The sequence below is a fragment of the Heloderma suspectum genome, chromosome 5 (assembly GCF_057233095.1).
Source record: "Heloderma suspectum isolate Gila_16-S chromosome 5, 16-S_ref, whole genome shotgun sequence".
Taxonomy (NCBI): domain Eukaryota; kingdom Metazoa; phylum Chordata; class Lepidosauria; order Squamata; family Helodermatidae; genus Heloderma; species Heloderma suspectum.
Window position 1 is genome coordinate 48,693,506 of NC_139462.1, and position 144,179 is coordinate 48,837,684.

The 144,179-nt window shown below is 44.1% G+C and overlaps 1 protein-coding gene across 3 annotated transcripts; it reads right to left on the minus strand.

Annotated features, from left to right (window-relative positions):
- Positions 1-16,353: 16,353 nt before the first annotated feature.
- Positions 16,354-86,930, minus strand: ANKRD50 (ankyrin repeat domain 50). Of its 3 annotated transcripts, none has more exons than XM_084855989.1 (5): positions 86,853-86,930; positions 82,201-83,459; positions 55,133-55,362; positions 24,916-28,466; positions 16,354-20,746 (listed from the first exon to the last, which is right to left on the minus strand). In XM_084855989.1, exons 2-4 carry the CDS (start codon positions 82,677-82,679, stop codon positions 24,919-24,921), a joined length of 4,257 nt encoding a protein of 1,418 aa, XP_084712115.1. In that variant the 5' UTR covers positions 82,680-83,459; positions 86,853-86,930; the 3' UTR covers positions 16,354-20,746; positions 24,916-24,918. The 3 variants fall into 3 exon arrangements, with proteins under 3 accessions (XP_084712115.1, XP_084712114.1, XP_084712116.1); XM_084855988.1 differs by lacking the exon at positions 86,853-86,930 and adding an exon at positions 85,348-85,627; XM_084855990.1 differs by lacking the exons at positions 82,201-83,459; positions 86,853-86,930 and adding an exon at positions 56,234-56,364.
- Positions 86,931-144,179: the final 57,249 nt, after the last annotated feature.

Consider the following 144,179-nt stretch of genomic DNA (forward strand, 5'->3'; position numbering starts at 1 on the left):
CTTTAAAGCCTTAAATGATTTGGGACCAAGTTACTTGAAGGACCACCTACACCCATATCAGCCTGCCTGCACTTTAAGAACAGAAAGAGAGGCCCTTCTCATTTGTCCACCCATGAGAGCAGTCAGGTGGGTGATCACATGTGAAAGGGCTTCTCTGCAGTGGCCCCATACCTTTGCAACAAGTTGCCATTGGAGGTTCGCCATGTTCTGTCACTGCAGGCTTTTAAGAAGGCCTTGAAAACATATTATTTTACCATGGGCTTCTCTTGATATGACTGCTATTGTTGCTGTTACTGCCATTATTGTTGTTGCTGGTTTTATTGTTCACTTTTATTGTTTTTATTGCTTTTAATATTTTAACTGTTTTTATGTATTTTATTGTTGTAAGCTGCCTTGGGAGGGCTTCTGCCCTGAAAGGAGGCCAAGAAATGTTTTAAATAAATAAATAAATTTGCCTTTATGATAACTTTTGAAAACCATCTAGAGTTTCATCCTCATTTACACTGCCTATACATGTTTACTCAGAAGTAAGCCCTGTTGGGTTCAATAGGATGTACTCCAAGGTGAATATAGGAGTGCAGCTTTACAGTGAAATCCCCATGTCTACTCAGAAATAAAATAAGTCTCATTTAGTTCAATGGGACTGACTCCCAGGATAGGATTAAGCCTTAGGGCACAATCCTATTGATTGCACCCTCAATGAGCAGAAGCACCTGAACTTGGAGGCATCTGATGATCCAATGCAGGGTGGGAGGAATGGTGGAGGCTATCTCCCCCCCCCGCCCTCCCCCCACACTGCATTTATCACCAGATGGGCTTTTTTGCCTGTCTAGTGATAGCGCTTCAGAGGGGGAGGGAAGGAGACTGGAAGAGGCTCAGGATAGCTCATATCCTGGCCACTCTGGTCTCCTGCCCTCCCTTCCCACCCACCTAAACACCCCCTTTTTCCCCACTCCAAGGTCACTCTTCCAGCCTTGTACGGCAGCTGATTCTTTCCATGCCAACTGCGAGGGGATGGGGATGGGGTCAGATCTCTGAGTCCCCCTTCCAACGTCGGAGTGTGTCTCCGACCCTAGAGCGGGGAATCCCCAGTACATCATACCCCTCAGACAATGTCTAGGGGGCATAGATTTGCTCCCTCTGTCTCTTTCATTGACAGCTTCTTATATATTTGAAAGTAGTAAAAGAGTGTTGCAAGAACATTGAGGTTAAAGCAGTCTGACGTCATCTGGCAAATTTTATGCCTCATGTTGTTGTTGTTCAGTCATTAAGTCGTGTCCGACTCTTCGTGACCCCATGGACCATAGCACACCAGGCCTTCCTGTCCTCCGCTCTCTCCCGGAGTGTGCTCAAGTTCATATTCATTGCATCAGCAGCATCGGTGATGCTATCTAGCCATCTCATCCTCTGCTGTCCCCTTCTCCTTTTGCCTTCAGTCTTTCCCAGCATCAGGGTCTTTTCCAGAGAGTTTTCTCTTCGCATTAGGTGGCCAAAATATTTGACCTTCAGCTTCAGAATCTGTCCTTCCAATGAGCAGTCAGGGTTGATTTCCTTTAGGATGGACTGATTTGACCTCCTTGCAGTCTAGGGGACTCGTAAGTGTCTTCATCAGCACCACAGTTCGAAAGCATTGATTCTTCGGTGCTCAGCCTTCCTTATAGTCCAGCTCTCACAGCCATACGTTACTACTGGGAAAACCATAGCTTTGATTATATGGACCTTTGTCGGCAAGGTGATGTCTCTGGCTCTGCTTCTTACTATGCTGTCTAGGTTTGCCATAGCTTTCCTCCCAAGGAGCAAGCAACTTTTAATTTCATGGCTACAGTCACCGTCTGCGGTGATCTTGGAGCCCAAGAAAATAAAATCTGTCACTGCTTCCATTTCTTCCCCTTCCATATGCCAGGAAGAGATGGGGCCAGATGCCATAATCTTCTTTTTTTAATGTTGAGTTTCAAACCAGCTTTTGCACTCTCCACTTTAACCCTCAACAAGAGGCTCTTTAGATCCTTTTCGCTTTCTGCCATTAGGGTGGTATCGTCTGTATCGTCTGCATATCTGAGGTTGTTGATAATTCTCCCGGCAGTCTTAATTCCGACCTGTGATTCATCCAACCCGGCGTTTCTCACGATGTACTCTGCATATAAGTTAAATAAGCAGGGCAAGAGTATGCAGCCTTGTCGCACTCCTTTCCCAATTTTGAACCAATCAGTTGTGCCATGTCTAGTTCTTACTGTTGTTTCTTGACCCTTGTACAGGTTTCTCAGGAGACAGGTAAGGTGGTCTGGTACTCCCATCTCTTTCAGAATTTGCCACAGTTTGTTGTGATCCACACAATCAAAGGCTTTAGCGTAGTCAATGAAGCAGAAATAGACGCTTTTCTGGAATTCTCTTGCTTTCTCCATGATCCAGCGAACGTTGGCAATTTGATCTCTAGTTCCTCTGCCTCTTTGAAACCCCGCTTGTACTTCCGGTAGTTCTGGGTTCACAGACTGCTGAAGCCTAGCTTGTAGGATTTTGAGCATAACCTTGCTGGCATGTGAAATGAGCACAATTGTACGGTAGTTTGAACACTCTTTGGCGTTGCCCTTCTTTGGAACTGGAATGTAAACTGACCTTTTCCACTCTTGTGGCCACTGTTGAGTGTTCCAAATTTGTTGGCATATTGAGTGCAGCACTTTCACAGCATCATCTTTTAGGATCTTAAATAGCTCAGCTGGAATACTGTCATCTCTGCTAGCTTTGTTATTAGTAATACTTCCTAAGGCCCTCTTGACTTCACTCTCTAGGATGTCCGGCTCAAGTTCATTGACTGCACTATCATGGCTATCAGGGACATTCAGATCTTTCCTGTATAGTTCTTCTGTGTGTTCTTTCCACCTTAATCTCATCTGCTTCTGTGAGGTCCCTGCCTTCTTTGTCCTTTATCATGCCCGTCTTTGCACAAAACGTTCCCTTGAGATCTCCGATTTTCTTGAAGAGATCTCTAGTCTTTCCCATTCTGTTGTTTTCTTCGATTTCTTTGCATTGTTCATTTAAGAAGGCCTTCTTGTCTCTCCTTGCTATTCTCTGGAACTCTGCATTCAGTTGGGTATATCTTCCCCTTTCTCCCTTGCTTTTCGCTTCCCTTCTTTCGTGAGCTACTTGTAAAGCCTCATCAGACAGCCACTTGGCTTTCTTGCATTTCTTTTTCTTTGGGATGGATTGAGTTGCTGCCTCCTGAACAATGTTATGGACCTCCATCCATAGTTCCTCAGGCACTCTGTCTATCAGGTCTAATCCCTTAAATCTATTCCTCACCTCCACTGTATATTCATAAAGGATATGATTTAGGTCATACCTGAATGGTTTAGTGGTTTTCCCTGCGTTCTTCAATTTAAGCCGAAATTTTGCAAGAAGCAGCTCATGATCTGAGCCACAGTCAGCTCCAGGTCTTGTTTTTACTGACTGTATAGAGCTTCTCCATCTTTGGCTGCAAAGGACATAATCAATCTGATTTCGATATTGACCATCTGGTGATGTCCATGTGTAGAGTCGCCTCTTGTGCTGTTGGAAAAGAGTGTTTGCTATGATCAGCGTGTTCTTTTGGCAATACTCTTATTAGCCTTTGTCCTGCTTCATTTTGTACAACAAGGCCATGCTTGCCTGTTATCCTGGTGATTTCTTGACTTCCTACTTTAGAATTCCAATCCCCTATGATGAAGAGGACATCTTTTTTTGGTGTTAGTTCTAGAAGGTGTTGTAGGTCTTCATAGAACCAATCAACCTCAGCTTCTTCGGTCTCAGTGGTTGGGGCATAGACTTGAATTACTGTGATGTTGAATGGTTTGCCTTGGAGTCGTACTGAGATCATTCTATCATTTTTGAGATTGTACCCCAGTACTGCTTTTCCCACCCTTTTGTTGACTATGAGTGCTACTCCATTTCTTCTAAGGGATTCTTGCTCACAGTAGTAGATATGATGGTCACCTGAATTAAATTTGCCCATGCTTGTCCATTTGAGTTCACTGATTCCCAAGATGTCGATGTTCAATCTTGCCATCTCATGTTTGACGACCTCCAGCTTACCTTGATTCATTGATCTTACATTCTAGGTTCCTAAACAATATTGTTCTTTGCAGCATCAGATTTTCTTTTCACCACCAGACATATCCACAGCTGAGTGTCCTTTCGGCTTTGGCCCAGCCGCTTCACTCTTTCTGGCGCTACTTGGAAATTCCCTCTGCTCTTCCCCGGTAGTATATTGGACACCTTCCGACCTGAGGGGCTCATCTTCCAGCGTCATCTCTTTTAGCCTTGTGATACGTTCCATGGGGTTTTCTTGGCAAGAATACTGGAGTGAGTTGCCATTTCCTTCTCCAGTGGACCACATTTTGTCAGAACTCTCTGCCATGACCTGTCCATCTTGGGTGGCCCTGCATGGCATAGCTAATGGCTTCACTGAGTTACGCAAGCCCCTTCGCCACAACAAGACAGTGATCCATGAAGGGGTATAGACTATGAGACTATGCCTCATAGTCACTTACAAAAACTAGGCAGCTTAGAATAAAATAGAAACATTAAAAACAACAACACCTATCCATGGTTATTATTTGCAATAGACAGGAGCTTTCTTGGTCAAAGGAGAGCTCAGAAAATATAGAAAGCCATAAAAATAAATCTTCCAGACAATTTTTCTTCTTCCTCCAATGTGAACATAAAGCATTAAGATGTGGGAAAGAATAACCTTGTTCAATTTGCATCTATACAGACTAGTTTCTGTTCAGAATCTTATCTAGATGTCAATTTCCCACACTGTGAAACCTGGCGCTGTGTATCAGGTAATTGAAAATAAACATGAAGTGAATGAAGCAGAACATACATTTGCCCCTTACTGTTCCTTTGCAACATCACTATTTTGGTTCCATTGAAAGGGAATGATCACCATGCATGTCAGGGTGGAAACTGAGCTGATAGAACCCCAGAGCAGTTCTGATTCTGAGGAGGAACAGCAATCCGTGGGAGAGGAGCGCGCTCATCTCTCACAGGCACAGCAGCTGGCAGAGATTCCTCCTGCCAGCATTCCTGAGATAGATAGTGACCCTGGCAGTGAGAGAGCACTGGAGGGGGGCTTGCTGGACGCTCGACGCCGTCAGCAACGACAGCTGGAGGGCGCGGAAAGGAGGCGTAGCGCTCGTTTAGTGCGTAAGCAACGGTCGCGTCCCGAGGACCCAAGGGAAAGAGGGAGGAACTCTCCCTAGCCCATAAGTTCAGGGTCTTCCCGGGCTTCTCCTTCAAACGGGGACCAACTGCCTAACCTGGAGCATAGGCTACTCTGCTGTTCCATGCTTAGTCGCTGGTGATTAGCATCTGAAAGAGTCATTAATTTGTAAAAGGATTAAAGCCTTGAAAAGAATCCTTTTGTCTGTGTCTTGAGTTAGCTATTGGAGTAGGCTGAAAGAGGCTGCCAGGGCACTCCTGACAATGCAAAAGGCAAGCCGCAAATAAAAGCTAAGGATTTATTTATCGACAGAATGCAAAATAAAGCGAAAGCGATTTTGGGACACAATGATGCCCAGCTGAAATATTGTGTAAAGTTTAATTTATTTTTCAGATATGCCCAACATGCACATCACCTTCCACAGAGTGGTAGCTACCCAACTCTCCCCCCACAACCCTTCCCCGTGATTAAGCATCCTCACTGCACTGATAAAAGTACCAATTGCAAGGGTATTTAGTTGATGTGGTTACACCCCATGCCAGCACTGCATCTCCTTTGGTGCTAATGAATCTGGTGTGTAAATTAAAACCTATCATTTGGGTGGCTCTTGTCATTGCCATGTTTATATGTTACTGATGAAATCTGGGAGCCTAAACACAATAGTGCCCCCCCCCCAGCATAGGTAGTAAACTAGGCCAGGAAGGACAGAGTATGACATTGAAAGGGAGCGGAACTATCAGTAATATTATAGTGATGTGCGTATGGCACCTTTTTATAGCCTCACCTTCTGTCTCCACTTGATGAAGATGATTGTTTTTCTTTGATGTGGAGTATACATTTTTGTTTTTAGTTAATAGGACTGACATGGAAATATTGCTTTATAGGTGCCTATATCACCACAAAATTCCTTTTCTAGTTCTTTCATCTCCCTTCCAGAAACCTAACAAACTGCACAGGATAGGTCAACATTTCTAATTAATGGAAAGCTAATTTTACCAAAGAGGCTTAAGTGGGCAAGTGAGAAAAGAGCAGCATAACTACAGTGCAAAGGCCTTAAAAAAAAATCCAATTACTCAAGGAATAGAGAAGCAGTACAGAAGCAGTGTGACTCAGTCACTAAAGATCTAAAGGACTGCATAGTAAAGAAAAAGAAAAAAAGAAAAACAAGTAAAGTGGATTTGCTTGTACTTTTTATTGATTGTGTTCTGTTGAAATTACCCTGCAAACCTTGGCTGTGGTTGGGAAACAAAAGTAGAAACAAAACATTTGGGCTAGTTTTACTTGAACAAGTTTTATGTGTTCACAGGAGTGCTATACTTTTAAAGAAGTCTGACCGCACAGCTACTTGAAATGACCTAGTAAAAGCAAAGGAAATGAGACACCACAATATCTTTAGATGTTGTTGTAGCTATAGTACAACCGCCCCCCAAGAGGAAGTAATCCCTAATCAGCAACTAAGCGTGACATACAGGCAAGGTTAGAGACCGAAGATTCAAACATCAAAATGGAAATGTTATTACAAACGCTATTAAACTACAGTGACAAAAGTGGCTTCCATATACAAAGGGAAGTAACACAACAGGATTTTACATATGGAATTCATGTTTGTCACTAGATTTTTATTGCATTTTAACAATAATTACAATGTTCAGCCTCCTAACCAATTCTTGTGCCGCTGTCCCCCCCGCCCCCCCGCTCCCGTGCTCTAATCACTCACTGGCTCTTGTTGCTGAGACTGAAGGGTTTGGTCTCAAACTTTGGTCCCTAATATTTATTTGCATATCATAGGTATAATCTAACATCAGCAGCTGTGTTAACTCTGTCAAAATCAGGATCACAGCTAGTTCAGCCCATTGCCATAGGAAACATTAAATATAGCCTTCTATTGGATAATCTCATCCCATTTTCTAAAATACAAGAACCCAAGCAGACCTTGTGACAACAGTATGGACTGATGACAGTTCTTACCTATCTAGGTTTAAAGAATCATGCAACTTTATATTTAAAACAGATTAAAGAATGAGCCGAAATATAAGGTACTTTTCCCTCCCTGTTATTGTGTGGGGTAGTAGGCCTTGTTTTAATGGGAGCCCAGTACTGTATCTGCGCAATCTCAAACTCTGTGCTTCATCACACAATCAGAGGCCTGGGCTTAATATTCCAGTCTATGACTACATCTATGTTGCCTCAGATGGCACAATAAATTACCACAGGATATTTGGTGGGTGCAGGAGAAAGATAACATCCTGTACTAATGGGCAGCTGATACTTTTCCTTCTTTCTGAGTGCCCTGTGACCATTCTTCTCCGTATTCCTGTGATAACAAAGGTGCAGAAAGAGTTCCTAAGTATCTTAGGTCTCTGTAACTCACTTTCATCTTTCTTCAACATTGGATTTGCCTTGACCATGTAAACACACTCAGTATAAATGCAGTGAAGGAAACAACCCCCCTGCCCCACTTGGACCAGAATATGTGAATAATTTCTGCGGTCTTCCTCCTTGCAGCATAGGATTCAATCTACAAAGTGAGCATCTGTCGTTCTCCTTTTCCAAGGGCCAGGCTAGACCTGATGTTAATTGCCTGACTGCAGGTAACATGCTTAGGGTGCAATCCTATGCATGTGTAGACATTAAAACGTAGGGCTGTGCACCAGTTCAGGCCAAAGTCCGAACTCCAAGCTGAAGTGGGGCACTTTGGGCTGCTTCATGCCATTTCTGATGTGAAGGGGCACGAAGCAGCACGAAGCAGAGTGGGTCACTCTGAAGCACTTCAGAGTTATCTAGAAGCCCAGCTGTGCCACCGCCACTGCCACTGCCCAGCCCCCAGCTCCTTACCTGGGCCCTCGGAATGCGTGCAGGCAGCTGTCTTCTTATTTTAAAAGTGGCAACTCCCTGTATTTCCAGAAACAGATCCTGCACAAATGGCAGCAGTCAAGCATGCAGCATTAATGTAGCATACTTGATGGCTTGATGGCCACCATTTGCGCAGGATCCGTTTCCAGAAATACCACTTCTTCTGGAAGAAGAAGACAGCTGCCAGTGCACATCCCAAGAGCCCGGATAAGGAGCTGGTGGTGGTAGCAGTGGCAACAACCCCCTGAAAGAAGACAGCTGCTGGTGCATGTTCCAAGGGCCAAGGTAAGGAGTGGGGGCTTGTGTGGTGTGGCGGGGACATCTGGGAGGGGGGGCAAAGTGCGATTCAGCCATCTGAATCCTGCTTCGGGTCTAGAGGCCGAAGTGGGTTGGAGCCCCCCGAATCAGCCCAAAGCAGATCAGGCCCACCTTGGAAGCCCCGAAGCCTCTGATGCAGATTGGAGGAGGGCTGTACAGCCAAGATCGGGGGGGTCCCATGCTGGCTGGGGAATGCTGGGAATTAGGACATGTTTCTGTCTAAACGTGCATAGGATTGCACCTTTATTTTCTTTGTTATGGAAATAGCAGCTATGGGGAAACCTGAGTGTGGGGAAGGGAAGTTTAACTCTTTCTTTCCCTGACAGTTCTGACAAAAAAAACCCTCCTCTCTGAAGCTGCTTCAGTTGAGGCTATTTTTGTCAGAACTCTGGCAGGGAGAGAAAGAGTTAAGCTCCCCTCCCTGCTCACAAGGTCCTGAGACTGCTCTTTACATAACTTTAAATGTGCACATTAATTGCATTCATGCAATTATTGTCACATCTGGTTTGGCATCAAGTCTACTGGGTTCCAAAGCAAAGATTAATCAAATGTCTATTAGAGAAAGAGGAAATTTCTTTGCAAAGCAGTCCTTGGCTATTTGGCGACAATTTAGCAACACAACCTGCTACAATATCTATCCATTATGAATTTATAACTATGCAACACAGTTTTAATACTGCTATTTCTCTACAACGTCTTTCACCTTTTGCTGTCAAGTTAGATAACTGTCATACACAGTAATTTCCATTTTTTATGGGTACCATTTCTGGAGAGGGCAGATAGTGAACTGAATTTAGTAATACTTCTACTGTGAAAGGGGGTGAACCTCAAGGCTCCCTGTTTAGCAGCTCTAAGTTTCTTTGTTTATTTAAGTAACTAACTACTCATCACTGGATCATCTATTTAATTTTCTTCTCTCCAGATGTGACAAGGACACTCATGATTGTCCTGCAAATTGTCCCTTTTGGTCAAGAACTCAATCAATATCAAAACTAAATGCAGAGCACTCTCTTCCAACAAGTAAAAAATACCTCATCAAGGGAAATTATTATTAGTACACCCCTGTGGGTTACAATATTGATTACTTAATTATGTAGCTTACATTTAAAGATTAATCAGAGCTGGAACGAAACCCAAACTCAGCTAATCTGATGCTCCATCCCAAAGCAGAACTCTCTACACATCAACCCATGGCCATTCCATGTAATAATACAACCTTGCAGATAAATGCAAATGTATTAGCTCATCAACTTTCACATATCTATTTGTTAGCAAGATAAATGGTGGATCTGCTACATCAAGAGAAGCTACTTACTTAGAAGGAATTGTTAAGCACCTTGGGCAATAGGCTAATGGCAAGGTTCTATAACCCTTACTATCTATAGTGGATGTCTGGCTATGCTTTCTCATAACTCCAAATATATTCAGAATCAGAAAGTAGAACATACTGAAGGTGATAAGCATGTGAACATTTCCACAGCTAGAACTGTGAGATCCCAAAGCTGCAATCATTAGCATACTTGAAAATTCAGTTTGAAATCAATGGCATTGTGTTCCAGTTTCAGTGTTTTCAGCAAAGTTCTGATACATCCAGATTTTACAGTCAGCAGCAGAAGGAATGACAGATTTAGGCCAGTAGTACTGTGGCAAATTGCCTCCTAGGTTTTGTATCCTCAACTGCCAACACATACAGGAATGTCGTGAACTTCTGAAAATACATCAGCTCGTTTTACAAACTCGTCAACACTTCCATCCTCCACTACCATTGGCCTTTGCTTAGACAGGGTTCATATAAATCTGTCGTCCTTGTTTTTCTTGAGTACTTGGCAGCAAAGGGTATAAAACAGATTTTATATTATATTTCTGACACATTAACTCAAGATAGTTGTACTTCTACCTTGGAGAACACTTGTATACATATTGAGACTTATTTTTAAGTAAACATGGGTTACATCTACACTACTGCTTTATAGCAGTATCAAAGCTCACTGATAACTGTTGGGGCACATTACACATTTGATATACTGCTTTTGTAGTGTTATTTCCTGTTTTTTTTATTCTAGATTACCCAAAATACTCCAACAAATGTCATGGTGTGTCCTACAAGGTGTAAATGTGCAAGAGCATTATAGTGTTACCATGATGGGATAATGATATGACACAAGGTGTAGATCTGGCCATGGTGAGGATCTCCACCTAGGAGTTTCACAGGAGTGTCATATGAGGGCCAGTAAACTGAGACTCAATCCAGTTAAGATGAAGGTATGGTTAGTGGGTGGTTCTTCTGCCTGGATGAGTGATATTCAACCTGTTCTGGAGGAGGTTGCACTCCCCCTAAAGGGTCAGGTTAGTAGTTTGGGGGTACTCTTGGATCCAGCACTATCATTGGAGGTACAGGTGGCATGGAGCATCTTTTACCAGCTTAGATTGATATATAAGCTACAATCCTATCTAGCTACAGTTATCCATGCTCTGGTAACCTCTCATTTTGATTACTGCAATGCAATATACATGGAGCTGTCTTTGAAAACTGTCCAGAAACTTCAGCTGGTTCAATATAGGGCAGCAAGATTGTTAAACAGGACTGGCTGATATGATCATATTGTGCCAGTGCTTTATGATCTGCACTGGCTGCCAGTTCATTTCTGAGCCCAATTCAAAATGCTGGCATTAACCCAAAAATCCCTAAATGGTTTGGGGTCAGGCTACCTGAAGGATCATATCCTTCTATAAATACCTGCCTGGACCCTAAGATCATCCTCAGAGGCCTTTCTCTGGGTTCCTCCTTTGAATGAGGTGAGCTGGGTGGCTAATAAGGAGAGGGCCTTTACAGTGATGGCATCCTGGCTGTGGAATTCCCTCTCTAGAGAGGCTCACCTGGCACCTACATTGTGGTTTTTTCAGCCCCAGGTGAAGACCTTTTTATTTTCACAGCTTTGTAGCCCTTCAGTTTTTTGTTTTTAATGTGTTAGTGCATTTGGTTTTATTCTGTTTTAAACTTAAGCTTTTTATATCATGTTTTAATACGTTATTATATTTTATAGATTTAAGTTTTGTCTTGTAAACTGCCCGGACAACTATGGCTAACGGGCAGTGTAGAAATGAAACAACTAATTAAATTAAAAGGCAGTTTTCCTATGAATTCAACATAGGAAATTACTGAAGTAAATATTGAGCTATTCATAATAGCCACTTCTATCCTTAAAATTCCATTTACTGTAGATACTGATCAGTTCTTGGCCCAATCTACATGACTGATTTAGTGAAGTGCAACAGCATGTCAGTAGGAGCCAGTGTGGTGTAGTGGCGAGAGTGTTGGAGAGGGAGCTGGGAGATCTGGGTTCTAGTCCCCACTCGGCCATGGAAGCTCACTGGGTGACTTTGGGCCAGTCACAGACTCTCAGCCCCACAGACCTACCTCACAGGGTTGTTGTTATGAGGATAAAATGGAGATGAGGAGGTGGATAATGTAAGCTGCCCTGGGTTCCTTGCAAGAGGAAAAGAGGCGAGATATAAATGCAATAAACAAATAAACAAATGAATAAATAAATAAAAGTCAGGGTCATTTGTGACAGATGACGCTGTTGCCAATCCACAGCAACCCCACAGATTCCCTCTGGAAAAGGTGCATTTTCAGAAAGTCCTTTTAGTGAGTCTTTTTTTCCTTCAACGCCGTTTCGTGGCAGTGTGCCCTGTTCCCCCACATTAAATCTTGGGCATGCCTATGTCTGTGACCTGGCTATGACCCAGCAGTGACCTCGTCAAGGGGTGGGGCCACCCCCTTCCCCCCATCCCCCCTTTCCCCCCATTCGCAGTAGGGCTGCTTTTGCATTCACAACATCAGGCCTCTTTTCCCCATTCACAGTATCGAAGTATTGAAACAGTATTGTTTCAAGCATTCCCAATAGTGTGGTAGCTGCTTTCCCCATTTGTAATAAGTAGCCTGTTTTCCCATTCAGAATATCGCAGTAGCGTTGTTTCAGGCATTCACAATAGTGTGGTAGCTGCTTTACCCATTCACAGTTTGTAGCCTGTTTTTCCCATTTAGAATAGCACAGCAGCACTGTTTCAAGCAGTCACAATATTCCAATGGTGGCTGAGAGGAGAGAGGTGTCGGGTCAAGTACAGGGGCTTAGTTCAGCACTTCCATTAAACTTCCCTGAGCAGGAGAGCATGGACAGGGGTGGGAAACAAGCCTCGCTAATTAGCTGAGCAGCACCTATGGGGTTGATGATGTTCAGGTCTACTCCCTGGACTCCAGCCAACCAGCCTGCCCCAAAGTTTCAAGTGTTGTGTGATCAGGGAATGCGTGTTTTTAGGGAGTGTATGCTCCACTTTTCTTGCTTCGTATGCTGCTGATGGACCAAAGCAATTTCATGAAAATCTGGATATAACCAGAATGCACTTCTCATTCTATTTCCATGTAGATTGGACCCTTGATTCTTTGGTGAAAACTACACAACACAAGGTGCCCATGCAACAATATGCTTGTGTAGGCTGGGACCTCAGAGCCTGAGCAGATTTGTTTCTATCTATTTCACCTCAACCCACAAGCACCACACAGATTTTCCACTGCTGTCTGGGTTGTACAGATTCATCTTTGGGAGGGGGAGTGTGGGAAGATGACTCAATGATCTGGTGCCAGGACAACAGTCTGGGTTAGAAGACCTTTATGCTCCTGACTGCCAAGGCAAGAAATTCCTGGAACCAATGATCTCCATGAAGCCAAGGCACATTGATTTTTGGAAAACTACTATGAATGCTACTCGATTGTCTTTTAAAATACTACTTGAAAGTCTATAATACAATCCTTACATACATTTACAAAAATAAAACAAAAAGTATTTTCATCCAGAAACATTTAAAAATCATTTCATCCTGCTGACATGCATCTCTTGGATCTTTCCTAGCTTGTTGATACACACACATACCCACTTAGTCCAACTGGCTAGTTGTTCATAGCCAAGATGAGCGAGGATCAGGAACACAGGTGGCCAGCCACACCCCTCCAAGGAAGCTCTTTGTGGATATCTTCATGCCACAGTAACTAAAACTGATCCAACAAAACTATACTAGACAGAACTCTGGACAAATCCAGTGGAACTATATGAATATCAAGCTCAGCAAAGTGCCTTGCAAACGTCACTGCAGGCCTCTGAGGTTTCTTTCACGTCCCTATGCAGGTCTAATTTCAACAACCTATTCACCACCCGGAAAAGCTCTGGTGGATGGCTACTCAATGATGCAATGGAGAAGTATGACTGCTTCATCGTCATCACTGCCACAAAGTAGGCACGCTAATGTCCTCTCACTTGTATTTGGTCATATACTCTATGGGATTTACACTATCTGTGTTCTAGCTATTGTCCTGCCTGTTTCATTCCCAGTACGCCAGGAAGCTATTTGAGATCAACAGTGCCAGAGGACACTTGGAAGTGCTTATGTCAATAATCTACTCCATCTCACCATAAGGCCTCAACAATGTTAACCATGTTAACTGGAAACTACCCAAAACTATTCAGAAATCCCTTGGATTCCATAGGTCTCCTGGGATGAACTGTCTTACTGGGTCCTCCACCCCTGTGGAGGGGAATGGCCAGTTACTCTAAACTTCAGGAAATGGTCTGAGCATGACGATAGGGTCACAGACACCTGCCCCCCCATTTCATTTCTCCAGTTTCACACTCAGTTGTAACCCTAGCCCAAAGGGATGCCCTGCCAAATGTGTTTGGCCTATGAAGTATTGAGACAGCCCCATGGTTATGATAGCAGCACATTCATTCACAATACTTAAAGGCTCTCAAAGCTGCTTACAAACTATTCTCAAAATTAATGTTCACACTCAAATCTAGTACAGGAACAGAAATTACATGGTGTCTGTATGGAACTGAGAGTATTTAGGCAGCATTTCCTGCCCTCATCTCTGCTCTCCTGGTGTCATAACAGGTGGCAGCTCCCACAAAATGATCCTCCAAGACAAGGAAGTGAGGCTGAGTTACTGGATCTCAATCAGCCCATGATGGAAGCAGTCTTCCCTTGAATGAGACTGAACAAGCTGGAACATAATCCAGACAAGACGGAGGTACTCTGGTCAGAGAAATGGAGTATTCTGGATAGAGGCTTGCAATGGTCCTAGATAGGGTGCACTCTTCCTGAGTGACCAAAGTTGAAGTTGGGGAGTTCCCCAGGACTTGACACTAATTGGGGAAGCTCAGGTATCAGCAGTGGCCAGGAGTGCTTTGTACCAGCTTATGTTGGTGTGCCAACTATGACCTTATTGGGAGCGGACAGACCTTGTATTGGTTATCCATCCAGGCTGGATTACTGTAATGTGCTCTATGTGGGGCTGCCTTTAAAGACAGTCCAGAAACATCAACTGGCACAAAATGTGAATATTGGCAGAGGCTAGGCAGTGGGATCATGTGACACCTATACTGTGCAAGTTGCCAAAGTGTTCCAGGTTATTTGAATATCCATCTTTGCCCATAGCAACATGCCTGCATTCTGAGATCAGCATTGGAAGCCCTACTGGTATGCCTGCCTACAAGCACAATTAGGCTGGTGGGTATGAGCGACAGGTCCTTTTTGGTAGTACCTCTCCACTTATGGAATTCTGTTCCAATTGCTGTCTGCCAGGCCCCATCATTACAGGCCTTTAAGCAGCCCCTAAAGATTCACCTGTTTATCTTGCCTATCACTGAGTTAGGATTGTACCAGGGCCATTGTCAATGTGGTTTTAACGCTTAAGCTCAATTTTTAATTGTTCTTGTTTTTGTTTTATATCACCTTGAGAGGGTTTGCCCTAAAAGGTGGCCTATAAATCCGATAGACAGACAGACAGACACTGGCAGTTGCTAGGAAACAGCTCTCACCAAGGTCCTCTGAGTCAAGGGAGTGGGGCTGAGCACCTGGAATTTGCTCAGGTTTTGATGGAAGCAAAATAAATCAGTGGAAGTCCTGAAGATAACTATATCACACCATGAGATATAGATCATACGTATATCACAAGTTTATATTACTTCCGGTGAATAAAATAGATTATATATGGATATATAATAATTGGGCACCATATTTTATTGGAACCTGTGCAAAGTGTGTCATTATGTGTTCAGCTACACATAATTTCTACGAATCTTATCAAAAGATAATAAAAACATTGGCACAGGAGTACGATTTTCTAGTGGGTATCCTATTTCCGGCACTGGGACTCTCTCCAGCATCAAAGGGTTAGAATCTGAATTCATGCCAAGCTTTCATTACTGTTGTTCATAGGGACACTTGCTTGGAAAGCTTCGATAATTTACTGTGCCAACTAGTCTGTGCAACCACAAGTCACACTTTCGTAAAAGATATTTAAAAGATATTTACAAGAGAAACCGTATCCTATCGCCTGTTCACATCAATGATCAGCATCCCATTTCCTGGTTTCTGAACAGGTATCATTAAAAGTACTGGCTACTACAGGCCTCCAGGGTGTTCTGCATATTCAAGTCCACCAAAATTCAGTGGGCTTATGCAAGTCTAACTCGGATTTTGGCCATTGTCTCTTCTTTTTGTTTGGACAAATGTCTCATGCCTAGGGATGTCTGGATTTTGTAAAATCCCTCCCGTGCATATTTTGTGGATTGGGTAGTGTCATTTATTCTGGCGGCCGTTCACAGATGGATTTGAATTTTTTTCGTTATGTGGAAAAATACACAAATAATTCCATAAGAGGGTTTGCAACAATTGACGTAATTCCTATTAGTACGGAACATTTAGCATATTGTCCCCCAATCCATTAATCTTTTCTCTGTGTATATTTACCAGTCTCAGCAGAAAAGTATTTTCCTACGAATAAATTTATGTAAATTTCAAGAAAGTAAAAATAAAGATCTGGAAGTCCACGGACTCCACGCGGCCAGAAGAGGCCAATCCGCAGCGGATTCTGCAGGTCGGATTCTTAGAAATCTGAACTCAGTTTAGTCCATCTCAAATTTCTCCAGCATCCCTACTCATGCCTGCCATTGTTCCAACCTCTCCGGTTGTTTTTCTCTTTAAAAATAGGTACCTGTCCCCTAGAACATCATTTTTCTGCTATTTTCTTGGGGGATGGTTACAGTCTGAGGTTGCTTAGCTCAGCTACTTCACAATCCCTGCAGAGACATCTCAAGTTCATTCTTCCCTTTTTGTGGTACACTGTGGTGTGAGGCAAAAGTTCATGGGCATTGGAAATGAGTGAGAATTAGTACTAGGGAAAAGAAGGGTCAAACTGAGATGAAAAGAAATGTAGCAGTTCCCTAAATATATTTAGGCTTGTTTTTCCCAAAGAAATAAAAAGGAGCAAACAAATTGAAAACAATGTCCGCTGAAAAGCAAATATATTTATTATGCACTTTCATATACATAAGGATTTTTGCTTAATATAATACAAGAAATAAAATAAAAATTTTACAATGTGAAATTCAATGTACATTATAGGCTATTTACAACCCAGTCCAGGAAAAGAAGTCTTATCTGCGCACCATGTAATTTGAAGAGTTCCAATGGAGGATAACGAGCACAAACAGACATTTGCATAGCAGCAGAGCTGACAAGAGAAAATGATGCTTTAAGTAAAAACAAAGCAATTTTCCAATACTGATCATGACGAGGGCTAAAGGGCACTGCTATACCTTAATATGTTAAATTTTAATTTACCATTTACTTCCCTTTTAAGACAGTTTCCTTGGCATGCATGTGGTACAGATATTAATGTTCACCAGTCCTTCCCCATGTCTCCCAGTCATGAATTGTGACACATTCCCTAATTTCCTCCAGTGATAATTTAGGACAATATAGGGAAAATAAAGTTGAAGATAAAGCAGGACGAGAGATACAGAGATTTGTGGAATGGGAAAAAAAAGAGGGTCTCGAATTATCCTAAATTATAGCTGATCAGTCTTGCCAAGTTACGGTTTAACAGAACTGAAGAACACCCAACAATTTAAAAACACACACACCACAGAATTGCCAATATTCAGGGCAATTTTACCTTTCTCTGAGAGGCCACAAAAGCCAATAATATATTAAAATCATATATTTAAGTAATGTGGAAAAATCTCACACTCTTGTCAAATTGATATTTTAAAACAGAGAAACATGCTGTATGCCAAAGCATCTCTGAAAATGTTTAGGAACGTTTATTTCAGTTCTCTGAAAGGCAGCACTTTCCTGCTGACCTTCTTTTGGTTGATTTCTGTGCTTGGGGATGTTAGCCGCACCAGCTCCTTCAAATGTTACAATTGTTCCGCTGAAAATCAAGAAGGCTTCTGGAATGCATAGCCTCCTTGTTAAAATGGCCAGAAATTGTCATCATTGAGTCACAAGGTACATACCGTAATAAAACAATACAATTAAATAAATACAATTACAGCAACAGCCAAGATCCAGAGAGAAGGCAACCTTTAGGGATGTCTTTCTACAGATCAAAACATATGTCTACTAAGGAAGAAGAGCTTTATTCTTGTGCAGTATTGCTAACACCCAGTACTTAAAGTTTGGAACAAGTTGGAGGTAACATTTTGGCACTCTTATTATACCATTTAGCAACATTCTTACCTAAGGGTGCTTCCGGACAAGGCTTTTATTGTGCAATTGCCCTGCCTCATTCACAGAATTTTACAGCGGGCCCAGGTTATCGTCATCTTCAATTGACAGCCCACCCATGTTTCCTGCTGCTTCTCCTGTCTTTCCTTAAACACCTGTTGAGGAGGAAAAGATGGAATAGCTACACAATGCCCTGTGATTGGCAGCGGCAGAAGCTTTCTGTTGGAAATGCCCCAAGTATTTATTTTTTAAAAAAACTCATCAAATTTACATCAGCAATTATAAGTAACTATTGAAATACTCATAACTGTGATGGGTGGGGTGTGTGCAGATGGAGGTATTTCAACATTGCAGGAATCCCTGTTGAGGTGGGGTGTCTCTCTTTGGGTGCTTCCAGAGGATGCCCAGCACTACCAATTAGACCGAAGGCACTGTGCAGCTATTCTGTCTTTTCTTCCTTCATGGATTTTCTGCAGTAAGGAAGAAGATGGAAGAAGCCGTGGGAAAACATGGAAGGGTTACATGTGGAAGACATCATTGACTAGTCCCCCTGTAAATGTCCATGAATGAGGCAGAGCGATGATGCGATAAAGGCCTCATCTGGAAGCACCCTTTGTATTCTCTCTGTGCAGAATCACATTTCATCTCCCTTGTGGCAGGCCATCTACTGTCAGGCCTATAGAACGGGTTTTGACATTATGGCAGTAGCCCCATGTGCAGAACTGTATTTTCACTGTATGAAAGTGAATAGCTGCCATTCCTTATTGTGGGGAAAAATAGAGGTGACCTTGGTGACACCACTGCAGCAGAGAGATAAAGGTGCATCCTACCCCTAGTGTCACCTACAAATGAAGTCTGCTCCTATTGCCATAGCCCTGTCCTGGTTTTGCTTTCCTGGTCACATGAAATACGGTGCTGGAGACAATGTTTGATATAGACAGATAAATCCTGCTGCAAGGCATCTTGGGACACCTTTTTATACACAACTATTGAACTCCAAGCACCTTAAAAATAATTTGCATTTAAGAAAGTAGTAACTCAAGAGTTTTTGAAACAGCCTCTTTTACAGATTTGTAGATGCAAGTGCACCTTGGACTATGACATTTGATAAATTATCAAGACTACGGGTAGTTCAGAGTTTGCAATATACATCTAATCCAAAGATAACATTAACAGGTGGCAAACCAATCATCTGAAAAGAGAGATTATGTATCAGTGCCATGGGCATGCTGCGAACAAGACAAAGAGCAGCTGCTACCAGAATGAGTGGGTTGTTATTCCTACTGTAAGTACAGGGTGGGCTCCTGGGGGCAATGCCAAGGCCCTCTTCTTGCCAAAGGCCCCCAAAGATTTCACTTTTGAGCCTCAGAAGCTGCCCTAGGAGTTGCGTCTTAGGTCCATCTAGCCCAGCCCTTTATAAAGGTCTTGCTCAGCCCTTTAACCAAAATCCTTTAAAGAGAGGATGCAAGGGATTGAGCAAAGCTATGGCTCTCCTATAGGTAAGCCTAAAGCAAAGGGTTGGCCAGGGAATGGTGTTGGAAGGTGCTAGAGCCTCTGACTGTGCCAGCTACCTCTATTCGCCTCTGGAAGGCAGAGATATACTTTCACTGAATGGGGAGAACTGGTCTTGAGGCCTAAGAACTGTTCTTTCACAAACCCCCTTCAAAATGAGTAATGGGAGCAAGCGATTGATGAACTGAACTATAGTCTTTTATCCGCTACTGACCAGGGCCAAACACAAGTACTGCATTTAGCAAATACTGTCACAAGAATAGTCTTTTCTTATGAGAGGCATTTTAACTACACAGAAATACATTGCAGCAGTGCAAATGCGATTTAAGGTGTACAGAGGAGTAGGGATCAGTTTACAGGTTCAAAATCAGTTCTACATTATGTGTTGGGAGTGACCAATGTTGCCCACGTGCCCATGATCACGTGAAGAATGTCGTGTGTGAGCCAGCTCTTCCACAGATACCACTGCAGCAATCCAGGCCTCACTGGCTGGGACTGCAGAAGTGATTTTTGAACCACCACAACCAGTATTACCAATTGCTGCTGTGGGTGCATCTATGGGTGTGCCAATTCACATATTCTATTCTACATGCAAATGGCACGTATCCCCTTTGGGGATATAGTTGGGGCTTTTTGTGTGGATTTGATCATGTAAATCCACATCAGAAAGACAAAAAGCCCTATGGCACCTTAAAGGTTAACTAGCTAAAATGTTGCTGCAACAAAAAAAGAGAAAAATAGCATTTAATTGCCGTTAAAAGGGCTTAGTAAAGGGAATTCACAAGTGACTGGGTCAAGGTGGGAAGGGTTGCTTTAGTCTTTAAGGTGGCTCAGGACACTCCTTGTCTTTTTGGCTGTATGCAGTTTCTTATACTGCATTAAAATAAAATAAATACAAGAAGGCATTGCCTTTCAATACAAAGTCCACGTGGCACATTTACACCCATCGAGCCTTCTTGAAAAGGAAACTCAAATTTGTAGCTCTTACAGTTTTTCAGCTGTGTGAGGAAAATACAGCATTTACCTCGTTTTGCTACTAAAGAAAAAAGAAAGTGCTTATTCTGTGTATTAAGTACAAAGTACACAAAATAAAATTTCTGAAGCACAGAAGGTTACATTAAGAAGGCAGCCTTAAAACTTTTAGGCACATTACAGTAATCAAGGTAACTGTACTGCAGCGATCACATTTGTAATTTTCAATGTGGTTCAATAAGCAAGACATGCTTTTTTATCTCAGCCCAGCTGACAAACCATTCTAGGCGGAAGCTCTTCTTTTTATTTACGGTGTCATGGAGCTGCCTTTAAAAAAAAAGAGAAAATTAAAATGTTATATTCCAGCTAGAACATCTCAAACCTATGATAAGCAATTGCTTATGTCTGATGTACAATTATGATCACTGAAAATCTTGTAGCTTAACTTGAAGTTTGAAGGTGTCTTTCCCCCCCAGGAATTGAGTTTGAGATGAAATTAAAAGGGCTGAAAAGTATTCTCTGATATGTTAGTGCCAAAAAAAGGCCTCCTGTGTCAAGTTCTCCACATCTTTCCCATAACATTTAGCATTACTTTTGCCATAACCTAATGTAATTACCCCACTCTACATAGACCTGGTTTGCACATAATGCCAATTCCTGGGTTAAACCACCCACGAATTGGTGTGACTATATGGGAGCAAGTGAGTGCACTGTCTCCTGCCTGCTCGCCACTTCCACTTCGAATCAGCTTTTGGAAACGTGACGTGTGAACCTAGCACTCTGGGTTGTTGAGGGTTAAACAACCCAGAGTTTTAACCCAACAACAAACCATAGGTTAAACCTCTGGGTTCCTGGATTATTTCTGAAACTGGAAGCAGGAGCCAGCATGCTCATTCGATCTCACAAACAACCCATGGTTTGTTAACCGTGGGTTGTTTGATCATGTGAACCAGGCCATTACCGACAGATGCTGGTGGGAACAGAAAAACACGCAATGCAAAGATGCTATTGAAACGTAATAAAAAAAAAAGGCAAAGGTGTCCCCAACCAGTCGTGTCTGACTCTAGGGTGTGGTGCTCATCTCCATTTCTAAGCCGAAGAGCCAGCGCTGTCCGAAGACGCTTCCGTGGTCATGTGGCCAGCATGACTGAACACCGAGGTGCACAGAACGCTGTTACCTTTCCCGCCGAAGCGGTACCTATTTATCTACTTGCAATTTCTTGCCTTCGAACTGCTAGGTTGGCAGAAGCTGGGACTGAAGACGGGAGCTCACTCCGTCATGCAGCACTCAGGTCTCGAACTGCTGTCCTGCCGACCTTCCGGTCTGCAGTTCAGCATCTTAACCACTAAGCATGTCCAAATGTTATGGTGGTACTGGGAAGATGAAACTGGGCTCCTGCTTTGGCATGAACTGTGTGCTGTTGCTAATGTGTAGTTTTGCCCACAGCAGCCTTGTAAGTAGCTTGAAAGTGAATCTTTTACCATAGGGAAGTTTTGGTGACTTCTAACTGCATAGATTTCACACATCCCACATGCCTTTAAGCCATCAATTCATTACAGGTGACTAGTAAATATTTTGGTGGGATACTGAATTTTATGGATTCATAAATAGAGTTAAGACATTCAGGAGTCTTAACTCTATAGAAAACATGTTAAATAGTTAAAAAATGAAGAAAAATGTACTTTCATAAAAAACACAGCTTGTTCTTAAAACAAAAAAAAAAGCATACATATACAGTCAGGGCCAGAAATATTGGAAGAAGGATAACTGTTTTGGCAGTTGGCCTCTGTACACCACCACATTGAAGTTGAAAGGCAACACACCCAGATGGGAGCGAAGTCAGATTTTCAGCTGTAATTCAAGGGGTTTGACAAAAGTGGGGCACTAACCATTCAGGAAGGACAGCCAGTGGCATACACACAACCCCATCGTTGGTGGCTCATAAGTAATGGAACAAACCAACATCATTTCAAACTGAAGGATCGCCTTTAATACCTGGATGAAAATCCTTTGCAGTCAATGACCACCTGAAGTCTGGAACCCATGGACATGACCAAATGCTGAGTTTCCTCCCTTGAGATGCTTTGCCAGGCCTTTTCTGCAGCTGCCTTCAGCTGCTGCTTGTTTCTGGGTCTTTCTGCCCTTAGTCTGGTCTTCAGTAAGTGAAAAGCATGCTCTATTGGGTGGAGATCAGGTGACTGACTTGGCCATTGAAGAACATCCCACTTCTTTGCCTTGAGAAACTCTTGGGTAGCTTTCGCTGTATGTTTTGGGTCATTATCCATCTGCAATAGGAAGCGGCATCCTATCAGTTTGGCAGCATTTGGATGGATCTGAGCAGCAAGTATAGCCCTATACACTTCAGAATTCATCCTGCTGCTTTTATCAGCAGTCAGGTCATCAATAAACACCAGTGACCCAGTTTCATTGGCAGCTATACATGCCCATGCCATAACACTGCCTCCACCATGTTTGACAGATGATGTGGTATGCTTTGGATCATGGATTCCTTCTCCATACTTTTCTCTTCCCATCATTCTGGTACAAGTTAATCTGGGTTTCATCAGTCCAAAGAATCTTATTCCAGAACTGGGCAGGCTTTTTAGGTGTTTGCTGGCAAAGGCTAATCTGGCCTGCCTGTTCTTGAGCATTGCCAGTGGTTTGCACCTTGTTGTGAAGCTTCTGTATTTACATTCATAAAGCCGTCTCTTGACTGTAGATGTTGATAATGACATGCCTACCTCCTCAAGAGCATTCTTGACCTGGCTAGATGTTGTGAAAGGGTTCCTCTTCACCATGAGCAGAATTCTGCGGTCATCCACTTTAGTTGTCTTCTGTGGTCTTCCAGGCCTTTTGCTGTTGCTGAGCTTGCCAGTTAATTCCTTCTTTTTCAGGATGTTCCAAGCTGTTGTGTTGGCCACTCCCAATGTTTTTGCTATCTCTCTGATGGGTCTATTTTGTTTCCTCAGCCTAATGATGGCCTCCTTCACTCACATGGACACCTCTTTGGACCTCATGCTGGGAGTTCCAATGAACAGCTACCAAATGCAAATGTAACACTCAGAACCACCTCCAGGCCTTTTGTCTGCTTGATTGGTCATGGGGTGCCCAGGAAACAGGCCACACCTGGCCATGCAGCTGCTTGTCAGCCATTCGTTCCATTACTTATGAGCCACCAACAGTGGGGGGGTGTGTATGCCACTGGCTGTCCTTCCTGAATGGTTAGTGCCCCACTTTTGTCAAACTCCTTGAATTACAGCTGAAAGTCCTGACTTTGCTCCCATCTGGGTTGTTTCCTTTCAACTTTAATGTGGTGGTGTACAGAGGCCAACTGCCAAAACAGTTATCCTTGTTCCAATATTTCTGGCCCTGACTGTAACACTGCATGACCCTAACCTGTACAGAGGTATGGAAATCTCCCTCGTATGGATACCTTGATCCTTCAACTCTGATGACTATAGGCTGGTTTTCAGGTAGCTCCTTTACTGTTGCCTAAAGTTCAGGTCAAATATGTTTTCATCACGCTGATAATTCTGATCTGATAATTTTTACAGCAAACTATAGTTTGACTCTGCAATCCTATGCAAGTTTGCACAGATGTCTCACTGTATTCAATACAGCTTGCTGCCAGGTTGAGTGTGCATAGGATTCCAGCCTAAATAAATTAACATATTATACAGTTTTACTGATAAGAGTTCATAGGCCCCAGCGTAAACATATATATTTTGATAATTTTATTTCGAAGGTATTGAAAATTCCACATCAAGTATATTAAGTTCTCAACTACATGATCCAATGTAGAATCATGGACTTGGAAAGGGACTTGCCTGAGTATGTGGCTGGACTAGATGACCTCCAAGATCTCTTCCATTCTATAATCTAGTCCAGCCTTCCCCAAAATGGTGCCCTCCATATGTTTTGAACTTCAGCTCCCATCAGCTCTTGCCAGCCTATGGTAATCCGGCCAATGCAGGAATTCTGGGAGTTGTCATTCAAAAAAATCCAGAGGGCACCAAGTTGAGGAAGGCTGACCTAGTCCAATCCCCTGCTCAAGGCAGGAAATCCAATTCATAATGTCATTTAAAGTTCTACTTCTATACTTTCAAAGCCATGCAGCTAGAGGTTAGGTACAACATACACCTATCATTCACCAACTAGCCAGAGGTTGCTGACAAAGTGGCATGACAAGGAGGAATTGGCCAAAGCCCTTGAACAGGAAATGAGGCAGAGGACCCACACATTTACCGGCGGGCGTTGTGCAGTGGTGTTGGAGAGAAGGCTGGTGATCTCTATGTAGCCATGGTCCGATGAGACCAACATGGAATTACAGGCCAGTTAACAGCCATGTGCCTGTAAGGTGCCAATCTAGCTGCTCCCTGTCTCCAATGCTGCTGCACAACAGTTGCTGGTAAGGACATGGGGTCTTCTCCCCCTTGGCTGCCACCAATGCCTATTTGCATCACCACTTCACTTGACACTGCTGCAAGTGGCTCACCTGTTACAATGGTGTTTCCTTCTTATAGTTGAAACTCGGGTCATTTCCCTCAATTTGAAGTTTTAAGGCTTGCTTAAGGCTTAACTCCGTCTCTGCAGAAGGGTAGCCTTCCAAAACCTCCTGATGCCCTCGATCCTGTACTGTTCGTGGGACGGAAACTCTACCAAGAAAAACCTGATTGCTCTGAAGATGGTAGTTCGGATTTGTCATTATACCATTTCTCTTTTTCTGTTCGCCACTTTGCTGGTGGATCAGAAACTGCTGTTGAGATCGACAAACTTCTTGCTGGGCTGGAGGGACTAAAATTGTACACGGAGTGTCAGCGGGCATCGATTTAAGGGGCACACTAGCCCCACATTTGGTGACAGGTATCCGTTTATCAAACTGAGTCATTTCATATTCTAGAACTTTTGGCTGAGAGGAGGTGCTCTGCTTCACTTTTTTCCCAGCAGATCCAGATTTGCTGGAGTTTTCGGTTTTCCCCGTTTTGCTTGCTTTCGTCGATTTCAAGCTGGGTTTCACTTGGCTCCACTCAAATTCACTATTTGGCGAACTATGATTCTGACTTAAGGAATGAGTTGTGGAAGAAGGAGAAACAATGGACTGCCTACTTCTACTGCGGGGCAATGAATGCTGCTGTATTTGTTCCGTAAAGGACATATTGTGGAAACTATCAATAGGTACTGTCTGGGCAGTTGCTGTAGATGAAGTTGTGCGAAGAGAAGAGTTTTTTGAGCTTTTCAATGAATTATTGGATAAAGAGGACTTCTGCCGATCAACAGTAGAATCAGGAGATTCAGAAGGAGAACTAAAGGCATGAGCCGGCCCATTAGACAAGCCACGCAAAGCAGGCTGTGTATCTCCCCCACCAGTGCTCCCTGAACTATTTGATTTTAGGGTTAAGGATTGCATTTTTGACGATACCGACTGCAAAGGTTTTTGCTCCATTGTATGGACCGGAGAAGGAGTGCAGCCATTTAGACTAGAAGCACCATATTTTTCCAGTAATTTAATTATCTGTGTGTGCCCATTTTTTGCAGCAACACGCATAGCTGTGCGTCCAAACTGATCTGCATGATTTGGATCAGCACCATGTTCCAGTAAGATCTGCACAACATCAATGTGCCCTTCTTGGGCTGCAATACAGAGGGCAGTAGCACCTTGGTTACACGTATGGTCAACTAGGGCCCCACGCTCAATCAAAAACTGAACTACTTTGACATGGCCCTGCCATGCCGCAGATTGCAAAGCTGACCTTTTCTCATTGTCTGCTGCATTCACATCAGCATGGGACGTTATCAGCATCTGTACCATCTCCACGTGGCCCTGCCAGCAGGAAACATGGAGTGCTGTTCTTCCTTCAGCATCACTAGCTTCTACATTTGCACCATTTTCTAAAAAATACTCAGCCATTGTTAGTTGATTCTCTAAAGCCAAGATGTAGAGCGTTGGCCGGCCATCAGCATCTTTGTAGTTCACATCAGCTCCATGGCTGAAGAGTAGTTCAACTATATCTCTATGGCCTTCCAAAGCAGCAACACGGAGGGCATTTCTCCCATCATAGCCTCTGTGATCAATGTTGGATTTATTTTCCAGTAAGGTCTGCACACAATCATAGTGACCTTCCTGAGCAGCCAATATGAAGGCTATGCGTCCATCATTATCAATCTCATTTGTTCGAGCACCTTGTTCTATAAGTGCTTCACATATTAACCTGTGTCCTTCAAAAGCTGCCATGTGCAAAGGTGTCCATCCTGCATCATCTCTATGATTTTCATCTAACCCTCTATCCAGCAGCGTCCGGACTACTTCAACATTACCTTGGGCAGAAGCTATGCTAAGAACTGTCCGTCCTTCACTATCAATGCTATCCACAGCCGCCCCCCAAAACAACAGAGTATTTACAACAGAAGCATGGCCCATCGAAGCTGCAGCGAGAAGAGGAGTGCGACCGTTGTTGTCAGTATGATCTACATCTGCTCCGCCTTCCAGAAGCAAGTCAACAACATCTACATGTCCTTCATAGGCTGCTACCAGCAGTGGAGTCATGCCATCTTTGTCACAATGATCCACTTCAGCACCCCGGTCAATTAAAAGGCTCACAACTGAAGCATGTCCCTTACTAGCAGGTACACAAAGAGCAGCAACAGAGAGAGCAGTCCTTCCATCCACATCCTCATGGTTTACCTCTGCCCCATGGTCCAGCAGATGCTCCACAATCTCTTTATGTCCCATGTATGCTGCCGCAATTAAAGCAGTTCTACCTTCATTATCCGCCTTGTTGACCTCAGCCCCATGTTGCAACAGGTTCAGCACAATATCCTCATGTCCTCCCCAGGCTGCTGCTCTCAAGGCTGTTCGACTGTCAGCATCTGCACAATCCACTTTTACTCCAGCATAAAGGAGCGCAGAAACCACCTCAGTATGCCCACCCCAAGCTGCAGATCGTAGTGCTGTCCACCCATCATGGTCAGTATGATTTATGTTAGCACCACATCCAATCAAACAATTGACAACTTTGGTGTGTCCCTGCCGAGCAGCTAAAGTTAGTGCTGTCTGCCCATGTGCATCTTCAATTTCTAAATCGGCTCCTCTAGAAACAAGCAAATTGACCACATCAAGATTGCCGCTATATGCAGCATTAGCCAACAGTGTTCTCCCATTTGAATCACACTGGTTTACTGAAGCACCATTATCCAATAATGTTCGAATGGAATCTTCTCTTTCTAAAGCCTGCCGCACAATGCAAGATGTCCGATCATCCTCACTGTTGACATGAGCACCAGCTTTTACTAGCAACTGTAAAACTTCTTGTTCTTTGGGGATCAACGTTGACAAAGAATCTTTGACAGGTGTACCATTCCAGATCATCCACAAAGCCAACTCAGAGGTCTCCAGTTGCAAATTTGAGTCAATTAGATGCAAAGCAAATTCCTGTGCCTCCAGTGGTGTTAAATCCTTGGCTCGACAGGTGTAACTCATGGCTAGCATTCTGTGTCCTTCTGCTGCATTACACAAATATTTTTGTGTACAGTGTTTTACATCCAGCAGCCATTCTGCAAAACTGTAGTGAAAAAGGATCTTTGTGTTTCCAAGTCCATCAACAAGAACTTTTGACAGAACGTCTAGCTTGCGCTGGAAATCCTCCATAGATAATGCCATGTTTTTGGTCCACACTGCATGGAACAATTCAACTGTAGTCAGTGGTCTGCAGGCAGCAAGGATTACATTCAGAATAGGTTGGACCTTTGCAAACTGTTTTCTCACAAAAAGTCTCTGACAAAGCCAAAGGTAGAGGCCATTGAGTGTTCCTGGGATATCTCGGATTTCTCTTAACATGATAAAATTTTCTACTACTCCATCTAAGACACGCTCTAGATACAGAAAACATCCACTGCTTTTAATGTGAAGCTGATTCAGCATTTCTGCGGTTTCTTTTGTGAGATGTTGTCTCAGCGCTTCTTCTTGATCTAAGCGATGAAGAATATACTGTTGAACATCTTTCACAATATAGGCCTTTCGGAGATCATCCAGACTTATTTTTCGAAAGCCTATAAAAAAAGTAAAGAGAGGAGAAAAATAAACAATTCTGAGATTTAGCTTCAAAGAAGCTTTAGTGGCTATGCATTATAAAAGCCAGCTGCATAGAGACATAAAATACCCTGCACACAAAGTTCAAGGTATTTAAAACATGCTGGGAGCAATCCTATGTGGATCGATGGTCGCCTCCGAGCCTGGGAGCGACCGCCTATCCAGTGCAGGGCAGGAGGAGAGGATGTCCTCCCTGCTCCCACAGCCCTGCTTTCGCAGCTAGGCCACCAATTTCCAGCACTTCCAACCTCCCCGCCCCGCCCCCAGAAATGCCCTGTTTCCCCTGCTCCACGCTGCTCTTCTGAGTGCGGAGTGCAGGTCCGATCCACGCTGCCTATGAGGCGGCACAGGAGGGGGTGGAGGTCGGTTCTCTGGGAACTGGCCTATCCTGTGGCCATCTAGCCTCTGATTAGTGGCCATGGGATTGCGCCCTAAATCACAGTAATGTAAGTTACTATTTTTCTATGCCCCGATCCACAGCATTGCCAGCTCTCCAAAGCACCAACAGGGTTTCCCTGCTCATTTCAATGGAAGGGACAACTCTGTGGGGGCATGTAGCAGCTCCTTCCACTTAAGTGAATGGGAAACCTGCTTGTCCAGAGACTGTCCATCTCCATCTCAGGTATGGAGATATTGTATGTATTCTCCCCTAAATGAAAAACTGTTGAATTTACCAAACTAGAAAGAAAGCTTGAAATTTAGCTTCTCCTACCATGGTAAGTCCTGAAATGTATGCATGGGCACAATGCAAACAAATGTTTCAAAATGTGAACTTGACATGGTGAGGTTCTCCCCATCTGAGAATTCTGTCCATGTGAAAATAACAGTATGCAAAAAATGCATGTAAGAATCAGCCCTAAGGTTTGCTCTGCAACATCTTGTACAAACAGCTTATACTAACTTGGCTTAATTGGTTTAGATTTTAGAATATATATTCAGATAAAAGAATATATTGTGTATTCATAAAGAAACATCAAAAGTTAAGGACCAAGGTATAAATCTTGACCTCAAACAAGTTTCCCCCTTAACATATTGAATAAGCTTTAGTAAAGACAGAAACAATTATAACCTTCCAGGGCAAATACATCAAGAGCACGTCATGAATTTTTGCTGTCTTGTTACCATGCAATGAAACACAAAGTACAGAAGGAGCTAATGCCTTAATAAAAGGTAAGACAGAATGCAAGCTTTTATGATCATAATTCTCTTATTTGGTTAGAAATGAAAAGTAGAACAACCCAGTGCATTGAAATAAAGTAGCTTAAGTCAGATCATACATACTATAGACTCCATAGAGTGCAGTCTGGCCAAAGTTAACCACTTTTAAAACACTGCTGAAATTAATGGGACCCCAAAAGATTTAACTTTAGTTGGATGTTGTACATAGTTCACTGTGCAAATATTACAGTCATTTTGGGTATAGCATTTAAATAAAAAAGCACTTCACATATCAAATGCCACCAATGGTTTATTTACATAACGGGAATCTGACAGAGGTTCCTATATTTAACCAGCACAATTGTTATATGTGGCAGGAAAAGCTTATATTTAGGAGTTTTCATTGAAAATGCGATTGCATGATTGCAAGCCTTTAAAAAGCTACTGAAATATCACTCTATGAGCTATGCAGTATATGATTGTGCAAATGAAGGGTTTCCCTCTAAAGCATGGGTGGACTGATTTGAGTCTTACTCTGCCTGTTTTTAAAAACATACACACAAAAACTAGAATTTGTGTGGTTCAACACTGTGTTTGCAATTTATCACACAAGAGTACATATTCAAGATTGCTTAAACCAGAGTAGTTGTACCATAAGTGATCTTGAATCTGCACTTTTGTTTATGAATATAAATGCCTTGCCATATCAGACCCAGGTCACTTAGGACGCAATCCTATGCATGTTTACATAGAAACAAATCCTACAATTCCCATGCTGGCTGGGGAATGCTGGGAGTTGTAGGACTTGTTTCTGTCTAAACATGCATAGGTTTGTGCTCTTAGTCCAATATTCTTTGTATAAATACCAGCAACTAACATGTACTATGTGGTCTATTAGTATACCATGATCTACCTCCTGCTCACCTTTGCTATATAGTGGCTACTTTCAAACCAGAGAGTTTAATAAAACTCATTAAAAAATAATCACAGATGTTTCTTTACCTCTCCTTGTATTTCTTGTTGTTCTTAAGAGGCTTGGAAACACTATTTCCCTAAAAATTGAAGGGGGTTGTTGGTTGGAGGGATATCCTGCTGAAAATGTCATTAGGTCTACCTACCCACAAAAATGCACCAGAAGGACAGAATGATTTGATGATTTGAGTTCAGTGTTGCTGTTTGCCCTTGGAAATAGTGTCAGATTTTGGCATTCCTCCCAGAACCACTTCTTTCAAACCCAGAAAACATAATACAGTCTACACGTACTTTTCTGGAACCCGTTTCCAAGTGAAAGAAACAGCAAATTTTCAAGCAGATGCATATAAAACTGCTTATATACAGCTACTGCAATCTCAGCCCTCTTTCTGCAATCAACTAACTTCAGCTATTTTGGCTAGTAATTTGCATACAGTTCTTGAGAGTCAGCTAATTGCTAACATCTTTGGTTTTCAAGCCATAAATGGTTGTTAAGGTCCAAATTATCTTTGGGTAAAAGCAGTTAAACGTTCAACAATCCAGCCCTGTTTAGGGCCATACAGTCAAGAAACTTATTGTTTAAAGTACAATTGTTTTGAGTCATGTTTATTTTGTTGCCGGCACACTCAATCAAAGTGCTCTGCTCTCCAATAAAGTTTTTTTTTGGAGGCCTTATCATGGGATAAGAGAGTTCAAATGCAACACTCAGTTTCTATGGGCAAGAGTACTGAAGTGATGAGAGCAAACCCGAGATTTTTTACACTTGGTGAGGAGACTACTGGAATTTAGGGTGTCCCAAAAAAGGGTTGCTCCAAGGTTAGTCATCTGCTGTGTGGATTCACTAAGTATGCAGCTAACAAGTTATAAAGGACAATCTGATGCTGGATGGACATAGTCAATTGCTCCCAAATCCTGTGAAAGTAGTGAACAGATAGGTATCAGCCATACCTGTCCACTACCAGATGCCCTCCAATAAGCACTTACTACCTGATTGATGAAAACATCTATGTACTTCATCCTCAAAATGACACACTTGAGGCAGATTATCAAGGTTTGCATATAGCTTAAAATTCCATTGACTATGCACCAAAACCAAGACTGCAGGACTTATTCCGTTAACTGTGATCACTCTGCAGAACTGCCACAGAACTGAGATGCAATTAAAAATTTGTTTTTGAAAATGAATTTACACAGTACTGGCTACATATGAAAAAGGAATGGAAATACAGTGGCAATTCATCATAGTCAACTTATACAACAGAATCATCCTAAAAACAACATTTGCCTTGAAGTAACTGAATTGAGGAAATGAGGATCTATTGAAGAACTATAATTTCTCCGAAGCTCTTTAGTGTTCAGACAAGAGCATAAATCTAATACTTTAGTTTACATCAGCCTTGCCCAAACTGGTGCCTTCCAGATGTTTTGGACTACAACTCCCAGCATTTCTGACCATTGGCCATGTAAGGGACCAGTTTGGGAAGTCTGGTTTACATGAATCATCTACATACAACAAAAGATAATTTGTTAAGCTACTTTGTGTTGTACTTAACTGAGAAATCATTAGGAATGTGTGATCCAAGTGCAAGTCAAGTAAGAATGAGAGGCACCTGCAGCTATAGGACATGTGGATCAGCTAGAGAACTTCAGGAATGCATCTTTCACTGCATGGAATGGTGAACAGCTACTCTGTCACTAGAACACAGTTATTTGTGGGAAAGAATGAAAACAGCTTAACCCGGCAATATTCTCTAGCCGTTTGCCAAGGGCCAGGCTCAATACAAGAAATGCTTTACATGGCCACAGGGCTAACACATACAACCATCCACGTCACTTGCATTTGCCAATAGATGGCAGATTCATCCATAGCTTATTAAATGCAGCAGCGAAACCAGAAGAGAAAAGGTAACTAGTGGGGGACGAGAGATATGTTATAGTCCCTGTTTTGGACCGTGCCACCCATGCCCATCCCGTTAGCCCCCAGTCTGCGGTATCAGTTTAGCAACAGTCAGCACTGGCACAGTCTCTGTGTGGTTTGCAGTTGGCGCTCTGATTCAGTATTCCTGGCGCTCAAGAACATCTCCATCTGGAAGCACGCTTAAAACATAGCTTAACATGTTGAGAGAAAACTGTTTTGTATACACATGTGCTGGCTCTCAGTCTCTCCCACACATAGGCATAGGCACACCTACTCCATCACCTAGCTATTATTATTACCCAACTCTGCTGATAGCCGAACATAGATTTAAACACTGAATCAGTTTTAAATTTGTCAAACATATCTAGGCCTTGAACAAGTCTGAACAAAATTCTGCAAACTCTCTTGCCAACCACATCCCACACGCACGAGAAGACATTTACATTAGGCTTACAAGGACAATAAAGATCAAAATATTATGGGAACGCTCAATCTGTTGCAGAACCTATCTCATGAATTCTTGAACTCAGCAAGTCAGGGACAAATGGCACAACTTACAATCCCACGACCCAGCTTCTGCATTGTTCAGATTTTTCCTACGGCACATCATTTTCTCCCCAATAGAAGCTCCAAAATGGTTTCCTTGAGTTATTAAATTTGCTTTCAGCTCTGTAAACAAATCCATTCCAAATTTAGCTTCTGTTATCTCACAGAGGATCATTCTTAGAAGTATCTGCACTATATGGATTCTATGAAGTATTTCTTTAGGTTTTTTTTTTTAAATTGACACTGAAAATAAAAACGTAGTCCTGTGGCACCTTGAAGTCACAAGTAGATATTATAGGATAAGCTTTTGGGGACATAATAAATCTGTTCATCGTTAAGGTGACAAATACTTTCATTTTTCTTTAAGAGACAAACAAGGCTATTCCACTGGAACTGTAACGCTATCTTGGATCAGTTTGCCTCTTCATCCTTAGTATTAGGGAAAATTCCAAGCCAGGCAACCTTCATCACATTTCTCCTTCACTCAATGCATCTTAAATATGTAATCTAAATGATGGAGCATTATTCCAGTGCTTTAAGTATGAATTATTTAAATTGTCAGTCTAAGCTCATCTAAGTAGAATTAGGCATTTATATTAACATTTTATGCATACCTCCTCATAAGGAACTAATCTCTCAGCAGTGAAACATTAATCAGAAAACTAAAGCCCCTCCTTTAACATGGCTATTTGAGCGAGGGCAGAAGCAACTGCAGCCTGTACCCAAGTACGCCTGCAGTAGCAGAGTACAAGAGAATCTGCTAGAACAGGCAGAGGTGGTGTCAATCAGAGTGCAGGGTGGTGGTGGTAAGTGTTCCTCTAGACCAGCCTTCCTCAACCTGGCGCCCTTTGGACATGTTGGACTACAACTCCCAGCATGCCCCAGCCAGCATGTCTGGCTGGGGCATGCTGGGAGTTGTAGTCCAACATGTCCAAGGGACACCAGGTTGAGGAAGGCTGCTCTAGACCCTCCAGGAAGAAAAAAGTTTTAAAAGCAATTCCCTCCGTCATTCCCCCTCCAGCGCATCCCATTTTTATTACCTCTGTGGCAGTGCACAACACTGCTGGCTGCTGCCACCCAACACTCTGGACACCTCTGCTTCATTTTTTCATTTGCACATGTGCGGAATCAATCTTTCCATGAATACATGAGGAAAATATGGAGGCCAGCCAGTCCGGCGATCTTTGTTGTAGAGAGGAAGTTATTTAAAAAACAAAGGAAAAGCCTGTCATCTGGATGCAGCAGCCAACCAGAGCAAGCTGAGGAACTTTCAGGGTAGGGAGTTAGAACGGGCCGTCCAAGGAATTCATTATGTTATTCAGCTTGATTGAGCTGTGGCTCCACCAGTAAAAATCCCTATGGACGTGGCATCCTGCAGGTTTGCACCAAAAAGCGGGCCAACTCAAAGTGCTGGTGTGGGTCTGCTGCACTGTTTCTGGTAAACAACTGCTTGCTTTTTTAAAGATGTAATTTTCTGAGCCTGCAGCGTGTCCCCTGGCTTTCCCATGTTCTTCTGGCTGGCCACAGTATGGCTGGTGCTTGCTGGCTCCTCAGCTGGTAGGACTCGCTCGTGATTAATGGGGTATTTTGCTGCCTGATGCTTTCTTTGCTCTGCTCTTTGGGCTGGGTTTTCTCCCTCCACCTACGATTTGTGCTTTGTAAACTGTATTGTTGAGAGTTTGTGTGTTTAAGTAAATTCTTTTAAAATGCATTTGGGAGGACCAAACTACACATTCCAATCGCATTGCGGTAGCTCAGGCTATTTTTCTTTATGTTTGTGTAAGTGTGTGCAGTCCCAATCTGGATTGGGACCATGGCACTTCAGGAGAGGAGGGCTTAAGGTTCCTCACCCACTCATTTCCCCCCCTCAAATTCCATCCCCCCCACTGACCATCTTTCTTTCTTTTGACTCCCTCTCTCCCCACAAGGTGTGTGTGTCTGGAATTTCTGGGGGAAGATGGGTGGGAGAGGAAGCTTAAACCCTCCTCTCCCAAACTGCCATGGTCCCAATACAGATAGGGACTATATGTACTGACACAAAAGTAAAGAAAAATGGTAACCTGAACTACTGAGCAACACAATTAGTGGGGCCATTAGAGGCAGTCAGACAGCATGCTGGTCTCTAGGCTAGAGAGCGTGCATTGGAGCCCATTCTGTCCAGACTGAGTTTTGTTCCAGATGATCACTACCAGTATGTTGTGTTGGTGCTTTTGTTGTTCTGCTGTTTGCGACTGATCATTGATCTTGGCTCTGCTCTCTGTGTTCCACCTATATCGTCCTCCTCCTCCTCCACCTATCTGTATGTATTTCTCTCCGTTGGCTTGCTTCTGATCTCTCATTGCTATTTGTTTCTGTTTAGTTTACACTGTCCTCTCTTTCTGCTCTGCTTATACTCCTACTCCCCTTCCTTGCTTCAGAGAGCTGCAGCAGCATCAATCTTTACTATTTCTTGTTTGGTTGGTTAGTCTCTCTGTGTATTTTATCTTATGGCTGCAATAATTAATTTAAACAGCATTGTTTAGAATCCCTGCTAAAATGATTTTTTACTGTGAGCTCTGTATGGAGGGTGTTATATGCATTTAAGTCCATGTCCTCATGGTGTTTAAAAATGCCAACTTCTATGCCTTTTATGTCACAGTATCAGCATGTCCTCCCATTCTTATTCCTAGCAATCCTAGGGGCAGCTCCACTGTTCCAGTCCAACCTGTAACCCCCACATGACCTGCTCTAGCCCAATATGAATGTCTGCAGACCACTGCCCCATCTTGGTACTCTGACCATGCAGACACTGACTTTTCCTCTCCATCTGCTTTTGTAACATTGTGCCTGATGAAGAGATCTGAAGAGCCTGAAAGCTTGCGCAGTTTTTGTGATCTTTTGGTAGGAATAATAAAGGTGCGGCACTAATGTGAATTTTGGAATGATGATGATAACCCCCATAAGCCTGTAGATGTTTTTCTCTCTCCTTTTAAGTCACTGCACAGTACCTCGTTTTTGAGGTGCTTCGTCGATAATAGTAATAATAATTCATTATTAAAGAGAAATACACACAAAAGGAAAGGCAAAACAGAAGGAGAGGCAGGGATTGATAGTCAAAGACTAGGGAGAGGAATATCTTTTCAGTGAAATTACAGTTGCGGGGGGGGGGGAGTGGGGAGAGGCGCATGGGTTTCAAATGCAGTCTGTCTTGCCCAAAGGGTTTACCCAGAAAACTCACCACATAAGAATGATTAACTAGATTAATCTAGCCCTTTGAAACTGGGATAAATTCCTGAGCAATCAATATTATCAGGGGACAAAACATGAGGAATGCAAAGTGCAGTAAAGTGCATAACAAAATAGCATGTGGCATATGCACACCTTCTGTTGCTGTGTTGGTAACCGGTAGTGGTATTTTGCTCCACGGGTATACACACAGCAAAATACCCTCATGTGGGTTTGTCACATGTTATGATGTACAGATGGCTCTTCTACACACATGAGAAAGTTGTCCTTTGGTTGCCTCAGTGTCTTTTGAGCACCTTGAAAGAAGGAGAACTTATGTGAATCTGCCTTTGTTATGTCTTTAAAAACTCCTTTGCTGCATAGATGGCCAACTTCTATGCTCCTCTGCCTTTTGTTTCTCCAGTACAATGGTGACCCCCTTGGCTCTGCCCATGGTGATCCCTTGGCTCTACCTATACCAGTGGCCCATACTCAGCTCCCCTTCCCTACTACTCACCAGCTGCCACTGAGAACATGGCTATTAATTTTAGAATTGCATATGTGAGACTTTTATAGGCCTAAACAATTAAGATGTAATTCTTTTCAAACCTATTGTGCTTCCCAGCCTGAGATGACCTCTAAAAGCCTGTTCAGATGCAACTTTGTGAATACACAAAATGGTGGTTCCCCTTAATGCTTAAATGTTTCATTGGAATGGGCATCCATGCAACTCATTCACCAATGGTTCCATAAGCAGAATGTTACAGTCAAGTTTGTTTTGAGCTGTTAACAGCTGGGAGGGACTGTCTTCATAATCCAAACTTATCTTATACACTGGCTGGGGAATTGACCACATTTGGATTAAACCAACATCTGAGATATTACAGCAGAGCTCCAAAACTCAGAAACACCCAGCCTGCTCCTTCCAAAACTAAACATCCTGGTGTTTAGGAGCCCTAATTACTAAAATCTTCATATAATCTTGCAACTGAGTTTATCCAACTTGAACTTCTATTCTATTCAGTTATTTTAAATGAATGTATGTCTACCACAATCCTATGCATGTCTACTAAGAAGCAAGTCGCACTAGGTTTATTATATATGAATTCAATATACATGAATTGGGAGATGCAGAGTTGGATTTAGAGCAAGTTAATACGCTTCAATCCCATGGACCTAAATTTATCATGACTTACCTGTTCACGTGAATTTCAATGGGACTGAAGTGCAACTAATATGCTGTTTCTAACCCATTATGTTTCCTTCCATGATATTTGGAGTTTGCTGTAACAGAGACTTGGAAAAGATTTCTTTAAATAAGTTTCATAATGACTCATACTGTAATACTGATTAAACTTAAGCAAGCTGGCGTTAATAGCTGGAAAGGAAGGAACACAAGTGTCTGCCAAGGATGACCAAACTGCAGCCTGGGAATCTCATACAGTTGTTCAAGAAGAACAGCTTTCAAGCAGCCCAAGAAAGTAAACAGAAGCTGACACAGCATCAAACTGCCAATGGCTTATCAGATGCAGTAATAGTAGCAAACCCAAATGACCACTTCAGAACAACGTAGCAAAGAATATGTACGTAATTCCAACATACCTCAGAAAAATGTTAGTGGAGCATACACTTCCTCTGCACATCAGTATTTGCAACTCATAAATGCATGCATGCATTTAAGCTTATGGGATAATTTTTGGGCCCTTTTCTCCGCCCCCCAGCTCCCAGCAAGTCCAATATACATGTGGTGGCATTCCAACCACAGAAAATGCAAATGGTATGAAGTCTACTCTAATACTCATATGTTAAATATAATTTAAGGACATGAGCAATTAAATTTTGTTATTGGTATGAGCGACCCAGAACTCTACGCAGAAATATATCTTTAAACAGATCTTTCTGTAAGGAGGATATCATACAATTAGTGTCTATCGTCTTGGGAAGGAGCCGTAGTGCAGTCAGTGATAAAGCACGTCTTACTGCCGAGTGCCAAACCCTGTGTGTTTGCAGTCAAACAAAGAAGTCAGTCTCTTAGGAAATAGCCTTTATTATGTGAATTAGTCAGATCAACAGTATTTCAGGTTATAGACTTCTTCAGCCTCCAGCAGCCTAGAGCAAAGATCTCTAACTAGCTTTGCACAATGCTACATAGATGACCCAAAGATCTCTCTGATGGATGCACTATTGCTATGAACGTTTGCATGCAGTATGAAACCTGAGGGGCTTTTCTAGTCCAGCCTTCAGAGAGGGTCTTCCCCTAAGGATCTCTTTTGATGGGCCAACTTTGTAGAACAGCTTACTTCCTGAAGTTGCTCCTCCCTCTTAACCTGACATCTGATTCTGGCATCTGTCACTCCCAACTCCTCCCACCTCATAAGATCTTGTACTCCCACAGATGGAGAAGTTTCTGTTTGGCTTTGGACCAACTGAGTAACTGGCATATGGACAGATTCCTCTCTTCCACTGTCTCCCTGCTCTATGTCCTGATACTCTGGTAACTCCCCCACCACTTTGCCCTCTTCTTCATCGGACCCAGAGTTGGTTGTCATGCTCTCTTGAGATGCTTCTGTAAAGGTGCTGGGCCCAGTCCTTACACTTATGTATAGAAGGTCCAAGGTTCAATCCCTAGCACCTCCAAAAATGTTGGAAAATGGGCAATATGAAAGGCTCCTGCCTGAGACTCTGTGTCAGGACGCCCTAGCTGCCTCTTGCAGTCCCCTCCAATAGCCAACTCAGGCCACAGGTGATGAGGATTCTTTCCAAGGCTTTATTCCTTTATTACTTTATGACTCTTTCAGATACTAATCACTAGTGACTAAGCAAGGAACTGCACTGGGGATAGATAACAGAGTAGCCTAAGCTCCAGGTAAGGCAGTTGGTCCCTGTTTGAAGGAGAACCACGGGAAGACCCTGAACTTATGGGCTAGGGAGAGTTCCTCCCTCTTTCCCTTGGGTCCTTGGGACGCGACCGTTGTTTGCGCACCAAACGAGCGCTACACCTCCTTTCCGCGCCCTCCATCTGTCGTCGCCCCCTGTGTCTGCGCTGAGCATCCAGCAAGCCCCCCCTCCAGTGCTCTCTCGCTGCCAGGGTCACTATCTATCCCAGGAATGCTGGCAGGAGGAATCTCTGCCAGCTGCTGTGCTTGTGAGAGATGAGCGAGCTCCTCTCCCACGGATTGCTGTTCCTCCTCAGAATCAGAACTGCTCTGGGGCAATATGGGCTCAGTTTCCACCCTGACATCCTGGAGCTCCACTGCCCCTCAGAGTAGACAATACTCTGAACAAATAGTCTGAGTTGGTATAAGGCAGCTTCCCATGTCATTTGAAACAATATAATGCAGGATGTTGTGTCTATGAACCTCATTAATAGTGGTACTTCACATGTCACTAGCTAATCTTTCTAGTGCAAAGAAAAGAGGGGAAATGGATTTGCCCTTAAAACATTTGGCTGGTGAGAAACTAAATCTGCCCTTCAGCCCCGGAGATGCGCCAATTAGATCAGATACACATTAGTGAGGAAAGGGGGCTGCTTTAACGCTAAAGCCAGAATAATGTTAAGCACCTTAGGCCATTTTCAGAGTTTGTCAGTGTCATAATTAAACTGCTAAGTTTTTGTCTTCTTTTATGGTGAGCTTTAACTTGAAAAATCTCTTTGGGGCATCTGCAACCACCCTGTTTAATGCAGCATAAAACCAGGATGAACTATTTGCCTACACCTGCAATTTCAATTTGCTTTCTTTCCTATGTAAATTGGATATAGTGCTCCTCAAACAATGGTGCTACTATTCTTTGTCTTTGTTTCCTTAATTTGATCCCCTGGTTTATCTACTTAATTCATGCCATTGTTTCATCTGAACAATGAAGATGATTGGAGCAAATTTTATGCTATGATTTTTGTGGTGAGTGTACACTGTACACAAATTAGATTTAATTTGCACTTGACTAGTGATACCCAATACTAGTCTCTTTAATTAGAATCTAAAGAGAAATATATACATGCTGTTCTTGAGTTGAATTAAAATAGTTTTATTATGTATATTTTTCTCTAATTACAACATTGTCGGTTCCTGTGGAAAAAACATACACTCCTACTAGCTTACCCTTATCTATAAAGATAAGTAATACATTTTGTTTATCAAGGACCCAATAAAAGCTAGGCATCGTAGACTGCGTTAAAGAGACAGTGGCCTGGCCTTTAACCACCACCACAGGGAAGGGGGAATTATGCCTGGGACTATGGCACATGGAGGTAGACATTTAATTCTTTCCTGCTGTGAAATGGCCCTGATGAACACTGCCTCCCTCCTCTCGCCCCAACCTGCTATTTGCCCCTGGGAGGGAAGCTGCCTTTGACATTAATAGCAACTCTACTCCCAGGGGGAAATAGCAGGTGCGTGTGTGCGTGTAGATTAACTCCCCTCCCCACGCACCATAGTTTTAATCCACACACACACACACACGGCTGTTATTTAAGAATAATATGTATAGACATATTAAATGCACCCATATAATTAACATTTAGTTTAACCCTAAAAATGCATTGAGGAGCAAAAAACAAACAAACAAAAAAGGTGCACCACACTATCTTCCTGAAAAGCAAAAGGTGAAAGATAAACTCAACTGCTCCTGCAACCCTAAGGACCTCGGATAAAACTAAATTTCAGGCCGGGCTGATATACTGCCAATTCCTGAAAAAATTCTATTTGCCCTTTGCACTTTTCCAAGTTGATATAAATCCATTTTGAATGTGATTGACCAGAATTAGTCACAGTATTCATAAAGATGACCCTGCCAGTGTACAGCGGTATTAATAGTTTTCCATCTCTACCTGAGAGGTTCCATCTAAAACCTATAAAATCACATTCTGTTTCTTTGCAGTGCATCACACTGATGGCTCAGTCATCTTGAAATAGACAAGGATCTGCCACTTCCTTTCCTCTTCCATCATTTGCTGATAACAATCAAACTATTTTATTTTTGTGTCCCCCCAAATGCATTGGCTTGGATCCAGAGCCTGCCTCTGGGGATAGAAAAGCTACGCGTATCCGCAGAAAGCTTCTGATCCAGCAGAACATTTCTGCTGGAACGAAAGAGGCGGCAATCTTTGTTGATTCCCTCCCCCTGCAATTTCCTATGGTCCCCCAAAATCTGCTCCAGGGGTTGGGGAACCCTCCAGAGGTGCATGGGAGGCAGCGGACTGGGAGGGGAAATTGACAAAAAAAATCCCCTCCTTCCTTCCTTCCTTCCTTCCTTCCTTCCTTCCTTCCTTCCTGCCAGTCATTTATTTATTATGAATACTTATATACCACTTAATATAATAAAATCCCTAAGCAGCTTAGAGTTTCCTGAGTGGACCTGTGCTCAGGGAGTACTCCTGCTGGTGGGAGAAAACCCTGTATCCAACCCATTATTTTCCACTTTGTATTACTGAACTGGCATTTTATCCATGTTACATGATTTCATGAGATCTTCCAGTTAGTCCCACTTCTTCTTAAGGTGCTATCTCCTATCTCCTATCATTACAGTTATTTTTGTTTTCGATGCTGCTGCTTTGAATAACTGTATAGAAGTACAGCTAAACCATTCCCTCAAATTCTTTAACCATGATATTCATCTTCTTCCCATTGATCTTTTTCCTTCAATTCTCCTTTGCATAGTAAGTTGGAGTATGGTATATTTTTCTCCTTGGATAATATGACCAAGGTATTGTAATTTTCTTCTCTTGATGGTATTTATTAGTTCTGTTTGTTTGCTTACTGTACATAGTACGTTCTCATTTGTTACTTGATAAGCCCCACATAACTGCCTAATCTTTCCCTATATTAACACTGCATTGGTACTTCCCTATCTTAACACTACCATGCAATCTACCAACAAACACATGTCTATGTCCCTCCCCAAATAAATAATGAAAATATATCAGTTAAATAGGTCCAGACTGTGGGATCCCATTAGTACTTCTCTCAGACTTGAATGTTTACCTTTTAGCGGCATTCTTTGCCCTTCAGGGCTTGTTTACATGAGATCTTATCTAAAATAACCACCTCTGACCTTACTTCAGTGCAGCCTAACTAGAGTAGGGGATGCAGACACCATCCTGAAACTGCAAGAGTTCAAAGCAAGGAGATCAACTTGAAAATATTCAAAGACTTTTGATCGACTTCGCTATTCATCTCAAGATAAGCGAGTACATAAACAGCAGGGTTATCTCTGGTGGATGGAGTCCGCATTTCCATAGGGATCTGTGAATGACCCAAGAGAGACTGGAAGCAACATTCAATATTGTCTTGTTTGCATAACAGACTTTAACTCTGTACTGTGTGCCATGCTTGCCCCAGAGACCTCCCTATGCGCAAGACTCGTCTCCTTCATTGACATCTGCATAGCAATGGGCCTCAAAATGGGAAGGCTGGAACTCCTCCCTGGACAAGACATCTTTCACCAGATCAACTTGAAATCCCAGAACTTCAAAATGATTGGGTTTTCCTTGAAACTCCCCTACAAGGAGGAAGACGGACCCATCTCAGCCTCTCCCAGCAGGCTCACTCCCTTTTTGCCACAATCATAAGTCTCAAGGAAGTGCCTTGGAGGAGCATAATTTCCACTCTCCTCAGCAATTCTTTTTTCACTTCAGGCAGCAGTGAACCTTTGAGTATCCACTATCCCTTACACCTATCCTGTTAATGGGGAGCAGGGTTCCTCCCTTTTTAATTCTCCACACACCTTTTTCTAATCTTCTGTACTCCCCCCTGCCCCCGGGCACTGTTGGAGAGAAGTAGCCTGCAGTTTACCTAGACATACTGGGAAGAAAGCTTTCTCTCCCCACCCCCACCCTACTACTTTTGCAAGGGACTGTTCCAGGTTTTTGTGGGCTCTGGACAATAAGAGTATCAGTGGCCCCCCTTTGGTACTATCCATTTGGCATCCCCACTTCATCCTCTAACCACACCCTTTCCCTACCACCAATTTGATTTCAAGCTAGAATCCATGCAAAAACAAAAAAACAAACCACCAACTGGCTAAATAGGCATAGGACTACTGGGCTGAAAGTCTTGTCATAGGGTAGCCAAGTCAGTGGAGTGGAAGAGGGAGCTTTTCTACAGGAGGCTGTTAATCACTGTATCTACTTTCAGTTTTGACATAGAATTAAGATCTGAGCACTACACAACGAGCTTTTCCTTTCCTGCTTTTCCATTACATAACTTCTAGGTGGTGCTGTGCTATAGCAGAATAGCACAAATACACAAGTAGGAAAATACCTTTTATTTCACTTTCAGAAATAATATCCCATTTTGCCCACTCTACTGCCCCCTCCCACCCCAGAAAGTGCTCTTAAAAAACAGAAGCAAAACTGGAGGATCATGACAGATTAAAAAATCTTGCCCAAAGAACCTGTAAACAACCATAAGGACTCATGGAGCGGACAATAAATGCCTCATGTAGAAAAGCTCAGGGTGAGCAATCTAAGCCATCTGCCCTATCCTCACAACTCAGTAGAACTTGCTTCTGAGCAAGCATGAGGAGGGATCAGGCTGCAACCCTTCCCCCGAAAGTAACTAAGGCTACAATCCTATACCCACTTACCTGGGAGTAAGCCCCACTGAATTCAGTACTGTCTTCTGAATAGACATACCTTATGGATTGCATGATCAGGGCAACCTTATGCAGCATGCTATCAACTAGGGTGGCCAGATGCAAAACACCTTGTATAATTCTGCAGAAGTCAGAGGGAATCTTAGCAGATGTAGTTCACATAACAAGCTACACCCGCTGAAATTCCCTCTGACTTCTGCAGAGCTATTCAAGGTACAAGAGGCCTTGCCATCATTTGCATCTGGGCATCCTACTATCAACTGGCAAAACTTTTCCTGGACTACACTACATAAATGTATTTGTACATGATTAAGACTACAATTCTATGCACACTCTCCTGCGAGTAAGCTCCACTGAACACAATGGGACTTGCCTCTGAGGTGGACTTACATAGGATTGTACTGTGAGGATGCAATCCTAAACACACTTGCAGGGGTGTGCCCAACTGGACACAACAGGGCTCAATTCTGAGTACACATACATAGGATTATACTGTAAATGAGCAGGAGTAAACTATTTGGTCAATTTCCTGTTTGATCATGTCTTCTCACCTAACCCAAAGCAAGAAGAGTTTGGCTGGGGGTGGGGGGCAGAGCAGCATAAAGAGAACAAACTATATCGGTAGAAAGGACATTTTTAGTTTTATTTAGGTAAAGCAAGGAGCCTTTAAATTCTTACTTTTACTTAAGGGGCAGGAAATGGCTAGCTGCTGGCTTGCAACACACCCAACAGAGCATGTCCTCTGACCTCCTAAGAACGTAGGAAGAGCTGTGCTGAATCAAATCAAGGTCCATTCTGTTCACACAGTGGCCAACCAACTGCCCACAGGAAACCCACAAGCAGGACTTGAGTGCAACAGCCCCCTCCTGCCCAAGTTCCCCAGCAACTGGCGTACATAGGCATACTGCCTCTCATACTGGAAGTGGCATATACCCATCAGGACTGGAAGTGGCATATAGCCATTGATTGCTTTCTCCTCCAGGAATCTGTCCAATCCCCCTTTAAAGCCATCCAAATTGGTGGCTATCACTACATCTTATGGAAGTGAATTTCATAGTTGTGAAGTACTTCTTTTTATCTATCTTCACACGTGTGTGGTGCTGTTGCCTCCACCCTCACACACTACACCCCACCCAAGCCAGAAAGCTCCAGAGACTATTGTGATGGGGCAACAACTGGGCAGCACAGAGAAAGTCATTGGCCGGGTTTGCACAATCATTTTGATCCATGGTCTGTGGTTCCATAACCTAGATTGTCATGTCATCCTAAACCAGTGAGGATGGGTTGTTGGTGTGATTAACAAACCAGTGAGAAACAACTGGCTGTTTTAGAGATGTGGGTGGTTTCTTAACCGTGGGTGGTTTCTTAACCATGCTAACAACCCACCCTCGCTGGGTTTGAATGACACGACAACCTATGAGCGAGGCTTGGGTGACGGAACAGGTGCCTGCAAACGTTTTGGCACATGCCACAAACCACAGTGGCTGATTTAAACCACCATGGGTCAAAACGATTGTGTGAACCAGGTAAATGTCATGGCAGGAAGGCAGCAGGGCACATCAGACACGGTAGTAGACTCTCCTGAAGCCCCAGGCCCTGGCAAAAGCCTCACAATCCCACCCTGTAATGTCAGACCTGACTGTTATAAATGCTGCAGGAGAATGAACATGCATCAAAACTCTTATGCACAGTAAACCATCCCTGGATGGCAACAACAGCATTAGAATTATGAAAAGCTACTTCCTTTTTCACTCAAACTTTCATCTGAAAAATCTCAAGAGTTATACTAGAGACTCCTACCCTTCCCCCCCCCAAATAGTTGGTACAAAAATAAGGGTGCTGCTGCACTCGTGTCCTGCTTGTGGGTTTCCCGTGGGCAGCTGGTTGGCCACTGTGTGAACAGAATGCTGGATTAGTCGGACCCTTGGTCTGATCCAGCATGGGGCTTCTTATGTTCTTAAGTGCTCTGCTAAAATTCTGGTTTTATTGGCATAGGAATACAAAATGCCTTGCACACTGTGTGGAGACCTTTGATCCTTGTACACATGGGAATTCTCACTTACCTGGCAACATGGGCTTCCACACAGGAATCCCTCCATTTTATACAGCTCCCCTTATACAGCTTTGACCCCTGAGCACTCCCAGAGCTGACCCACATGACGTTTCTGTAGGTTAGCTAACTAGGTTAACGTATGGCTCCTGTAGATTAGCTAACCACCTGGTTAAATCACACAACACTCCACATGACTGCACCACAATAAACAGGCGCTTGAAATACCTGTGTTAACGTTGATTCTTTCTTCCCCCTGCTGTTTCCCACAATTTAAGTAATAGTTTCCAACATGGGATGGCACACTTCCAAATGCTCTCCTAAAATGTTTGTCTTGCTTCCCAATGCTGTACTACCTATGAGTACTGAACTGCTGTACTAGTGAGTAAAGTTCTTAGTCAACTTACTCAATTGCCAAGAATGCTAACTTTTGCTAACTTACTCAATTGCCAAGAATGGATTACTCTAAGTTGCTAACATTTCTATTTAGATGTACCCACTTGTGCATAGAGCTGAAATGTGAAAAATTTAAAAATTACATCTAGATGTGATTTGCTAGCATAGTCTAGCTGTAATTTTATAATTATTTTTTCCAATTAAAAGGAAAGTTAACATCAGAAGTACTTTAAAATGAATTTGCCTGTTAGAAATATGTTGGATAAACATCTAGAACTAACTTCTTTGAGAAACACGATAGTTGGCAAACAAGTATACTATGATAAATTAATAGCCTCAGGTATTTTAGAATCAGACGCTTATTGAAGATATTTGACTTTGAGGCCCAGGTGGTATTTTAATATCTTCTTGAAAATTCATAATTGTTATAAACACAAACAATCGAGTACAAAATGCATGAAGTAGTGTTCATTTCAAGGAACATATTTTGTGCCTAATGTATTTTATTTATTTCTAAGGATTACAATTTTTCAAATAAAATAATCACAAAAGGTTGTACAGGTGCTACATATATATTCTTATACTTAAATAGCTGTACAACAGCTGTATTTTCAACAACATAGGCAAAATCAAGAAGATATAAGCACTTTTAGGCTCCGTTTATTATTTATTATCCAAAGAGCTCAAGGTGACATACATGGTTCCCCCCTCCAATTTCATCCTCACAACAACCCTGTGAGGTAGGTTAGGCTGAGAGGCAGTGACTGGCCCAAGGCCACCCAGTGAACTTCATGGCTGGATGGGAATCTGAACCTTGGTCTCCACAGTCCTAGACCTGTGACACTCTAACCCAGCCTCCTCACACTCCCCCCAACCTGATGCCCTCCAGTTGTACTGGACTACAACACCATCATCCCTAGCCAGAATGCACATGCCCAGCCAGCTGGGGATAGTGGGAGTTGTAGTCCAGCACATCTGGTGGACGCCAGGTTGGGGAACGCTGCTCTAATGACTATGCAGCATTGGTTCTCCACTGGAGAACTAAATACAAATTGATCCGCACAACTTTAAAATGTTTAACACTGGCTATACTACAGCTAATGTTATGAATCACTCAACACAGCGCTTTTAATTTTAAGTGCCTTCCATTCTGAATCGCAGGCACACTTACAACACGCCTCTGAAGGAACACTTCAGGATGCCTGAAGTCACTGAAGCCTGACTCCTGGAAAAGTGATACAATCTACTGGACTTAGCCGGTAGTCCATGCCCACTTTCTCTTTCAACCAATGCAATCGACACGTCAGACATTACCCCTAACTGCAATAGTTGGGGAAATAGGGGGGGATTTAAAAATGTGCTATCCAGAAAAGAAAAACCCACCCTGCGCAGCCCATTTAGTTTGCTCCTTGGATTTTCAAGGTTCTTGCCACTAGTTCAGAACACTGCCTAAATGCTGGAAATGTCCGATATGTACAATTCCACACAAGGCAACGTCTATGAGGAACCCCTGAGTTCCTGGTGCAAAATAAAACCCGGAAAGTGACAGTTTTAGAGGATGAACTTTCACATCACTTTTTGTGCTTGGGAACGGAAATCTGAGTATGGGAAATAAAGCCATATGAACATACACGGCTCCCTTACACCACATCGGGCCACAGGCTCACCTTGCCCTGGATGAACTGTTCTACTCTGATTGGCAGCAGTCTCCAGGGTCTCAGGCATACAAGGCATATGCTCCACTGAGCTATTGCTCCTCCCCATGGACAGGGTAAATGTATACATGTCCAAAATTACGCATGGTGTGGAGAACGTGGATAAGGAGATGTTTTTCTCCCTCTCTCATAATACTAGAGCCCGGGGTCATCCCATGAAGCTGATTGGTGGGCGATTCAGGACACAGAAAAGGAAGGACTGCTTCACACAGCGCATAGTTAAACTATGGAATTTGCTACCACAGGATATAGTGATGGCCACCAATTTGGATGGCTTTAAAAGGGGGTTGGACAAATTCCTGGAGGAAAAGGCTATCACTAGCTACTAGCCTTGATGGCTATGTGCTCCTCTAGTATCAGAAGCAGTATGCTTAAATTCCCCAGTTGCTGGGGAACATGGGTGGGAGGGTGCTGTTGTGCTCATGCCCTGCTTGTGGGTTCCTAGTCGACTGCTGGTTGGCCACTGTGTGAACAGAATGCTGGACTAGATGGACCCTTGGTCTGATCCAGAATGGCTCTTCTTATGTTCTTATACGTGCTATGCATTATGGAAGCTATACACAAGTGATCCTTTTCCCATCGGAGATCACACACTTTTAAAGGGGAAAAGCACAAGGTAATATACACTTGCACATATCACATCTAATGCAGCAGGCATCTTTTTTTAACTTGGGTAGGCATACAAAGGTATACAAAATGAGGGTGAAGATCAGTCCCCAGAGTGAAGTCTGTTTTTTTCTGAACTTCCCCCATAAGCGATAAACAGAGCACGTACAGGGAACATGTACAAGCAAGGAGGTCAAGACCAACCCCTTCATGGATCACTGCCTTGTTGTGGCGAAGGGGCTTGCATAACTCAGTGAAGCCATAAGCTATGCCGTGCAGGGCCACCCAAGACGGACAGGTCATGGCAGAGAGTTCTGACAAAATGTGGTCCACTGGAGAAGGAAATGGCAACCCACTCCAGTATTCTTGCCAAGAAAACCCCATGGAACGTATCACAAGGCTAAAAGATAAGACACCGGAAGATGAGCCCCTCAGGTCGGAAGGTGTCCAATATACTACTGGGGAAGAGCAGAGGGTATTTCCACGTAGTGCCAGAAAGAGTGAAGCGGCTGGGCCAAAGCCGAAAGGACACTCAGCTGTGGATGTGTCTGGTGGTGAAAAGAAAATCCGATGCTGTAAAGAACAATATTGTTTAGGAACCTGGAATGTCAGATCAATGAATCAAGGTAAGTTGGAGGTGGTCAAACATGAGATGGCAAGATTGAACATCGACATCTTGGGAATCAGCGAACTCAAATGGACAGGTATGGGCGAATTTAATTCAGGTGACCATCATATCTACTATTGTGGGCAAGAATCCCTTAGAAGAAATGGAGTAGCACTCATAGTCAACAAAAGGGTGGGAAAAGCAGTACTGGGGTACAATCTTAAAAATGATAGAATGATCTCGAATCCAAGGCAAACCATTCAACATCATAGTAATTCAAGTCTATGCCCCAACCACTGATGCCGAAGAAGCTGAGGTTGATCGGTTCTATGAAGACCTACAACACCTTCTAGAACTAACACCAAAAAAAGATGTCCTCTTCATCATAGGGGATTGGAATGCTAAAGTAGGAAGTTAAGAAATCACCGGGATAACAGGCAAGCATGGCCTTGTTGTACAAAATGAAGCAGGACAAAGGCTAATAGAGTTTTGCCAAGAGAACACGCTGATCATAGCAAACACTCTTTTCCAACAGCACAAGAGACGACTCTACACATGGACATCACCAGATGGTCAATATCGAAATCAGATTGATTATGTCCTTTGCAGCCAAAGATGGAGAAGCTCTATACAGTCAGTCAAAACAAGACCTGCAGCTGACTGTGGCTCAGATCACGAGCTGCTTCTTGCAAAATTTCGGCTTAAATTGAAGAACATAGGGAAAACCACTAAAGCATTCAGGTATGACCTAAATCATATCCCTTATGAATATACGGTGGAGGTGAGGAATAGATTTCAGGGATTAGACCTGATAGACAGAGTGCCTGAGGAACTATGGATGGAGGTCCGTAACATTGTTCAGGAGGCAGCAACGAAATCCATCCCAAAGAAAAAGAAATGCAAGAAAGCCAAGTGGCTGTCTGATGAGGCTTTACAAGTAGCTGAGGAAAGAAGGGAAGCGAAAAGCAAGGGAGAAAGGGGAAGATATATCCAACTGAATGCAGAGTTCCAGAGAATAGCAAGGAGAGACAAGAAGGCCTTCTTAAATGAACAATGCAAAGAAATCGAAGAAAACAACAGAATGGGAAAGACTAGAGATCTCTTCAAGAAAATTGGAGATCTCAAGGGAACGTTTTGTGCAAAGACGGGCATGATAAAGGACAAAGAAGGCAGGGACCTCACAGAAGCAGATGAGATGAAGAAGAGGTGGCAAGAATACACAGAAGAACTATACAGGAAAGATCTGAATGTCCCTGATAGCCATGATAGTGCGGTCACTGAACTTGAGCCGGACATCCTCGAGAGTGAAGTCAAGTGGGCCTTAGGAATCATTACTAACAACAAAGCTAGCGGAGATGACAGTATTCCAGCGGAGCTATTTAAAATCCTAAAAGATGATGCTGTTAAAGTGCTGCACTCAATATGCCAACCAATTTGGAACACTCAACAATGGCCGCAAGACTGGAAAAGGTCATTTTACATTCCAATTCCAAAGAAGGGCAATGCCAAAGAGTGTTCAAACTACCGCACAATTGCGCTCATTTCACATGCCAGCAAGGTGATGCTCAAAATCCTACAAGCTAGGCTTCAGCAGTATGCAAACCGAGAACTACCAGAAGTACAAGCTGGGTTTAGAAGAGGCAGAGGAACTAGAGATCAAATCGCCAACATTCGCTGCATCATGGAGAAAGCAAGAGAATTCCAGAAAAACGTCTATTTCTGCTTCATTGACTACGCTAAAGCCTTTGATTGTGTGGATCACAACAAACTGTGGCAAATTCTGAAAGTGATGGGAGTACCAGACCACCTTACCTGTCTCCTGAGAAACCTGTACGAGGGTCAAGAAGCAACAGTAAGAACCAGACATGGAACAACCGAGTGGTTCAAAATTGGGAAAGGAGTACGACAAGGCTGCATATTGTCACCCTGCTTATTTAACTTATATGCAGAGTACATCATGAGAAATGCCGGGTTGGATGAATCAGAGGTCGGAATTAAGATTGCTGGGAGAATTATCAACAACCTCCGATATGCAGACGATACCACCCTAATGGCAGAAAGCGAAGAGGGTCTAAAGAGCCTCTTGTTGAGGGTGAAAGTGGAGAGTGCAAAAGCTGGTTTGAAACTCAACATTAAAAAAACGAAGATCATGGCATCTGGCCCCATCACTTCCTGGCATATAGAAGGGGAAGAAATGGAAGCAGTGACAGATTTTACTTTCTTGGGCCGTAGACGGTGACTGTAGCCATGAAATTAAAAGACGCTTGCTCCTTGGGAGGAAAGCTATGGCAAATCTAGACAGCATAGTAAGAAGCAGAGACATCACCTTGCCGACAAAGGTCGGTCTAATCAAAGCTATGGTTTTCCCCATAGTAATGTATGGCTGTGAGAGCTGGACTATAAGGAAGGCTGAGCACCGAAGAATTGATGCTTTTGAACTGTGGTGCTGGAGAAGACTCTTACGAGTCCCCTGGACTGTAGGAGGTCAAATCAGTCCATCCTAAAGGAAATCAACCCTGAGTGCTCACTGGAAGGACAGATACTGAAGCTCCAATATTTTGGCCACCTAATGCGAAGAGAAAACTCTCCGGAAAAGGCCCTGATGCTGGGAAAGACTGAAGGCAAAAGGAGAAAGGGACGGCAGAGGATGAGATGGCTAGATAGCATCACGGATGCAATGAATATGAACTTGGGCACACTCCGGGAGACAGCGCAGGACAGGAAGGCCTGGTGTGCTATGGTCCAGGGGGTCACGAAGAGTCGGACACGACTGAACGACTGAACAACAACAAGACCACTCCCACCGGTCCTGTCCCTGACCTACATGCATTCAACAGAGGTTGTGAACAGATCATACACAAGTACAAACCATATGTGTGTGGGCTTATTTGTGTGATCAAGGATCCTTCTTTTTGCAGAGCCTCAGTTTACACAGGTAGTTTGTACATGTGTGGATCTTTTGTAAAGGTTGGGGGTGGGGCCAGCAGGCCTGATCTTGAACCGTCCTTCCTTCTCCACACATTACCTGTTGCGAGAGCTGGGCTTCTAAGTGAGCCCAGATGAAGTCCAAGAGTGATAAGTGTGTGAGGTCGAAGAAGTAGTCTCTGAACCTTGATGACTGGGTGGATAAGTAATTAGGAAAATACAGGATTTTATTTTAAATTTAACTATCATTATGTTTCTCCTTGAAAAAAAATGAAAACAGTTGATAAACTCAAATCTAAATATAAGCATATTAGGTCTATACTTAGAATCTATTAAAATGAATTAATACCCTTTCTCCACATCATAAGGAAATACAATTTTTGGGGTCAAGATTCTAAATCTGGCACAATTGGTTAAATACTACATTGCTATTATGGGCTAGATGTCTTGGTGTGGTCATATTTTAATGCCCTTTAAACAACCTGAGCTCTGCAATTTGCTCAGTATTGGAGTAATGAGTTATGTTTGGAATAATGAGTTATGTTCCGTATAAACAAACAAGGACATTTTCTTTTCATCTTCTGAAAATAAACTGCTCTGCCCAGTAAACAACTACTAAGTTACTTTTGGAAAGTTCTGGACCCTCAATTGTCTTTAAACAAAGAAACATATGCACCCACTTTGGCTGCAATAAGCAAAATGTTTGGATTGTTAGCTACTTTTTGTTTCTGGAATAAAAATGAACTGTTTCAGTTCAGGAAGGAGGGTTATGCAATATACAAGAAGCAGCAGAAGTGAAACAAAAAGTAAGAACACTGGAATGAAGAGAGAGGAACATTGTTTAGTGTGCAACTTCATGTGTTTATTCCCAGTTTACCAATGAGAAGAAAAATAATCATTTTTGCTGCTAACTGTAAGAAAGATCCTTACACACACGTGTGCATGTGTATGCACACTCAGATGTATACATGTATGTTTCCACACCCACAAACATATATAATACAAAGCAAATGGTCCAACAGAGGTTACATGCTCTATTTACTTGTTACTTTACAAGTAACATGCTTTAGTGGTTAGATCAACCAATTATTAGGTATCATGTTTAGAACATATGTGAAATGGGAAGTGCAATTTTAATCATTTATTAAAGGAGCAATCTTAGGGCCCCTAGAGAGAGTGGGGAGGGGGAGATAGGATATTTTAGATTCCTCGATCTGAGGTCAGAGACAGTGCTCCGACCTCAGATCCAGGAGTCCGACCTCCCCACCCCCTCATAGCCAGCACAGAGAGAACTTTGCCAGCTGCCTTTCCAAGCTCACAAAAGCGACCTGGGAGGGAAAGGTGGCATGCTGGTGGGAGAGGAGAGAAGGGAACTGGGGAGGCCGGTTACACTGTATCCCCAAGCCTCCCCAGCCTCCTTCCCTCCCACTGTGCCGAGTCCCAGCTAGACAGACAAAAAAGCCCATCTAGCTAAAATGCAGAGCAGAAGGAGCACAAAGGTGAGGATCACCTCTGCAACTCCTCCCACTCTGTATTGGATTCTGAGTTCAGATGCTTACAGCCATCCTGAAGAGATTGCGCCCTAAGAGAGCAATCCTATGGGGCACCACAGGATGCTGTAGATCTCCTCCTCCATAGACAGAGCTACAAGCACGGAAGAGATCCAGCCGGGACTGTTCCCTCCCCCACCCACTCTGGAAAGCTGCTCTTAAGAGGTTGCAACTGTGACCTGGTGAGACAAGTCAGGGAGGAAGAAAAGGCAGCATCCAGGTAGGTGGGGAGGGGAGAGGCAAGGCTGGATTTCACAGTGTCCCATGGGCTCTCTAGTCCCCTTTCCACCCATCGAGAGATAAGTCAGAGAGATGGGCTCAGAGGTTTGTGTAGCTGCTTAGAAAAATTTAAATAGAGGACAGACAGACAAGCAGAGGGGACAGAAGCCAAGGAGTAGTTTGTGTGACTGCAATTAAATGTATCTAGATTTTTCTTTCCAAACACCAGCCATTGTGTTAGGACTGAGATTGTGGTGCAGGTGTGTGCATGTTTCCACCCTTCCTGCCTCACCAAGGTTGAGGTGACCACCATCCCAGAAGCCAACGCTGGGGCCAATCATGCATTAACATACCATTCATTTCGCTCTAAGGTGAAGAGGCCAGGGGGTTCCTATGGAGTACAGCCTGCTGTACTGATGTAGCACTACTATAACTGCAGCTTTATTCAAGTCATTGCCTTAACATGAGAAGGCTTGGGAATCCAGGCTTTATGCTTCTCTATATTTAAGAAAAATCCCAAGAACAATAGCAGCGGAATGATAAAATGAGCTCACAATTCAGCAAAGACTGGATCAACAAGTTGTAGAAGATTTCCGATAGTCTTTGCCAACAGCATACTCTCAGGATCAAATACAGCTACACCCATACAATGAGCTTGCAAAATGTAACCTCCACTCCCAGAAAACAAGGTGGCAAATCTAGAGTTTTAAGTTAAAAAAACTCACAACAAACACTGGTAACTTTTTTAAAGAAAAAATGCAGCCTTCCCCCCCCCCCCCAATGTGCTGGGGATGATGGGAATCCAACACATCTGGAAGGCAGCCAGGTTGGGGAAGGCAGGTGTAGGGGATTTAAGTCTTCACTGTAGACCAGACATACACACCCTTTCAAAGCCACTGGGAAACGACAGCATAATAAACACCATATAAGACATCAGTATCCTTATCATAGATATATATCTTCCCTAAGATAATGCAGCAGTTATCTATATACTGTCATCTGTAACTGTCATCACCTGGATAAATGCACTAGGAAAATGGAGATTCTCGAAAGAAATAAAGGTTTATTTAAACCTTGCTTAACTTTCAAGAAAGGTACTTTGGGATTTGTCACATGAACATCCAAAAGTGAATGATCAGCTAAAATTTCATTGTGATTTGTACTCACCTGTAAACATTTTTGTAACAGCTTTGCTCTGCTTCCGGGCAGAGCACAGGAGCAGCAACCATGGAGGAAAAAATTCATAGTGGCTAGCAAGAAGTTCGGCTATAGTTCCAGATAAGGCTGTAGAGGTCTGGTCACCTTCTGCAATGTTACAACCCTCATCTACTGAATCTACGAGGAGGAAGAGACTTTGCTGCAGGGGGTTGGTTCCCAAAAGGGGGAGCAGAATGCACCTATAGCAAAAAAAAAAAAGGAAAGAGAGAAGAATTATATACACACACACACAATTTGGAATTATAGTCTATTTAGAATTACCAGCCCCAGAATGAAGTTTGCACATACACTGACAAAGTGGTGCTTGCTTGATACACAAAAATAGAGACTGACAAGGAATTCTTTTCCTGATATTGTTTCAGCCACTTTAACATTTGATGGGGGACTTTAAATGTGCAAAACAAATTACTACATGCACATATGCATCATGCTTATACACAGCAGTAAAAAGAGAAGCCCAAATTTAAGAAAGAGTTAGATATGCACATCAGAATGTACTGAAGTTTGAACAGAGGCATCTTCAGTATGATATGCAGTCCGAGCTAAATTCCAGTAACAACTTTACAGATCTCATACAATTCATAGCAATCCTCTGGAAACTCTTCCAGCACAAGCCCTATTGGAAGCCCTATTGAGCTCTTGAGCTACTCTCATACATTTCCTCAGCCTTGTGCATGAGACGTTAATGCTGGGTGTTCCCATTATGAGATAATGGAAAACCTTAAAGAGCCTGTTTATATGATCCAGTATCCTGAAATATCAACCGCTGAATCCATTTGAGTATACGGTTTGTTTACTCCTGTAAGTAGTAAGCCCAAGGCTGCAGTGAGATGAAGATGAGTCACCTCACTTTCATTGTACGATACACAATTATCTACAGTATAGTTAGCAGGTGTTGTAGGACAGCCTACACAGCTCAGGCATGCCCATTTGCTGCCCCCCCCACACACACTCCAACTGGTGGCAACAGATATAACTACTCTGACATTTCCTCTAGGAAATGGGTCACCCCTCTCACAGATACACACACACCAGTTTGGGAATACGTACCAACACCCATATGTACCAACAGACACAGAATCCACAGAATCATGCTACTCCAGCCACTCAGCTTCATGGGCTCTAGTATTTTAACTCAAGTTGCCCCTTGTGAGTGTAGCGTCAGAGCTACGAACGACAGAAAAATGGAGAGACTATCTTTCACCAAGAACAGTCACATGATTCTTTCTACTGGTAGAGCTCACAATTCTATTGGTAGGGGAGCAGCAGGGAGAAACCGGCCAAAACCAGAGTCACTTCAATAACCCAAGTAACCAGTTATTCTTCTGCAATTCTTTACATATTGTATTCTTTTAAAAATGTATTTTAATCTTTCTTTGTAAACCACCTAGAGATATTTTTTAAATGCACTAAGTGGAATATAACTCTGCCTAATAATACGTAGGCATTTTATCCCAAGATAAAATGTCTCACAACAATAACTCTGGATAAAACCCTTTGAATATTAGAGGTTTGCAATTATAAAGGTGCAAAACTATAGAAAGATACAAGTCAGATCTGAAAAAATAAATACAAATAATTCAGAGCCTGAACATCCAGTGCATAATTTGAGCTTCAGCCTGCAATCCTAAACATACTTTTATATTCTAGTAAGTCACATTGAACTCAGTGGGACTTACTGCTAAATAAATATGCATAGGATTGCACTGTAAATTTATTAAATACAATATTCCTTCACTATCCAAAGTTCCTACTAATGTAAATTCACTCTCTCTTACTATGCGACAGTACATCATAGCAAGCTAGTAATTTTTTTAATTACCGATTATCTAAACTTGTGATTATTCAACATAGCTATTGGGATGAATAAGGTTGTAGTACTATATTATTAACAGAAAAAAATCTTCAACATAACTTGCATTCATGACATACCAAGGAAGTGATTCACCAACCACTTCCAGTAATGAAGCCCCACTGACTGACCAGATGAGTGAAAGACTCGATCCACTTCTGATGCATCATTTTATATTAGCAACCGTTTATCATTTCTTGCATTGGCTTTTACATTTTCTGTATGAAACCAGTTTTCACATTTCACTGTGTTCCTATTCAGGATCAACTGATCACAGAAGTAATTCTTAATTTCCTTTAAGTGATTGAAAGTTCACAGATGGATATTAAATAAGAAAATATAACAAGTTACTGTACAGATTTCATAGTATTTCAAGGAGTCTGCAATTCTAAAGTAGTCTCAAGCTGTCAAAAATGGTCTATGAAAGATGGCCACAGTTCACATTTGGAGCAGTGTTGCTATTCCCCCTCCAACACAAACACACACACACACACACACACACACACTATCAGTATATTTTCACTTAGGTTTTAAAACACAAATTAAATTCCATCTGAAAAAGTGAATGTCATTACAATGCATACAGCTATCATCAATTCCCCAAGGTTAGAGCATTATGCATTACGCATTACAACAAGAGGAATCGCACGATAAAGCAGACCATTTAGGTCACTGCTTAAGTGCATCTAGGAAGCCATTTTCCAACTTCCAACTGCATTATGACCTCAAACTTATTCCGCAGATAGTTCAATAAGGCAAAATGTTCCTGCAATGAAAAAATCCTGCCTAGAAAATAATCCCGTTGTTTTCAAAAAATGCCAACTTGGTTTCAAAGCAGAATAAATTGTGACTCCCCATCTTTGCATTACCCAAATGGTTTGTATCCCAAAAGAGGTAGCAGTCATCCTGAAGGTTAGGCGTTTGAAAATAATCATGATCATCCTGTAGAATAAGATAGGAACAATACACCATCAAACCAAAGTATATGTTAAAGTGGGAAAACAATTTGTATAGTGACAATGAATGGAACAAAGGCAGAGAGCATCTGGTGTCTCTGCATCTCCACATAACACTGGCTCACTCTCTTGATATGAACCTATCCATACCTGTGATCAATATCTGAAGCCATCCTCAAAATGCCTCCTCTGAAGATGGTTCAGAGGATGGCACGAGGGGAGAGGGTCTTTTGAGTGGTGTCCCTGCCCCCCCCCCCATTATGGAATGCTCTCCCCACAGCAAGGCCTGCCTGACACCAATATTGTCATCTTTTTGGTGCCAGGTGAAAACTTTCCTCTATTATCCCAGGCATTTGATGGCATATGATGGTATTGGTTTAATATGTCAGTTGAGTGGTGTTGTTTAACTGTCTGTGGTTATAATTGACATTTTAGTGGTGTTGTTTAACTGTCTATGGTTGTAATTGACATTGACATCTAACTCAACTATTCTTCCCATAGAAGTTGGCTCCAAATACTCATGGCTACTCTTCACGCCTCCCTTCAGTAGCAACAACACCTCTTTACGCTAATCAGCTGCTCTTAAAATAGGCCACCCTTAAACATTCATGACAGTAAAAATCTGCAAAGACTAATCTTTGCAAGGACCTGAGAATCCACCCTCCAAGACTTTCTGGGAAAAGGTCTGCACCAAGGGTAAAGCGCCAGCCAGCCTGGTGCCCCAACATGCACGGTCCCTTCAGAGAAGCAAATGAACCCTCTCCCCCTTACAGAGTGAGCCATACCCACTCCTCCCCACAGTGCAGCCAGGAGAACCAGGACAGCAAGCCCAATCAAGGTCACTGGGGAGGTGGAAGAGGCTGGAGCCTCCCCCTACTCAGGGATAATGGCGGGAATCACTGGGGAGTGGGGGAAGTTTTAAACTCCCCACCCCCAATAACCCTGGCACTGTAGAGATCACGGTTTCCCCATCACGAATAGCAACAGGAAACCTGCTGTCTTGGAGGGGATCACCAGGGAGGGGTGACGTTCAAGCCTCCCCATCCGCCATTGTTGAAACAGTGATCTCAGAGGGTATCGCTGGGGTGTGGGAGAGGCTTTAGCCTTCCCACCCCATCTCAGTCAGCAGGGAGGGGAGGTTTAAACTGAATAGTATGGACAGGATCAGTACTAAGTGTTCTTGCACTGGCAGATAGGATTTAAGTCAGCGCAGCTCTACTATTATGTGGCTAGGCTGGTGACACAGCTAGTGCAAGAGGCAAAAGTGTGTGGTGTCTGATATGTGGTGGGGGTGGAGTAGGAAGACTTTGTCTGAATCCTCAATTAGAGGTTGGCGCCACCTTTGACTCTAGTGTAACATTACATCTGCAAAAAGGCAGCACAACTTAAAAACACTCCCAATGAAGGCAGAGAACCTGAAAACTTTCTCCAAGCACCGCAGCTCAATAGAGGATCAAAGAAAACCGGCAGTATAGATAAGCCAAAGCTGGAGAACACAAAATCTTACGTATCTCGGCCCATGGTATGTGGCCACATCACTTCACCCCTATGTCTACACTGCAGCGATTCTCAACTTCGGTAGCCAGATGTTGTTTATTTTATTTATTTCTATACCGCCCAATAGCCCAAGCTCTCTGGGTGGTTCACAAAAATTAAAACCACAGAGTACAGCATAAAACAATATAAAATATGAAAGCTTAAAACCACAATATAACAGTACAACCAGAATAAAACCTAGTAGCAATGCAGAGATTTAAAATACAGATTTAAAACACCAGAGCTAAAAGATTAAGAAGCTAGAATGCTAAAATACTGGGAAAGTAAAAAGGTCTTCACTTGGAAGTAGTACAATGTAGGTGTGAGGCGAACCTCACTAGGGAACTCATTCCATAGCCGCAGTGCCACAACAGAAAAGGCCCTTTCTGGTAGCCACCCGGCTCACTTCCTTTGGCGGGGGCTCCCGGAGAAGGGCTCCTGAGGATGATCTTAGGGTCCAGACAGGCACATATGGGAGGAGGCGATCCTTCAGATAATCTGGCTGCAAGCCATTTAGGGCTTTGAATGTTAATACCAGCACTTTGAATCGGGCCTCGAAATGGACTGGCAGCCAGTGCAGCTGGAAAAGTACTGGAATAACGTGATCTTGTTGGCCAGTTCCTGTTAACAATCTTGCTGCTCTATTTTGGATTAGCTGAAGTTTCCAGACTGTATGTTGTTTCCGGACTGTATGTTTCTGGACTACATACAGCTCCCATCATCCCCAACAACCACGGACAATGGCCAGGGGTGATGGGAGTTGCAGTCCAAACAACATATGGCTGAAAAACACTGCTCCAGAGGTTGATAAGCTGGCACTTTGGTGAAAGGGCACGCTGTTGTGCAAACTAGATCTGGGCCAAACATTTTGGCTCAGCTTATTTTGGCATTTCAGGGAGTGGGTAAGGAGAAAAAAGAAAATGGCTAAAAAGATTGCGGTGGGGGGGAGCAAATGCTTCCCACATTTACAGGGGAAAAGTTTGGGTTAGTTTAGCTGAGGCAGTCAAGGGTCTCCCACTCCTTTTACACTTAAAAAAAAATGCTGTCTCTGTCATAGCAGTTGCAAGGCTCCTTGTAGCCTCTCTGCCATATTCCATGGGCCAGAATGCTCATGCAAACAACTCTGTGAGATCAGCGTCATTCTCAGGGGCATTTGGGGATAAATAAAATGGCTGCTTTATGCAGATGTTTTCAATGATGTTGTTTGGTTGGGGGCAATGGAGTTACTAGGGACTTAAGAATAGCCCTTGTTGCTATGTTGCCTCCCCAGGCCCCACTGCTATTGGTAGATAGGAAACTACTATATACTGAGTCATCTAGCTCAGTATGCCTACTCTGTACTGTTTTTGACTGGCAACAGCTCTCCAAGTCTTCAGACCAGGGCCTTTCCCAACCTCAGTGGAGATGCCAGGGATTGAACCTTGTGCATGCAAAACTTGTGGTGTACCACTGAGCTAGTCCTTCACACCTGCTTTTGTCTTTGCTGCTGACAGCACAGGATCCTAACTGGTCATATTGGTGTAAACTCCAGCATGATGGCAGCCACCATGGCTGAACTGTAGGATTGTCCTGCCCAAATACTAACTTAGGATTTCTAATACTGATCCAGAAGTCCAGGAAAACTGACCTTGAACTGCACAACTGCATCTCCCTATCCCGCTTCTGAATTTACCTGAATCTACCATTCATCTCAGTGCTGACAAAAAATCTCTTGCGAAGATATCATGATGAGCTTACAGAGTCAGCCACTGAACATTAGGATTCTTAAGCTTTGTAGTTGCTTCTGCATCTCTTATTTCCTTTTGTGAATCTGTATCACAAGGAATAGGCTTGATAAATCTGAAAAGAATTTCATATGATAAAGAGGATGCACTTCCATAGCAATGAAAACATTTCCCTTGATAGATATAAAAGCAAGCTGCAGAGAATGGCTTCTACCTGGAAAAGCTTCCAAAGATACAATAATTCTTTATAATAAGTTTAATGTAACAATATTGGTGAATAGAATGGGTATTTTTGCTCCAGTAAAGACAATGGTACCTCTCTGCACTTCGATACAATGTCCACCTTAACACAACCTGCATGGAACTAGTACTTGCAACTGAAGAGAGGATGCATGAGACCACAAAGGAACTATCCCTTGATAGTTTTGCATTCCTTCGTAGTTTTTCTTTGGAATTCCTTATCCGTACTAAAAATGCCCCATCTAACATCCTTTGCTTCCTCTGCAGCTACAACAAATTGATGGTTCAGTCACCTTGCAATTCACCAGGATCCCTAGATTGCTTTTTTAGTCTCATTTATTCACTACTGGAAAACCGGATGGCAAATGTTTTAGCCCCCCAAATACATGACCTTACACTGGCTACTACTGAATTACATTCCACTTCTGTTACTCAATTTCATGAAGTCACCTCATTCATCCTGCATAATTTTCCAGTGTCTCTTTATATTAACAATGACTCTTTACAATCTCATCTGCAGATTTCATCAGCATCCTCCGACTATCCGCAGAATTAAATTAAAATAATGAAAAATAATAAAACAGGTTTAAGGACTGATAACTAGAGGAATGTCACAAATTTCTTCATCTTCCCTTTAGCTAGTTATTTACTCCTTTTGCATTACTCTTTAACTGAACTTCAAATGGGCTAATCTATTGCATTTTCTCAGTTCAAAAAATCAGTTGTAGGACTGGGATGAATACATGCTGCCTTACTTCGGTAATATTCTTCCATATCTTGGAAGAAGCTTGGTAGTGCTCATTGATCCTACATTGTCCCTGGCCCTTCAGCAGAGGTTACGAGTGAGTTTGTACAATTACATTTAGTATGCCACTGTTCCTGAGTCTGCCCAATCTGGCAACCATTATCCATGGCTTGGTTACATCACAATTAGACTATTGCAATGCACATTACGTGGGACTACCCTTGAAGAGCATCTGAAAGCTTCAACTGGGGCAAAACCTGGCAGCTATGCTGCTAGCTGATGCATGGTATCATGATCACATCAATCCAATACTGAATGTTCTCCACTGGGTGTCAATTTCCCCTTGGCCACAATTCAAGATATTTCCTTTAAAGGTCTAAATGGCTTAGGGCCTACCTATCTGAGGGACCACCTGTCTCCATATGAACCTGCTCAGTTAAGATCAGAAGCCTCTTTTGAAGACATCCCTTCTTGAAGAGGTCTGCTTGCCAGTCACGTGGGAAAGGTTTTTCTCCTGGGCTACTCCCAAACTCTGGAACACGCTCTCTGCATTCAGGAAGGGGATCAAGACATATCTTTTTAACTTGACTTTTAATTTTTTAATGGTTTTTAATGTTGCTTTTATTGTTTTATTATGTTTTTATCTGGTTATTGTGTTCTTTTTTGTACATTGACTTGGTGGGTTTCAGAAAGACCATATAGAAAGACCTTAAATATATACATACATAATATCTTGAATAATTTTTCCTTTAATATTTGTCCTCTTGCCTTACATACAGCAAATTTAGGCTTATGAGTTTATGATTAACTGAGTTTTTATTTCCTTTCTTGAACGGGTTGGTACAACATTAGCTATTTAGTACTCATATACAGCATGTTTGCCCCAAAGTAAGTGCTTACAAATCTTAGCTAGTAGTCTATTCTGTATGCTTACTATTAATATTCTTGATGAAAATTGCCTTTCTGCCAAATATACTAAAGATGACTCAAATACGATCTTGGTATGCTAAGATGAAGAGTTCTAGGTCTTTTTAAGGTGCAACCTTCTAATACTTTCCTGAACTGTGGGACAGCAACCCTACTTGTGGGGGCGGGGAGGTACAAAGGAAGAGGAACTGCCTTATCCAAAGCCCTGCAGGGTCCTGCTGGCAGGGCAGAAGAGACTGAGAAGCTTTTCTACCCTTCTTCTCCCTGTTACTTTAATGGTTTCTTTCCCATAGGCTGCAATGGGAAGGAAATTATATATGTCAGTTCCAAGGTTGCCATACATTTCCCCCAGTTCCATGGGCATGTCAGAAGAATGGGCATGATCTTCCCCCAACATGTCCATGGAAAGCCCCCTTTTTGCCTCTACCACCATCGGAGAGACAAGTGCTGTGGAAGTTTCTGGAACGTCTAGGAGAAGTTTTGTGAGATCATATCTCCTCCTCAGAGGTCAGACCTCTCTTTCTGCCCTTGGAGGGGGAGATCCAAAATATCCCATGGCCCCTAGGATGGTCTCCCAAGGATCACAGGACTGCAGCCCTTAGCCTATCTTTTCCAGTTCCATTATATTGCTTAAGAGTAGACAAGCAGAATGAATTTTAAATTCTAAAGACACACATCTCTTTTCTTATAACCTGTGACTTTTTGCACTGCCTTCTTGACTGCAGAACTACACTGAAAGACACAGCCTATGTTCTTGAGCATAGAACCTAAAGGTTCTGAAGGCACCTCTTTCTCTCACTCTCTTGCTCTCTCTCACACACAGAACAACACTCTGCATTTATCAGGACCAAATTTCACCTTCCATTTCAATGCCCATAGTTAATATAGTTAAGGTACTAAGTTCAAATGGATCACTGTATCCTCTTGTAGGTCATACTTTGACACTAACACAGTAAGAATTACTATGGAATTTCAGTGTCTACTTTTTTGTGTTACTATATCTTTATATAAATCTACTTTAGCCACAGTCTGCTTTAGACATAGCTATCTTTGTTTCATTATTTTACAGATAATTAATATGTTAAGGCAGGTCCTCCAAGTTTCCAAAGGCCTGTAATCTATACTAAAACAGTCAGTACTAATCTAGAAATAAACTCTATTTTGACATGCTCTAAAGATTGTAAAATTGCAGCAAAGATAACATTCTCCATTTATGGTAACATGCACTCTAAAATCAAGCTTTCCCCCTTATTTGTTCTCTTCTACTCACAAGCTCCTTCTCTAGGTCATAACATACCCTAAATCAAGCAAATATCCCTCTCTATACCATCTTGATTTATATCTAAAGTAGTTTGTAGCACTACCATGTATGGTGGCAATTTCCATTTCTCCTAATGGATGCATTTAGTAGGAAAAAATCATGCTATGGAAAAGATCCACCTTTTGAACTTGCTCATACACAGTAAGGTCAGAAACAAAAATCTGCAGTAAATATTGCAACCACATTAAAAAGGGAGATTACAGATGAAAAATTTCTGAGATCATGAAATGTTAAGATTTCTATGCATTATATTTATTTTAATTCCATCTTTGCAAAGAGGAGTTTAGGACAGCATACATGGCTCCCCTAACCCCTTTATCCTCACAACAAGCCTGTAAAATAGGTTAGGCAAAGGAATTATGACTGGCCCAAGGTCACCCAAGTACGTTCTGTGGCTGAGTAGGGATTTGAACCCAGGTCTCAGCCTAGGTTAGAAGAGCCATAACTTGGCAGAGTATATGATTTGCATGGTAAAGGTCCCACATCCAATCCATGGAATCTCCAGGTAGGGCTGGGAAAGACTCCTGTGTGATAACCTGAACAGCCACTGGCCCTTTTCCAGTTTAACTGAATAGACTTAACATCGATTACAATTATATTGGTTACAGTGCTCACCCCCAAACGAACCATATAATTCAGCAATTTCTCTCATGCTTACCCTGTTTTTCCACAACTTCCATAATGTCAGAATGGAGCTCTAACCTTAGTAATGAACATGAATGAGATGTTTTTCCAGTACTGTATTCCTGTCTGTTCCTGGCAACTTCTAGCAAAGTTACAATAGCATCCATAGGTCTTCTGCTGTTTGATGCTGATCACAACTTTGTGTTGTCTTTTAGATTACTTCTGTATGGAACTACTCAGGTGAAAGGATGTACATCTTGACGATGCTCTGAAGGCAAGGTTCAAGAAGGGACGAGTTTAGGTTCTGAGGTCACATTGAACAGTCATTTTGTACCCTTTTTCCTATAGAAATCTGACAATCAGCATTGTTTTTATGACAGCAAATAAATCTATAATTTTATTTTTGACAAAGGAAAAATTAAGCAGCTCTTTCTCACTCTGGCTGCATGCATACATAACGTTAAGCCAGGAATTCACAATGTGAACGAGCAGCACTCTGGTGTGCACAGCCTGTTGACTCCTGCTTTGCTTCTCCCTTCTTGCACATAGGTAAACAAACCAGGAAGGGGATAGCTTTGCATTATGTCTGAACACAGAATTATGGCTTCTTGCACACAAATGAGCTAGGATTTGTAAGCCAACCACCAACCCTGATTTAAAGCTTGCTTACAAATTCTGTCTTGTTTGTGCACAACAAACCGTAATACCAGGTTTGGATGTAACACAAAGCTATCCCCTTCCTGGGGAGAGAACAGACTAGATGTACCACACTGGTTTATTAAGCCAGGAATCCCAGTTTAGGATACAACCTATAAACTTGGCATGACTGTATATTGCTGTGTCTCCCCCCATCCCTCATTCTAAATTTTAATTTCTGAATATTCTACAGCAGGGTTCGGCAACTTGTGGCTTTTCAGAAGTTTTGCCCTGCAACTCCATAATCCCACACCATTGGTTATGCTGATTAGGGCTGATGGGAGTTATAGGCCAAAACATCTGAAGGGTCACAATTTGCCCAACCCCTGTTCTATAGGTTTCTGAAATTATGTACAAGTACATTTCAGCTTGTCATCTTCACCCCTAAACAAATTGATTCTTTCTGCCATTTATCCTTCTTCTCCCAACCCCTTTCTCATCTATTAAGTAGTAGGCTGTTAAAAAAATGACTCAGCCCAGCTTCAAAAGTAGCATAAATCACAACAACACTATTAACTAAATCTATTCCACAATTTATGACTTCAGCCTCTTATATATATCAGGTCTGCAAAAGAGACTTTTAAATAGCACTGTCCCACTTGTGCTACTACCATCACATATTTTATGTGGCAATCTATACCAGAGGTCCTACTAGTTATTTAGTGCAAGAAGTTCCTCCAAAGCCCCAGAATACTGGTTATGGGCACAATCCAGAGCAAGTCAAGCACACTAATAGACTACCAACATCCATGGAAGTTAAGCTCACTTAACTTTCACTGGATTGTGCTCTAACTAAGTTGTTTATGTCAATCCAAGCAATGGATGATGGGAAATATTCTCATGACATGAAAGCCAAAGGCACTATCCAAGTTCTAAATCATGCAGAGAACCTACAGACGTACAGCAAGCTCCGCACTGCAGATGTGTGCCCGCCTATGCATGGAGGGTAGCGGGGGCTGTGACATGACAAAGAGGGCAGAGCCGGCCTGCACATCCCTGCTGTCCCCTCATGCAATTATAAAATGCTATTCGGAGCCCATCTAGTGAAAAATGCAGGGCAGGAGGATGCAAAGTCCACGTCCACCGCTCCTCCTGCTTTGCACAGGATGACCATAAGCCTCTGAGTTCAAGTTCGGTATAAGGAGGAACAGGGCCCTACAACACAAAACTTCATGTTTGTGTGTTTACCCAGTTTCCTACTTCCACTGAGAAACGTAGTAATTTCGCACGCTCAGGGAGTACCTCTGTCCTGATCAGATAGATTAAATGCCAAGATTCCACCTTAGAGTCAACGCCAGAACGTAGCTGGCTTGGTGAGGTGGGCTGAGAGGGAGTTTGTGCACCAAGAAACAAAACAATTTTTGGAAAACCTTCTAAGGGCACATTCCTATGCATGTTTAGACAGAGAAAAGGCCTACAGCTCCCAGCATTCCCCAGTCAGCTTTGGTGGCTAGGGAATGCTGGGAGTTGCAGGCCTTTTCTCTGTCAAAACATGCATAGGAGTGCACCCTAAATGCATTTGTTACTAATATAAAGCTGTCTCATCTCTGGAATTTGTCAACATACCGACAGAGGGGAGTGGACTATATTCTGTTTATTCAAATGAATAAGCAGTAAATCAGTCTTGAACTTGTTAAATAATTGGAGCACATTAACACTTTGCTAAAACCCACCTTTTATGGGAACATACTGACAATATTACAGAGTCCCAATGTGAGAGAAATAGTGTCACGTTTCTCTAAAACATCTAGGATGATTACACAACAATAGAGAATACCCTGGTAGGAAATCCAACATCCTCCCACATCTCCTAACGCCTCAGGCTGAGCTACTGGGATTTTTTCCAAAGAGTTGCCCCCCACATAAATAGCTTCAGTTGTTTTGAAATGGCAAAAATCATACAAAAGAAACTAGGCTATTGCCGCAGATCCACTACAATGTATTAAGAGTGAAATCGAATTACGACCATCATTCATGCAAAGGAGATATTGCAAATTTAAAGCAGAAACAAAAGGAACTACCTGCATCCCAACAAAAACACACAAGCAGTATTAAAGTTGGTCTGCAACCTATCAATACTGTAGTTAGATTCCTGACAAATAATCCCCAACACTTATTTTAAGCATCATTCCCTCTAATAGCAAACTTGGTTTTGATGAGTAGGGAAGTGAAACGGGGACACCTACAGACAAGGTAGAAGGTTTTGCATACTGTGGGGGCTTCCTAGCTCTGCAGAAAGACATTGCTTTGTTCATGTGAAGTTTTGTTTTTTGTCTTTTTAAACAAAGCCCTCCCACAGGAACAGAATAATGTAAGGAACAATTAAAAAACGCCTGACGGCAACAACAGTCTCTCCTTCAGCAGAGCAGGGGAGAACACAGGATGAAAATGGAACGCTATGCAGGTCCAAGTCCCTAACAGGCCAAGTTGCCACCAGGCAAAAGGGAAGCGACTTCCCTTCAGACTAGAGCCTAATATAGGGAGGGAAACTGAGGCACGTATGCCTGACAGAACACATTCCCTGACCCACTGTGCATCACTACCACCCCCCTTTCAAATCCTGAGAACTTTTAACCTTTTGTTTTCATCCAATGTTGTGATGGTTCCATGTGTACCTTCCATGGCAGCGCATAGACCAAGAGCTGTGCATTGTGTACCCAACAAGCCAGCCCTGAAATTAAAGGAGAGAACTACAGGAGCCAATCCCAAGGAAGTGGAAGGAGGGGAAAGGCAGGCAAACAAAAAACGCACATGCATGGGAGAGCTCTTGCACCCCCAAGGGGTAACTTGGCTCCCAGCCCGTATATGTTTTACATTTTGTATAATGCTAACACTCTTTTCCATACCCTCTCATGAGTTGATCAATTTCTTAACCTCTTTTCTTTTTAAATCCAGCCCAGTCTTGTTTAAGGCGTTCTGTACATATTTACCTGGGAATAAGCCTCACTGAATTCAGTATGACTTAATTCTGGGTGGATATACATAGGACTGCATCGTACATTAGGGATGTGAACCAGTAAAGTATTTAATTGGTTAATCATCAGCATTTCTACAACTGATTGGTAAACTTTAAATAGTTCTGTATATTACCAATCCCTTTATGATGTATATTTTAAACGCCTGAAATAGCTTACAATTTAATAAACAAGAGTACCCTAGCATGCTTATTCAGAAATAAGTCCCACTACTCCCAGATAAGTGTGTCTAGGACTGCAGCCAAAGATCTACTTGTCTTTGTCAAAAAGAAAGGCCACCTTTAACATTCTCTTTTTAATTTTCTATGTGTAATGCACACCATCAATCAAGATAGCCTTAAAAACAACAACAAATGTACACTTAATTCTCAGCCCAACCAGTTAAAATTGGCCCCCGCTGATTAATCAAAGTTTTAGTTGAGTAATCTAAAGACTGAAACCTGCACCCTAATAATTTGAATGCATCTTTACTTAAATCCACCCATGATTAGATTTGTACTTAATCATTAAGAGGGCAGACAGGTACAGCTACACATTTTGGATACATTACTTCTAGCTTCCCTTCAAGAGTACACATGACAGATAAGATTCTAACTAGTTACAATCTTCTGAGATTATTAGTAATAGATGCTTTATTTAAAAAAAGAGAGGCACATTTGGTTTTATAAATACTTTTACCCCATATGAGCTTTCTTTCCAGCATCAGTAAGTTCTTCACCTGCACTATTTCAGTTCTCAGTGGCACATTTTATTCCTCTGCCACACCCTTGTAATGCAAACTTATGGGAACATCCCTCTTTTTCTTTTACTACTGAGTTATAATGTAACTGTGTGTTTGGTTTAATTTATCCCTATGGGTGATAATTATGTACAATAGTCTACTGAAGTTTGATGTTAAGTACATCACTGATTAGGGAACAATGATCACTGATTAACAGTGAAATTGTGAACTCTACATGGCAAAGAACTGAGATGCACCAAAAACAGCATTTAAAAAAAATAACGTTGAACATAGGGCTGCCCCACCAAAGTGACTCGAGTGCTGTGACATGCAAGATTTGAGGTGTTTTATGTAGCGTTGAAGAAAAGGGGTAACCCCCTCATTCATTTATCTTCTAAGTCACCCTATAGTCAAAGCTCTCAGGGTGACATACTTAAATGCAAAATAAAGCCCAGTAAAATCAATAAAATCCAGTTAAGGATAAAAATTAAAAGCAGCCTTATGAACAGAGCATACACATCAGAACGAATCCAAACAGCACCACTGTTGCACAGCCTTTATTCTTTTTAATGAGATGTACAGTCCAATCATAGGCATGTTTACTTGGAAATCCCACTGAATTCAGTAACTCCTCTTGCCAAGCAAGCATGCATCCAGTTGCAGCCTTAGATGAATGGATGCCCCATGTAAGTTGCTATGAGATGAATGCTCATGTTCAGCTAAATTTGATGGATTGCGCCAATGAAAGTTTGCTTTCTAAGAATGTAATTTCAAAACTTGAATAGCATTTGCAATGCCAGCCAGGAGGTTTCTACTGCTGCCCTAAGTTTCAAGAGTTCATGGACTCTTGCAAGTCAGTGGGAGCAACCTATACACACACTTTCCTTTTTCCTTTCCTTTTTTTTTTTTTTTAAGACAGACAACAGTTCACTGCAACCTTGCAGTGATGGGATGCAATCCAGAGACACTTAGGTATGCCTAAGATGCGCTTAAGTCACTTTGATTTCAAAACATAGGGCTGCAATCCTAAACATGTTTAAGTCCCACTGAACTCAATGGGATTTGCTGCCAAATAAGCATACTTAGGATCAGGGCTCTGACTAAATGCTTATGCTCCAGTGATTTTGAACTACAATCCTACACACACACTGGGGAATAAGCACCACTGAAACCCATGATACATGGTTCTGAACAAATATACTTTGGAACACGATGTACTGCATGCCTAATTTTCTCTGGTTTCTACCTGCTTGAAACTGCTTGCATTTTCTGGAAGCCTGTGTCAACAGCTGTTCTTTAAAGTAAGGAATGGTCCAATCTGATGTACTGTTGCAGCTGTATTCAAAGAGGAAGCCTATTAAAATTTAATTTTCATGGCCTTTGAAGCTCAAAGGCCCAAAAGAGACCGCCAAAGAGAAATATGCAAAGCAAAGAGGCAAGAATGGATTGCATGAGATGTGTCACAAAAGTGAAACCCCTACATACTGCAAACAGGCAATTATTTGCCTGAACTTTCATCAGATACCTGTTCTGGAAAAGAGCTCCCTCCCTGACAAAAAATGAGGGGGAGAACAAAATCTACCACCCCAACCCTGAAATTTAAGTAAAACTGCATTAGGGCTAGAAGCAAGTCCCACAGCAGCCTTCCACAGCTGGTGCCCTCCAGATGTTCACTGTCCTAGGGAGTAGTCCCTAAAACTTAAGAGGATTTCCCATCTCAGTATGCCATATAGATCACGCAGAGTATTTAATAGAGTTTTCCAACTTTTTCTGCAGCAGCAGAGTTTAATTACATTTGTAGGTGTATACACATGAACTTGAGCACACTTCGGGAGAGAGCGCAGGACAGGAAGGCCTGGCGTGCTATGGTCCATGGGGTCACGAAGAGTCGGACACGACTTAACGACTGAACAACAAGAACATGCATACACACATGCACGCTTCCCAGCTATGTGCATAATATGGGCATGTGTACCATGATATTGGCATTGGCTCTAGCTTCCCCGTGATTGTATAGAGGACTTTGCTTGTACAGAGGAATAGGAATTTGCTGCTACTTAATGTGAAACAGCCTTGCATAAGCACAGAGGATGCTGGGTAGCAGAGACATACCTAAGCACATTTTTTTCTTGGTATGATTTTGTGGATTGGCTTTATTTACACATAGGGAGATACTGATCACCATGTTTGAGACCAGACAAGGAATTTCTCCGGATCAGACTGGCAAAATAGCCGTGGCTTCCTTTGCTCCATATGGAGTGGGCAGCTTGGCTCACCTGTACAAACAAATCATCTTGAGCTATCTTCCCTATAAGCACCTTTCCTCAATATACTCACTCTCCTCTTATTGCATGCTGTAATCTGGGTTGCAGAGACCAAATGCAGAAAAAGGTAGAGGAGGGCTGCTAGATGAATGGTCTGTGCCACAGTAGGGATTGGAGACAGTCACTCTGTTACCCCCTTCCACCTTTACGATCTCACAACTAGAATTCACAGAAAGGAAACATTAGAGGCAATAGGATTTGAGCTAAAAATACTCTTTCTGCAGGGATGGAAGATGGCGAGGGTGTTGCTCATGTACTATAGCTAAGGACAGAAGCAGTGATGAGGGGTGGAAAATTTTCCATCTTGTAAGTTCATCCCCTTCATGGATCACTGCCTTGTTGTGGCGAAGGGGCTTGCGTAACTCAGTGAAGCCATAAGCTATGCCGTGCAGGGCCACCCAAGACGGACAGGTCATGGCAGAGAGTTCTGACAAAATGTGGTCCACTGGAGAAGGAAATGGCAACCCACTCCAGTATTCTTGCCAAGAAAACCCCATGGAACGTATCACAAGGCTAAAAGAGATGATGCCGGAAGATGAGCCCCTCAGGTCGGAAGGTGTCCAATATGCTACTGGGGAAGAGCAGAGGGTATTTCCAAGTAGCGCCAGAAAGAGTGAAGCGGCTGGGCCAAACCCGAAAGGACACTCAGCTGTGGATGTGATTGGTGGTGAAAAGAAAATCCGATGCTGTAAAGAACAATATTGTTTAGGAACCTGGAATGTCAGATCAATGAATCAAGGTAAGCTGGAGGTGGTCAAACATGAGATGGCAAGATTGAACATCGACATCTTGGGAATCAGCGAACTAAAATGGACAGGCATGGATGAATTTAATTCAGGTGACCATCATATCTACTATTGTGGGCAAGAGTCCCTTAGAAGAAATGGAGTAGCACTCATAGTCAACAAAAGGGTGGGAAAAGCAGTACTGGGGTACAATCTCAAAAACAATAGAATGATCTCAGTACGAATCCAAGGCAAACCATTCAACATCACAGTAATTCAAGTCTATGCCCCAACCACTGAGGCCGAAGAAGCTGAGGTTGATCGGTTCTATGAAGACCTACAACACCTTCTAGAACTAACACCAAAAAAAGATGTCCTCTTCATCATAGGGGATTGGAATGCTAAAGTAGGAAGTCAAGAAATCACCGGGATAACAGGCAGGCATGGCCTTGGTGTACAAAATGAAGCAGGACAAAAGCTAATAGAGTTTTGCCAAGAGAACATGCTGATCATAGCAAACACTCTTTTCCAACAGCACAAGAGGCGACTCTACACATGGACGTCACCAGATGGTCAATATCGAAATCAGATTGATTATGTCCTTTGCAGCCAAAGATGGAGAAGCTCCATACAGTCAGTAAAAACAAGACCTGCAGCTGACTGTGGCTCAGATCATGAGCTGCTTCTTGAAAAATTTCGGCTGAAATTGAAGAACATAGGGAAAACCACTAAACCGTTCAGGTATGACCTAAATCATATCCCTTATGAATATACAGTGGAGGTGAGGAATAGATTTCAGGGATTAGACCTGATAGACAGAGTGCCTGAGGAACTATGGACGGAGGTCCGTAACATTGTTCAGGAGGCAGCAACGAAATCCATCCCAAAGAAAAAGAAATGCAAGAAAGCAAAGTGGCTGTCTGATGAGGCTTTACAAGTAGCTCACGAAAGAAGGGAAGCGAAAAGCAAGGGAGAAAGGGGAAGATATACCCAACTGAATGCAGAGTTCCAGAGAATAGCAAGGAGAGACAAGAAGGCCTTCTTAAATGAACAATGCAAAGAAATCGAGGAAAACAATAGAATGGGAAAGACTAGAGATCTCTTCAAGAAAACTGGAGATCTCAAGGGAACGTTTTGTGCAAAGACAGGCATGATAAAGGACAAAGAAGGCAGGGACCTAACAGAAGCAGATGAGATTAAGAAGAGGTGGCAAGAATACACAGAAGAACTATACAGGAAAGATCTGAATGTCCCTGATAGCCATGATAGTGCGGTCACTGAACTTGAGCTGGACATCCTAGAGAGTGAAGTCAAGTGGGCCTTAGGAAGCATTAGTAACAACAAAGCTAGCGGAGATGACAGTATTCCAGCCGAGCTATTTAAAATCCTAAAAGATGATGCTGTTAAAGTGCTGCATTCAATATGCCAACAAATCTGGAACACTCAACAGTGGCCACAAGACTGGAAAAGGTCAGTTTACATTCCAATTCCAAAGAAGGGCAACGCCAAAGAGTGTTCAAACTACCGCACAATTGCGCTCATTTCACATGCCAGCAAGGTGATGCTCAAAATCCTACAAGCTAGGCTTCAGCAGTATGCGAACCGAGAACTACCAGAAGTACAAGCTGGGTTTAGAAGAGGCAGAGGAACTAGAGATCAAATCGCCAACATTCGCTGCATCATGGAGAAAGCAAGAGAATTCCAGAAAAACGTCTATTTCTGCTTCATTGACTACGCTAAAGCCTTTGATTGTGTGGATCACAACAAACTGTGGCAAATTCTTAAAGTGATGGGAGTACCAGACCACCTTACCTGTCTCCTGAGAAACCTGTACGAGGGTCAAGAAGCAACAGTCAGAACCAGACATGGAACAACCGATTGGTTCAAAATTGGGAAAGGAGTACGACAAGGCTGCATATTGTCACCCTGCTTATTTAACTTATATGCAGAGTACATCATGAGAAATGCCGGGTTGGATGAATCAGAGGTCGGAATTAAGATTGCTGGGAGAATTATCAACAACCTCCGATATGCAGACGATACCACCCTAATGGCAGAAAGCGAAGAGGATCTCAAGAGCCTCTTGTTGAGGGTGAAAGTGGAGAGTGCAAAAGCTGGTTTGAAACTCAACATTAAAAAAACTAAGATCATGGCATCTGGCCCCATCACTTCCTGGCATATAGAAGGGGAAGAAATGGAAGCAGTGACAGATTTTATTTTCTTGGGCTCCAAGATCACCGCAGACGGTGACTGTAGCCATGAAATTAAAAGACGCTTGCTCCTTGGGAGGAAAGCTATGGCAAACCTAGACAGCATAGTAAGAAGCAGAGACATCACCTTGCTGACAAAGGTCCGTCTAATCAAAGCTATGGTTTTCCCAGTAGTAATGTATGGCTGTGAGAGCTGGACTATAAGGAAGGCTGAGCACCGAAGAATTGATGCTTTCGAACTGTGGTGCTGGAGAAGACTCTTACGAGTCCCCTGGACTGCAAGGAGGTGAAATCAGTCCATCCTAAAGGAAATCAACCCTGAGTGCTCATTGGAAGGACAGATAATGAAGCTGAAGCTCCAATATTTTGGCCACCTAATGCGAAGAGAAAACTCTCTGGAAAAGACCCTGATGCTGGGAAAGACTGAAGGCAAAAGGAGAAGGGGACGGCAGAGGATGAGATGGCTAGATAGCATCATGGATGCAATGAATATGAACTTGAGCATGCTCCGGGAGAGAGCGCAGGACAGGAAGGCCTGGCGTGCTATGGTCCATGGGGTCACGAAGAGTCGGACACGACTGAACGACTGAACAACAACAACAAGTTCATCAGTAACAACGACTGGATGCCACCTGCAAATACAGTATTAGGCAAGCTTGGCAGTTTCAAAGTTGTAATTAATGTTTTTCAGGTGATTATCTCTAGCAAGTGTGTGAGAAAATACATACATGTCACTGAAATACATATATGCCACAAACTGAAGGTCTCCTAACAACCTCAATGGAATAGAGTTAAACTCTGTTGAAACAAATGAGTGGTCGTTCGCATATCATGTCCAGTTCTTCGGGTTGCTAAAATTCACTACTGTATCAACAATGTTCAGTACTTATGCTCCCCCAACTACTTAAATTTAGAGAATGCAAGGGAAGTTCATGCTATTGTCTTTTAATTTTTACAAGTATTCCAATGAAAATGTCTACATAATATAAAATTTAGCTCACTTTTCCCCCTCAAATATTTCAGGTCAAATACTTGTGGTGAAGCGAGACAATTAGCATGGGCTACTTTTTTAGCTTCATTATTTACAGAATACAATTAAATTAAACCAGCTCAATTAGATCACTCGCTAGGGCACCAGAGAATTACCCTATGCAAATCACCCTAATTTTAACCTGGGGAAATGGAACTGAGATGAGGTGTCTTCTGGAAATTTTTGAACTGGAAACGTCTCCAGGAATTGTTCAAATTCAAAATTTTCCAGAAAACCCATGTCACTAGACAGAAGAAACTCCACTTACCCCAGTTCCATTGCCTTTTCAAGCTACAGAGTACCTCAACAGCAGAGAGTAGCAGGAGAGCAAAGCCTAGAATTTTTGCTCACCTTAAGGGCCAAAATATGAAAGATATTTACAGAGACACAAGACATGAAAACCAACTTGTCAAGGCTGTATATGTATACATCTTTAAAATGCTCATGCATCTCTTCCCTTCAGGAGAGCACAAGTTTTAGGATTCCTTCAAACATTTTTTTCAACCTGCAAACAGCCTAAATAATTGAGTCCTCCAAAGAGGGCAAAATAGCTCAATTCTTCTGCAAAGTTTGATTTATTCACCCTCTCCAGATGGCCCCAAACAACCTAATCTGAGCCTAATGTTACAATTTTATTTTACATACAACACCTCCAAATGTTCTAGACACATCTTTAAATAAATGTTTCACCTTCCAGATTTCAAGTTCTTCAGTTAGCTCTGCACAGGGACTAACACAGGCAATCCTGCATCTGCATGTATCTTTCATAATCCTGCCTATAGGCGTGGCACTGGTATCCACTTCAAAAAAACTCTTTATACCCTAGTTACCAATAGTTTTAGGGAAAGCTGTAAATTAGAGAAATGAGGCAACAATGTTTTATCGATAAGTAGAAGGGCTTTTAAGGTGTTTTGCCATTTTTATAAAGGAGAGGAAGACACAACTCTTGTAAATGCATTCTTTTCTCCACATTGCAAAGACTACAAAACTTGCTCTGTAAATATAAGTAATGCATGGTGGTTCTCAAACGGGAGACCCCCTATCAGTCATGGAAATGCTGCATATGATCAAGCGAGGATGTAAAGCAAGATGCTTACAAACATTTGAGTCTATCTGTGGAATACCACCATGAACTGTGGTAGTACTCCACAATTCACTTCACACACATACTTCATGTGAGTTCACACACAATTTGCGTGTTTAAGAGATGCACTGAAAATTGGTGAGAATTTCTTTTAAATAAACATGCTCAGGAAGAACTGAGCCCCAAGTTACTTCTCATATCAAGAAAGCTGCTGATCTCAGTAAATAGCTGATATAGATCAGCTATTATGAACATTTAAACTGTCAGTCCCCATTAAAGTGCAAGCATCCGCTGCCTCCTTCATATGGTTCCATGTTACCTTAAGATCTCCCAGGAATTGTTTTTAAAGTTATTCATATTTAGACTTTAAAGCACACAAGTTTCAAGTTTCTAACAAGTCTGTGCAGAACACATACTATTCTTGTTTTCATTCTATCAAGAATGAAGATTCAAATCTTTGTTCTTGCTTGCATTTTTTTCCATCCTGAAAGAACTTTACAGGCATTCCAAGATCCAGAGCTTCAAGCTGCAGCTTTGTTTACAGGTATTTAAAAATGCAGTTACCTGCAACTATCACTCAAATGGAGGTGCTCCAATATAGAATAATTATTACACTGAGGTTTTGAAGAGGCTGTAGCCCTTGAAATTCCAGTGTTTCGAAGCACACTAGTTATCTTCATCTCATGTTTTATTAGGCAAGACCAGGGCAGATGCCCTCAAATAAGCTTCCCCATCATAACTTATCTATGATATTAGTTGCTATAATTGTCACTGTGCCTACTCTACTGTGACTTGTAGCTGTATTATTCTACTGTTAAAGAACTGAGTTGAAAACCTACATCATTAATACACTTCTAGAATGAACTAGGAAATTATGTTGACCCGTTGGGGCCAAGACAGCATCAGTACACAAACAAAACTTGCAATTCCTTTGCAGCATTGACACTGGCCCACTTACAACTTAATCCAATATGCCTAAGATTATGATTAGGGAGAGGGACTGTAATTCAGTGGCAGAGCACGCTTTGTACACAGGAGGTCCCACTTTCAAACCCTGGCATCTCTCCTATTTGAAATCCTGGAGAGCCACTGCCAGTCAGTGTCAACAACACTGGGCTAGATGGACCAGTGTTTAAGACAACTTCCTATATTCCTACGAGCAGCAGAGCAGGACCACGCCAGAATAATGTACTGCAGTTATTTAATATTTCTTCAGCACCACTGCGCTAGGTACCGTATAAGCATAGAAGCAGCATAGTCTCTTCCAAGAGGACTACTGAAAAGCAGTAAGGCAATACTGTAATAATTAAGAAAAGGGCATGCAGAAGCATCTGATCTATAGGGGGAAGACCTTAGCCAGTGAAGAGTAGGAGGCATTTCTGGGCATATAAAACAGCACAGCAGACAGCGAAAGGAACAGGAGATGGAGGGGACCAGGAGCAGATTAGCTTGAGCAGAAGGAACTAGAAGGACTAAGAATGTAAACAGAATAGGAGATTCAGAGCCAGCTACCACATGGAGGGCACTTCGCGGATCCCTGTGGTAGCTGCCTCCATTTGTGTAAAGCAACTCTCAATGTCTTGGCAGGGATTTTTCCACCCAGTGGTGACAACACCCCCCGCCCCCTTCAAAGCTGCAGCAGTGTTCTAGATCAATGGATAACTACAGGTGGAAAATATTGACAGCCCAATCCAAGCAAGGCTCACATAAAGCCCCTGAAGTCAACTGCATAGGAGAAAGCTACAAGAGGTTTCTAATTTTGAACTTGAGGCTGGGTGTGACAGAGCCAATGGGATCACAGTGAAGAAAGAGAGGTTTGTCTGCTTCAAGCTCAAATCCTCTCAAACAAGCTCCTATAAACATCTGCATAGATGTTTAGGGTGGATACTCTTTTGCCTCCACAAACAGTAGAAGATATTAGGGCTCCCCTGCCCATTCCTATTTGGGTAGAAGAACTTGGTTATAGGGTTATAATGATCCATCAAGAAGCCTGAACATATAGCCAAGAAATAAACACCCTCCAAGAGTTGTTTCCAATACAACATATAGAACACTGCAGAACTATAACTCATAACTAGCAGTTATATCTAGCTTTTGTTTATATCCTTTAGATATTAATTTTATTTGGAATATATTTGGTTCTCTGCTCCACTCAGGGAGCACTCAAGGCAACGTACAATACAAAAAAAAATACGAAAACCTACAATGTATTTCAAAACCACGGATCAATAAAAACAGAGACTAGCATTAACTATTAAAATCTCAGTTGAACAGTATTTTCACCAACTATCTAAAGCAGGGGTGGGCAGAAGGTAGATCTCCAGATGTTTTGAACTTCAACTCCCAGAAATCCCAGCCAGCGTGGCCAATGGTCAGGAATGCTGAGAGTTTAAGTCCAAAACATCTGGAAGGCCCAGGTTGGGGAAGGCTGCCATACATTGTTAGGGGTTAAGTTTAGCCGATTTCCCCCAACCCTGTTTTCTTCGTCCTACCATTACACTGTCAGTGTTTTGCGCCTCCTGGAGAGCAATGAAAATGCTCATTCCTCATCAGCATCCTACTACCACGTTTAAAAAAAATTACAAACTAATATTTTTCTACATAGTCTGAGTATTCAGAATCAACTACTTTGCCTGCAGGTAGCCCATTTTGCTACAAAGATGATAGGCACAGGGCTATCAAGTTCGGTATAAGGAGGAACAGGGCCCTACAACACAAATACTGCAGACTGTTCCCAGGTGTGTTCACTTTGTTTCATCCAGGCACAATTCCTCCCCCCCAAACACACACACCTTTCCCCCTCCAAAATCCCATATCCAGCCCAATCTTTCATACTTTCTTCAAAACCCTTTTCTCCTCCACAAGAACCAACTCCCACCCTCAAACACCCCTCCTCAGATACAGCCCTTTCATCCTTCTCTAACATATGATACCGAGATTTCTGGCTTTTTACTCTCTCTCTCTTCTGACCTAACCTTCTGCCTTCCCCCAAGAGTCAGGATTGTTGGAAGTTCAAGTCCAAAACATCTGGAGATCTACTTTCTGTCCACCCGTGGTCTAAACGACACTAAGAAGGGAGTCTAAGTGACCTCTCTGCGGAGAGAGTTCCATAGCTGGGGTGCTGCTAAACAAAATGTTGCAAAAATTGAAGTACTATACCTGGCTTAAATTCTGTATGATCCCCTGTTTGCTCCAGTCACAGAAGGAAGTCCCACTGAGAGAATACAGATAATCATTTACCACAGAGTAACTCAGAGTGCTTATATTTCTTTGTAAAACCAGCCATTAGTAACTCTGGAAGTGGTAAGGAAACTGTTACCTTTCCTTAATTTCTGATCAGGTGTAGATGCAAGGTAAACTTTTCTTAACAGGACTTTTAAAGACAGCTAGTTTACCAGCTGGTTCAGTACATGTCATAGTAGGTTGTTACGTGGGCATCAATGACATGTACTTACCCACTATTAATGGTCCTGAAGAAATTAGGAGTGCTGTACCTAAAATCACCAACACATACCTTAGTTATTCCATTTATATCCCACCTTTCCACTAAACATTAGTGCTCAAGGCAACTAACAATAAACCAAAACATTAAAAACTAATCAACAAATCAATAAGGGAAAAAACAGCATCCACCAGATTAAAACCTATTTCAGCAGCAGATCGGCTTGGATACCAAAAACCTGTTAGCATAAAAAATGTCTGTGACTGCTGTTGGAAGAAATGGTGCTGCCTCCTTTGGCAGGGAGTTCCAGAGCCTGGGAGCATCCACTGAGAAGGCCCTGCTCTCATGTTTGCACCAAATGTGTCTCTAGTAGTGTCAGGTCAGAGAGAAGGCCTCTCCCAATAAACAAAGAACCCGAACAGATTCATATGGGAGAAAGCAGCCTTTCGGATAGCCTAGTCTCAAGCTGTGTAGTTGATAACCAGCACTCTAGAACATTGGATGCTTCCTTATACTGAGTCAGACCATGGGTCCATCTAGCTCAGTATTGTCAACACTGACTGGCAGCACCTCTCCGGGTTTCAGGCAGGAGTTTTTCTTGCCCTACCTGGAGATGCCAGGGATAGAACCTGGGGCCTTCTGCATGCAAAGCAGGGGCTCTACCACTGAGCTACAGCCCCTCCCTCTGAATTATGTACAGAAATAGATCGGTAGCCAGTGGAGCTATTTAACAAGGAAGACACATGCCCCCTAAAACCAGCCCGTCAATAGTCTGGCTGCAACATTCAAGACCTGATGAAGTGCGCAGAGTTATTTATACAGCCACCTATTGTACTGAAATAGTTTAGTGAATAAGTTTAGTGAATAAGTGTTTATAAAGTAACTGTGCTGTTGCTATTTTTTTTTTCAGTGCAGCTTTTACTATCATATCCTGCTGTCAGGGGTTCAACAAATACACTTTTGAGGAAATTGTCTCTAAAAACCATTATGTCATTCATATTTATTTCACAGAGTATTATATTAACTCTTCCAATCAGATGAGCTTGTAAAGTCTGCAAGCAGCATATATTCCACTGACATGCAGCCAAGCCATTGATTTGTCTCTCTTCTCTCACATTGCAGAGGTTTTTTTCCCTGTTTCCACATATTTAAAGGGAGAATTTCAGGGTTTTATGTAGCACAGGCTTTGCACAGGGGGAAGAAAGCTCTTGTAAACCCACAAATCAGCTTTTCATTCTCCTTTGAAATCCTAGTCCAATAATCGTATCCCACTGAACAAAACCTGGCAAAAATCCAACAGCTTTGTGTCTTATGCTGACCAGTATGCTGCTGCCCATCTTCTGCAAAGCCTATTTTTGTAGTAACGTATAAGCAGCAAACTTCAAATTATGGTTTAAAATAATATCACTGCATGAACAAGATCAAGCTAGAGCACCTGCCTTGATAAGTATGTAAGACCTTGGTTTTTTTGTTTTGACGTTGTTTGCAGAGTTCCCAGAAAGCTTACCAGAGAAGGAAAACTTTAGTAAGACAACTTCAAACAGTTTTATCTTTAAAAGCAGGGCCACCTGTCAATACATCCAAGGAGTCATTCGCCTCTTTAACCCTCTGCTATATTTCCTCTCCCCCCCCCCCTTTCCAAACCCTTCCTTTCAAATAGTAGATTGCACAGTAATCAGAAGATGCCAGCCTGGAATGTAGTTTCAGTGCATTTTGTCTAGAAACATCTGCTGTCAGTGATGGGGGTTTTTTTCCGTACAGGCTATTGGAACAATTCATGCAGACAATACCACCCACGGGAAAAGTTGGTTTTACCTGTTTATGAAGGGCTGTATCTTATTTGATCAAGAGAGATGGAAGAGGAAGATACAGGCTTTGTTTTTACCTTTTAAATGCTTCGGCAGGGTTCCTCTCACACTCCCCAGGCTGCAAGAGACTTTGAATAGTGGGATCTCTCAGTTTGTCCTCGTATCCCTGAATCAGTCCGCTGCGGCAGATCTGGGCAACTAACCCTCTAATAAACCCTCCCACACAGAGCGTGTCAGAGTCCTGAGCCCTGCAGAAGTGGAAGGCCAGAGCCTGGTGATGTAAACCCCTTTGTAGACTTGCAGGTGAGCTTGGCCACAGTAACTCAGTACAGAGGGCTGTCTTACCACTACCAGGCCCTCCTACTAACAACACACCCCAGGCAGCTCCCTTGCCAGGGACAGCACAAGTATTAGTCCCAGAATTCAGCACAACAGATGGTTTGTTGGCAGTGCTGCTGCTGCAGCTTGTCTTTTCCTGGAGGCAGTGCTGAAGCTTGTGAAAAACCCACTCTCTACAATAAAACTGCTTCCCCTGCAGCAAACTGGTCTGAGCCATTGTACAAACTTTCTTCTCTGGGACACGTCAGGAACAGCAGCACATCTTAAGTTTCATCTAAGACAACAGATCCTTACATCCAAGCCGGTACGAACGTTGCATGGAATGTCATCGCAGGACACAATGCAATCTGCAAACCCTTCATGCCTTCACATAAGGTCAGTAGCGTCGTCGTATGGCAAGAGTCATCTTCTCATCCAAATGTGCTTTTGATTAGCACATAGTGTGTTGCTGTTCATCCAATTTAGAGGTAAAGCTATGCTTGATACCAAGGCTCAGTAATACTTCTCATATGGCTTAAAAGTTCACACAGTGCCATGACTACAGCTGCAGTTTATAGGGATGCATGTTCTTCTACACAGACAACGTATTTAAAAAAAGCAGAGCTGCTAACATGCACACTGACTTCCCACATGTTTTTTTGCCTCTCTACATTCCAGTCATTCCAAAATATGTGTTTTTTATACCCCGCAAAAGCTGCAACTTCTGCAAACATAAAACAAACAGCTTCTTTTCCCTTCAGTGAATGCAGTTTACATTGCAACCAAATGGATCTGCCTCAGTTCTTGAGCCCTAGTTAGCTGAAGTTCATGCAAGCTTCTGTGGTCCAATGAAGTCCTTTAAATTAGGATGTTTAGTGACCACAACAAAATAGGAACAGTAGAACTTTCTGCATAGGAGACAGTCAGCAAGAGCGTTCCTTTGTGATCTGGTGTTTTACAAGAACTCTCCAGGTATCCGAGCTGCAGATGTCACAATGCTCCATTTCTTCCCCAAGACCTGAAAATTCATCACAAACACTTATTAGCTTACATGCAGAAGGGAATTCCATTTTAAGTAAAAACAACTAAAGTCACTTTCTTGTAGAGCACACAAATACAGCAAATACCAAGGAACAATTCACCTCATGTGCACCGCGTCCTAAACTTTGCTGCTTTTTCATATCGAAAGAGAGAGAAAAAGAGAGAGAGAGAGAGAATACACCTAGAAGTAACAAAGCCTTCCTGGTACAGCCTAGAATCACATTCGGGTCCCTCGTCTAGAGAGTAAGTGACCATCAAAACACCTAAGAGCCCCCTACCCCATTCTGGAGAACAGGCAGGCATGCACTCAAGAATCTGTCCTTGGCTTGGTCTTGGTCGTCTGAACCTCCTTTGTACCTGCTTCCTATTCTGCATACCAGGACTTCCCCTACAGCTTTTGGCAGCCTTCTTTGTTCAGCCTCTCAAGCATCAGGATACCCAGGAGCCTTCAGAGCCACGTTTTAACTGACCGTCCTCCGCCCCTCTCTCCCTCCGCCCGCCCCTGCCCCCTCGCATTGTTGCTGTGTGGCGTGCTGTTTCTGTCATCTGTTCGGCTCCCCTCGGCTGGATCCGCGCTGCAACACTCCCGCTTTCCGTTCGTCCTAGGCTTTGTCTCCCAGTCCCGCACGCCTAGGCTTCGCGTTTCAGCTGATGAAAAAAAACACCGGCGGGACACGCCAAGCTTCCCCACCACCACCACCGCCGCCCCCTCCAGACGGCTTCCCTGCGCCGAAGAGCGAAACCCTCGCGACTGACAAAGGCGGCGGCGGAAAAGAGGGCTCACACGAGCAGCCGGCCCGACTGCTTCCCAGATCCAGCACTTCGAACAGGCACACGCCCTGGTCCCCATCCCCCTGCCTGCCTGCCTCCTCCCCCAGCGCCAGCACAACACAGGCCGTACACAGGGGTGACACGCACACAGCGCCCGGCAGCAGAGAGCGCCCAGGCTGCGCAGAGGAGCCGCGACCCCACTTCGCTTCATCCAACGCCCGCCCACCCCCACTCCCAATCGATGCACTTGGTTCTCATTCACGGGAGAACGAAGGAGTCCCATCCCCTCGCCGTTTCGCTACTCTGGCCGCCGCCACCCCCCCCCCCCAAATCCGCTTCGCTTAACTCCAATCGCACGCCGCCTCCTTCCCCCTACTTCGGGAGATTCGGATTTCAAATGCACACTCCGCACACACAGGCAGCTCGCCGCCCCCCTTTTTTCGCGTGTTACCTTCGCCACTGTCCATCGCACGGATTCAACCGAGGGGAAAGGGGGATCCCGCGCGAGCTCACCCCAACCCACCGCCCGGCGAGCGCCCACGCGCCAGGTCGCCCGAGCCACCCCAGCAGTCCTCGCGCAGGGCGGGCGACCCGGAGAGGAGGCGTGACGGCAGCCACCCGAAGCACGGGTCGGGGAGACACGGCACAGAACCAAACCCCGCGTAAGACAAAAGCCGTCCGACGCCCTCGCAGGGCGAAGCGAGGGCGCCTTCGGCGGCTCGCGCACACGCGGGGATGCCCCCCTCCGGAGACACCCCGCTGCACGCGAAGCCTTGCACCCGGCGCGCATGCACACGCGGACGGGGGCCGGAGGTTCCTGGGGCAGGCGGGCCAGCCAGCCAGCAGCCCCACGCGCGGCAGCCCAGACCTCTCGCCCCGCTGCAACCGTGCCCCTTCCCGTCACCGCCCCGGCCGTTGCAGAACTGAGGGCGCAGCCGCCTCCAGCCCAGACCCGGACCCCGACCCCGACCGCCACAAGGGCGGAGGTGGGCGGGGGGCTGCATGCGGCCCCATCCCCAGCGCTCCCTCCACCCGCTCCAACCCAGCTGGAGGGCGAAGACGCCTCCCTTCCCCGGCTGCTCCTGCTCAGTCACCTCCGCTGGTTCCTCTTCTTTGAACAAGGCAGCGGCGGCAGCTGCTGCTGCCTCTTCCTGCTGCTGCCGCTGAAGCCGCTCCCCGGGCGGGCGGGCGGGCGCACGCAAAGCCAGGCGTGTCCGCCGCGCTACCCTGCGCCTCGTTCCTACCCATTCCCCGCAGGGCCGGCCTTCCGGCGCCTCTCCCCCTCCGGCGCTCGGCCGTTGCAGCCCCGGCCGCTGCCCCGCCTCTCGTAACCTGCCTGATTAGCCTGCCTCTCCTCGGCTCCTCCTCGGCGCCCGGCCCCCAAGCCACGCCCCCCGCTGGCCACGCCCTTCCCGGCCCGGGGTAGGAGCTGTTTTGTGTTTGTTGCGGGCGTGGCCGAGCCGCGGAGATGCCGTTTTACACCACCTGGAAGGGAAAGAAATCCCCGCCCGGGAGAGCGAGGAACGCTTCAGTAGGTGATGAGCGTAGGGGGCTCTTTTCTTGCTGTCGGAGGCATCCTCGCGTCTCCAATCACCCTTTCCGTTCTTCTCCTTGCCTGGGCAGTCGCTGTGCCTGACATCGCGAGGCTAAGCAGGTTTACTCGGGAGTAAGCCGCACTGCTTTCCAGGAGACTTACTCCCAAGCCGCTGTGTAGAGAGGATTGCAGGCCGCGTCACTTTGACGCCTCCTGCTTTGCTAGTTTTTCTCGACTTTGGAACTGCTCTCCAAAAGCTTTAAAACAACAACGACGAACAACCAACCACGGACACCCTAACCAAAATACCAGCATCCCTGCTGCTTTGTAATATCGCTCTCAGTAGAGAACTTGTTTTCCTGCGAGGGTAGAGATCTATTACATTCTTCGTGTATTTTTAGTATTAATAGTGCAAATCTCTCCAGGTTTACTCAGACGCAAGCGTCCAGTGGAAAGCGTGTATAGGATTGCAGCCTTAAGCCATTTTTAAAAAGAGCAACACACACACTCCAATATATACTGAGAATTGGGAATTTACTACCCACTTCCACGAACCCAGATACCTCGTGTTTTAGAGGGACGTCCTATTCCGGGATAAAGCAGGAAATCTATTCCAATAATAACTAAGCTCGCAATCCCATTTTTGTTTAGACAGACAAAAAGTCCTACAACTCCCTGCATATCCCAGCCAGCCATGCTGCGTAGGATTGCGGCCGAAGTTCCGTTTCCTTTGCAGAAGGCAACTGAACTTGAGAAGCTTGAGCTCCAATCCTATGGTCACTTACCTGGGAGTAAGCCCCACTTATTCAGTGAGCCTTACTTCTGAGTAGACATGCCTAGGTTTGCACCGTTGAAGCATACAAATCCTCCCCGTGTCCCCCTTTATCTCCAGCTCAGAAAAGGATGGGGAAGTCTGATGGGCACGACGTTCACGGTGGTTGCTACGTTTTTCTTGCCCCCGTGGCGGTAGACCAACTTCCCTTATACTGACACCGGATCAGGCGGAGACAGAATCCTTACCCTACTCAACCAGACTGTCCTTTGTCCTCAGCCCTCGGGACTCACCCGACTCTCTGTTCTCTGCTCTAGACCTGCACAATTAGGGCATGGCTTGGGATCCTTCCTGCCCCAGCCCTGGGAAGGAATGGGAGCCGAACGCGACGCAGGGCGAACCTCCCTGAGTCACTCTTTTGCCGGTATAGTGAGAAATTCTGCATCCCTGTCAATGTACCGAGAATGCTACCTCGCTGATTTTGCGCATGCTCAAAACAAAAACAAAAAGCCTGAGCATGCTCAGTTTTTACTGCCTCTGCTCTTTTCTGATACCTCGTCTGAACGGGACTGCGGCCGTACGATCAACAAAACTAAGCTGAGCACAACATTGACAGGCAGGAGTAAAACTTGTGCGCTAGAAGAGCAGCTTTTTGAAAATGGGGGTTTCCTCTCTCAAAACGGCTGCTAGAAATGGGGGAAAGGGGCAGAAGGAGAATTTTTACTAAGTTAACAGTGCAATCCCATACATGTCTTACTCAGAAGTAGATTCCAATAAGTTCAGTGGGGTTTACTCCCAGGTAAGTGGGTACTGGCTTGCTGCCTAAAATAACTTCTTTCACCTGTGAGACAAGGAAGAGGTGAAGATGTGTGTGTGGCATTAATTCCATACTAACGTCAAAGATAATAAAGTTAGATCATATGAAACAAAGCAAACGAGACAACATTTAGTCTTTCCCTAGGTCCAAGCACATCCCAAAATGGTATGTGAATGCTTAAATATTCCCTATTAGAAAATAAGTCTTATGGGACTTGTGCAAGTCAGTAATAAATCACTGTTGGAGTGTTTCCAGATAAGTCTTTTATTCTGCAATCACCCTGTCTCAAACACCAACACTGTCTTCCATTTCTAACCCTCCTGTGTTTTCCCACTGCTTCTCTTGACTTTTTTCTTAACCCCCCCCCAAAAAAAAATCAGATAAAGAGAAAAATAGGTTCACAATATGCCTTTTGATTGGTAGTGCTAGGAGCCCTCTGGAAGCACTCTTTGTGGGGCAGTGGGACTGGGACTGGTTTGTGTGATTCAAGCTGCAATACTTAGCAAATGTTTCAGTGAAATCTTTCGATATTTAATTAGTATGTGGGTTTAATCTTGTCCTCTTTGAAGAGGTCATCTAGTCCAACCCCCTGCAGAAATCTTGCTTGTAGTCCAAGTGGGGCATATCCTTGGGTGGGGGACATCCTTGTCTTTGTACACGATGAGTGGCTGAATCAGTTACATTCAGTATTGCCTAATGCACTAAGAGATTTTGAGAGGGCAGGGCAGATACTGAGGCCACCAGGGCCTTGACAGGAAACAGTTGCTTTGGGTTGTAAATTCCATAGTATTTTCTGAATATATGTGAAGTTTACATTGAAGCAATAAGGTGTGGACAAATGCCATTTTAACTTGCTTCATGTGCCCAGATGTCTCCTCTTATAGAATCATAGCGTTGGAAGGGGGCATTTAGGCCCCTGCTCAGTGCAGGAATGCAGTTGAAAGCATCCTGACAGATGGTTGTCCAGTCTCTGCTTGAATACCTCTAGCAACAGACAGCCCACCACCTCCCTAGGTAGTTGGTGCCATGTTTGACTGCTCTGACCATTAGGGAAGTTTTTCCTGGTTATCAACTGAAATCTACTTTCCTGTAACTTAAGCCCATTATTTTGTGCCCTATAGTCTTGGATTAAAGAGAACAGGTTGCAGCCCTCTTCAGTGTGACAACCACTTCGGTACTTGAAAAGTGCTGTCATAGCCTCCCTCAGTCTTGTCTTCTCAAGACAGTTCTGTCCAGCTCCATCCATCTTTCCTCATAGGACTTAGTTTCTAGTCCCCTGATCATCTTGGTTGCCCATCTGAAGCCTTCTTAAAGTGTGGTGTCCAGAACTGGACACAGTAGGTGAGGCGTGACTGGTGGGCAATAGAGTGGAGCTATTACTTCCTATGATTTTGAAACTATATTCCTATTGATAAAGCCTAACATTGCATTTGCCTTTTGTACTCCTGTATCACACACTGCTGACTCATATTCAGCTTGTGATAGACTACAGCTCCAGGATCTTTTTCACATGTAGTATTGTCAAGCCAGGTATCCCCCATCGCATACCTGTGCATTTTACTTCTCCTTCCTAAATGAAGAACTTTGCACTTGTCTGTTAAATTTCATTCTCTTTTTTCTGCCCAGTTTTCTAACATATCAAGGTAATCTTGAATTCTATTGCTGTCTTCTAAAGTATTAGCTATCACACCCAATTCTGTGTCATCTGCAAATTTGATAAGCATTCCCCCACCTCTTCCTCCAAGTCATTAATAAAAATGTAGAAGAGTATAGGGCCCAGGACTGAGCCCTGTGACACCCCACTCAATACCTCCCTTCAGTTTGATGAGGAACCACTAACATGCATTCCTTGAGTACAGTTCTCCAGCCAGTTGTGGATCCACCTAGTAGTAGTTTCATCCAGCCCACACTTTAGCTTGCTAATCAGAATATCATGGGGCACTTTGTCACATGCCTTGCTGAAGTCAAGATATATTATGTCCGCAGCATTTCCATGATCTACTAAGGAAGTTATAGAAAAATGAAATAAGATAGACTGGCAGAACTTGTTCTTGACATATCCATGCTGGATTCCAGTGATCACTGCATTTGTGTCAAGGTGCCTACAGATCAAGCACTCTAGAATCTGCTCTAGAATCTTCATAATCTGCTCTAGAATTCAGGTACTGATGTCAGACTGATTGGTCTATAATTTCCCAGATCTTCTTTTTGAACAGAGGGACATTTGCCCTTTTCCAGTCCTCCGGTATTTCTCCTGTTCTCCAGATAATATAGCCAGAGGCACTGAGAGTCCATCCTCCAGCTCCTTCAACACCCTAGGGTGAAGTTCATCTGGACCTGGGAACTTGAACTCATTTAAGGTGCTTAGATACTCCCTGACTATCTCTCTGTCAGTTTCAAGCTTCACTCCTACCCCTTCAGCCTGTTTGTAACATATGCCAGGTGGTAAATATCCTCTTTTGGGAGAAGAGTGAGCTAAAATAGGAGTTGAGCAGTTCTGCCTTTTCTTTGTCACCTGTCACCATTTTGCCATCTTTGCTGAGCAGCTAGTTTACCATTACTGTTGTTCTCCTTTTACTCTGAACATATCCGAAAAAGCCCTTTTTATTATTCTTAGCATCTGTCGCCAACACCAACCTCATTCTGAGCTTTAGCCTTCCTGATACTATCTCTGCAGTTCTGGGCTGTCTGCTTTTACACTTCCTTAGTAACCTGTGCCTCCTTCCACCTGCTATATGTGGACATTTAGATTTTCAGATCATCGCTAAGCTTTTTGTGTAGCTACATTCACCCAGTTCACATGATTAAAACAACTCAACATGACTGATGTAAGCCATGGTGGGTTGCAGCATATGCTGGGTGGGTTTTGCATATTCAACACCCAGCTGCAGCTTGTCATGTCATGTGTACCACAGGCCAGGGTTTACGTGAGGGTTAAACAACAGACCATGGGCTATTCATGGGTTGTTTAACTCTTGCATAACCTGTGGCCCCCAGGTGTGCACAACATGACAAGCCACGGCTGGGTGTTGAATATTCAAAATGACCACCAGAACACACCATAGTGGGCTGTTTGATCATGTGAACCAGCCTACTGGCTTCTTCTGTAGTCTTCTATTTTTTCCTCATTGGGATTGTTTCTGAATTGAGCATTTAGTATTTCCTTTTTTAGGAACTCGCATCCCACTTGAATGCCTCTTCCTGTTAGGTTTCCTGCCTGGAATCCTAATTATCATTGCTCTTGAGTTTATTAAAATCAGCTTTCCTGAAGTCCAAGATACACCCTTGACTACTGTCGACTTTAGTTTTCCTTAAAATCAAGAACTCAAATATTACATGGTCACTTTCCCCCCAAATTTCCTGCTACTTTTACCTCAGGAATGAACTCTTCCCTATTGGTCAGCTTCAAGTCAAGAATGGCTAATCCTCTCGTTCTTTCCTACACCCTCTGAAGGTAGAAAGCAAAAGCAAGCTAAAAATTTCCTGGAGAGACCGTGCTTGGTGGAGTTTGCCTCCCATCAGATATCAGGGTAAAGTCTTCCATTATTACTACTTCATGCTTCCTTGAAATATCTGCAGTTTACTTTTGAAAAGCATCATCCACATCTTCTCCCTGATTGGGTAGTCAGTAGTAGACTCCAACCACAGTATTGTTTTTATTCCTTCCTCCACTTATTTTGACCCAGATGGCTAGTGAAAGTCAGTCAGAAAAGAGTGGGTCCCTTATTGTCTGGTGTAATTAAACTGTCTTTCATAGAGAGCAGGGTACCAAACATCTTCAGGTCCAGGTTATTCTGCCTTCACAGGGATTACTTCATCAGTTACCATCCCGTTTCCAAACTTGTCCTTTTAGAAATGAGTAATCTTCTATGGCAGGCATACCTAGGTAGCAGAGCTTGCCATAACATCTCCACTGGAGTTCAGGGAGCTTCTCACAGAACAAGTCTAAATTTTATTTTTAATTTTTTTTTACTGCCTGTTCTTAATGAATGCATATGTCATTCCAATTTTCTATGCCAAATTGTCAAGAACTTACAAAATGTTTCGCTGCAGTCCTGAATGCACTTTTTGGGAAGTAATTCCACAGCTTTCAGCAGAACCTATTTCCAGGTAAGTATGTTTAGAAATGCAAGATAACTTCCAAGTGCGGGGAAGGTGAGTGTGCCCATAAAAGTATTCTTGTTTAAAATGATGAACAGCATAAAACAATGTTTACAGTGATTATTTGTAGAGATCACCATAGTCAGTCACAAAGGCTTGTGATCAGGCTACATCAGGTGAGGGTGGGGACTTAAGGAATGCTGCCATGGAGTTCCACAGTGGAAATGAAACTTGAAAAGCAAGAAAGGAAGCTGGTTTAATTAGCAAGTATATTGCAAAGAACTTCTGTCATCTATGTCACATTCTCTCATTACATCATGCTGGAGTACAAGTATTGTTGCACAAGTGTGAGCTGCAACAAAATGTTGCAGTGTGGCATGCTCCTTTTTAGGGATCCATTCCAGCTAGCCATGCCCTCCTCTAGAATACTCCATTTTATTCCTCTTCCACCTCCTGAGGTTGTTTTTTCTCCAAACAGAAACTCAGTATTCTGTGGCCACTGAGCATGCTGTCCTCAGGCTGGGGGGTAGGGTGGGGGATTGCCATGGGGGGGAGGGCCTAATTTTTTTTTTACACTTCTGCAAATCTTCTCCCAAGCTTGCTGATACCTCTTTCTCGTTTCTCAGTGGCCCTGCTTTGGCTGCAATCCTGGCAGGACTCACCACCTGAGTTTGCTATTAGGAGGAACACTGTTTATAATATATTTTTAATAAATCCAAGGAGAGTAAATTAAAGGTGTATAAAAAGAAGTTTTGAATGGCAGTTCTAACCAAAGCTGATAAAATAACAGAACAAAAAGGCAGCTAGGGACCCGGTTTAGCATATGGTCACTGGCAGCCTGATTTTGTGAAATGGGTATCAAAGACCAATTTTCACAAGTAGTGCTTTATTTAGTGAACCGTAGTCAATTATAACTTTGGATGATCATGCAAATTGGCCCAGTGACATATAAATATTGCAGTGGAGTAATACTAAAATTTAGAGAACTAACACGGGTCAAAATCTATTAAAATGTACAACTTGACAGATGATTAGTGAAGTGCATTAATCACAGAGAGAATGGAAAGATATTCACTATTGAACATACTGATTGTTATAATTAGGAAGAAAGTGAAATACACTAGTACTATAAAGATACAAAAGAATCAACAACTTCAATTGCTAGCAGGAGCTAGTTAGTTACTCATTTCTTTCCAAACTGAAATATATGCAAGTTCTGCTAATATTTACTCAGATTCAAATGCAACAAAATCAATGTACAGCTCCAAATCCTAGTATCTCTTTATCCACCATACATGCTTAGAGATCAACAAAGTGCATCATCTGATGATTATGACTGTAGATATGCAAAGGCTACAATATCAGACACACTTATTTGAGAGTAAACCACTGAACTTGCACATAAACATGCGTAAGATCGGGCTGAAAAAGTATTTAGGAAGAATGAAAGTTGTGCTCACTTTGTTTGCCCAGTGTCCACACAGAGGTTCAAATGCTGAAGGGCATGAGATAACCAATTAAGGGGATATAGGCATTTTTTCACAGTTGACAGTTCACCTCTTTTTGCCTTTCCTCCACCTGAAATTTGAACGTAAAACCTGCTAAATAGAACAAACATTTAATTTGAAAATGACCATCTTTTACTTTCTGTTCCATTTTAATATTCTCAAGTGATATATCCCAGACTAAGGCCCAGGCATATTTACTAGCCAGTAATGTCATTGTCACTAAGCCGCGGTGGCTTAGTGGTTAAGACGCTGAACTGCAGACTGGAAGGTCGACAGGACAGCAGTTCGAGACCCGAGTGCCGCGTGATGGAGTGAGCTCCCGTCTTCAGTCCCAGCTCCTGCCAACCTAGCAGTTCGAAAGCAAGAAATTGCAAGTAGATAAATAGGTACCGCCTCGGCGGGAAAGGTAACAGCGTTCCGTGCACGTCGGTGTTCAGTCATGCTGGCCACATGACCACGGAAGCGTCTTCAGACAGCGCTGGCTCTTCGGCTTAGAAACAGGGATGAGCACCGCACCCTAGAGTCGGACACAACTGGTTGGGGACACCTTTACCTTTTTTTAATGTCATTGAACTCAGAGGGCCTTATTTCTGAGTAACCCTGATAAAACCTATAAAATATTTTCTAAGTATCACTTATTAAAACAGACACAAGCAAATCATAGTATAGTCACTTTCCAGTGGCTTTGTTTTAATATTTAAAATGTTAAATGGTCAGTGACAATGCATTGAAAATGAACTCTAATTGAACAAGCACCTTGCAGGTGCACTGATTCAGCCAAAAGATTGTACACAGTTCAGAAGATGTTTGCCCCCTATAAAGAGGATTGCCAGTCAGCTTAGTGTGTGAATTGACCCTCTAATTCTAAATGGTTATAATACACATATACAGCAGCAGTCTTGAATATGCTTATTGGGGAGTAAGCCCAATTTAAGATAGTGGGACATTTTGAATAAAAATGTATAGGATTGTGCTGTCAAACATATATAGATTGAAACTGGAGTTCTAAACACTCTCTAGGCAGTACATCCAACTAGAGACAGAGGGACATACTTCCAAGTAAACATGCATAGGATCACATTGTAAGGTGGGGTGGACAGCTGCATACCCCCCCCCCGCTTATTTTGCACCCTCACCCTCCCAAGTGTCCCCAAAAGCCACCACACCACCACATTATGGTGGCACAGCAGCAAAAAGATGCACCTTTTAAAACACATGGGGATGATGTAGCTTTTTTCAGTGGCAAGTTGTGCTTTTCTGGAATGCAATATACCTTTAAGACAAGGTGCACACTCACCATGCACCTTGTTTGAAACCAGAAATGTGGCTTTTTGACCGCTGTGTTGCCAAAATTTGGTGGCGATTCAGCACCATGGCACCAGTGACTTGGGGTGGAAATTTGCCCCTAGACTCTCTGAAGTTGCCCATCCCTGCTGTAAAACTATTTGACTTAGATTTGGCATTGATTATCTCGTCCACGTTCATGGCCCTATAGAAACTTCAAAAGCATTTTAGTTCCTACCTCCAACAGCTTCTATAAAGCAATACTCATCTTGGTTTGCCCTTGTACTTTACCAGAGAGTCAACAGACCAGCAGTACATCATAATGTCAAGCATTTTAAGATATTATTCTGCATTAATGTAGCTCAGGTTTCCATTTTGGTGTTTCCCTTACATAAACATGTATAATTTTTTTAAGGGTTCAACTTCTTATACAGTATTGTGGACCTGTTTAAAGTTAATACAGCAGTAACTTGGGTTCTACTTGCCAATTTTCAGCACTGATGCCCTAGAATTATATATAAACAGAATAAAGTCTCTCTTAAGGAGACGCCCACACATTTCCTCATGTATGCTGTAAACATCTGTACTGCTGACAGCTTGCAGGAACAAAGGCATATAGGTACATGCTTAAAATGAGCACTAAGCTTCCATCATCAATTGCACATTTCTACGCATAAAATTATGCTTTCAACATAAATATTTAAACTGGGTTCTCAAGTTTAATTTATTGATTAGCATGCCTAATTTATTATAATCCTACTCTAAACCACTGTGAGGTGCAGATTTCTATGACAGATTAAAAAGTGAATAGTGCAATGTCTGGTTTCTCAGGCTCAAAAGGTAGATCTGGATCTACTGGTAGATCTCTGGGACCCTGTCTCCAAGACAATGGAAAGAGAAGCGAAGGGAGGATTACTGGGATTTTTTCAAGGAATCGGCTTTGGTGCACTTTGGTCTGTGCAGGGCTCCATGAGCGAGTGCACCGCTCCAGTATAAGTCACTCTGCAGAACATACTTCTGGGTGGGGTGCAGGGTTTGGAGTAAACCTCTGTCATGCAATTGTGTGATAGAGCAAATTTGTCATAGAGGCATAGAGACATGAAAGAAATCACCCATCCAGAAAGGAAGAAGTTAAAAAAAAAAATCACACCTTCAAAGGGGTTTTCAACGTCACTAGGTCACTATCACACATTTGTCCAGCTATAGCTATGCCCCCGAATAGTGGCATAGTGAGGTCAGGTAGTGAGATAGAGGATATAGGTATTGCTGGACAAATGCGAGATAGCAACATACAGAGATAGCAAGATAGGGAGGAGGTGTACGTAGTGCCAACAAAAGCGCTATTTCAGTTTAACACTTCAATTTTTTAAAAGAAATTAGAAGCTGCCTGGATGACACCTATACTTTGTGGGGATGGCCACTGGAATTTAGTGGTAGGCAAGGTGAAGTAAATGCCAAGAGGTAGCGCAGAACTCTGACGTCCATCCCTGAAATGGCAGAAACAGTGGGGAAACACAGGCGGGGAAAGCAATGGGGAAACACCCCTTGACTGGGGTCAGTGCAGTGAAAGACACACCCCTGGGTAGGGCTATCATGCCAGAGTAAATGTGGAGGGTGGTGCACACCATAACAGAAGTGCAGACAAGCCGAATGAAGGGAAACAAACTAACAGCAGTGTCAGAAGAACCAGTTTTTTGGCATGAAACTCCGGAGTGGCTGCGAGATGGCCACGACGTCATGTATCCCTAACAACATCCAAATGTAGCCAGCTCAGAGTAAGTCACTCATGGAGACACCCCCTGGGTGATCTGTAGTAAATATGTAAGGATTTTTGACTTCCAATTATTTAAGAAGAACAGCAACAAAATGACATCCATCTACCCTGTAGAAATGAAGAATGCTTGGAGTAACCAGGAATAGAATTTTGGGTGGAAGGACTGTGTGCTCTGTTCAGTTTTGGAACTCAAAACAAATTCCTGGGCTCAGAATTCTTTAAAACTAAATTTATTTTTCTTGCACCAGGCTCCAGTTAGTAGATCTCAGGGTTCTAGTAACAAACAACAAAAATCACACAAGTCTGAAGTCTGCCCATTCCCGATTTGTACTGTCAGCTGAGTCAAGGGTTAACGCTTTTCTTGGACTGCCCAGGGTGCAAGGGGGAAGGGGCTGCATGTGTGTATCCTCTCTTATAGTTATCTTAAAATATGCAAAGGCCCCCATACGTCCCTGCTTGCTTCCTTTTTCATTCATCAACCTCTGAAATTTACCAAATGTGTTTATCATCTTTATCTTCTCTCTGTTAAACATGTGGAGGCTCAACCCAGTTGTTCTTCTCGCTTCAATAAAAAATAACCTTTGTGCTTCACAAACTTCTTCTTTTCTTCACAGCCCACTTCAAAATTGCTGGAGGTCTTGGCAGACCACTTAATAAACTTACTTTGTTCTATAAGCACATACAGAAGTCATATTTTAATAACTTATTTTTCTGCAGCACTGGCATCATTGTCAAGACCAGCATTGTATTATGAACATCATGGGCCCTAGGCCAGGGCCTTCTTAATCTCTTTCATAGGGAAGGCCAAGCTACAAAGGAAGTGGAAGGAAGGCCAAGCTACAAAGGAAGAGTACAGGCAGGTAGCACAGAAGTGCAGGGATGGTATCAGGAAGGCTAAAACTGAGAATGAGCTGAGGCTAGCGAGGGATGCTAAAAGCATCAAAAAGGCTTTCTTCAGATACGTGCATAGTAACAGAGAGAGAAAAGAAATGGTGGTTCAACTATTCAGTAAGGATGGCAAAATGATAACAGATGACAAAGAAAAAGCAGAAAACCTCAATTCCTACTTTGGCAGTCTCCTCCCAAAAGAGGGTCTATGACCCCCCCTGGCAAAGGCAAAGTACAGGCTGAAGGCCAGGATTGTAGCTTGAGATCGATAGGCATATGGTCAAGGAAGGAACACCTAATTACTTTGAATGAGTTCAAATCTCCAGAGCCAGATGAAGTGCATACTAGAGTAATAAAGGAACTGGCAGAAGAACTCTCAGAACCGCTGTCTATTCTCTTTGAGAAATCATGGAGGACAGGTGAAGTGCCAAATGACTGGAGGAGGCCTAATGTTGGCCCTGTCTTCAAAAAGGGGGAACCTGGGAACTACAGACCAGTCAGTCTGACATCAATCCCTGGGAAAATTCTGGAGCAGATGATAAAGCAATCAGTCTGTAAGCACCTTGAAAACAATGCAGTGATTACTTAAAGCCAACATAGATTTGTCAAGAACAAATCCTGCCAGACTGATCTGATCTCATTTTTTGATCAAGTAGCCTCCCTTGTGGACCATGGGAATGCTATGGACATAATACTCCTCGACTTCAGCAAAGCTTTCGACAAAGTGCCCCATGATAGCCTGATGAGCAAAATAGCTCAAAGTGGGCTAGATGAAACAACGATCAGGTGGATCCACAGTTGGCTACAGAACCGGACTCAAAGAGAGCTTATCAATGGGACCTTCTCAAAGTGGGGGGAGGTAACGTGTGGGGTACCGCAGGGCTCAGTCCTGGGCCCAGTGCTCGTCAACATTTTTATTAATGACTTGGATGAGGAGGTGCAGGGAATGCTTAGCCAGTGTGGTGTAGTGGCAAGAGAGTTGGACTAGGAGCTGGGAGATCCGGGTTCTAGTCCCCACTCGGCCATGGAAGCTCACTGGGTGACTTTGGGCCAGTCACAGACTCTCAGCCCAACCCACCTCACAGGGTTGTTGTTGTGAGGATAAAATGGAGAGGAGGAGGATAACGTAAGCCGCTTTGGGTTCCTTGCAAGAGGAAAAAAGGCGGGGTATAAATGCAATAAATACATAAATAAATAAATATCAAATCTGCAGATGACACAAAATTGGGCGGGATAGCTAATACCCGGGAAGACAGAAATAAACTTCAAAGTGATCTTGATAAGCTGTAGCACTGGGCAGAAAACAACAGAATGAGATTTAATAGGGATAAATGCCAAGTTCTGCACCTAGAAAGAAGAAACCAAATGCAGTTACAAGATGAGGGATACTTGTCTCAACAATACTGCAAGCGAGAAGGATCTTGGAATTGTTGTAGATCACAAGCTCAATATGAGCCAACAATGTGATGTGGCTGCAAAAAAGGCAAATGCTATTTTGGGCTGCATTAATAGAAGTATAGCTTCCAAATCCTGTGAAGTACTAGTTCCCCTCTACTCAGCACTGGTTAGGCCTCATCTGGAGTACTGTGTCCAGTTCTGGGCACCACACTTTAAGAAGGACACAGACAAACTGGAAGAGGTTCAGAGGAGGGCAACAAAGATGATCAGGGGACTGGAAACAAAGCCCTATGAGGAGAGACTGAAAGAACTGGGCATGTTTAGCTTTGAGAAGGGAAGACTGAGGGGAGATATGATAGCACTCTTCAAGTACTTGAAAGGTTGTCGCAGAGAGAAAGGCCGGGCTCTCTTCTTGATCATCCCAGAGTGCAGGACACGGAATAATGGGCTCAAGTTACAGGAAGCCAGATTCCGGCTGAACATCAGGAAAAACATCCTGACTGTTAGAGCAATACGACAATGGAACCAATTACCTGGGGAGGTGGTGGGCTCTCCCACACTGGAGGCGTTCAAGATGAAGCTGGACAGCCACTTGTCAGGGATGCTCTGACTTGGATTCCTGCATTAAGCAGGGGGTTGGGCTCGATGGTCTTGTAGGCCCCTTCCAACCCTACTATTCTATGCTTCTATGAAATTAGGTGGTGCAACGGTGACAAAATTTATATCTTTACCCTTCTTTTGCCACTGGTGCCACTGAAATTTAGTGGCAAACTGTCATTTTTCCCCTGCCCCTGCTGTTGCACTGTCGTACTTGGTAATGAATCTGGCAGCGTGGTTGAAGTTTACAGGGGTGCAGCTGTATATGGTTTTGGGGGGCGGGGATTTGGCCTCTGGGCCCCCAGAAGTTGCCCACCTGTGCTCTAGGGCATCAGAAAATATTTGGATACAAACTGAATTTTTTTGGATGAATTGCATAGGATAATTTGCTCTGGGAAATTTTTTGATGACCTAGAGCAGAGGTGGGTAACTTGTTGTGGCCGTCCAAATATTTGGGCCTAGAACTCCAAGCATCCTTTACCATTGATGATGCTGGCTAGGGCTGAAAGGAGTTGTAGGCCAAAACATCTGGAGGGTCACAAGTTGCCCATCCCTGCCCTGGAGAGTGATCAGATTTAGCATGTTTATTTTTCTTGCATTTAGTAACACAGGAACATAGGAAGCTGCTATTCTGAGTCAGACCCTTGGTCCATCTAGCCCAGTATTGTCGACATTGATTGGCAGCAGCTCCCCAGGGTTTCAGGCAGGAATGTTTTCAGCCCTATCTGGAGATGCTGGGGATTGAAACTGGGACGTTCTGCATGCAAAACCTGCGCTCTACCACTGAGCTACAGCCCCTCCCTTGAGTAAACAACAAAGCTTTAAAAAAGTGCCCCCTCTTAATATTTTTGTCCTTAATATACACCACCAATATTTAATTTGGGATGTCTGAGGGGGGAAATTAAAGGACATGTAATGTGATCTAAATGTTACATTATGTAGAATTTTTTACTGAAGTATTTGTAAAAATGTAAAGACAATAGCTCTCCTCTTCAGAACGTCTTCATCCACAAATACAGGGTAACAAAATGCACAAGGAGGGTGGCAGGGCTAGCACATGCCCTCTCCTCATATGTTTAGCCTACTCAGGTTTATAACAGCTAAATAAGGCTACATATGCATTTCAGTGACAAATATGTATTCTCCAGCATACTTGCAAGGGATAATTATCTGGAAAACATTAATTACGATTTTGAAACTGCCAAGCTTGCCTAATATTGTATTTGCAATTGGCATCCCTTCATGGTTACTAATGAACTTATGAAATGGAAAATGTTCTACCCCACATCATCACTGGGAGGGTGGGGAACTGTAAACAGAGGGAAATGAAATACAGACACTACAGTGAGAATGACCTTAATAGGGGCCAACCACGAAACACTTGTTGGTTGATAGCACAGGCATCCTTGCACTGGTGAGCTGATTATCACATGAGGTGTGATAAAAAGCCTTTGTCCCTGTTCAAGCCACAGTAGATGGAATTGAATCTCCTGATGCATTGTAGTTCAGCAGTTTTGAGATAAAATCTGACTTTGAAGTTCCTTTGTTCAAAAATGGCCACTTTAAGGTCTTTAAGAAGCCATAACACTTTTGTGTTGTTTTTGCATTTAGCCGGTAAGACTTTCCCCATCACATTATCTTCATGCTAGGAACAGATCTGCCTGCTGTAAAGCTGAGATTAGGCACAGAAGGTCAGCCAGAAAATAAGTTGATATCTTGAACTTGAACCAACATCCCCTGCTTAAGCCACAGCATAATCCACTGGACCACACTGAGGAAGGATCGTAGAAAGCAGCAAATAAAGAAAAATGTATTTAGATATCCTAATAGAATGATACAGTTAGGACATGAAGAACAAATTATGGTAGAATGGTACATTAGGATACTTTAAAAAGATACCACTTTGACATTGTACATGCTTATTCAAAGTATGCAGATTATCCCATGAAGTGGAATTGTGGATCTTACAGAGTTGAGTTTTTTTTAAGTGAAACAAGTAAAAGACAGCAAAGAGTACGTGTCATTTGTATAGATGTGTCACTTTAAAATTTACCCGCTTTCCAATAAATGCAGTGTTAATTTAGCGCTCTGCTAATTTACTCTTAATGGCTAAAATCCCATTTGCGGAGTTCACCATCCGCTCTATGAATCTATCCTTGCTGCTCATTTGACATAGCAAAGATTGGATGTTCATTTCAAAACACATTTGTTAAAACCAGCCATCCCCCGCCACATCATTGCATTCTATTTTGAAAGTTATGGAAGATAAACACATATATCATGTTCAATGTCTGCTTTTATTGTTCCTTCTTACTATATTTTGGCATGAATTAATTTTATCTCATTACATAAAAGCTTCATAATGCTGATGTGGACTGATTAGAAAAATCCGTTAAACAGTAATTTGATTCCTTAAGAGCAAATTGTTCTGTGACAGTTTTGAGTTGCACTGAATAATTAGGTGCTCCTGAGATTTTTTTAAAAGGTCTAATCTAATGATCTGTGAATCAGCAAACCTCGAGCTTGCTGAAGTTCTCCAAATTCCATCTTGAAGCTCATTACAACTCCAGTCTGTATCAGATGGTGAGCTTTTTTTGGTTTGGCATGAAAATCTGTGCGCCTTCCTGTGTGTATTTTTCCAGATGAACACATCAGTTGTGCACACCTTTGAAACTACACATTTGTCTCTCATTGATTAAAGTGAATGCATTTTTCAAAAGTATGCATTTTTCATGTGCATCTTAGAGATGCACGAAATACTTACTTCCAGGTTCCAGGGGGTGTCCGCGGTTGGGAGAAGGCGATCCCTCCCTCCCCCCAGAATCCCCCCCCGGAATCCTCCCCGGCCGGCTCTGCTCTGCAGCAAGTCCGCTGAGCCCGTCTGCAGTCAGACTTCCATCTGCTGCTGGGCTGGAGCCGCAAATGGCGTCTGGCGTAGGTAGGCACGGCGGAGAATTCTGCCATGTATCTCGGTGAGGCCAAATGCCAGCGCATTCGGCCCCTCGAAATCCGTGGTGGAATGAAGCCCCCTGCCACCCCACAAAATGGGCCAAGAATGGAGCCTACCTTGGTCGGCCGTTCCGGTGCTCCTTGAATGGCGGCCGCCTCTGCAGCCGCCATTCGCGTCTTTCGAATGGCCATGATAGGCTACGTAAATACTTACGTAGCCTATCATGGCTAATGCAGGGTCGTCATTTGCGTCCCTGCGGAGGCTATGATAGGCTACGCAAATATTTACGTAGCCTATCATGGCAAAAAAAGGGAACGCAAATGGCGGTGGCTACGGCGGCCGCCATTTGCATTCCCTTTTTCACCGTGATAGGCTACGTAAATATTTACATAGCCTATCACAGCTAAAAAAGGGAACGTAAATGGCGGCTGCCATAGCCGCTGCCATTTGCGTTCCCTTTTTTTTTTTTTTGCAGTGATAGGCTACGTAAATATTTACGTAGCCTATCACGGCTAAAGCGGGAACGCAAATGGCATAGGGGACGCCATTTGCGTCCCTGCTTTAGCCATGATTTTTTACATATTTACGTAGCCTATCATGGGCCGGGGCAGGAACGCAAATGGCATCCCCTACACAGGATGCCATTTGCATCTGTACCAGCCCAGCAGCAGCTGGAGGCCCCGCTGCGGGTTGGCCCAGCCGGTGGCTCTGCGGCCTGGCCATGGAGCGGAGCCAGCTGGGCAGGATTCCTGGGGGTAGGAACGGATCGCCTCCCCCCGTCGAGGATTCCAGGGGGAGGAACAGATCGCCTCCTCCCACCTGCAGAACCTGGCGGAGCCAGGTAAGTGGGGTTTCATACACCCCTAGACGTAGGGGATGCCATTTGTGTCCCTGCTTTAGCTGTGATAGGCTACGCTGGACACCATTTGCAGCCGCAGAGCGGAGCAGTGGATGGCAGCGGAAGGACCGGCAGGTAGGGTCCATCCGGAGGGGATTTTGGGGGGTGGCGGGGGGGTAGTCTGTTCCGCCGCAGACTCCGGGGGGGGGCGGATTCTAAAGAATCCGGTCTCATTGGAGTCCATGGTAGGGATGTCAGAGAATTCCACCACAGATCTCAGTGAGGCCGAATGCCAGTGCATTCGCCCCTCTGAAATCCATGGTGGAACGAAACCCCCCACCCCGCGAAAGGTGCGCAAAACAGAGCACTTATCTGGTGCCATTCGTGCTGCTTTGCGAATGGTGGCCGCATCTGTGGCCGCCCTTCGCTTCCCCATTTAGGCCGTGATAGGCTACGTAAACACTTACGTAGCCACCGCCATTTGCGTTCCTGTTTTTTTGCCGTGGTAGGCTACATAAATATTTACGTAGCCTATCACGGTAAAAAAACGGGCGCAAATGGTGTAGCGGCCTCCATTTGCGCCCCGTCTTTTGTCATGATAGGCTATGTAAATATTTACGTAGCCTATCACTGCCAAAAACAGGAATGCAAATGGCAGCTGCTGTAGCCGCCACCATTTACGTCCGCAGGCTCCACACACCTGCGAATGCACCCGGCCAGCAGCTCCATGGAGTTGCTGCGGAACGGAGCCGGCTGGGTTAGGATTTCAGGGGGAGGTGTGGAGCGCTTTCCCCCACCTTGAATCACCCCCATGAAAAGGTAAGTGACTTTCGTACATCCCTAGTCCGTGGCGGATTTCTCTGCCATCCCTAGTGCATTTTTCAAATCTGTGCACAGGTTGTCAAACACAATTTGTTTGGTCCATGAATTACATGGCAGGCTCAGAAACGTACCGTAGATTGTGTCTGAACCTGTTTTCGGTCTGGAAGGTGTGAAATGGGTAAATCCTGATCAAAGATGAACTGAAACGAATTTCTCATACAACCCTAGTCTTAATCATATGAGCTGAAGAACATGCTAAATGCATTTTAGCCATCATGGCCCGAGCCATGCCAGTGTAACTGTGCACATGTGAGTTACATTAGCAAGGGACAGTATCCAGTGCTGGCAGTAGGTCTTGCAGCAACTAGAAATGAGTGGAACGCTGTTTTCTGTAACAGGGCAAGTCAGTGGAGCTTGCAGAAGGGAGCTACGCTGACCTGTCCTGTTCTGGAGATGAGCATTTACTCTCCTTTCCAGGATTACTGTCAGAAATGCTAGTTCTTGAGTGCAGCAGCAGTGTTGGATACTGCCCAAGGTATTTAATCAAGCAGATGGCATACAAAACAGTTTATGATCTGTTTTACTGATTTAGCAGTATTTTTTTCCTGACAGCTGATGACATAGCAGCAGGGCTGCCACGGATAGATGAAGGTTGCCTGTCTTTTTTCTTTTTTTTTCTTGTTGACCTTTTTTTAATGGGGGGAAAGTAGATAGTAATCAATGGATGTCTGGTGAGAGGTGAGGTGTGTGGACAGTGGCTGATAAGTGTTGAGGTCTAAAGGGACCAAGATTGTGCAATACTGTTTTGAATAGACAAGAAAAAGCTCCACTACTGACACTAGGGCAGCTGAAAGAGAGCAGCTAAATAAAGACTTCTGAATGAATGGGGGAGTATTAATCCACTGATCACCACTGTGCAGCTCCGTTTGCTTGAATGAGACCAGTGTCGGAGGCAAAGGGCACTAGGTGGATTGTGTCATGGTCATGCTGAGGAATCCTGATGTGGTTGTTCAGGCAGGCATTTGGGGTGGGTTAGGGTATTTTTAGAAATACAATGTTTGAATGTGGAATTTTATTGTTTAAAAGTGTTGTATTATTGTACATCGCCCAGAGTGGCCAGGTGACCGGCCAGATGGGCGATTAAGAAATTTAATAAATAAATAAATAAATAAAATGATCTACTAAGAGAACGATGCCCCTCAACCATTGTTTGTGACAAATATGGTAGGTGCCACTCCAGCCGGCTCCTGGTTTGAGGGGCTCCTAGGCAGAGTGCTGTTCTGCATCAGTGCCCCCTCCCCCCAGTTCACTTGGCAATGAGGGGTGGTGATGCGCAGCATTGGACAATTTGCATTTGCTGTTTCCCACAATGCCCCAACATAGCATTGCTCAGCATTGTCGAAATTAAAATGGCAGCTTTCCAGACCCAGTAGCCCAGCACTAAGTCCGTGATGGGACTGCAACAGCTGCCTGAGGAGGCCATGTGGTGAAACGTGGATTGAGTGTCTGTATTGCCCCTGCAGTAGACTTTGAACTCTTAATTTAGAGGTGCCAAGATAGTGTTAAATCAGATCCAGGTTTACATACAAGGAGTACTTTATTGAATAACTTACAGCACACAGGCATACCCAATGGTTGGATCAGACAGCTTCTCTGAACCCAGAGCCATGGGGTACAATGGGTTTTATATCATACATGTTAGCAGTGAGGCAGCATGACAACAGCAAGTGTTAATTAGCGTTCATCTACAACTTTCCCACCATAGACTAACAGTGCTTGGTCAGAAGGGAAACAATCAGCTTTCTCAGCACAGACACCTGCAGCTTGGCTAAACATAGCCTCACTTCCCAGGCACATACTAGACCCTGATAAGATACTAGCCTTCGTTAGCATGGAATGTGCTGAGGCTGCTACTATCGACTTTTGACTCATCTCACATGCTCAGAGGCCCCCTAGCAAGGGAATTTCACCAATAATGAATTTAAGCAAAGCATTATGGATCTATAGGCCTGTCTAGAACTACAGGTGACTTGGTTACAGGCCTGGGGCCAATACAGTGTCACAACTAGCTAACCTTAGACCAAGAACTTCCCTAGTTTCCTCATAAGCATCTGCTTTAAAATGGCACTCCAGCTTCTTGAAAGTATAAGGTGTAGGCCAGCTTTCCTCAACCTGGTGCCCCTCTGTTTTCAGGCTACAATTCCCAGCACTCCTGACCACTGGCTATGCTGGCTGGGGCTGATGGGAGCTGAAGTCCAAAACATCTGAAGGGCATCAGTTTGTGGAAGGCTGGAGTGCAGCCTGTGTCCTCTCTTCCAGAGTCTTGTTTGGTTCCCTGCTTCTCACTGGCCTCTTCCCTATCACTCTGGTTGACTATGAGATTAAAACAAAATACATAAAATATTATTAAGCCTCCTTTAATGGTACATCCCCCTCATGGTGGTTTACGTATTAAAAACCTTATATAATACTAGAACACTTAAAAGATCAATAAAATTAATAAATGTCAATAAATAATAATAGAACATCCAGCCCAGAGACTACTCTTCCATTTTTGCTCTTGGCGCTTTCCAAAACAACATATAGCTTCACGCTATCTGTCTGGTCTTTTTGTTTGCAGCTCCCACCTGGCCCAGCTCTAACCTCTTCTGCTTTCCTGAATCCTTCCTTCCAAGGCTGATCCAAGTACACAAGCAATATGTATAATATGCAAAAGTTGAGGATACAATATGTAAAGGGTCACCAATGAAGCAATGTGTGATCCAAGAAGTGTGCCCCAAGATCCCTTGCAATGTCCAAATGGATGCTGGGGCACAACCCTCAGATCACATGCTGCTGCATGTGACCCCAAACTGATGGCCAGTATCCTCTGTGACATTGTAAGGGATCATGAAGACCATATCTTAGATCATGTGGTACAGCTGCTTGATGCAGTCTCACTCCTCAGTCTCACTTATTAGTTCCTGGTGTAGGAATGTACGAAAGTCACTTACCTTTTCGCAGGTGTGATTCATGGTGGTGGGGAGGTGCTCCATCCCTCCCGCCGAAATCCTCCCTGGCCGGCGGCCGTCTGCAGCCGGAGTTCCGGCCGCAGCCAGGCTGTTGTGAACACAAATGGCGGCCACCATAGCGGCTGCCATTTGTGTCCCGCCAGGCTGCCGTGATAGGCTGTGTAAATATTTATGTAGCCTATCACGGCAAAGAGCAGGCACGCAAACGGCGGCCGCTACGCCGTTTGCGCTGCTGCTAGGGATGGCGGAGAATTTCTCCCCAAAACTTCGGGGGGCCGAGCGCCAACGTGTTTGGCCCCCCAAACAAGTTTCAGGGAGAAATTCTCCGCACCACCCTGCCCCCCGTACCCCCCCCCAGGACGGGACTTACCTTTGGCGAATGTCCCTCCCGGCGGCGGGTCCGGCCGGCGGTTCGGCGGGTCTTCGTCCGGGGTGGGAGCGGCAGCCGGTCTTTCGACTGGCTGCCGCCACCGCCATTCCAATCAAAGAAAAAAAAAAACGCCCCCGTGATAGGCTACGTGACGATTAACGTAGCCTATCACGGCTAGATTTGCAAAGTCAGCCGTGATAGGCTACGTGAATCGTCACGTAGCCTATCACGGGTGACTTAAAAAAAAAAAACAAACGCGTACGCAAATGGCAGCCCCCATAGGGAGCCGCCATTCCCGTTCCTTATTTGGTCGCTGTAGTCTACGTAAAGATTTACGTAGACTACAGCGACCAAATAAGGAACGCGAATGGCGGCTCCCTATGGGGGCCGCCATTTGCGTACGCGCTTTTTTTTTTTTTTTTTAGGTCACCCGTGATAGGCTACGTGACGATTAACGTAGCCTATCACGGCTGACTTTGCAGATCTAGCCGTGATAGGCTACGTTAATTGTCACGTAGCCTATCACGGGGGCGTTTAAAAAAAAAAAAAAGTTTGAGTTCGCGGCCGGGCGAGGCGAGGCGCCTCCTCCCCGGCCTGAATTTTGGCCGGGCGAGGCGGGAAGCCTCCCCCCTGGCCTGAATTTCGGCCGGGCGAAGCAGTAAGCCTCCCCCCCCCGGCCTGAACTTCGCAGGGGGAGCAGCGAAGCGCCTCCCCCCCACCGCAAAAAGCTTCAAGGACAGGTAATTGACTTTCGTCCACCCCTAGCTCCTGCTCTTTCCGTGATAGGCTATGTAAGTATTTACGTAGCCTATCACGGTAAAGGCAGCCACGCATATGGTGTAGCGGCCGCCATTTGCATTGCTGCCTTTACCGTGATAGGCTACGTAAATACTTATGCAGCCTATCACAGCAGCTTGGCAGGACGCAAATGGCAGCCGCAGCAGCTGGCCGAAAGACCAGCGGCCGCCGGCGGAGCTGCCGCCGCCAGAGCCCCATGTAAGTTTCGTTCCGGGGGGATTCTGTGAGGTGGTAGGGGGTGGGAGGCCGTTCCGCCACAGGTTTCAGGGGGCCTAATGCCAGTGCATTCGGCCTCACTGAAATCCGTGGCGGAATTCACCGCCATCCCTACTGGTGAGGCAATAATTGGTCAGGAAAGAATCATTCAATTGGCCCTGTGTTTAAACGTTTATCAGAGCTCTGCAGAAAGATGTAGCATTCCTAAGATATTATCAGCAAATGTGAATGTTATACTAGGGCACAATCCTATGCATATTTAGACAGGAAAAACATCCTACAACTCCCAGCATTCTCCAGCCAGTATGGGGAATGTATATAGGACTTTTTTGCTGTCTAAATATGCATAGGATTGCGCCCTTAGTTGCTAACAGTCAGATGCAGACTACCTCTGAGCATATCGTAAGATGGAACCTGTGATTGTCAAGATTCCAGAAGCTTTTCTGCAGTTCATGGATCTTGGCTCAAAACTGATCGTGTGCACAAGATTGACTCGTGAAAATTATCTCGCCTCTTGAAGTCGTCATAACATGAGAGCTGACCATTAATGTAGTCAGTTTTATCCACCATAGGCACATTTCCCCTCAGACGCGAAGCACTTAACTACGTTCTTGCGGTCAGTGAGTTATAATGTATATTTCTTGTCCAAATCAACTGAAAGGTCACTTTTGAAATTTAATTTCTATAATAGTTTGATGGTGCCTGAGTTTTCCAGCTTATATTACATTTCATAATATTAGTTAATGGCATGTGAATTCATGTGGTTTCTCAATATATTTTTTATCTTAGTTCTCAGCTCCGATACCTGTTTTCCAGAGTATTACCCTTTATGATCAACTTTGACTTAAGTATTGTCAATTGTGAGTACAAGGAGCTGCAATTGTACTCTTGTCGCTCAAACTGAATAAATACTGGCTCCAATACTGCTTAATGGTAGGAGGCTGATCTGGAGTAAGGCAGATTAGCACACTATGAACAAAAGAACAGAGTACTTCATGTGATCGTTGTTGGGAAAACAACTTGCGAAAACTTCCAGAGGGGCGACTGTGTTTGTTGCAGCAGAAACAACCAAGAGTCTCGTGGCATCTTAAAGACCAACTTTTTTTTATGGCATAAGCTTTCGTAGACTACAGCCCACTTCATCACATGCATTATTTATTTATTTAATATTATTTTAAGGCCGACTGTAAGGGTAAAACCCTTGAAATGTTATCCTGAGTTACAGGTATATAAGACATTCCTCTTGTCAGAAACAAAGGCTGCAACTGCATGAATACTTGCTTGGGAGTAAATCCTGCTGAACTCATTGGGTCTTCCTTCTGAACAGACATGCACAGGATGTCTGTTCAGTTATAACTCTAGAGGGAGAATTGCAATCCGTACATTTTGTGAATGTACAAGCACATTTTAAATAAGCCTGTAATGATCATATATAGTTAGTGGTATGTGTATGTGTGTAGAGAGAGAGAAAGTTAGCGCCAGTCCTTAGGTAGCCAAAATGGCAACATCCACACACAAGAGGGAGGCATCAGTAGGCTTGGGAGAACCCTGGGGTTTGCAGAAGTATAAAAAACATCTTCAGGGGTGAGAAAAATCCTAAGCGGATAGAAAACCCAAAATTGCCCATTGATGACTAAGCATGCTCAACTGCCATAGAATATCGGCTGACTGTTGTGTGTGTGTGTGTGGGGGGGGGATGGAATGGAGTATCCCGTCTGGTTGGAACCCTGAACAAGAGCATTCTGTATCACAACATTTTGTTGCTGGTCTTATTCATATAAGTTTATGGTTATCATTGTGATACTAAAATGTGAATTTTTGATGCCTCAATGCAGGGGGTGGAGGGGTGTGTGTGTGTGTGTGTGTGTGTGACCTTGCACAGCATAGGTTATAAAGTCAGAGGTCACAGAGTCTGTCATGACATATCCATGGAGCAGGAATGTGCTTAGAGGAGATGGCAGAATCAACCCTGACCTACACACATTCACTTGAATGGCTGTATGGTGTTTATTTGTGTAAATCTTGTATGATATGAAAATAGCTCTCATATGAATTTCTGATGCCTAATGCAGTTGGAGTGGAGTGGGGGGTGGGGGAACTAGGCACAGCATCGATTATAGACCCAGATGTCACAGAGTCTGGTGTCCTGACATATTTAGGGGAAATGAATATGTTTAGGGGATAGCAGAATCACCTCCAATCTGCATATGTTCCATTGAATGTTGGCATAGAGTCTATTTGTGTACAACTCTATATGGATATGGCTCTCTCTGTGAGATTGGGAACTGTGGAAAAGCAGGGTTCCCAATTGCAGGAAGAAAGAGAGTCCTACTTGTATATGCATACCATTGTACATGTGTTGACTCCATGCAGACATCCAGCTGAATGTGCATGGATCCCCTCTCTATGCGTATTCACTCATCCCAGATACTGTGAGAGTAGGGCTTTAGACTTTGGGGAACAGAGGAGCTGAGCTCTTTTGGATGGCATATTTATATCTTTATTCAGGTAAAAATTGGAGCAAGCATCTTGTTGACTGTGCAAGTTGTTCTCAAGGAGGACAGCTGTCCATCTGCAGAGAGGTACTACAAAAAGATGAGACAAAGCTACAGAATAAGAAAGAATGCCTCTTATCACTCTGTTGAAGTAGAGAAGAGCCTCGTGTGGCGCAGAGTGGTAGGTGGCAGTATTGCAACCGAAACTCTCCCCACGACCTGAGGTCGATCCCAGCGGAAGCCGGGTGTCGGGTAGCCGGCTCAGGTCGACTCAGCCCTCCATCCTTCCGAGGTCAGTAAAATGAGTACCCAGCTTGCTGGGGGAAAGGTAGTCATGACTGGGGAAGGCAATGGCAAACCACCCCACTATAGTCTGCCCTGAAAACGCCAGCGCGAGCAGCATCCCTCTAGGGGTCAGTAATGAGCCAGAGCTTGCACAGGAGGAACCTTTCCTTTGAGCCTCATGTGGCGCAGAGTGGTAGGCGGAAGTATTGAAACCAAAACTCTCCCCGCGACCTGAGGTCGATCCCAGCGGAAGCCGGGTGTCGGGTAGCCGGCTCAGGTCGACTCAGCCTTCCATCCTTCTGAGGTCGGTAAAATGAGGGCCCAGCTTGCTGGGGGAAAGGTAGTCACGACTGGGGAAGGCAATGGCAAACAGCCCCGCTATAGTCTGCCATGAAAATGCCAGCGCAAGCAGCATCCCTCTAGGGGTCAGTAATGACCTGGTGCTTGCACAGGAGGAACCTTTCCTTCTTTCCTTAAGTAGCAAAGAGAATGGATAAAAAGAAACAATGCAGGAAAGCCTGGGTAAAGTGCATTCTCCCCCACCCCACCCCCACCTCTCTGTGCAGCCTACAGGTTTTTCTGGGAATTCAGAGCATACCCATTTTAACTATTTCAGAGGAGGTTTTTTTAATTGCTTATAGCTGCAGAGATTGATTTTAAAATGTTAAATGCTAAAAAAAATAAAATGAAGGCAGCATTGGCTTTATTATCTCCTGTTTTCCTAGTAAAAGGATTAAAATTTTCAAGGTCTGAGTCAAGATTTTGCATTTAAAGATACAACCTGCACAAAAAGATTATCGTAGAACAATTCCAGTATATCACTAGCAACTACAGTATGGCTTCCACCAGATTCATAACAATAACATGCAAATCATGTTAAATGTAAACTACTACAATACGAAATTTAGCACCTTGACCTTCCATCACAAGACATTTCTATTGCAATCCTCAGTGGTAAACAAGTTGCCTACCCAAGCTATATAATGAAAAAGGTGCCTGACAAAGGTAACGTCTATCTTTTAATTGTGGAGGAAGCGAGGAACACAGCTAAAAACACAATTATAACTTTTATTGGAATGGAACAATACAGCAAAATGCTTAGATTGTAAGGTGAGAGGAAAAGGTTACACGGAGTCATCCCGTTAGTGCTAACCAGCACTAGAAAGCCTATTCCAAGAGCCTTTATTTTGATAATCTGGGCATGAAAAAAATAAAGATTCACACAACTATCTTGAATATTTACAATAAATGAGCAGGACAATATTGCCAAAAGCCAGTCAAAGCTGCCACAAGCAGGGTGTGTGTGTGTGTGTGTGTGTGTGTTAAATGTTATGCAGTGGACTTCTGCTTGTGCAACCTGAGCTACCTTATCTCTCCTTCTCCCGACCACACCGCCTCTCCCCTGCAAGTCTGTTCCCAAGAGTTGCCGGACACTCTGGAACAGATTGGGACTGCAGGTGGGAGGTAGAGTTTGATCTGCCAAGAGTGTTCATTCTGCGCCTGGAAGGACACCATTGGATACAACCCAAATGATCACCACAAGTAAGAAAGTTGTGAGAATGGGATCTTCAGGACAGGTCAGACCATTGGTCCATTTAGCCCAGCCTTGCCCAACCTGGTTCCCTTCAGATGTTTTGTACTACAACTCCCATCACCCCAACTGTTGGTCATGCTGGCTGGGGATCATGGGGATTGTGTTCTAAAACATCCAGAGGGTGCCAGGTTGGGGAAAGGTGATATTTTCTTCTCTGGCAATGGTTTTCCAGAGTCTTCTAAAACTAACAGTTCCTTTTTAGGTATAGATTCCAGGGACTTTCTGCATGCAGTGAGCTATGGGTCCTTTCCCCCTCACTGAGTAACTTCAATGTGAAGGTTCAGGGCAATCCTCAGTATATAAAATATAAGAAAGTTATCTGTCAAAATGGAAAATATCTTTCTGTGGTTTAGGCATTGGACAGCATGACCTTCTGAAGAGAGCATCAGCCTTCCGTTTGACTACCTCTGTTCCATATTACACATTTCAATTATTCACAATTCTAACCAAAATGTGGCTTTTGTATAATTGTCTCAAGCAAATGGGCTCTCTCTTTCCTTTAATGATTAAAATATGAATATATTCAATGTTGCTGTTAACTTTTCCTGTTATGTTTGTTTCCTTTCTTAACATCAGCGTATGATGTATATACATTTGAACAGAGATTGTCAAACTGAGGCCTGTGGACCACTGACAGTCCGCAAGTTCCACTTAGGTGGTTGCAGAAGGGTTGTAGAACAGTCAACTATGGCCCTGCATGTCACTTATTTTTTTCTTATGATGGAGACTGAGGCTGTTTTACACGAGGGCTGTATTATCACAGAATCATAGAATAGTAGGGTTCAGCTAACCTCAGCTCATTCTCTACTTTAGCCTTCCTGATGCCATCCCTGCACTTCTGTGCTACCTGCTTGTACTCTTCCTTTGTAGCTTGGTCTTCCTTCCACTTCCTGTATGTGTCCTTTTTTGTTTCCAGGTCATCTCTAAGTTTTTTATGAAGCCACATTGGCTTCTTCTGTTGACTCTCCATGTTATACTTGAGTCCTTGGTTCTTCACCTTTTTTTCTTGTTGGAATTGTTTGTAATTGTGCCTTCAGAATTTCCTTTTTTAAAAACTCCCACCCATCTTGAACTCCTTTTCTCATTAGAGTCATTGCCATGGGACCTTACTGATCATTGTTCTGAGTTTATTAAAATTGGCTATCCTAAAATCCAGCATGTGCATTTGGCTACACTTGGCTTTTGCTTCCTTTAGAACCAAGGACTCAAGTATAACATGGTCACTTTCCCCCAGAGTTCCCCTAACTGCTACTTTATCTACTAAGTCATCTCTGTTGGTTAGGGTTAAATCAAGGATAGCTGATCCTCTAGTTCCTTCCTCCACTTTCTGTAGGAGGAAGTTACCTGCAACACAAGTCAGGAATTTCTTGGAGGGACCATGTTTTGCAGAATTTGTCTCCCAACAAATATTAGGGAAATTGAAGTCCCCCATTACTACTACATTATGCTTCCTTGAAACACTGGCAATTTGCTTTTCAAAAATATCCTCGTCTTCTCCTTGATTGGGTGGGCGGTAGTAGACTCCAACCACCATGTTCCTTTTATTCTTTGCTCTATTTATTTTAACCCAGATGCTCTCAATGGGGCTACCAAGCTCATCCTCCTGTATTTCTGTGCAAAGATATGTATTTTTAACATATAGTGCAACTCCACCTCCCTTTCTGTTCCTCCTGTTCTTTTTGAACAAGTTATATCCTTCAATTGCTGTATTCCAGTCATGGGAGTCATCCCACCAAGTCTCAGTTACACCTATCAAGTCATAATTTCCCTCCTGTATCAAGAGTTCAAGTTCATTCTGTTTGTTTCCCATACTCTGGGCATTAGTGTATAGACATCGAAGACCACGTGCTTTATAGTCTGGCTTTCTTCCTACATATTTCTGAAGACTGGGTGCTATTAGAGCTGTTCTCTCCATTGCGGTGCATGAGCCTTCATCCATTGTTACCCCCAACTTTATGTCTTCCTCCTCTGTAGGATTCAGTTTAAAGCCCTCCTGATGAAGTTCTTCAGGCTGTGGCCAAACACATTCTTCCCAGCCTTTGTGAGGTGCAACCCATCCCTTGCCAACAGTCCATCTTCCAGGAAGTATAGCTAGGGATGGCAGAGAATTTCTCCACGAATCTCCAGGAGGCCAAATGCCAACGCATTCGGCCCCCTGAAATTGGTGGGGAAATTCTCCGCCGGCCCCCTGCCCCCCCCGGGATGGGACTTACCGTGGCCGAATGTCCCTCTCGGCGGCGGGTCCTGGCAGCGGTTCATCGGGGGCAGGGGCGGTGGCTGGTCTCCCATCTCCCAACTGGCTGCCGCCACCGCCATTGCAAAAAAAAAAAGTAAAGTAAAAAACAACAACACACACCCGTGATAGGCTACGTAGACTAGACGTGTCAAAATAAGGAACGCAAATGGCGGTCCCCATGGGAGCCGCCATTTGCGTACGCGCTTTTTTTTTTTCCAAAGTCACTTTTTTTTCAAAGTCGTGATAGGCTACGTGACTATTTACATAGCCTATCATGGCTGACTTTGGAAATCTAGCCGTGATAGGCTACGTAAATCGTTACGTAGCCTATTACGTGTGTGTGTGTGTGCGTTTTACTTTTTTTTTCATGGCCGGGTAGACGGGGCGCTCCTACCCGGCCTGAATTTCGCTGGCGAGGGATGGGGCACCTCCCCCCCAGCCTGAATTTCGGCTGGGCAAGGCAGGGCGCCTCCCCCCCCTCGCCTGAACTTCGGGGGGAGAACTGAAGCACCTCCCTCCCACCACGAAGCAAGCTTCGAGAACAGGTAAGGGACTTTCGTCCATCCCTAAATAGCCCATGGTCCCAGAATCCAAATTCTCAAGCAGGCACCACCTTCGTAGCCAGTCATTCACCCAGGGTATTTTTCTTTCCCTTTCTATCCCTCTTCTAACTACTGGAAGGATGGGTGAGAAAACTAACAGGGCCCCAAAGCTCTTGAGTTTCCTTCCCAAAGCTTCAAAGTCTGACATGATTTCTTTGTAGCTCCGCTTGGCGGTATCATTTGTTCCCACATGGATGAGAAGAAAAGGATACCTGTCAGTGGGCTTTATGAGTGTAGGCAACCCTTCAGTCACGTCTGTAATCTGGCCTCCTGGGTAGGGATGTCAGAGAATTCTGCCACAGATCTCAGTGAGGCCGAATGCCAGTGCATTCGGCCCTCCGAAATCCATGGCGGAATGGCCTGCCACCCCCCGCCCCCCGTGGATCCCCCCTGGGACGAGACTTACCTGGGGCGAATGTTCCGGACAGTGGTGGCTCCAGCGGCGGCTTCGGCAGCTGGTCTTCCGACTGGCTGCCACTGCCGCCATTTGCAGTCTTGTCTTTTTTTTTTAACATAGTAGTGATAGGCTATGTAAAGACTTACATAGCCTATCACGGCTGGGTTAAAAAAAAAATGCGTATGCAAATGGCGGCTACAGCCACCGCCATTTGCGTTCCTTATTTTTGGTCGTCTTAGTCTACGTAAATATTTACGTAGACTAAGACGGTGAAAATAAAGAGGAACGCAAATAGCTCCCGCTACGCTATTTGCGTTCCCCTTTCTTTTCTTCGTCTTAGTCTATGTAAATATTGACGTAGACTAAGACGGAGAAAAATAAGGAATGCCAACGGCGGCGGCTGTAGCCGCCGCCATTTGTGTACGCGTTGTTGTTGTTTTTTACCCAGAGCCTCTGCGGCTGGAAATCCAGCTGCAGACAGCCCTGGCCTGGGCCAGGAGCACAGCCAGCCGTCGAGGATTCCGGGGTGGAGGACCAGATCGCCTCCCCCCTCCCGTCGAGGATTCCGAGAGGAGGGACGGAACGCCTCCCCCCCCATGAACAGAATCCCCGAAAAGGTAAGTGACTTTCATACATCCCTACTCCTGGGAGACAGCATACCTAGCGAGTCCATGGGTCTTTGCAACATACTTGGGTTTCAATCCCACGCAGCAAGGTGTCTCCCACTACTGCTACTCTTCTTGTTGTTGTTGTAGGCCCTGGTTTATTGCCTCTGCTTGACTGACCTTCAGCCTCTTGCTCGCTCTCATGCAGGTTCCCCTGTCATTCTTCCTCTGCAGACTGTCCTCCAGTCTCATCCTCAAGAACCTGGAACAGTTCCACAGTTCCACTGCTTCCACTGGTGTAGACTGGCTTCTAGTTCTTCTGCTCCTAACTGTCACCCTTTCCCAAGGAGTATCCTCTACTTCATTTTCCCTCACCTCAGCATTTTCCTCTTCTGTCTTGGCTTGCTGTTGCTCTTCTAGCTTCTGTTCTTCACTTTGCTGCTGTAGTTCCACTGTTCTGTCCAAGAACTCTCTGTGTTCTCTTATTCCCTGGAGGGTTGACACTCAGCGCTCCAGTCCTCTTACTTTTTCTTCCAACAACGTGATCAACTTGCACTTGTTGCATGTGTAGGCCATGTTGATCTCAGGCAAGAAAATAAACATTGCACAGACTTTGCAGGTCACCACCACTGGAGAGTCTTGTCATTCCATAGTCTCTATTCCCTTTATGTTTCTAGCTTTCTGATTGTACTGGAATAGTCTGTGCTTTGTCCTCTATTCACTGGAAGTTAACAACAGAATCCCACTGGTATGGAAGTGTGTGTCACAAGAAAAAGAAATTAAAAAAAAAATGTTAGGGGCCTCCCCCTTGATGTCCCCTGCCAAACTCCTGTTTGCTCTCTCTGTTCGCTTGCTCTGATCACTCACTCTCTGGGAGCTTGCTTGCTTGTATAGCCCCTAGACCAGCTGGAGCAGCTTCCTTTGCTCAGCTAGGAGGCAGGAAACAGACTGAAACTTACTGCCCACACAGATGCTGGGAGTACTCAGGCCACACCCCTTCAATTCAATAGGAGCTCTCAGGAACACATGGTGAGCACACGGCAACTCAGAATGGAAAGAACAGTCCCCTGGGCTTACTCCAGCCCATTCACCACTTTGCCTTTGTCTCCTCTTCCATTGCAGCTCCCCTGCCAAACTCCTGTTTGCTCTCCCTGTTTCTGTGGCAAACTGCTGAGTTTTTTTGCCACTGCTGCAGGAAATTTAGCAGCGGCTGCACAGAAGAGCACAGCACGCATATGACTCATAGATCACATGTTGTCTACCCCTGTTTTAGAGAGTGATCTAATTTAGCGTGATCATGGTGTCTCCCCTGCCAGGTAAGTATACTGCTTGTAGAGACGGATCCTTATGTAACTAAGGGCACAATCCTATAGCCGCTAGTCAGCAGCTAGATGGCCATAGGATAGGTCAGTTCTTGGCGAACCGACCCCCACTCCCTTCCACACCACCTCATAGGCAGCGCGGATCAGCTCCATGCTCTTCACTCGTAAGAGCAGCGTGGAGTGGTGAAAATGGGGCATGGCCGGGGTGGGGAGGTCGGAAATGTTGGTATGACACATCCTATGTGTCGGCTGACTGCTGCTTCCCATGCCCTGAGGCCCCGTGGCTAGACAGCCGAAATCGCCTGTCTAGCTGTGAAAGCAGGGCAGCAGAAGCAGGGAGGAGATCCGCTCCTCACCACTCCTCCTGCCCTACACTGGATAGGCTGTTGGCCCCGGGGTTGGAGGCGACCGTTGATCCACATAGGATTGCTCCATAAGTAGCCTTTTTTGCTGTGGCTGCTAAAAAGATTAAAGGACCTAAAACCTGTTGCTGTAGATTGTACACATGATGAACTGATTTAACTGGCTTGTTCAAACTTTTTCTTTTCCGTGATTGTCTCTCTTTTGTTATTGTTGCAAAATTGTAAGACTCTATGCTTATATACAATAACACCAACTGAACTGAATTAATTTAACACGTTTAGACTAATTTGCATAGGGAAAATTTCCAGAAAAAAAATCCAGTTTGAAATTTATTGGAAAATCCACATCACCATTCCCACCCATGTGTATATATATGCCTGCCAACTGAGAATAACACTTTATGCATCTGATGAAATACACTGTGTCTGTGAACGCTTATGTGACAACACATGTGTTCATCTTTAGAGGTGCCGTACGACTCTTTGTTTTTGCTGCAATGGACTAACACGGCTACCCTTCTAGAAACTGTTACATGCCACTGTTAAAGACACAAAAGCCCTTCTGGAAACAACCCTAGTTCAGTATACAACCATGGGCTCACTGGTTGGCTTTAGGTGGTGGCTCTGGGCTCTCCTTCATTAGTACTCCCTTTTTAAGCAGAAGTTGGATGGCCGTCTCTCAAGGATACTGTAGCAGCAGACTTTATGCATTGGCGGGGGGGGGGGGTTGGAATGGATGACCATAGAGGTTCCTTCCAACTCTGATTTTATCTGAGTTGCCTTAGTTGCCCCATCTGTATCACGATCATAACTGTGATTTGCCCACCTGTGAGAGCACTCAGGGGGGTGAACACACATGAGAGGGCCTTCTCTGCAGTGTCCCCACATCTTTGGAACAAGCTGGCATCGGAGGTCTGCCATACTCCCTCATTGCAGTCTTTTAAGAAGGCCTTGAAAACATATTATTTTACCTTGGCCTTCTACTGATATGACTGCTACTGTTGCTGCTGTTAACGTCATTGTTGGTTTTAATTGTTTATTGTTGGCTTTTATTTTTATAGTTTTTACATTTTTATCACTTTTAATATTTTAATTGTTTTTATGTATTTTATTCTTGTAAGTCACCTTGGGAGGGCTTCTACTCTGAAAGGCAGCCAAGAAATATTTTGAATAAATACTTTACATCAATTCCTGAAAGCTTTCCCGAATTATACATCCACAGAATTCCTGAAAGTTTTCCCAAAGTTCATGACTCTCATTCTGTTGTCTGACCATTCAAACTTTAGAAATATGGAGACATGTGGGTGTGGCTATTTCCCGGCCACCTACTATGTGCATTTTTAAAACACAAAACCTGTGGAGGAAAATGTGATGTCGCATGCAGCTTTGAATTCCTGTTTTTAACCATTCAGAAACAGTTTTCCCATTCTGATATTAGTAGCTGCAAACTTTGATACATCTAGTAATCAGACAGAAGTATTAGTGTCAGCACGATTATGACCATGCTGTTTATGCAGTTTAAGTGAAACAACAGAAGGAACAATGGAAGATACTAAGCCTTTAATTTACATAAGTGTCTGCAGGAAAGATTATTTTACAAAACAGATGATCTGTTAATAGGCTATGCCACTGCATCAAATTAGTATAAATACTGCATGCAGTACAATTCCATATGTTACAGTTCAGTTTTGTTGTTTGTTCAGTAGTCTACAATTAAAATAAGATATGTCGCATAGTCTGAGCAGCAATTAAAAGTCCCAAATTAGGCCTTCCTCTGTTTGCGCAAAGCTTATAAGAGATGTGAAATTACTGAACAGTATAGAGGTATCCAAGCTTTCGGAGTCCATAGAACTAGGGATGTACGAAAGTCACTTACCTTTCATGGATTATGTTGATGGTAGGGGGGGAGGCATTCCGTCCCGCCCCCGGAATCCTCGCTGGGGGGGAGGCGCTCCATTCCTCCCCCCCAGAATCCTCCACGGCCGGCTGTGCTCTGCGGAGCAGCCAGCCAGGCCCAGCCAGGCCAGAGCCGTCCGCAGCTGGATTTCCGGCCGCGGAGGGCTCTGGGTAAAAAAACACACAAAAAACTGCGTACGCAAATGGTGGCAGCTACGGCCGCCGCCATTGCGTTCCTTATTTTTGCTGACTGAATCTACGTAAACATTTACGTAGACTATGATGGCGAAAACAAAGGGGAACGCAAATAGCGTAGTGGGTGCTATTTGCGTCCCTTTTTCATTCACCGTTTTAGCCTATGTAAATATGTAGGCTAAAACGGCGAATCAAAAAGGGACGCAAATAGCGCCCGCTATGCTATTTGCGTTCCCCTTTATTTTCACCTTCATAGTCTACGTAAATATTTACGTAGATTAAGACGGCAAAAATAAGGTACGCAAATGGCAGCGGCCATAGCCACCGCCATTTGCGTACGTGGTTTGCTTTTGTTTTTAAACCCACCCAACCATGATAGGCTATGTAAAGACTTATGTAGCCTATCATGTCATGTTTTTTTTTTTTAAACGTAGCCATGATAGGCTACGTAAATCTTTATGTAGCCTATCACATCTTTTTTTTTTTTTTTTACAAGAGTGGAAATGGCGACGGCCAGTCAGAAGACCAGCCGCCGCAGCCGCTGCCGCTGCTAAAGCCGCCACCAGAGCTGCCGCCACCTGGAAGATCCGCCACAGGTAAGTCTCGTCCCAGGGGGGATCCACGGGGGGTGGCGGGGGGGTGGCAGGCCGTTCCACCACAGAGTTCGGGGGGCCAAATGCACTGGCATTCAGCCTCACCGAGATCCGTGGCAGAATTCTCTGACATCCCTACATAGAACTCTTCATCAGGCAAAATGGGAACATAGCAAATTCTCAGCTATTTAAGGAAGAAAGTTGGTTACAAGTGCAAATAGTTCTGCAGTACAATCTTACGGATTGGGTTAAGATTTTATGGCAGATATAGTGAGCTGCACAGGACCTTGTGAGAAACTTTGTTGTGAGGTCTTAGTGTCTTCCTCCTTGTGTAAACCGTTTTTGTATAGGACTAGGCTATGATTCACTTCATTAGAGATGTAGAATATCTGGAAATGTTGAGGCCATGGGAAAAAAATGTTTTTGTTTTTTTTTTCCAGGGGGCTTTGGAAAAAAAATGGAAATTTGGGGGAAAATTGAAAAATAAGCAATACCTTTTTTTTTTTTTTTAAGCTCTCTTTACAGATCTAAAGTCACTTTGCAGCTTTAAGACAGCCTTCCCCAACCTGATGCCCTCCACAAATGTTGGACTTCAGCTCCCATCAGGTTCAGGCAGCCTGGCCAATGGGCAGGAATGCCGGACACTATAGTCCCAAACATCCGGAGGGCACCAGGTTGGGGAGGGCTGCTTTAGGAATATAAAGCAGCCTTTCTATTCCTAAAGTTATTTTATGTATGACTTAGTTTGCTCATAAAATTATCATTATACTTTAAAACATTTAAAAGAAAACTCAGTTAGTAAAGTTGTAATTATTGTCTGAATAGATTAGAACTACATTAAATGACGGCTACAGCATCAGAAACATAAGACTCTATAGAACAAACCCCAAACTGTCAGCAATGGACATGTACTGTCAAGAATGCACAATGGTGACTCTACTCAGTGTTGGGAAACTGAGCATAAATGCCTATCAGTAAAATATACTTTAGATCAATAATTTTAATAAGGAATGAAAGACATAACTATGCCAGAAATCTTACAGAGAGGATTAAAAAACAATTTTTGCCCATGACTTCATTATTTCCAGACATTTCACATCTCTAGTCCTTCTATAAAAGTGTTCTTATTACATAGTTTTTAGAAACAATTTTGGAGGAAGTAAAGGCTAGGTAACAATATATAAATACTCTGTCTTAAATTCTAAAAGAAAATATTTCATAATCCAAAGCTGTTCAATTTTTCGGGGGGGGGGGGACAACTCTCCGGGAAAAAAAGTTTTTTTCTGATTTTTTTCTGGATTTTTTCCAGGCCTTCATATCTCTACACTTCACTATCTAATGTATTAAAAATGTTTGCATTTTAAATCAACTTTATTTCAATTTGGATCAGATTGCTACTTTGTTCTCTCAGCAGATACAAACTACCATTCTATTCTATCTAATGAAGAGTTCTGTGTAACTCCAAAGCTTAAACAGAGAAAAAAAAAAGCTAACACTTTGCCTTTTGTATCTCTTAATTCCCTGCGGCTTTCTCTCAAGGGTTTTTATGATGTTAGGACTGATAATTAGTGCTAAAAACATTTCACGGTGTTTTCTTCCACCTACACTTAGCCAGAAAGCTGTGCTATATTGACACAAATAGGCTCCGCCAAGATATATTTGTAAACCTTAGTGCTGATTGTCAGCAATAAAGACATATTTGTTGTCAAGCAGCTCCAGATGGAGGAGAATGCAACGATGTGTCCCCTGCACAATATGCTGGGTGATTAGTCCCAACGTTGCATTGATAAGTGACTGATAAATGTAAAAATCCTAGCTGTGATCTTCAAAGCCCTAAAGGAGGTGGGCTTAATGATATCTCAAGGACAGCCTTCTCTCTGATCGTGAAATACCATGACAATTTCTATCTTTAGAAACAATGGAAATGTCAACAGGGTTGAGACTCAAGAGTGGAGATGAAGACTTTTTGGCAGCTGGTTCACAGCTGTGGATGATCCTGCCACAAGTGATTAGATCAGGAATGAGAGGCAGCAAAACTGAAGTGTTTTGGTAGGCCCTAAATGTAGTCCCTGCTCCCTTAGACACATGGACTCCAAAGTTTAAGAGCATGATCCAGCCAAACTTAGGGCACAATCTCATTGATATAGATGGTCACCTCTGACTTCCTCTGAAGTCAGAGAGGACTGCCTATCCGATGCAGGGTGGCTGAAGCATGGAGGAGAGGATCCCTCTGTGCTCTGGCTGCTGGGCAGTTTGCTTTAGATGCCCGATTTCAGGCATCTAAGCGTGGCTTCGGGGAGGGGGTGGGAACAGGGCTGGAGACCGCATAGGAAGATGTCTGAAACAGCTTCCATAGTCTCCTCCTGCCCCCACCCCCGAGAACGCCCCCTTTTCACCCTGTCTGTGCTCTGTGTTATGAGCATGGATAGGCATGGAGGGGCAGCCACCATGGTTCTCTTCGCCCCAGCTACGAGGGGGCGGGGGCAGGGGGCAGGGAGCACAGTTTCCCAGCTACGAGCTCATAGCACTGTCTACAAGCTCAGAGCTCAGAAACCCAAAAATCCTATCTCCCCCAGACGCTGTCTAGGGGCCATAGGATTGCTTCTTAAGTACTTTGAAGTCCTATCCATTCCAATAGGAAAGAGTAAAGTATGTGCATTCGCTGTTGCAGAAACAAATTTTTATTATACTATAGCTCTGCCCTCCAATATTCTATTTGTTTGCAGTGTTCCCCTAGTAACTATGACACAAAATGTCCTATTTGGTGTATACTGGTCAACTAGTTGTCCACACCTGATTTAGAAAGACCACTCCTTGCATCACCCTGCCCTATTCTCTGTGGGCCAAACAGGACATGGTTTTAAATCTGTGTCTAGTAGCTACATCTTTTTTTTAATTTGTACTCTAAAGTAGGTACAGGGCCCCCTATCCAGATCAGGACCCTAGCATGTGGGGGGGTATTTGAAGATCTAGATCAGGCTCTTGCAAGACTAAAAGTAAGGGTGGGGGGACATATAGCTGCTAGACACAGATTTAAAGTAATATTGTTTTGGGCGTGCGTGTGAATGAATTACCATTCTTTACACATATACACGAATGATCAGTACAAAACATTAATAAGCACAATAATATGTACAAAACTGGTTGCATTGGCTGGAGACTGTTGGAAGCTTTTATTTTTCTTTTAGCAGTTGCTTGACACATCTGTACAGGTGTGTTATATTAAGTGCCTTTTAGTAAAGCCCTACTGACATTTAGCATCTTGTTTGCTCCTGATCTATTTTTTGGAGCATCATCAAACCCACACACCCATCATCATCCCTGAAGGAGAGGCTACCACCACCAACACCAGGGAAGAGGCAGGCCTGTTGCTGCTGGGCCTGCTGCTGCTGCTGCCACCACCGCCACCACCACTACCACCACCAGGCCTTCCCTGTAGACTTCTGCCTGGCAGACCGCCAGTCCCTGCAGGACCAGGCCCCCAGGTACCCAGCCAGCTGTGCTGCTCCACCTGCCCCTCCCTGGAGGGGCTACATAAGCTGGCTGGCTGAGGTGGCCTGGGAGAGCCAGGGCCTGCAGGAGAGGCCACCACCACCGGGGAAGAGGCGTGCCTGCTGCTGCCGGGCCTGCTGCTGCCGCCACCACCACCAGGCCTTCCCTGTGGACTCCGGCCTGGCAATATTTTTAAGGGGATTTTTAATTGTTTTGTTTGTTTGTTTGTTTTTCTGGGGGATTTGATTGCGTTTTTAGGGGTGGGTAGCCTGCCTGATAGGCGGGAGCAAGGGGGCATGTGTCCACCTGATGGAGGCAGTGGGAGGAGTGTTGGGGGCCAGAACATACCGAGGCTGGGTGGCAGGCGCTGGCGGAGCGCTAGGGGCAGGCCATGCCAGGTAAGGGGAACGAGGGAGAGATGTGTAATATCTGTCCCCTGCTCCGGGCCTGTCCAGAGCCAAAGGATGGCTGGGGGAGGCGTGACCCCATCTTCTGGCCTTCGTTTGCTGCTCTGCAATGCCCAGTCTGTTACCCAGAAAACCTCCCTCATCCATGACATGATTCTGGATGAGGGTGCAGACCTGGCATGTATTACGGAGACCTGGCTGGCCGAGGCTGCTGCTCCAACCCTTGAAGCCATGTGTCCAGCTGGATTTTCGTATGCGCAGCAGCTGAGGGCTGGGGATCGGGGAGGGGGAGTGGCTGTTATCTACCGAGAAACCTTGGTCTTCACCAGGCCCCCTCTCCAGGAGACCAAGGTTGCTGAGTGCATGTACTGGAGGTTGGGCCCGAAGGGCAGTCTGGGGATTCTGCTCGTGTACCGTCCACCCCGCTGCACGACTGACTCCCTGGCCGAGGTGCTGGAGGTGGTCTCTGATGTGTGTGTACAGTTCCCTAACTTATTGGTGTTGGGGGACTTCAACGTACATTCGGAGGCCATCCTCACAGGAGCACCTCGGGACTTCATGGAGACCATGGCCTCCTGGGAGCTGCACCATATTCTAACTGGGCTCACCCATGTAGCCGGTCATGCACTAGACCTTGTGTTTGTTTCTGGAGAAGCGGGGAGTGATCTGGAAGTCGGGGGTATATCCACCACCCCCTTGTCATGGTCAGATCACTATCTGGTGATATTGGACTTCTCGGTTCCACAACCCCTCCGCAGGGGTAGAGGACCCATTAAAATGGTCCGCCCCAGGCGTCTTATGGATCCAAATGGATTCCTGAACGCGCTTGGGGATTCTCTGGGGCACGCCAACGGCCACTCGGTCGAGACCCTGGTGGGTGGCTGGAATGCCGCAATCACTGGGGCATTAGATCAGGTGGCTCCGAAACGCCCTCTCCCCCTGAACAGGGCTCGGACTGCACCATGGTTCAATCCGCGGTTACGAGCTCTGAAACAGGAGGTGAGATGGCTAGAGCGCCGGTGGCGGAAGTCTCACTCCAAAGACGATCAGACACGGGCTAGAGCTGTATCTTCAGCCTATCACGTGGCGGTGAAGGCAGCAAAAAAGGAATATTATGCTGCCTCCATCGCGTCTGCAGAGTGCTGTCCCAGGAGGCTGTTCCAAGTGATCCGGAGCCTGGTCGGCCCTGTGGCTCTGGAACCACTGGAGCATTCTAAGGCCTCCTGTGAGGCCTTGGCAAGGCACTTTGCAGATAAAATTGATCAGATTAGGTGTGTTACTCTGCACGCTGTGGATACAGTTAGTGAGCAAGAGGCAGCCTGTGGCAAACTGGTTTTGTGGGATCGGTTCCAGCTTCTTCCTCCTGATGAAGTGGACAAGGTGCTTTCATCTGTACGGCCAACCACCTGCTTACTTGATCCTTGCCCATCGTGGCTCATTATGGGCTGCAGAGAGAGACTGGGTGATCAGGGCGGTGGTGAACACCTCCCTTGAGGAGGGAGTGATGCCATCAGCCCTCAAGGAGGCAGTGATGCCATCAGCCCTCAAGGAGGCAGTGATAAGACCGCTCTTAAAGAAGCACTCCTTGGATCCTCAAGTTCTGAACAACTTTCGCCCAGTCTCAAATCTGCCATTTTTGGGCAAGGTGATTGAGCGGGTGGTGGCAGCGCAGTTGAAGGCACACTTGGAAGAAACTGATTATCTAGACCCATTTCAGTCGGGCTTCAGGCTTGGGCATGGGACAGAAACAGCCTTGGTCGCCTTGGTAGATGATATGAGGAGGGCTCTGGATAGGGGTGAATGCTCCTTCCTTGTTCTCCTCGACCTCTCAGCGGCTTTTGATACCGTTGACCACGGTATCCTCCTGGACCACCTGGAGGGATTGGGCATTGGAGACACCATATTGCGGTGGTTCCGGTCCTTCCTCTCTGGCAGGTACCAGAGGGTAGCACTGGGAGAGGAGGTTTCGGACCCGTGGCCACTCACTTGTGGGGTTCCACAGGGTTCCATCCTCTCCCCAATGCTATTTAACATCTATGTGAATCCACTGGGGGCTATCATCAGGAGGTTTGGGGTGCAGTGTCATCAATATGCGGATGACACGCAGCTCTACCCCTCATTCAAATCTTCACCAAGGTTGGCCGTAGAATCCCTGTCCAAATGTCTGGAGACAGTGAGTGGCTGGATGGGGAGGAATAGGCTGAAGCTGAACCCTGACAAGACCGAGGTACTTTTGGTGGGAGACAAGAGGAAGCTAGGGGATGTTGACCTGGTGTTGAATGGGGTACGGCTACCCTTGAAAGACCAGGTCCGCAGCCTGGGGGGTCATTTTGGACTCCCAGCTGTCCATGGAGGCTCAGGTGTCAGCTGTGAGCCGGACAGCGCTGTATCAACTCCATCTGATATGGCGGCTGCGCCCCTTCCTTCCCGACCATCTGCTCCCATCGGTAGTACATGCCCTGGTCTCCTCTCGTTTAGACTACTGTAATGCACTCTACGTGGGGTTACCCTTGAAGACGGTTTGGAAGCTGCAGCTGGTACAGAATGCGGCGGCTCACCTGATTAAAGGCAGCCGCCGGCAAGATCACATCACTGCAGTGCTGAAGGAGTTGCAGTGGTTACCAGTTGTTTTCCGGGCCAAATTCAAGGTGTTGGTTTTGACCTTTAAAACCCTATATGGTTCCGGCCCAGCCTATCTTAAGGAGCGCCTCCAGCAGCGCCAGACAGGCCGCTTAACAAGATCAGCCTCGGATGGCCTTCTCTCTGTCCCATCAGCCAGGACAGCTAGACTGGTGGGGACGAGGGATAGGGCCTTTTCTGTAGTGGCCCCCACTCTGTGGAACTCCCTCCCTAGGGAACTCCGTCATGCCCCCTCTTTAATGAGCTTCCGTCGTGCATTAAAAACGTGGCTGTTCAGGCAGGCATTTGGGGTGGGTTAGGGTATTTTAGAAAATGTTTTTATTGTAGAATTTTATTGTTTTATTGTATGTTGTACATTGCCCAGAGTGGCTGGGTGACCAGCCAGATGGGCGATTAATAAATTAAATAATAATAATAATAATAATAATGATGATGATGATGATGATGTTGGAAACAGGAATGCTGCCTCTCAAAATAAAAATTGCATTAAGAAATCTGGGATATCAAAATCTGGCCAGTTGGTGGTTATATGGTTATATTCATTTAATTCCATGAAGCCACTATTGGTTAACAAATATTAATTTGTGACCTTTTTGCGGTCTGAATTGAATTGGTTTACACCTATAGAATTCTGGTGGTGGGGGATGGATTAAATGGTTCATGAGGTCTCTTCGTTTGCCAAGACTCTGGTTAATCATGCAGCTTCAGCGTCATTTGTACAAAGAATACACGGTTTTTATCTGGAAGTTTTCTTTTGAAGTTCTGTAATTTCAGCCCCATGATAGGGATATGCGAATCAGCAAAACTTGAGCTCACGAAGCTCTCTGAATTCAACTCAATGTTCACATTCCGACTTGAGTCCTTGTCAGCTTTGTTTTTCTTTTTGCATGAAAATCCATGTGTATTTTCATGCGTATTTTTCCAGATGTATGCACTTTTTGAAGACCTAATATGTTATTGCATTTGCAATCCATTTTACAATGTTGATGCATGATTTGCATGCATGATTATCCCTGCCATTTTCTTTCAAATTAACACACACACACAAATGTTTAGGTGGTCCTGGCCATGCGGGTCAGTGCTGCCAGCTTTATAAAACCCCCAAAGCTGTGCCAGCTGGGAGATGCTGGCAGTTGTAGTCCAGCCCATTGGAGAGCACCATGTGGGGGGAAGGCTGCCCTACACTGTAGGGACCTGCCTACATACCTAAGGCAAGTCCTTAAGGAGGAACACATCATTGTTTTGCTATTGCCACCTTTTGGTGTCCTCTGTGCTGCTGAGACAGTCCGAGCTGCAAAGAAGTCTCTGAATGGTATGTTATCACCGTAACCTAGCTTGCTTGCTAACTTCTTGTCCCTCCAAACTGTTTCCTTGCTGATTCTGAAGTGACTAAATATGTGGAGAAGCTCTTCTCCTAGCTCTCTCCCTTAACTGTATCCATTCCAGCTCCAAAGAGTCAGCTGAGCTCACAGTTCTGGAACTGAGAGAGCACATTATCATCATGCTGGGCAGGGGACAGGGAAAATATTGTGCTGCTCCATTCCTATCAGGTCAGTTGAGAGCCTTAAAAAAAACCCTGTAGATGACAGAGATTACTCTGGATGTTGTCATGTGTAGGATTCTGCTTCAGTAAAAAGGGTTGGATCAGATGATATTTTAGCTTAACTTCTACGATTTTCTGTCACAGATACTTTGACTTTATACTCCCTGCTGTGTCTGTATATCCATATGATTGCAGTTAATTAAACATACATTACATATGGTAAGGTAATGCTGTTTCCCTTAACTGATGCTTTGGGTTTAAACTAGGGCTGTGCCAAAAATGTCTCCCACAGTTTTTCCAAGCATTCTCATTCAATTTGATAGAAAAGAAATTGCTTTCAAAAAGAAATTTAAAGGAGAACATTTCAGAGAAATTCTCATGGATTGGACTTAGGGTTCTTGTGCTTACTTTATTTACACGGTAGCCAAGGAGTGTGCACGGGTGCCCTGTTTGTCATTGCACATTTGTCTCCAGCAGCCTCAAGCTTCCTGCACTTCAATTAAAGCCCTGGGAAAGGCATCATTAGATAACTCCTCCCTTAGGGCTTGTTCAGATCAAGAAGTGCAGGCAGCCTGGGATGCGGCAGAGCAATGGAGAGATGTGTTTTTTGTTTCTATTGCGCAACACCCTCGGCCACCTTGCAGTGATTAGGTGAGCTCAAAAACACAACCAAAATAAATTATAAAGAAATTATAAAATTCCCTGAGAATAAGGTAAAAAAAAAATAGAAACCTCTTCATGGGGGAAAAAAACCTTTCAGGAAACTGGAAAACAGATTTTGATACAGCACTAGTCCTCTCCTCTGGCACTGGGAACATTGCCCCTCTCACACCTGCTACAGGGTTTTCAGGAAAGTATAGGGGTGTCCCTATTCAGCAAAGGAGATCGTTACCTTGTCGTGGTGCTGGAGCTTGAGCACCTCAATGACGTCATGAGCTAAACCGTGAAGGGACACCCAAGATGGGAAGGTCATGGCAGAGAGGTCAGACTAAATACAATCCCTGGGGAAGGAAACGGCAACCCACCCCAGTATTCTTGCCATGAAAACTGAATGGATCAGTACAACCAGAGATATGTCGGTATACCATCGGAAGATGGGACTCCCAGGTCAGAAGATGGTCAAAATGCTACTGGGGAGGAACAGAGGATAAGTTCAACTAGCCCCAGATGTGATGACACAACTAGCTCAAAGCTGAAAGGACGGCTAGCAGCCGATGGTGCTGGTGGTGAACGACGAATCCGATGTTCTAAAGATCAACACACCATAGGAACCTAGAATGTAAGATCTATGAGCCAGGGCAAATTGGATGTGGTTATTGGGGAGATGTCAAGATTAAATATAGACATTTTGGGTGTCAGTGAACTGAAATGGACTGGAATGGGCCACTTCACATCAAATGACCACCAGATCTACTACTGTGGACAAGAGGACCACAGAAGAAATGGAGTAGCCTTCATAATTAATAATAAAGTGGCTAAAGCAGTGCTTGGATACAATCCAAAAAATGACAGAATGATCGCAATTCGAATTCAGGGTAAGCCATTTAACATCACAGTGATCCAAATATATGCCCCAACTGCAGATGCTGAAGAAGCAGAAGTAGATCGGTTCTATGAGGATCTGCAGCACCTACTGGATAGTATGCCAAAAAGAGATGTTATTTTCATTACAGGAGACTGGAATGCTAAGGTGGGTAGTCGAATGACACCTGGAATTACAGGCAAGCATGGTCTGGGAGAACAAAATGAAGCAGGACATAGGCTGATAGAATTTTGCCAAGACAACTCACTGTGCATAACAAACATTCTCTTCCAACAACCTAAGAGACGACTTTATACATGGACTTCACCAGACAGTTGACACCGAAATCAGATTGACTACATCCTTTGTAGCCAAAGGTGGTGGACATCTATGCAGTTGGTAAAAACAAGACCTGGAGCTGATTGTAGTTCAGATCACGAACTTCTTATTGCACAATTTACAATCAGACTAAAGAGAACAGGGAAGACCCACAGATCACTTAGATATGAGCTCACTAATATTCCTAATGAATATGCAGTGGAGGTGAAGAATAGATTTAAGGGACTAGATTTAGTAGATAGGGTCCTGGAAGAACTATGGACATAAGTTTGCAACATTGTTCAGGAGGCAGCAACAAAACACGTCCAAAAGAAAAAGAAAGAAAACCAAGAAGGAAAGATGACTGTCTGCTGAGACACTGGAAGCAGCCCAAGAAAGAAGGAAAGAAAAAGGCAACACTGAGAGGGGGAGATATGCCCAATTAAATGCAAAATTCCACAGGTTAGCCAGAAAAGATAAGGAATTATTTTTAAACAAGCAGTGCGCGGAAGCAGAAGAAGATAATAGATTAGGTCGGACAAGAGACCTCTTCCAGAAAATTAGAAACATCGGAGGTAAATTCCAGGCAAAAATGGGTATGATAAAAAACAAAGATGGCAAGGACCTAACAGAAGCAGAAGAGATCAAGAAAAGGTGGCAAGAATATACAGAAGATCTGTATAGGAAGGATAATAATATCGGGGATAGATTTGACGGTGTGGTCAGTGAGCTAGAGCCGGACATCCAAAAGAGTGAGGTTGAATGGGCCTTAAGAAGCATTGCTAATAACAAGGCAGCAGGAGATGACGGTATCCCAGCTGAACTGTTTAAAATCTTGCAAGAGGATGCTGTCAAGGTGATGCATGCCATATGCCAGCAAATTTGGAAAACACAAGAATGGCCAACAGATTGGAAAAAATCAGCTTATATCCCCATAACAAAAAAGAGAAGCACCAAAGAATGTTCAAACTATCGAACAGTGGCACTTATTTCACATGCCAGTAAGGTAATGCTCAAGATCTTGCAAGGTAGACTCCAGCACTTCATGGAACAAGAATTGTCAGATGTACAAGCTGGGTTTAGAAAAGGCAGAGGAACTAGAGACCAAATTGCCAATATCCGCTAGATAATGGAGAAAGCTGGGGAGTTTCAGAAAAACATCTATTTCTGTTTTATTGACTATTCTAAAGTCTTTGACTGTGTGGATCATCACAAATTGTGGCAAGTTCTTGGTGGTATGGGGATACCAAGTCATCTTGTCTGCCTCCTGAGGAATCTGTATAACAACCAAGTAGCAACGGTAAGAACAGACCACGGAACAACGGACTGGTTTAAGATTGGGAAAGGAGTACGGCAGGGTTGTATACTCTCACCCTACCTATTCAACCTGTACGCAGAACACATCATGCGATGTGCTGAGCTTGATGAAGCCAAGGCTGGAGTTAAAATCGCTGGAAGAAACATTAACAATCTCCAGTATGCAGATGATACCACTTTGATGGCTGAAAGTGAGGAGGAGCTGAGGAACCTTCTGACGAAGGTGAAAGAAGAAAGTGCAAAAGCTGGGTTGCAGTTAAACCTCAAAAAAACCAAGATTATGGCAACCAGCTTGATTGATAACTGGCAAATAGAGGGAGAAAACGTGGAGGCAGTGACAGACTTTGTCTTTCTAGGTGCAAAGATTACTGCAGACGCTGACTGCAGCCAGGAAATCAGAAGACGTTTACTTCTTGGGAGGACAGCAATGACAAATCTTGATCAAATAGTTAAGAGCAGAGACATCACGCTGACAACAAAGGTCCGCATAGTTAAAGCAATGGTATTCCCTGTAGTAACCTATGGCTGCGAGAGCTGGACCATAAGGAAGGCTGAGCGAAGGAAGATAGATGCTTTTGAACTGTGGTGCTGGAGGAAAATTCTGAGAGTGCCTTGGACTGCAAGAAGATCAAACCAGTCCATACTCCAGGAAATAAAATCAGACTGCTCACTTGAGGGAATGATATTAAAGACAAAACTGAAGTACTTTGGCTACATAGTGAGAAGACAGGATACCCTGGAGAAGATGCTGATGCTAGGGAAAGTGGAAGGCCAAAGGAAGAGGGGCCGACCAAGGGCAAGATGGATGGATGATATTCTGGAGGTGACGGACTCGACCTTGGGGGAGCTGGGGGTGGCGACGGCCGACAGAAAGCTCCGGCATGGGCTGGTCCATGGAGTCACAAAGAGTCAGAAGCGACTGACCGAATAAACAACGACATAGGGGTATACAAAACCCCGCTTACCTGGCTCCGCAGGTGGGGGGAGGTGATCCGTTCCTCCCTCCGGAATCCTCGATGGGGGGGGAGGTGATCCATTCCTCCCCCTCGGAATCCTGCCCAGCCGGCTCCGCTCCGTGGCCAGGCCGTGGAGCTGCTGGCCGGGCCAACCCGCAGCGGGGCCTCCAGCCGCTGCTGGGCTGCTGCGGCCGCAAATGGCGTCCTGCGTAGGGGACACCATTTGCATCCCTATGCAAGCCTATGATAGGCTACGTAAATATATACGTAGCCTATCATGGGCCGGCGTAGGGATGCAAATGGCGGCCGCTACGATGGCCACCATTTGCGGCCGCAGCAGCGCGGCCGCCAGGTAGACTCCATTTCGCAGGGCTTTTGCGGGGTGGTGGGGCGGCGGGGATCCATTCCACCATGGATTCCGCAGGGACAAGTTCACTGGAATTCGGCCCCCCTGGGATCTGTGGCGGAGTTCTCTAACATCCCTAGGAAAGTAGCAGTATTATACACATCTGCAGAAGAGACAAGATGTATCCACAATCACCCCTCAGAAATTTAACATTTGGAAGACACCGGGGAAGGTGCTGAGTCCTGAAGAAAGACAACCAGAATGAAGCCCCCAAATTCTGATTTTTTTCTCAGAAATGTTTGGAGGTTTTTCTTTTTTATCCCTCTAGAAATAAAAAGCCACTTTACAGAATGTTCTCCACATTTTCTTCACCATTTTTTGTAGTGGCCCATTGTGGAGAACAACACAGTTGATGCTGTTGCCACAGTAGTAGTACACATAGGGATGTCAGAGAATTCTGCCACGAATCTCGGTGAGGCCGAATGCTAGTGCATTTGGCCCCCTGAACTCCGTGGCAGAACAGCCTGCCACCCCCCCGCCACCCCATGGATCCCCCCCTGGACGAGACTCACCTGGGGCAGATCTTCCAGGCGGTGGCAGCTCCGGCGGTGGCTTTGGTGGCGGCGGCAGCCGGTCTTCTGACCGGCTGCTGCCGCCGCCATTTCCAGGCTTGTGTAAAAAAGAAAAAAAAGAAAAAAAAAGACGTGATAGGCTACGTAAAGATTTACATAGCCTATCATGACTAGGTTTAACCCCCCCCCCAAAAAAAACCGACGTGATCGTCTACGTAAATCTTTACGTAGCCTATCATGGTTGGATGGGTTTAAAACCCCCCCAAAAACCGCGTATGCAAATGGCGGCGGCTACAGCCGCTGCCATTTGCGTTCCTTCTTTTTACCGTCTTAATCTACGTAAATATTTACATAGACTATGACGGCGAAAATCAAGGGGAACGCAAATAGCGTAGCGGGCGCTATTTGCATCCCCTTTTGATTCGCCGTTTTAGCCTACATAAAGATTTACGTAGGCTAAAACGGTGAATGAAAAAGGGACGCAAATAGTGCCCGCTCTGCTATTTGCGTTCCCCTTTATTTTCGCCATCATAGTCTACGTAAATATTTACATAGATTAAGATGGCCAAAAAGAAGGAACGCAAATGGCGGTGGCCATAGCCGCCACCATTTGTGTACGCTGTTGTTGTTGTTTTTACCCAGAGCCCCCCGTGGCCGGAAATCCAGCTGCGGACGGCTCTGGCCTGGCCGGCTGCGCGGAGCACAGCCGGCCGTTCGAGGATTCCGGGGAGAGGGACGGAACGCCCCTCCCCCCCATCAACATAATCCGCGAACAGGTAAGTCACTTTCGTACATCCCTAAGTACACACACCAAAAAACCCTGAAGAAGAAGGAGAAGGAGCAGCAGCAGCTTTGCTACAACTCTGTGCTACAAATGGTACAAATGAGAATTTGTTTTAGTATTTCCCCTGCCCTTGGAGAAATTTGGTGAAATTGTCATCCGTCCACCCGTCCACCCATTTCTCTGCCCAGAAATAGCATGGAGAATTTTGAGAGGCTATTTCTGCACAGCTCTAGTTTAAACTTTGCATCCAAACAAATCCTGCCTCAGCCTTAAAATAACAGATAACTGTGAGAAGTAATGTGGGTTTGTTATTGTACTTTGGGGGTACACAGTGTAAGGGCCAATCTACACGCATGTTTTTTCCCGATTCCAATAAGGTTTCACTGCTCGTCTTTCACACTACGCAGTACCTGCCTCGAATTGGGACCGGTATTTCCCACTTCTGTGCTCCCACTTTCAGTACCCTGATATCCCAGTATTTCCCATTCATGTGCTCTGCTCTTCCGTGTTCATTACCTTATAAGGTCAAAGTTCCCTCCCACGCCTGTCCATATACAGCAGTGTTTGTATTTCCCTCCTGTCCAATCACAGCTCTAGATGCCCCTATCTGGTCTTCCGGCTACTGATAGCATAGCTTCCTTAGCACTAGGGGTGCACGAAAGTCACTTACCTGGTCTCGCAGCTTTTTGCGGTGGGGGGGAGGCGCTTCGCTGCTCTCCCCCCGAAGTTCAGGCCGGGGGGGGAGGCTTCCCGCCTCACCCGGCCGAAATTCAGGCCGGGGGGGAGGCTTCCCACCTCGCCCGGCTGAAATTCAGGCCGGGGAGGAGGCGCCTCGCCTCGCCCGGCCGCGAAATAAAAAGTTTTTTAAAAAAAAACGCCCCCGTGATAGGCTACGTGACGATTAACGTAGCCTATCACGGCTAGATCTGCAAAGTCAGCCGTGATAGGCTACGTAAATCGTCACGTAGCCTATCACGGGTGACTTAAAAAAAAAAAAAAAAAGGGCGTACGGCTAATGGCGGCCCCCATAGGGAGCCGCCATTAACGTTCCTTATTTGGTCGCTGTAGTCTACGTAAATCTTTACGTAGACTACGGCGAAAATAAGGGCAACGCAAATAGCGTTGCCCTTATTTTCGCCGTAGTCTACGTAATCTTTATGTAGACTACAGTGACCAAATAAGGAACGTTAATGGCGGCTCCCTATGGGGGCTGCCATTAGCCGTACCGCTTTTTTTTTTTTTTTAAAGTCACCCGTGATAGGCTACGTGACGATTTACATAGCCTATCACGGCTGACTTTGCAAATCTAGCCGTGATAGGCTACGTTAATTGTCACGTAGCCTATCATGGGGGCGTGTTTTTTTTTTTTAGTTTTATTGGAATGGCGGCGCCGGCAGCCGGTCGAAAGATCGGCTGCCGCCCCCGCCCCTGACGAAGACCCGACGAACTGCTGCTGGGACCTGCCGCCGGGAGGGACATTTGGGAAAGGTAAGTCCCGTCCTGGGGGGGGTGCGGGGGGGTGCGGAGAATTTCTCCTCGAAACTTCTTCGGGGGGCCGAACACGTTGGTGCTCGGCCCCCTGAAGTTTCGGGGAGAAATTCTCTGCCAACCCTACTTAGCACTGGAAGTTTTATCACCAACCAGTAGAGGGCTAGAGCTGCCGGCTCTTGTCTGATTTGGGAAGCTCAGCCAGGTCAGCCCTGGTCAGAATTCTGGATAGGCGACCACCAAGGAATCAGGCTTCAGGGGGTTGTTCTCTCCCTTCAAATGGCACTAACTTTTGTCTCCTTTTATCCCCTGCTTTGGCTTAAAAAAAAGAAAAAGGATCACAACTGAGTGCCTTTAGCTGCCTTCCCCCCCCTTCCCCCCATTCTAGTGTAACTGGTGCTGTAATATTTTCTTGTGGCCCCAATCCTGGTTACTCACGTACTTGGGAGTAAGCCACATTGAACTCAATGGAACTTACTATTGAGTAGACATAAGATCACCCTGTAAGTGATCTTTTTTCTTTTGAATTAAGGCATTATCTTCAGATCTGCAAATCTTCACATCTTCAAAGAATAGAGCATCTCCAGCCTGATGTCCCCATGCACAAGCATAAATTTCTTCACTGGGCAGTCTTCGAACACAAGCAGCCCCCCTCCCCGACCTGAGCGTCTCCTGCCTCTGCATTTCTTAGTCGGAGGGAGAAGAGGGTAAAATGCCTCCCTGCAATGAAGGGAGACACCTCTGATCCCCCACCCCACCAAGCTCAGAAGGAATGTCCTCTTTTGTTCCAGAGCACCCTATGGGGCTCAATGGGGCTTACTTGAGGCTTGCAGGACGGCTTACAGGACGTTCTTATGTCTACTCAGTAGTAAGTTCCATTGAGTTCAATGTGGCTTACTCCTGAGTAAGTGAGTGCCCAGGATTGAGGCCTCAAGAAAACATTACAGCATCAGTTAAGCTGCCAGGAGAATGGGGGGGGGAGGGGGGGAGGCAGCATGTGTAAAGGCACTCAGTTGTGATCCTTAATTTTTTTTTAAAAAGAGCCAAAGCAGGGGAGAAAAGGAGGTAAAAGTTAGTGTCATTTGAAGGGAGAGAACAACCCCCTGCTCAGTGCAGGAAGCCTGATTCCCAGGTGGTCGCCCATCCAAAATTCTGACCAGGGCTGACCCTGCTGAGCTTCCAAGATCAGACAAGAGCATGCACCTCCAGCCATTTCCTTGCTGGTGATAAAGCTTTGAGTGCTGAGGAACCTATGCAATGTCATCTCACGGTCTTCGAAGCTGTGCAGCTTTGAAGCTTCGAAGATACTAGGAGCTCCCCCCCAAAAGCTGAGCTCTGGGTGCCGTCGTGGCTGCCCCTCTTCCTCGCGCTGGCTGCAAAGGGCTGCCGCGGGGAAAAGAGCATCGGCAGACACCTCCCAGCCTCTCGCCCTGGCCTCCAGCAGGCGGGGGGGGGGGAGAGAAGAGGATAGGTGCCTCCTTCTTCCCTCCACCCCCACCTGCTACAGTAGTGGCAGCAAGGGACAAGCTCTCAAGCCCCAACAGGATGCTCGCACCATCCCTACACACACACACACACACACACACACACGGATAGAGGAAGAGAGGGATGGTGGGTGGGGAATCAGCAGAAACAGGGAGAGTTTCTGCTCCTCCAATGAGAGCCGCCATCTTTAAGAGCAGGAAAACAGCACAGCTCTCGAGTGTGAACTGAGCTCGTGCATTCGATCAAGAACCACAACTGGGAAAATGGTTGAGTGTGGATAACCACGTTTTAAAGCAAGTGTGTTTAACCCGACAGGACCCCGACTTCATTGTGATGGCGGGCGCAATGTAGATCGGCCCTTAAGTCATATTCCAATATCCCAGGTCATGGGTTCAAAGGCACATGATGCAGCAACATTTGACTAAGGCTGCAATCCAAAACATACAAGGGAGTAAAACTCATTGAACACAATGGGACTTACTTCCAAACAAGCATTTATTTAATGTATTTTTTAAAATTGCCCTTCCACTCATGAATGCTCAAGGCGATTTCAGCACCTGGTAAAACCATAAAAAGATAAAATGCAAAAATCACAAAAAGTGAAAGCAAGGCAGATAAAATACAGGCATTACAATAAAATCAAGGAGCGGTATTAATCAATTAAAGCTCAGCAAAATCAATTTACTGGCTAAATAAAGGCCAAGAGTGACAGAGTTCCACAGCCAGGGTGCTGCTACATAAAATGCCTTGTCTTGTCCCCATCAACCTCACCTGTCTAGGAGGTGGGGCATGTAACACACACGGGATTGCTCTGTACACTGAGCCAGTATGGATCTGGTCAGGTGTTAGATGGGAATTATTTATGCTGCCTTGAATTCCACAGAAGATATAAATCATTTTTTAAAAATCTCAAAGGCCAAAAGCTGCCACTGTTGAGGAAACGTAAATCCTCATGACTTAAAAAAAAAAAAAGGCTGAGCAAAGTAAAATCCATCTTTGGCTACTGCTACATTCCCTGCATTAGTGGACATAGAAAGAAAAACAACAAAAAAAAGGCAAATATTAATAAAGCATTAGTGAGCTTGCAATGTTATTTGAAACAGAGAGAGTCAAATGGTGGCTTCAAAGAGGGTTTGAGTTGGCTGAGAAAAAAAGAGGGCAGAAGCTGGCTGTGTGTATGTGTGAGGGAGAGGGAGGGGGAACGGGGTAATGCCTCACATTCTTCAGGGCTGTCCCAGTGGCAGTTGCTGGGAAGGGGGGAGCAGAGACAAGGTGTTGGAGGACAAAGCTGGGTGTGCCACATGGCCTGCCCTGCATCCCCTAAGCTAGCCTGCTGCCCTCAGGTGCATTGGGGGACTATGTCCTCTTGCCAGCACTGAAGATTCAGCTGCCAATCTGGTCACCTTCTGTACATGGAATAGGTGATTGGGTGGGGCACTATTTTGCCCTTTGCCTCAGGCAGCAAAAGGTTTTGGGTCGGCCTTGCTCAGAGGAACTTTAAAATAGCTTTGCTAATTCCACAATGTATTGAAAGCCAATATTTAGTACCTTCAAAGTCCAGTGAACCCTGACCACTAGAAAAGTCTAAAATCTGGATTTGCCCCCACCCTAAGCATGAAGTTTGCCTCAGTCATAATAGCATCCAGCTGTCTGGCAGCGAATGAACCAGCCAACACTCAGCATAATGAAAGTGTGTGTGTGTGTGTGTGTGTGTAGCATTTACCCTTTACAAGCTTTAACATGCAATTTCCAGTGGCAGCCAGGAATATATTTATATATACAGAATGCAAGCTCTATTTGCTAGTATTTTATCAGTCTTCATCTTAGGGTTAACAGCCAGGAGACCCTCTGCTTAAAAGGAAGTCTGGAGCCAAAAGAATGTTGAAGAAGCCCAGGAACCAGTATCTTCTCCTGCCTCAACAAGGCTCCAATCCTATACACACATTCCTGGGAGTAATCCCATTGAATTCCGTGGGATTTGCTTCTGAGTAGACATGCATAGGATTGCACTGCAAGGCACTCTCAATGAATTATGGTACAATAGAGCCCCAGCCTGCTCAGGAGCCTACAATACGGCATATCAAGGATAATGGTGGATGCCAGTAGGTACAATGAAGGTACAATGTAGGTACAACTACCATGAATTTCAGTCCAGGATTTACTGAATGGGATTTCATTCTTTTTCAGTTTTTTACTCTTTGTCAAAAAACGGATTTTCAAATACGTAGTTTTTCCAGTTATCCTGTAAGAGTTGTACAGCATGATCCTATGCATGTTTCCTCACAATTAAGCCCTACATAGTTCAGTGGAACTTATTCCCAAGTAAGTGTGCACAGTAGGGCTGGCTGAAGGTGTGATGGTGCTCTGGACAAATTGTCCTCCAATAGCCCTCCCCCTCTGTCAGTGGACTCTGGGCTGCTTATTTGACTGCAGTGGCCACACTCCAAGCAGCAACAACCCCCCCCTTTTAATTTCCCAGAACACCCCAGAATGATGCTAGGTTGGGGGGGCACTGTGTGAAATTAAAAGAGTGACTAGCTCCAGCCACTTATTGCTGCTTGGAGTGCTAGGCCAGAAAAATTTTCTTAAGCTGAACATGTGCAAGAATTTTGTTTAATTCACATTTACGGTGAACCAGTCTAATGTGCACTTACTGAAGTTTGGAAGCCAAAATAATATGCCAATTGGAACACTGTTATCCTCGGTTTTTTGCACTGCTCAGAATTTTGCAATGCAGTTTTCTGACCAAAATTTTTTGTACATTAGGGAAAACTGCCTCAAAAATGTTAGGGAACGTAGCATTCCAAAATGCATATATTAGAGGAAATTGTGTACCAAAATGCATATATTAGAAGAAATGCATCCAAAAATTAATGCGAATTTGTTCAGTCTTTTTAAAATGCAAATGGGATAGAAAGAACTTAGCAGCACTGAAAACATGAGAAACAGACAAGGACCAAAACAGATTTGTCCACTGCTTGCAGTGGTCCCTGCCAGGGTGCTGGAGCCCTGGTACCCTACCCAAGGATTTTAGATGGTCATGCCAGTCTAAGTGCACAGGATAGTAACTTACCAGAATGTATTGTCTGCTTCTCCATCTCAATATATGCTAGAACATTTGCTAAGGTTTATAGGAAACATTTGTTCCTGTTTTGGCCTACCCGTCAACACTCTGCTGTAGCTAAACTGTGTTAAATTGAACATTTAAACTTCTTAAAGGCATTTGTTTCATAAGTCATGGCATTTTTGCTTCAGGCGAAGAATAACTAAAAGACTTGGAGTCTTTCTAATTTCAAAATGGAGAGATATCTGTCTACCTTAAAGTGATTTTGCCATCTGACTAGAAAGTATAGGTTCTTCTTTTTCCTTTTTATTTTTTTTGGAAGGGTGAAGTATCTCTGACACTAAAAAACAAGACAGAACTGGTGGAGGGAAAAGAAAACTGACATGATGTGGGAGTTTAATGTTAGGCGCTCCCAACATTTTTTTTCTCTTGAAAAAAACAGAGCCACCAGGTGTCGGGGACAGGAGTTGGATCACAGCTGTGGTGCAGTGGGAGGGAAGTCTACCCTGTTCACCACAAGTGCTGTTCCTCCATCCAGATCCTCCTTGAATTTGCCATTAACTACAGAGGACAAAATTTACAGGCTTAAGCTCTAAGCCCAAAACATTGCCCTCCATGGTTTGTTGTAACTTCAGATTTATAGTAGCTTCAGGCAGAGGGTACTGTGGACTGGGGGCTTGGTGCAGGGGCAAAGGGTTAGATATTCCTCACCCTCCACTGCATCTTGAATCCGAATCAGTTCCCCAACCCTCCTGCAGCTGCTTTTTCATAAAGTAAAAGACATCAGAAGCTCCCAGATCATATCTAGTTTAAGTCTTTGCTTTTCAGCAAAGTCAGATCACTTATTTAGCTGTCTGCCATCAATATTGTCTGTTCACAATATACATGCATGTTCATAATTTGTTTATTGCAGCATGAGTATCATCACAGGGTGATGAATGTTGTATCCGAGATGATGCTCATTCACACAACAGATTTTTTGTATTGTCTCACTTCACTACAAATGCAATCCTTTTTAATGGATGCAGTTCATACAGCCAGCAATGCGTGAACGGAACAATGGATGCAGTTCATTTGGCAGCTGGCAGTATTTATTTTTATGTATTGCATTTTTATTCCACCCTTCTTCCAAGGAACTGAGTACATGGTCCTCCCCCACCCTATTTTATCCTTACAATAACGCTATGAGGTAGGCTGGGGTTGAAATAGCAACTGGCCAAAGGTCACCCAGTGAGTTGTGTGGCTGTGTGGTGATTTGAACCCTGGTCTCTTCAATCCTAGTCTGACATGCTAACCACTACAGTACACTGACTTACAGTAAGTATAAAAGAATCAAGAGATGCACATATTTGTCAGAGCCAGCTCCAAGTGTACAGTAATTAATACAGAGCAACATTTCCCAAATTTGGGTCCCCAGATGTTGTTGGAGTACAACTTTCATTACCCCCAACCATTGACCATGCTGAATGTAGGGGTGTATGAACCCCACTCACCCATCCGGTCCGGGGCGTCCACTGGGGGGGAAGAGGCGATCCCTCCCCCCGGAATCCTTCCCAGCCAGCGCTGCTCCGTGGCAAGTCAGCGGAGCTGCCGGCCGGGCCTGTCTGCTTCCGTCCGCTGCCCCGCAAATGGCATCTGGCATAGCGGATACCATTTGCGTCCCTGCCCTTGGCCATGATAGGTACGTAAATATTTATGTAGCCACTCACAAAAAGAGCAGGGATGCAAATGGTATCTAAAGAATCCAGCCTCACTGGAGTCCGTGGCAGATTTCTCCACCATCCTTAGCTGGATGGGATGATGGGAGTTATAGTTTAACAACATCTGGGGACTCAAGTTTGGGAAAAGCTGAAGATGTATGTTCATGTGCAAGTCAGTCATTTGTGATTTATATTTTACATCACATATTAAATCAATAACCTTCTGAAACTAAACTGGTAACTGATAACTTATATTCTGTTTTGAACCTTTTTGTATTCTGTGTTTTTGTCTAACATGTTACATCCATCTATTTGGTGCCTTTTCCTCTTAATTCTGCTCCTCTAACAACACACACAGGCCATCCAGCACAGAGTTAAGCATGCTTACCCCATTAATTTTAATAGAATTAAATGTGCTTTGCTCTGAATTGTTGCCATTAGGAACTTTTGCCTCAGCTTTCAAATCTGGGCACTTCTTCGGCGGGATACCACTGACCACTTATTCTTTGCATGCTTACCAATTCCTCAGGACCTGTCAACATAGGAATTAAAATGAGTTACACAGTCTACCAGGGCTACCATCCACTGTATCACTCGGAGGTTTCATATGATCACTCTCAGGTTTACTGACAAAGAAGTGCGGCTGAGGTCAACAGGTTGCTAGCACTTGGACTCAAGGGCAGGAGGGCCTTTCTGGCAAGTCTTTCTCCTGGGATTGTCTGACTTTGAGACAGTCAACTCCAGAAGACCGGCAACACTGTGGTCCCAGGTCCTGGTCTACAGCTCAAGTCTTCTCTTTTTTTATAACCTAAGCCCTATTCAGGCGATCTGGGTACAGCAAAAACACAAGGAGGGAGAGCATGCTAGCCCAGCCCCAATCTGTTGTCACATTTGTCACCCTCTACACATGGAAGGTGACTTTCTGAAGAGGAGAGCCTTCTGTACACAAGCATTATTTTCTACTATTGAGTGAATGTCTGTTTCCAAAGTTGGTGGCAAAATTGTTCTAGGTTTCAATTGAAAATAGAATCCGGTACTCTGAATTCTGCACATCGACATTGCCTATGTTTTGCTACTGCCCACATGTTCCCACAACAGGCAGAAATGCCTGCAGCTCACACTTGGCTCCTAGATTACCACTTTTGCAATACCTGCTTCTCACCACTTGAAACCACACACACAGTGGGAATTTTAAAATGAAATTATATTTAATTGTACAATTATGCATAATGACAGACACCTTATGAATACTCTGAATGAGATGTATTCAGCAGACTTTCTGGGGCTAGGAGACCTGAAACCACAGCATTTCACATTTGGTGTTGAAAGCAGTATCCAAATGAGAGCAGAGAATGCCATGTAAACAGAAGAGGGTAGTTTAATCAGACTGCCAAGAAAGGAACATAAAAATGAGCATATACTTATGGGAAAGTGAATGCATTATTTGTGTGCTTTGCCTGGAACCTCAATTCTAGACTGCATGTAATTAAATTTGCAAAACTAGTAATCCTATAAAAGCGAATGGAACTTATAAGTCTATTCTGAATGTCGATTTTATTGAAAAAAGCTGTAAATATTTTAAAACTAGAGAAGAATAACATTTGCATCCTTTAGATGTTTCAGAATCAAAAAGCTCTAATCTGAAATCTCTGGGTCACTTATTTGTTTTTAAATATAAACCAAGTTTAAAAGATGTTCCAAAAGGTGATACAAATTTGAAATATATTTTGTGTGCTACTTTCAATGGATTTGATCTCTGGCAACTCTGAAAGGAGAACATTTATGTGAAAATTGGTGGTTATGTTTGAAATTAAAGACATTTTAATCAATGAATCATCATAATTTTAGTTGGTTGTTTGATTAATCCTACAAATACTTGCATATAAATGAAATCAAAATCTCAAGTGAAAAGTAAGGTCTATTTTTCAATAAGCATATCTTTTTGCAAGTTGGGGCATCTGGGCTAGCAGTGTCTGACCACGAAAGAGATCTTGGGGTTGTGGCGGACAGTTCAATGAAAATGTCAATCCAG

Coding starts and splice junctions, on each gene's coding strand:
- ANKRD50 (XM_084855989.1), bottom strand. CDS start 82,679: ATGGCTCAGACCAGTTTGCTGCAGGGGAAGCAGTTTTATTGTAGAGAG. Junction 55,363..82,200: donor CCTGCCGAAGCATTTAAAAG/GTAAAAACAAAG, acceptor TTTTTGCTATAG/GTGCATTCTGCTCCCCCTTT. Junction 28,467..55,132: donor TGTTACAAAAATGTTTACAG/GTGAGTACAAAT, acceptor CTTTTTTTATAG/GCTTTCGAAAAATAAGTCTG.